At 43.7% G+C, this 123,627-nt stretch overlaps 1 protein-coding gene across 1 annotated transcript; it reads right to left on the minus strand.

Annotated features, from left to right (window-relative positions):
• Positions 1 to 6,991: 6,991 nt before the first annotated feature.
• PRICKLE3 (prickle planar cell polarity protein 3) lies at positions 6,992 to 113,133 on the minus strand. The gene is given in 11 exon segments (XM_030194256.1): positions 6,992 to 8,525; positions 8,528 to 8,565; positions 8,568 to 8,945; positions 9,827 to 10,453; positions 11,830 to 12,016; positions 34,241 to 34,444; positions 58,272 to 58,409; positions 59,074 to 59,187; positions 59,619 to 59,802; positions 83,418 to 83,503; positions 112,848 to 113,133. Coding segments are annotated over 11 exon segments (2,223 nt in total). The 5' UTR covers positions 112,893 to 113,133; the 3' UTR covers positions 6,992 to 8,303.
• Positions 113,134 to 123,627: the final 10,494 nt, after the last annotated feature.

A 123,627-nucleotide genomic window follows, 5' to 3' on the forward strand; every position in this document is an offset into this window, starting at 1 on the left:
CCTGGAGGTAGAGGAAATGAAGAAGTATGGTTGAAAGAAAGCTGGTAAGTACAATTAGAGAGATAGCTAGTGAACCATATAAGAACTGTCCCTGAAATTCCAGCTAAAGCCAAGCAGCGAAGCAAAAGTGTATGATCAACCAGATCAAAAGCAGAAGACAGATCGAGTGAAACTATAATGACGGAGCAATGGTGATCGTGAGACGAGCGGATGAAATCATGTAATGCTACTAACAGGGTTTCTGTACTGTGGTGATAACGAAAACCAGATTGAAATGGATGCAGGACATTACTGCTTTCCATGGACTGGAGTAATTGGTCATGAATTAATTTTTCTATGGCTTTAGCCAAGAATGGAAGATTAGAAATTGCATGAAAACTGGTGTGTGACAGCAAGTCTAAATGAGTTTTTTTCAGAAGAGGGCATACCAGAGCATGTTTCCCGATAGAAGGGACGGAACCTATGGCAAGTGATGATGATATAAGAGGCAGAATTAGGGGAACAAGTTTGTGAGAAAGATGTTTCATCAACAAGGCTGGCAAAGAATCAAGGGATGATGCTGAAGGATGAAGGGAGACAAGGACTTTAGTGAGGGATGTGACTGTAGGTAAATTAAAAGAAGACCAAACTGAAGATGGGCATGCCGGTAGAGGAGAGAGGGGGTTGGAAAAAGGAGAGGAAGGGATAGAAACAAGGGAATCTGAAGCAGTCAGGGGAAGAAATGGCTAATAAAGGGTCAAGACTCGTACGAAGGGAATTTGTTTTGCTGTTTGTTCCATGCCGCAGCCAGGGTGTCTGAAGGAACAATTGTGGGATCATAGTCTGGGTGTACTGTTGTTGCTGGTGAGATTGAATTCATGATTTTAAAAAGTGTGTGCGGTCGATTGAGGGTGTGAGTGATTTGTTTACCAAAATAATCAGCCTTATCTTTACGCAAAGTGAGACAGTATTCCTTATAGTGACAGTGAAACACCACACGGTCCTTACTCAGGCGAGATTCACGCCATTTTCTGTCCCAAAAAAGGACCCAAGAACATAGAATATAAGAGTAGCCATACTGGGTCAGACCAATGGTCCATCTAGCCCACTATCCTGTTTCCAACAGTGGCTAAGCCAGGCCACAAGTACCTGGCAGAACCCAAATTGTGGCGACATTCCATGCTACCAATCCCAGGGCAAGCAGTTGCTTCCCCTTGGCTGTCTCAATAGATGACTTATGATAATATCAGCTATTAGAGGAGATTTATAACAAAGTGAATGTATATTATGAAGACCCACCTTCAAGGAGTGAAGGGGAAGTGGAGAAACACCTGTCAAATTAGGTATACAACTGAGAAGAGGTACCAGAGTCCTAATAGCTGGATATGACCTCCATCTGGGTTCGGGACGAGAGTGCAGTAGAACAGGAATAAAAGAAGCAGAGGGAGGAATGACAGAAACGGACATTATAGTGTCTTGGAAACAGAAAACAGAGGACTAGTTGTCTGAAAAGAAAAAGAGAAAAGAAAGGGTTACCACGAAGGAGCACACAAGGAGGGGAAACAGCAGGGGAGAAACTGAGGGCCTGAAAACTTGCCCAGAAACTCTGAAAATAAAAAACAAAGAGAAACATGAGGGACAGTGCCAAATGTATCAGAGAAGTCAAAACATTCAAGCGCCTTGTACCAGGAGCAGTTAAATAGCGGCAGGAGGATGACATCACCTTGTTAGTGGAGGGGAAACCGAAGGCGAGAAACTGAGGGGTCCTTTTACCAAGCTGCGGGAAAAAGGGGCAATTTTTCATGTGCGCCAGGGCCCTTTTTACTGCAGTGGGTAAAAAGACCCCAGGCACACTGCACTTTGCATCACTTTGAAATGTCTTTAAAAATTAGTTCAAAATAAGAGGTTTTTTTGGACCTATGATTGAGATTGGAACCGCAATAGATACACCTAATGCTATTTGTTTGATTGTATGGTCTCTGAGGTCTTTTACCTCCATTTTAAATTTTAAAAATATAAAGATATCAATATGTATTACTGATACGTTTCATGCCTTCTGAAAGTTAGTTGTTTGGTCTTATCACATCTCTTTTGGTTATAAGTATTATGTACTGGAGTCATAGAGATGGCCACAAATATGTGGAAAATAGTATAATGAACATAAGAATAGCCATACTGGGTCAGACCAATGGTTCGTCTTACCCAGTATCCTTTTTTCAACAGTGGCCAATCCAGGTCACAAGTACCTGACAGAAACCCAAATAGTAGCAACATTCCATGTCCATAACAGACTATGGACTTTTCCTCCAGGAACTTGTCCAAACCTTTAAACCCAGATACGCTAACAGCTGTTACCACATCCTCCAGCAATAAGTTCCAGGGCTCAACTCTGGAACAGTTGATAATCTATTAAATGTTCTGTTACAGTTTAATATTCCTTCTTCACCAGAGTCCAATTTAGCAGCATGGGATGAAGTGACAAATCCTAATAAAATATAAAGCTATTATTAATACTAAAATCAACAGTGCAATTTTAATAGACTATTGAAAAGCTGAAAGAATTCCTCATGGGTTGAGACTATTGAAAGAGCCTCAAAACTTTAAGGATGATTCTGAATTTTTATACAGATGGAACAAAATTCTCAATAAATGATCCCTTGATTTCATGCTTAGTATTATAGAAAAAAGTCGATCAATAATTAATGTTGATAAGGAAAAGCTGGATATGGAGTTGAAAAAAACTTAGGGAGGGCCCTGTTTACTTAGCATGCTAATGCTAGTGACACCCATATATTCCTATGGGTGTCTCTATCATTAGCGTGCACTAATTTTGAGCACACGCTAAAAGTACTAGCATTCCTATAGTGCGGCTTAATAAACAGGGCCTTTAAAGACAATAGTTTGGAAGAATTTGAAAAACAACAAGCTAATTTAAATGGCATTATTGAAAAATGTAAAGAAAATTCAAAAAAGTATACAATGAAAAATTTAAGCATGATGAGGATTATCTAAATAATAGAATATATCTATTTATATATGGATGTATAAAAAGAAGAATCAAAGTTAAAAAAAATATTGTGTCATCAAGGAAACAAGTAGAAGCTGAAGTTCATCTAGTGGAAATGATTCCCAACATTTTTTTTTTTAGTGCAAAGAGGCTGGAATCCAAGATGAGGGAGAGGAGGAAGATGATGGGGAACACAAAAACCATGTCTTTTCACATGGTCACAGTAAGCGTCAAACCAGTGGTAATTAATTTATCTAAAAAACTTTAAGTCAGGAAGAAGAGCATCTGCTATTTAAAGGACTCTTCTTTGTGCCATCATCTCAATTTATGATTGATCTAGAGAGATTTTTGAGAACTTTACAATTAAAGGTGTTTTTACATGACAAAAAGCATGGATTTGAAAGAATAAATTATTAAACCAAAATTGTATTGGTCCCCACCAGGACCAATTGATCCACTTTTAAAGACCTTTAAACAACTATTTATTTGGATTTTGCTCACACCTTTTTCAGTAGTAGCTCAAGGTGAGTTGATTGATGGCTCACAATGAGTTTATACCTGAGGCAATGGAGGGTTAAGTGACTTCCCAAGGTCACAGGGAGCAGCAGTGGGATTTGAACTGGCCACCTTTTGATATCAAGACCAGTACTACTAACCACTAAGCCACTCCTAGGGCTCACTATTCAGATGACAGGTGGTTTTGCTGTCCGCTACCCGTGTTAAACCTGGATATTCAATGCTGGGCCATTTCTGGCAACTGGCATTGAGTATCCAGAGTATTTTTTAAACTGTTAACTGAGTATGCTGATATTCAACGCTAACCTGTTAACTTTTTAGTGGTTAAAGATAGGACAGCTACTATTTGACCACTAAACTTATCTGGTTAGGCACTGAATATCGGCGCCTGACTAGATAAGTCATGCGATATAGCTGGTTATGCGCTAGGTGCTAACTGGCAATATTCAGCGGAGATAACTGGTTATATTAGTGGTTGGGCACTGATATCTTATTTAACTGGTCAGCAGCCGCGTCTGGTCGGTTAAATAGCTTTGAATATCAGGGGGCTAGTTATTAAAGAGGTGAATGAATGGCAAAAGAATAAAGGTAGGGGTTATGAAAATCTTTCAAGGAACTTAAGGAGTGCCCTACAAAATTCAAAGAAAGACGGTTCTATCATCATTAAGAAAGCTGACGAAGGGTCTTGAAATTCTCATCTCAAGGACCTGATGTGGCAAAGATTATTTTTAAAAAATTAGGGGATTGTGCAATTGCATCCTGTATTTAAAGAGACCAATATCAGGATAGCGTTTTCCAAAGAGAGAAATTTAAAAGAAGTTTTGAGTCCTGCTGATTTTCAGTTTAGTAAGAGTAATATGGCAAGATCCACTTTACCAATAGGTCATTTTAAGTGTACTACATATAATAACTGTGAGATTACAATGAAAATTAAAGAGTTTCAGAATCCGTTGGATGGGAAAATATATTCTTTGAGACATATTACTAACTGTAGGACTGAATATATTATTTACATCATTCAATGTTCATGTCCCAAATTGTATGTAGGCATGACTTCAAGAAATCTTAAGGCTAGAATGACCCAACATAAATCTAATTTGAAAAGAATAAAGAGCAATGAACCTTTAGTGGAACACCGTTTGGAGTTTTCCCACACTTGCAAAAGCTTGCAGTGTTTTGTGATAGATACGGAACCAATATGGAAAAGGGGAGGTAACCGTTTAAAAAGGCTACAGCAAAGACAGTCCTGTTGATGAATATTCCTTAAATCTGAATAAAGATTTAATATTCCTTAAATCTGAACAAATTCCTTATCTGAACTTCCCCAAAATACTCTTTGCGTACAAAAGCACACAGTTAATGGAACGCACTACCTATGGCCCTGAAATCCATGGACAACCTACCCAGCTTTCGCAAATCCCTGAAGACACATCTCTTCAATAAAGCTTACAAGTAAAACCCTTCAGGATCTAAATCATTCCATACACAAATTCATCAAAAACACCTCCCATATGACACTAACTTACACAACTCATACCTCAGCTTGTTAGTGACAGTATATAAGATCATGTAATGTACATAAGAACATGTAATGACTGATTCATAACACCACTCTGTAAGCCACATTGAGCCTGAAAAAAGGTGGGATAATGTGGGGTACAAATACAATAAATAATAATAAAATAATAATAATAGTGTCAGGGCCATGGCCACGAATCACACCTTGGCTCATGTTCTGTCACCAGGGGCATCGGGGTCGGGCTCTGCTGCTTTCCCTGGGACTCCAGACTGCCTTCCTGGTGGGCAATCTGCACTGCTGGTTCCGGCACTCTTGGGTGTCCCACCGGTCATGCAGATTGAATCCCTGGTGGCACAGGCCGATGTTGGCTCTCCTAGGTGTGTGCGTGCGTGCTGAGGGCCATGATTTAATGGGCCAGTGGCAGGATATCATCAGGACAACCGATGATGACATCATGAGCTGGGGCTTTTATAAGAATTCTTGGGACTTCTATGCACTGCCTTTGCAATGGGTGTGAGTTGCTACGCTTGGTTCCTGTTCCTGCCTTTGTTTCGGTTCCATTCTTGCCTTTGCCTTGTTCCTGTTTGTGTCTCCAGTCACCTTTCTTGGATTGACTTCTTGGCTTGACCCTGGTTTGGCTCTTGATACCTCTGGACTTCCACCTGCCCTGACTTTAGCCTGCCTGACATTGCCTTGTTTGCAGCCAGCCCTGACTTCTGGCAGTATTATTTGGATTCTCCTGGTGGCTCCTCTGTACCACCTTTGATATCCGGTTCAGCTCGCCTGCTGGTGGCCTTCGTTATAGTATTCCCTACTACCTCTGCTGGTAAACATACTATGTAAGAGCTTTGGCCATCTGCAACCTGACCCCTCCCTGGACCTCATTCAGCGAAGCTTGCACCACTTCTGGGCTGCTCCCAGTCATACTTATGTTCCACAGTTCCTGCCTATCCTTCTGGAGAATCACAAGACTTGGCCAGCCTTGATCCTACCATGGGTGTGACTCGCCAGCTGCCAGTCGGGGCCTACCTAACCTTCAGGATGGTTAGGCAGCATAAACTCGGCTACAGCCCAAGGGCTTGCCCTCCTCGCTACATGACAAATAGACTCAACAATTTAAACCCTTATGGACTCAATGATCATATTGAGTGGAATATATTTATTTGATTTTATTTTTCTGCTTGACTTTGTTATTATTTTTAATCCAGGATATCATACGAGAGTGAAGGGGTTCTGTGGCAAGTTTTATTGAGGAATCCCTATGAGTGATGTTAGTAAAACATTGTTACATATTTAATATACATGCTCTGGCGTCTGTTACAGAGAGCAACGCCATGACAGATGGCAGTTCACTAAGAGCTGAATGCAATTTGTAATGAAAGAGACATGAATTACATAAAGATTTAGCACAATTAAGTTAGCATATATTTTAAGTGATATATTTTGTTGCAGATTTGATGAATTTTTGTCATTCAGCCTACACAATAAGAGACCCCTGATGAAGGCAAGATTACTGGTGGAAACAGGGTCCTGTTGGGGTGTTCAGATGTTGCTGGCTCTTTCATATGAATTTTTATGCAATGTTGAAAAGTTATTTGAATGATGACAGCACTCTGCACTTATTAAAAATTATTCAAAATCAGAGGTTTTTAGACCCATGATTGAGATTGGAACCAAAATAGACACAACTGATGTTATTTGTTTGCTTGCTGAGGTCTTTTTCCTTCATTTTAAAATTTAAAAATACATCAGTATGTATTAATGATAAGTTTCATGCCTACTTTTATGATTAGACCTATATCATCTGTGAAGAAATGTTCAAATAGGCCATTAAGCAGGGTAAATGGCTTTTGGAAAGTGTTTTATATGTACATATACATAAGGACAAAGTTTAATATTTAAAAATAAAGGGACCGATATTCAGCCCACAGAAGGCAGCCCGCTAAGTGCTGCAATGAGTGCTGACCTCAGATATTCAATGCCAGGCTGTTTCCGGCAACCAGTATTGAATATCCGGGTTTATTTTGGTTGCTAAAAGGTTAACCGGCTATGCCAACATTCAGCATTAATTGGTTAACTTTTTGATGGTCAAAGATAGGTCTGCTAGTTAAGCGGTCTATTTTGACCGCTCAACGTAGCCAGTTTGGCGCTGAATATCCATGGCCAAAATAAACCATGATTTTCAATGTTGGTTGCCAGAAATGGTCCAGCATTCAATATCTGGGGGTCAGCGCTGATAGCAGCACTTATTCGGGTTGCCTTCCGCAGGCTGAATATCGGCCCCTTTGTCTTCATTCCCAGTTCTTAAGGGCTGCCAATAGGTCAGAGATTTGTAGGCCTACTACCTCCACTGCATGCACATCTCTTGCCATTCAGAGGGCCTCTGACCTCTTGGGCAACATGCAGAGAACAGGACAGGAGAGGATTAGGCAGAAACGAGCCATAAAGATGCCAAGTTACCCAGTTCTAGGCTGGAGATTTTGGGACAGCCCTGGATTTTTGACCACCTCATCCTGGTGCATTATGGGACTGACAACACTGATTTCAATGGGCAGGATCAGACAGACACTACAAATCCCCTACTTTTTGGGATGTAAGTTCAAAACCAGAACTGTCCCAAAACCTCCAGCCTGGAACTGGGTAACTTGGCATCTTTGGAGCTATTCCCCACTGGGGAGAAGAGGGAGGTGTTGTCTAATCCACTGATAGATCAGTTTTTTCCTGGTCTGTTTCATGCCTCCTGGTGTGAGGAATATAGTGTGTGGCTTTACACAGGAAAGAACTGGTCAGTAGAATCCTGCAGCAGATTTAAAGTGAGAAAGTACAGAATGAAATAAACTTTTTATTATTATTATTATAGTCTGTAAGTCTTCCTTCTATGCAGTTGTCCACATGTCTTCCCATGTTTCTCACTTCCCTAATGGTGCTACCGCGTGGCTGGTCAGTTGTCACCCCCCTTTCTGAATACACAAGATGGTTGCAGAAGAACTTGGTTTGGTTGCTTAGCAACTACTGAAAGGTCTCACAAGCTGTTAACCGAGGCCTTATCAGCCTACTCTAGCTCATCAAGGATGGGCTCAATCAGGCTTATGAAAACCAACATTATTAGTCAATGGATGAAATAGCCTAGAACTAGCCTCAACTGACCTAGCTCAAGTTGATAGTGTTACTGATTCACTCACATCCTGGTAAACAGGACATGTGGAGGATGGTTCAGGATTTGTGGAGGCTTTGTCACTTTCTTTATGGGCCACTCCTGCCACATGGTGACTGTTATTGTCTCTAAGACACAATGCAGTTTTTCTCTTTGCCTCTCTTTCGTCCATTTTGTTGTTTCCTGCCTCCTTGCCCTACAGGAGAGACGTCTATGGGAGTCCCCTGTTCTCTGCTGCCACTGTGGTGCAGGTGACGGGGGATAGGAATTGGCTGCCCCATAAAGTATCCCTCCTCCTCATCATCAGAAGAGGAGGAGCAGGTGGAGCAAACATCACTGTCCATGGTGCAGGTCTGTGGTAGGTGTTTGGAAAGACTGGTGCTGTGCTCCTCCAGTCTCCTCATGTGGGGGCTGCCTCGCCTTCCGCCTCCGTCCCTTTTTTAACTGAGGGTGTTGGTGTCCTTGACTGCCATCCATTCTGTATTGCTGTGTCCAGTCACTAGCAGGGGGTGGCAGGTACCGTCTTTCTCCTAGACAAGCTGGTGGCTCCTTAAAACTGACCCGTGCTGGTCCACGGCCAGAGCCTTCACTTTTGGAAAGCCCATTCTCATTCAGATCTGGCCACTGATTATGCTTGAGCCGCAGGGAAGAGGAAAGGCGGGAGGAGGAAGGGCATGGTGTTGTATCTGAGACTTGCAGCTGCCGTCTCATTTCTGGCATGGATTGTCTCTGGGGTTCCCCTCGCTGAAACTGTCCGGGGAGATCATCATCTGTGTACACAGAAAATTAAAAATAACATCATGCAGTTCCACTCGTAGCTTTTTCAGAGCAAAGGCTGGTAGAGACATATATGGCGTGTGCACCAGCCTAATAACTGTAACACTGCTACCACTTTCCCACTCCTAATCCATTACACTTGCAGTACCAGCATTTATTACTCTGTGCAGATTCCAATCACTTATGCTCGCAGAACCAGTACTAGTACTGACATCACATATGCTCACATTACCCTTATCCAGTGGCATATCTAGCCTGACACCTGGAGCGGGTGGGCACAAGAACCCTGCGCCCCCCCCCCCCCCCCCCCCCGGCTTATGTTTTAAACCTTTCAGTTCTTCAGCAGCGAGCAGCAACTCATATTATGCACTGCTTGCGCCAGGCCCAAACCCTTCCCTTTGATGTGGTCCCACCTATGTGGAAACAGCAAGTTGTGTCAAAAGGAAGGCATAGGTAGAATCATGCCAGAGGGAAGGCTCTGGGGCCGGCACAAGCAGTGTGTATGAATCGCTGATCGCTGCTGGCAAAGAACTGAAGTGTTTAAAAAGTCCCTGGGAAAAGGTGTGTGTGTATGTGGGGGGAGGGGGGTTGTTGAGAGACACCTGATCGCCTGTAACAAGGAGCAATAGATGCTGGGAGTTTTCACCTGGTAGAGCTTGGGGATCCCTGCCAGTCACATCATAATACACTCCTTACTGCCCAAACTTGAAGTGCCGCTCTTGGACCACCACTGCCAGTACATCACACATGCACCCTCACATGACACAGATATAGCCAACCTGTACTCTCACTGTTAGACACACTCACTGCTTTGTGCTTTTCAGTGAACACTAACCTTGTCATGGGCTCTCGTGGGGGTGGGACTTATTCTCACCTGTTGACTGTAGGGCTTCAGGGCTGGTGGAGGTTCCTGTGGACCTTGTGTAGCGCAGCAGTGATGCTCCTCCTGAGCTGTGCTGTGGTACCACAGTCCTGCTCTGATTCTGAAGGTCTCCACCACTTCCACAGACATGAGACTCTTCATCAGAGAGCTCGCTGGAGTCATCCTTCAGGCAAGCAGGGTTTCCATTCACTGATTGCAGGGATCCGCCCCTGTCTCTCAGGTGTGTCGGGCACAGCTGCTCACCTGGCAGGGGTCTAATGGTAACACTGCTCCAGCTGCGACGAGTGGGCATGGAAAGAGGGGGAGGGGTTACAGTGCTGAAGGAGGCAGAGCGGAGGGGCCCTGGTGCTTTTGCTAGAAGTGGCTGTGTGGGAATCCTCTTGTGCCCTGCACCAGTGCGCCGGCTCTCCTGTGGGTGCGCACTCTGGAAGGCTGAGTCACAGGAATCAGATCCTGTAGGGTCTTCACCCAGGCTGCAGGCCCGTGAGCAGAAAATCTGACCCTGCTTAGGCAGGAAGGGCTTCCCCAGGAGAGGCTTTTGGCAGTGGGAGCAGCTGAAACAGCGATCTGTGGCATGCCAGTGCTGTCCCTCATATGTCATCTGCCCTTGGTCAATCCCTGAAAGAGAAGAGAAAATGAGATTCACAGAAAAGGAGAAAGACACTACTTTAAGCTAGCATAATCAACGACAGTCCATCACACCCCACAACTCAACAGCTGCAAGAAATCCAGAGGCACCAACAGGATCCTTACTTAGGGCCCGATACACAAAGTTTACCACACTTGCAACGTTTGCTTTAGACTGATTGTAGCCAGTCTAAAGCAAATGTTATTTAGCATCTAATGCACAAAGGGGTTCCGAGTCACTTTTACAGTTCGCTTTAGCAGCTACCGCTAACCCTATGAAATATATTACAAGCTCATCATTATTAACATGAGCATTCCAAGTGATGCACAGACATTACCGTGCTTTGAGTGCTTACCTTTAACATGGAACACTTAACAGCAGGTCTGGAGCTGTCATTATGGGGAGAAGTCTGCTTGCAATATACAGTGCAAATAGACTGGACCCTGATTCCCCTCTGCTCCCAAAATTTTATGGTATCCCTGGTGGGTCCAGTGGACTCCCCTCTCAAGCCTCCCCCAAACCAAAAAATCCCCAAGCCCCCCAAAACCTTTAAAACCTCCTTGATGGTCCAGTGGACCCTCTCTCGAGCCCTTCTCCCTTAACCCAAAAACATCTGTGGTGGTCTAGTGATCCCCACCTCTCCACACAACTTGAGAGCTGGAGGTAGGAGGGCATACCTACTCCCTCCTGCCTCTGGGACCACCCTTCATAAAACAGCGGTGCCCAGCCCCTGCCTGGTGTATTCTGGGATGCACTGGGTGGGGCTAAGCACCATATCTTGTATATGGTACTTACTCTCTCCCAGTGCATCCCAGGATGCACCGGGCAGGGTTTGGGTGCCACCATTTTGAGAAGGGTGGGCCCAGAGGCAGGAGGGAGTAGGCATTGCTCCTACTCTCCTGCCTCCAATTCTCAAGGTATGTGGAAGGGTAGGGGTGGGGGTCACTAGATATCCACAGAGGTTTTTGGGTTGTGGGGAAGGGGGGGCTTGAGAGGGGTCCACTGAACCATCAGGGATTTTTTTGGTTTGGGGTCAGGAGGGGATGCACTGGTCCACCAGGGGAGGTTTTAAAGGGTGTTTTTTTGGTGGGGGAGGGTTGGGCTCAGGGTCTGCTGGACCACCAGGGAGTTTTAAAGCTATGTGGGGTGTCGGTCTCCAGGGGAGCCCCCTGATGGCCAAAGGCTGCATATGCAACATGACGGGAAAAGAGAAAGAACACTGGAGGGAAGAGCACTCTATGCAACAGTCAGTAGTATCACCATGTCTCTCTCAAGATATCCCATCCCTCGACCCTTCCCTTCTACCAATATGCACTGTACTGCTGTCTTACTCCTCCCCAACATACTGAGGCATCTCCCTTCATACCAATATGCAGACCGCAGCTGTCACAGTATTCTGCATAGAGAGATTCATAGCAGTGGCAGCAGTAGGGTCGGCTCTCTCTCATGATATACCGCTGTCCTCCCAGTGTTGTCTCACACTCAAAGCAGCTGAAATGTCGCATATGCCAGTGGCGCCCTTCTGCCTCAGTGCATTCATCAGCAAAGATTATCTGAGAGGTGTGAGAAGGAGAAAACTGTGAGATGAGACTGTAAAACATTCCCAGTCTGAAGACCAAACTGTGATAACTCTTCCCCCTCCCCACCAAACAGGCAAAAGAACCAGCTTATTTCAATAACCCTTAATATGCAGTGCGAGTGCTCAGTTTATGAGTTGAAACAGTGATTCCCAAGTTTGTCCTGGGGGAACCCCAACCAGTCAGGTTTTCAAAATATCTACAATGAATATGCATGAAATAAGATTTGCATACAGTATTTCCATGGTATGCAAATCTATCTCATAAATATTCATTGTGGATATCTTGAAAACCTGACTGGCTGGGGATTTTGGGAATCACTTGGTTGGAAAGTAAGGTGCTTTCAGCAGCAGCAACTGACAGGGGATGAAACAGCTCAGGAAGACCCGGAAAACCAGGGTTCAAGTTCCACTTCTGTAGCTAACACCTCTTGTGACCTTGGGCAAGTTACTTCACCCTTCACTGATTCAGGTACAAGCTTGGACTGTAAGCCCTCTGGGTTCAGGGATATACCCAGCATACCTGACTGTAACTCACCTTGGATTTGGAAAGGCCAAAAACTACTTCCATTTGTCCATTATCAACTTCTCCTGTTCACCTCCCAGCCCCCATTTTTGGTCTTACATAGAGGTTTTTCTAGGCCTGTTTTTGACTAAGTTTATGTTTTAATTTAAACCCAGAACAACCATACTTCTCTGCAAGTGGAATGGATTCAGACCAGAAAGCAGGTTATGCTATTTGGGAGGGTCAGCAAATAAAAACACTGACTACTCAAATGGAAAAGTGGCTTCACAAGAGACCAGTCAAAGAAAATAAAATGGGTATTTAATGCAACATTCTGGGCTCGTCCAGCTCTGAACTACATATTGCATAGCTGCCTTATTTTCTTATGCATAAGGTTCATTATTCTTCTTTGGGCAGGCAAGGCATTGGTTCAGTTTGCTTGATTGCCTTGGGGGGGGGGGGGGGAATGGTAATAAAATCATATTGGTAGTGAGGGGAGGGGATGGGGTACCACGGTAACGGAGGACTGTGTGTCACTACGTTGAGAAAAACCACCAGGAGTGAGGGAAGGGGACCAACTCATCATCACTCACAACATTTGAGGGAGGGGGTGCTGCCCCCTCCTATCTTCCCCAAACTATAGCTATGACTTGAGGCTCAGTATTTTCAAAGCACTTAGACTTACAAAGTTACCTAGTAACCTATGGAACTTTGCAAGTCTAAATGCTTTGAAAATGCATCCAAATTACATAGGTGAAGTTTGTCTCCCATAGTAGCAGATGGGGGAAACTTCACTGAATATGTGCAGGGCTTGATGTCAGAATAAACTAAGGACATATGCCTGCTCATGCTTTAGTCTCTAAACCACCTCAGTCGTATATTCTCTCAGACGCTTATTCACCCCAGATCCATAGGAAACACAAGACAAATCTATAACTGGATGCCCGTAGTTATGAGCGCCTTCTGCCTGTAAGCAAGCCACTCGCTATTCTATAAAGGCACGAGTAACTGCTAGAGCACATAATTGCAAGGGGGGACATGGACGTGTTTCCCACTTACAGAATGCTATAAGTTAAATGCACTGCATGTAACACTTAGGCACACCTGTTTACACGTGGCGCGTCAATGCGGGTTTACTCCAGTATTCAATAAACGAATGTGGGTGCCCAGATGCCTTATAGGTGCTTCCTACGTTGCACTGGGGTGCCTAAAATGGGGAGTAGCCTAGTGGTTAGTGCAGTGGACCTTGATCCTGGGGAACTGAGTTCGATTCCCACTGCAGCTCCTTGTGGCTCTGGGCAAGTCACTTAACCCTCCATTGCCCCTGGTACAAAATAAGTACCTGAATATATGTAAACCGCTTTGAATGTAGTTGCAAAAACCTCAGAAAGGCGATATATCAAGTTCCATTTCCCTTTCCCTATCTGAGGTTCTACATGGAATGTTGCTACTATTGAAGATTCTAGATAGAATGTTGCTATTCCATGTAGAAGCCTGCCCTTGCAGATCAGCAAAACGGCTGCGCAGGCTTCTGTTTCTGTGAGTCTGACGTCCTGCACGTACGTGCAGGACGTCAGACTCAAAGAAACAGAAGCCTGCGCGGCCGCACTGCTGATCTGCAAGGGCAGGCTTCTACATGGAATGTTGCTAGTGGAGGAGTAGCCTAGTGGTTAGTGTAGTGGACTTTGATCCTGGGGAACTGAGTTCAATTCCCACTGCAGCTCCTTGTGACTCTGGGCAAGTCACTTAACCCTCCATTGCCCCCGGTGCAAAATAAGTACCTGAATATATGTAAACCACTTTGAATGTAGTTGCAAAAACCTCAGAAAGGCGGTATATCAAGTCCCACTTCCTTTTCCCAATACCTTAGCAAGCAGAAAGTATAAAGAATTTTCAGCATGTAAGGCAGGCATATAATTCATAAGTAAAAAACAAACAACCAACCAACCTCTTTCTCCCTATCTACATATTCTTTAATATGCCTGCTTCCCTCATAGCTGTCTTCTCCATGAAGAGACATCATCCACAGTACACAAGTCACATGTCTTTCCCTTAAACCTGGCAATCCTTAACACCTACACTGCTACCATGACTTTATAGTCTCAAGACTCCCTTCCACATAAGTGAGGGCAGTGGCCACTGGAGCCTCATTTGTCACATACAAGGACTTAGGGCTAGATGCACAGACCTCCGGCACTGTAAGAAACAGCGCCGGAAAACACTGGTTGAAACACTGACTCGGAATTACTGACCAATACTCAACACTAACAACATGCAAATTATATGCTATTAGCGTTGAGCATTGGTCGGTAAAGGGGTCCGAGTATTCCTGGCGCATGCCCACAAGAGTAGGCATAGCTCTTGTTTATTTATTTAGATTTTGCTCACATCTCTTTCAGTAGCTCAAGGTGAGTTAAATTCAGGTACACTGGGTATTTCCCTGTCCATGGAGGGCTCACAATTGAATTTTGTACCTGAGGCAATGGAGGGTTAAGTGACTTGCCAAAGATCACAAGGCGCAGTGGTGGGATTTGAACTGTGCACCTCTGGATGTCAAGGCTGGTGCTCTAACCATTAAGCTACTCCTCCATTTGTGTGTATGTCCAGTGAGTGAACCCCTCCCGACCCCCTCCAATCAGAAAAAACTCCCTGGTGGTCGAGTGGACCCCACTCCTGCCCCCCCCCAAAAAATATCCTGGTGGTCCAGCGGGCCCGGGGCTGGGCCAAGCCCCCTAGTGAACACTGGCCCTGGTGTTCTAGTGAAATCCCACCCCCTGACCCCTCCACTTACCTTTGTTGGAGGCAGAAAGAAGGCCTTCTTCCTCCTACCTCTGGGCCCAACCTCGTCAAAATGGCAGCACCCAGCCCCTGCCTAGTGCATCTTGGAATGCACTACACATAGGCCCCTACCAGTGCATCCCAGGATGCACTGGGCAGGGGCTGGGCACCGCCATTTTGAAGAAGGCAGGCCCAGAGGCAGGAGGGAGTAGGTGTTCTTCCTGTCACTGACAAAGGCATGTGGAGGGGTCGGGAGGGGGTGATTTTACTAAACCACCAGGGTCAGTGTTCTCTAGGGGTTTGGCCCGGCCCGGCCCAGATGGTTGGTGGGCTCACTGAACCACCAGGATATTATTTTAGGGGGAGGGGTCCAATGAACCACCAGGGATTTTTTTGGGTGGGGGAAGGGGAGGCTTGGGCTCAGGGAAGAGTTTATGGGTAAGGGGCCACGGCGTGACTTTCCTGTCAGTGCCTGATCCAATCAGTCCAATGCTCTTATAGAACAGGCTCTCACTACATGTCCTCGGGGTGCATAATAGGGAGCACCCACTTACAGAATTACCTCCCCCCCCCATGTCTAAGATCAGGTCAAATGTAGAAAAGCAGGAGGTAAAACCAAGATATAAAACTTTAAAAGGGCCAACTTTAAGACCAAGCTTAACTTGTTGGTGAGGGTAAACTGGGACTGATGAGTCTTTGGTAGAGGCACAGAAGGAAATGGGAGGTGTTTAAGATAATTTTACATGACTACTGAAAAGGGTGTGTGTGTAAAGATGGAAACAATTCCTAAAAATAAAGGCTGCAGCCTATGTGGCTAAACTGAGAGGTCTGGAAAAACAATCTGAAAAGAGGAAGGGTCAGAGCGTGTTAACAGTGTATGAGAGCAGTCAGGAAAGTGCAAATGAACTGCACAAAATACTGTTAAAGGAGCAAAACAAGGTCGAAAAGATTATTTTAAGTATGTGAATGATAAAGAGGCATGAAGGGTCACATTAAGGGCTTTTCTGTGTGAAAGGGGAGAGACATTATCACTGGGAACAGTGAAACAGCAGTAATACTGAATGCTTTTCTCCAGTATTTATGGTGAAAAGATTGCTAGAGGGACATAAACCAATATGTTACTGTGTTATTATGTTACAATGTAATAAGGGCACTCAAACCTAACAATGTGCCGTCAGCTCTGCATAATGCAAAAATGGATAAAAAAAGAACTGGCCAGTGGAAACTAGCTGACATTTTGCCAGGGTTAGTATGGGAAATGACTGAAGTGGCAGTGCAACTGCCATGTAGTGCACATTTGAGGGTTAATCCCATGGACACTTGGAGGCTCCTACTGAGGCAGCCTGGGCAGAGAAATCATATTAATTTGTTAATTCTGTTTGTTTGGTTCAGTCCTGTAAAGTGGTAGAATGCCATCTGGTTTTAATTACTCAAATGTCTAGCTTTTGCTAGACTAGAGGTTAGAAAGGTCAGTGAGAAATGAAACTTTCTTTGTCCCTTTTTGAGTGATGGATTGTTCATAGGTATTATTTACCACATCTGGATGCCATTGATTAGCAAGCAGGCAGTTTAAAAGATTAGACTGAACGCTGTTTAGAAGGAGATAGAGTAGATTTAAATAATTCTAGATAAGTTAGATTTTGTCTTATAAGGAATTCTGATTTCTGCTTATTTTAAAATATGTTTTATTCTGTTTAATTAATAAATTCTATTTCTATGTAGAATATCTTTTCAATTCAGTGTTACATCTTTGTCTGACTTTCAAGTGAGATTTGTCTGCAGTTTAAGAGGTCATCATCTGGTTTGAATTATCCACAGTCCTAGCTAGTTCTGTGTATGAAGCTAATAGGTGAAAGAGGTCAGGGAAAGTCAAGTCTTCTCCTTGATTGATTATAGCTAAGTGTAGGACTGGCCTTCTGAAAGTAATAACAAACCATGTCTGTGTGCCATTAAGTAAGATTGGCCCCTTAATGAATGCCAGAGTCCGGTTAGTATTTTAAGCTATAACTGGGAATCTGAGAATTTAATAATAATAAAATGCAGGAGATAGGTGCCACATTGTCTAGTTTGAGAGGCCCCAGGTCATAGGTCAGTTTAGGAAATGTCTCAAACCTATGTAACTGATATTTTTAAGTAAAGGTGTAGAGATAATTAGTTCAAGACAGGGTAATCAATCTATTCTTTACCATCTGGTGAGAAAGGGGGGCTAGAAGGGTTTAGGACCCTATATAAAAGAGAGCAGAAGCAGCTTACATTAGAGAAGGAGCTGAGAAGAGAAGGAGCTGAGACGAGAAGGAACCAAGACAGGAGACACAAGACATAGAGAGCTGAAGGAGAGAGCTAGCGCTGATGTCCTACTTTGTTTGCTGGCAAATAAAGAAGATTTCTCTCTCATTCTGGTGTGTGGTGTTTGACTCCTGAAGTACCACAGATTCTGCTAACCATAGTGGTAATTCCTGCAACACTACCATGCACGGTCAGGCCTTGCCTCACCCGCTGAAGAGCCCACTCCCCAAATGGACTTCCACTATGGATAGCTACCCGGCCCCACAAACTATTCCTTGGGACTAGTTTCTAGGTACACTGGGACACAAATACCAGGAAATGCAGTTTCTAGATATTATGCCTACAGATCAAATACAAAAAAAAGGAAAAAAAGAATTGAGATCACTGACCGGTCACAGACACAGCGCTTTAAACTTACTGACAAAGGTCTTTGGCACAAGTCTGCTTCCTCTGTTCTCCCAAGCCAAGACTGGAAGGTTCTAGCAAATCTTTGACTGGTCCAGTGATTCCCAAACCTGGTCCTGGAGGCGCCCCAGCCAGTCAGCTTTTCAGGATATCCACAATGAATATTCATGAGAGAGATTTGCATGCACTGCCTCCACCTCATGCAAATCTATCTCATGAATATTCATTGTCACCAATATAAGGTGCAATCTATTTCAATATAGTTATCATATTAATATGTATATAACGCTAATCATAACTATTAATAATTTTCATTCTTTTCACCTTTATTACACTCCAAAAATATTAATTATATAAAAGCTTTCCCTCAATTTAGCATTAATATTCCACAAACTCTGATAATCATCTTATGTATCACAGCATAGGCCTTATATTCCTGCTAGCCCTATATCACAAAGCATTCATTTGTAGACAATATCATTCACATTTTAGACTCATTTAAATTTCAGTCTCTTTATGATTTTAGAGTCAACGGGGTAATGTTGTTCCTGCTACAAGTTCTTAATCCTTCATTCATCGAAAGTTTTTTGTGGGAGAATTCCCCTTTAACTTATCTGTTTGCTACACAGCAATTGGGAATCCCTAGCATCGTTGTTTAAAGGACCAAGCTACTACGCATTTGCCCCTTCTCTTCTCCCTCCCCTTTGCTCTAGTCTCTTTTTCTATCTCCCCTCTACTCCCTCAGCCCTGATCCATCATCTCTCCCCCTTTCCCTTTGCTCCAGGTTTCTCTCTGCCCCTGCCCCTCCCCACCGACCAGTTCGGCATCTCTCAATCAATCCCTGCCCCCACTCGTACCTGGGTCCGGCATATTTCTCTTCCTGTCCCCCTCCCCTCCCTCCCACCTCTGTGTGGGTCCAGCATCACACCAGCTTTCCCCTGCCGCCAGTCCTCCACATGCAGCAGGAAGAAAACTGAAACCTGCCTCTCTGGCCAGTGAGGCCTTTCCTGTGCATGTCCCGCCCCTCTGATTCAACTTCCTGTGGTCGGAATGTGCACAGGAAAGGCCCTGCCAGTCAGAGAGGCAGGTTTCAGCACTCAATCTGCCATGTGTGAAGGACTAGGATTTGGGGAAGAGCTGGTGTGATGTTGGTCTCGGGCATGGGGGCGGATGTGCAATCTCAGGCACATTTTGTAGGGCTCGCTCAATGGTAGCTATGCCCCTGATATACAAGTACTTTCTTTGTCCCTAATGGGCTCAAAATCTAAGTTTTTTTTACCTGGGACAATGGAGGTTAAACCATTTTGACTGTAACCGCAGAAAGGCAGTACATCAAACTCCACCTCCCTTTCCCTTTTCGTGCCTTGCCGAGGGTCACAAGGAGCTGAGGTGGAAATTGAACCCAGTTCCCTAGATTCTCAGCCCACTATATTAAGCATTAAGCTCCTCCTCCTCACAACATTCCTCATGCAAACATTTCTGTTTCTACCATGGACCGAAAAAGGGGACGCCTCAGGAGAATGGCCAATAACTTACATCTGATTCTGTTGCTACCAGATGAATATGATACCTTAAGACTAAACAACTGAGTCTGGCCCAGATCCATTGAGTTCCATATCATGCTGCCAACTATGTCCAGTCTGAATCACCAGTGTCTGTCAGATGCCAATAAAATTAGACCTATTTCCTCCCACGGCTGTCCAGAAGGATGTTAATTCTGACTGGCTCTGACTCAACTGTGCCTTGCTGTGGCCCTGCTTCTGTTTCTTTCATTTACCTCCCAGGTCTCAGTCTTGAAACGAATTTCCCCTTTTTTCATCCCTGTCCTAGAAATGGGCATACAGAAGCAGGCTACCCTTCAGAAGAGATGACTGGGCACTCTCTTCTACTTCCAAAGCAACCAGTGAAATAAGAAAACCTAATATAAACTGCGCTGTGTCAGGTAAAAGTACATCAACCCCTGCATGATGCTCCCAAACAATGACTGGTCTCGATCAAAAGTCCTGACAAGTCCCCGACCCCACAAAACATGCAAGAGGATTTTGGACTCATTTCCCATGTCCAGGCTGCAAATGGTGATTTTTCACTTAGTCCATATGACTGATATTTTTTCTTTCTTTCTTTCTCAATGTTCTCATGTCCAGGTGGCAAATAATGGCTTTCCCTGGACCACCTACATGATGATCCTTGTTCAATTGGCCATTCCCTTTGAAAAATACTTGCCTTCCCGTCTGTTTTCCAAGGATGTGATGACCCTTCCGCCCACAAGGTACTCTTTGGACCCCCACGCCCATGGAGTAAACCTTCCTGCCTCCAACAATGTCAGCCACACGTTCTGGACAGATCTCAAGAACTAAATTATTTACCTTCTGAACCAATTTTCCTTCACTTCCACAACCTGTCCTCTAAAACCACACTTATGTCTCTTTGAGACCATGCTGGCCCCTTTTCTAAATATCTTTGCATTAATACTTGCTAAAAACTCTAACCTGGGAACAAGGTTAAGACTGCAGGCTCATGTATTTCTACCCGGTATATTACCACTTGTGTATCATCATTCAACCTCCTGGTCCAATAGTTAAGCTGGCCCTGGAAATACCTACTGTTCTGGAATTAGATGGCTTTAGCTAAACACAAGTACATAAGGGACTGTTGTATTCCACTATTTCTGATTTAAAAACAAACTATCACACAGTGCAACAAAGGAACAGGCCCTGAGTACATGGCAAGGCTCACACTGTGGTCACAACAAATAGATGCAGAACTATCTGGGCAGATACTGCCCATAGCAAAAACACTGCAGGGTTTCAGTCCTAATTATGAGCATATGTAAGTAAGACCCCTCAGTCCGACACCAAGCAGGGGTTCACATTCCCCATATTCCCCAGCGCAATGAAATCACTCATCAGCATTCCATGTTCTCATTTCCTCTGATACACAATATTTCACACTGTACCCCAGATCAAAAGTCTAAAGGTCACATTTCCTCTCATAATATTTGTACATGAGGCTTCTGCAGTTCACATGTTACTGCATGCCTCACTTTCAAATCTACCCTGAAATAGTGGTTTCCAAATGTTCTGTCTCCTCAAAGAGTTTTCAACCACTTGCAGGTTAGGGAGCACATTTTGTTCACCTGCACACTTGTGGTTGACAGTCTATTGAAGAATGTGCTTCATTTTGGTAACCTGCCCCTAACTTTTGTTGCTGATACAAGATTGAAATTCCTCATTTGTCTTCTCTGGGGTAAAATCTGGTTTCATGCAAAGGGGCTACTAAATGTCCATACATCATATACACTGCTTTGTCTCTCTAAACCATCTACAATATTTGCCTGGGAGCCATGGTCACTTAGCTCACAACCTTGAAGCTCTACAACCCAACGCGAGTGTTGTATATATTGTATATGGATTCGCCTCATGTCAATTTCTTCATGTAAGACAAATATTTCATTCTGACCTGCAGTTCCTCAAATGACAGACCAACAGTGACTTCCTCAGAGACGGGTCATTACTCCCATATACACTTCTTCTCCAGTTCCGCCAATCCTAATAACCTTTTGCAGAATCCCACATACAAAGACTCTATGATCCTCATAGCTTCCTCTTGACTAAGGTAACTCTTCTTTCTCCTCCCTCTGAGATCAACGATACGGGCAAAACAGAAAGGCCCTACATCTCTATATTACCCAAAGATAGGAAACTCCATTATACTCTAGTCACTACTATCTTCTAGGGGGGGGGGGGGGGTGATGGGAGGAAATGGGACTTCATATACCGCCTTTCTGTGGTTGTTGCAACTACATTCAAAGCGGTTTACATAGTATATACAGGAACTTATTTGTACCTGGGGCAATGGAGGGTTAAGTTTTATAATCCACCTAAGAAGAAAATTTTGTTGAGGAAAGTCTTTGATCTGCAGGTCATTTACTTTCAAATGGGTGAGATTTTCCCTTCAGTGCTTCCCATACCAAACAACACTCTTGTTAACTGGCTTCTGGGAAATATTCTTTGTCCCCTTACAAGCAGGCAGGATGAACTTTGAAACCCAAAGACCAACATGTCTAAACTATTTGGATATAAAGACTACATACTCCAAACAGAAAAGTAGCTCTTGTCTCTCATCTAGAAGTAACCAAACACCATAGCAAACTCCTAACTTCGTCCACCTGCTACAATTCAAATTCCCTGGTCACTGCCATAGCTAATCTGCCCTGCAATGGTAAAAAGAAGTGCTTCAATAAAGATAGGCACTTGCTTCTTTTTGCCATTGCAGGGCAGTAATTATACACTCACTAACTGGCTCCTGGAACATATTCATTCTCTGCCAACAAGCAAATAGACTAATCCTGTTGCCAAGTAGTCCTATGAATGGCATTCTTTCCTAGGCATGTCATCAATCCCACAATCCACTCCTGGTACACTGTCCTGACTCTGTGCCTCCAGTAGCTGTCTTGATTTGATGTGCCAAACACTCTGGCCTGTTCCTTTCAATAAGTGTCTTTACCTAGTCTTGTGCTTGGCCTCCTCCATGCAGCTTCATTCCATCCCAGCATGTTGCTCAGGCTGAAAAGTCTGAACACTTGTCTACATAAAGCCCCTTCACGGTCCTCTGCATGGGTCTCACTAGTGTGCGGCCCTCTAATCCTGCTTGCCATGGAGAAAGTGATGTGAATTACCTATTAGGGGTTCTCCAGACAAACCTTCCTGTTCTCCCCTTTAGGTTGAACCTCCTTACAGCTGGTGAACACACTATAGAGGAAATAAGTAGGCACAGTTGTTGAGGGGATGGCTAACACATGCTCATAAAGACCTTTCTAGGCTTTTCTGAACTCTAGGAGTCTTAATCCAGCAATGGCGCTGCTGGATGATGTCATCAGTGTGTAGCTGATTTGTTCTGCTGTTCACTGAGAACCTCCATTATCGGTAAGTAACCTCACCATGTTGCAAGGGCCAGAACCGCTTCAGGCTAACCTAAGGAAAAGGAGTTGGGCTGTCATCTGCCTATCACTACAAGGACTGCAAAGAAAAGGAAGTCCTGTTGGGGAAACAAAAGGTGTCAAGATTCGAGTTTTATTTACATTTCATATACCACTAAGGGCAATTACCATCATAACGGTTTACAATAAAATGTACAAAGAATGCACACAAAAGCCTTGTTTCCCTACAGCCACTTTTATATTTAATTTTCAGGAATCAGTTATGGACAGGTTCCTCAAGACTGGGGAAAGACACGCATATTGCCCATATTCAGTAAGAAATTTAAAACAGAATCAGGTGACTATAGACTGGCATGCTGTTAACATATTAATGTACATTAGTTGATTAGGCTCTTAGACCACAAGACCTCTGGGGGCAGAGAAATACTTACTGTACCTGAATGTAACTTGCCCTGTGCTACTTGAAAACGAATAAGCTAAATCCTATTTGGGGGGCAAAAAATGAAACAATGAGCTTTTCCTTTGAAAATGTATTTGTGGCCTCCAATACAACATATCCTTGGGCCTGCAAGTCACACTGTTATAGGCCACACAAACAGAAAAAGCAACTTGCAAAAGACAAGCACATGCTTGGTTGTATAGGGGAGATGAAAGGCCAGCAGGGAATATGAGTGACAGTGCCTCAGTATAAGTCTCAAGTGTGACCTCATCTGGAGTACTGTATACGATTCTAGAACTTGCACCTTCAAAAGGATATAAATATGATTGATTTGGTCCAGAGGGCAGCTTCTAGAATGGTCAGTGGTTTTCATCATAAAACATATGGGGACAGAATGAAATATGTATTCTTTGGATGAAAGGTGAGAGAGCAGATATGATAGAGACATTTTAATATCTCCATGGTATGTGGGCCTCTTTCAGTTGAAAAGAAGTTCTGGAATGAGGGATCATCATAAGATGTGGGTGAAAGGGGACAGGTGAATAATCTTAGGTAATATTTCTATATGGAAACTGTTGTGGAAGATGCATGGAAGAGCCTCCCAGGGGTGTTGGTGGAGATGAAGATGAATTAAGAGGAGGAGTTGGAATGGAGCAGAGGACAGGGGGGCAGACAGAAATAAAAAGTGACATGCTTATGATGACAAAATTATAGGCTTATTTTGAAAAATAATAATGATCCTCCAACGATGGCTAGTGTTTCATGATAAATATATCACTTTATCCGGGCAGATGGATTCAAATCAACTATATTGCCCCTGTTCATCTTTAGAGGTGCATTGAGAAGTCTGTTTAATCACTTTTGTCACTATTGGGAGGTTTTTTATGCCAGCGATTGGAACTATAAGCTACAAGTGTCATTATAAGCTGGAAGTCATCTGAGGATTTTTTCCTCCTAATAAATGGTAATTCACCCATTTTAATATATCCTTTCTATCATTTTACTTCAAAGAATGAACGCTACCCTTAAAACAATTCATCACTCTTCATGCTATTGAAACTCACACTTAGCTTCTACAGTGGTTCACATGCTATATTTTAATTTTCTGTTAAATCTGAATAATGTACTGCTCAATAATGTATGTTATGTAAGCCACATTGAACCGGAGTATATCAAATATAATTCATTTCTCTTCCTGTAATATAAAGTCTTACTTAGCTTCTGTAGCGATTCACATGATGTATCTTAATGTCTGTTAACTTCTATTATGTATTTCTCAATAATGTTTATTGTGTAAGCCACATTGAACCGGAGTATACTCTCTGGATAATGTGGGATATAAATGTAATAATAAATAAACCCACACCCCAAGTGTGTAACCATCTACCTTGATGTGATGGCTTCTATAATTTTTTACAGTACTGTTTTAGAACTCGTACTGAATACTGGAAGTATATGTATCCTTTGCCAGTCTTGAGGAACCTGTCAAGAGTGACATAGGAAACATGATTCAAAAAGTGTGTACAAACTTTACTAAAGCTTCTAATGCACTACAGTCTCAATTATCTGACAAAAATGGGAACAACCCACTGTTGGTTAAGTAAAAAGTTGGATAATATGGAAAACACTGCATAAACCCCTCAAACAATGCATAAATAAAGATATAGAGTTCCTGATTTTCAAAAAGTGTTCTGAAACAAAGATTTTTTATAGAAATAAATGTGATGACATCACCGGGAGGGGGGTGTCTGTTGGATATGCCAGATAGTCAGATTAGCAAAGGTTGGATAATCAAGACTGTACTGGTCTTGGGGTATACATGGCCCAAAATGGTCAGTTTGTTTTCTGATGGTTTGGTCTTTTTCACATTTTTGGATTTTTTTATGTTTCAACAATTTTTACTGATGACAAAGCAAAACAAAGACATTATACAACCATCTGGCAGTATCGAAAATACAGACCACAAAATAACATCTTGAGTGCTCCTATATGTTACATGATGCCATCAACTTTTAACTGATTAAACTTCCCCCCTTCCCCCCATCATCCCTCTTCCACCCTCCATTCCAAATTTGGTAGTTATGCCATATGACAACCCACCAACTCAGTATCATTAGCAACTTCATAACAACCTTGAGAATAAACCACCATCTGTTCTCTGTATTCACCGCAAACCCCAACCCTGTAGCCCAACAACCACAAAAAAAAAAGAGGAAAGGCGCTAACTCCCAGGGCAAGGTGCGTGCGCCACAATATCAGCCTATCAAAGCAAAAAGACTTTGGGGCACTCCAGCAGTTCACCCGGCCAGCTAACAACAGAATTGTCCTGTCAAGGGGTGTTCAAAATCAAAATCCTCGCCCTATGCGGAAGAGATCCAATATACACCTCCCAAACTGCTAAAAAAAACCTTCCAGCATTTCGGAGAATATCTCGCATACCTCTTTTCCAATAACATCATATCATGTAGACAATTACTCCAAGCCCAAAAGGATGGAGCCAACTCCCACACCCAAATGCTCATAATGACCCGTTTACCTATAGCTCCCACCTTACGTAACAATGATATCTGGGAGCAATTGCGTATCCTATAACTTTTGTGATTATCTAATAACCACCCCTCTGGGGAGAATGGCAACACCCAATAACTTCTCCATATACCGTGATATTTCTTTCCAGAAAAATTTAACCCTCGGACAACCCCAGAAGGCATGAAAAAAAGAATTGGTTTCTCGTCCACATTTTTGACATTACAGGGTTTCAATGCCCCCAGCCTTAAACTTCTGTTCTTGCGTGAAATAAGCCCTGTGTAAAGTTGGAAACTGACATTCCCGGATCTCCACACTCACTGAGATTTCTGGGATTCTCCGAATCAACTTGTGAAAATCAAGAGAGCCCGCTGACAGCCTTAAATCTCCACCCCACCTGCAGGCGAGATCCTCAAAAGAATCCTTCTGAATAATATTTTGCAAAGCCGTGTGCAGCACTGAGACTGTCAGGCCCCCCTCTCTAAATTTATCAAAAAAGCCCTGTAAACTCGCTCCCAGTGACGGGAACAAAGCCGCTTCAGAAAGAGCCCGAATATAGTGTTGTAACTGGCGGTACGCCAAGAAATCCCTAGCTTCCACCACTCCTCTTGCGTATAAAGAATTCCATGATAACATCTTTCCCCCCTCATCCAACACATGTTGTAACAGGGTAATTCCCCTCGTGCCCCAACGTTGAAAACTAGCTCCATCCTGCCCTGGGATAAAACCTAGATTTCCCCAGATTGGAAGCTGGTCCGAGATCCCCAGTTGTCTTCCCAACAAAGTAACCAGTAACACCACGTCTGTCTCAGCAAACCAACAATCACACTTCGACGCAATATATTCGGCAACTCTGCTCTCGCACAATATAGCAATGAGTTAATATGCCACGGGTGATAATATGATTCCTCATATTCTCAGGGGGTATAATTACATTCTTCAAGAACCCAATCCCCGAGATGATGGATAAGGCACGCCGAATTGTAAAGGCGTATGTCGGGAAGACCCAGACCCCCGTATTTGAAGGCTCCCACAAGATACTTAAAGGCCAATTTCGGCTTTTGTCCCGGCCAACAAAAATGGGACAGAAGGTCCTTAAGGCAGAAAAATCCCGTTTCAACGCTCTAAGAGGTAACAGCTGGAAAGTGTAAAGCCATTTTGGAAACAAGACCATATTAAAGAGCTGTATTCTACCATGAATCGATAAAGGAAAATGCATCCACTTAGCTAGACTCACTTTAGTGTACTCCAATAATAATGGTAAATTCACCCAATACAACATGGAAGTCTTAAAGGGTAACTGAATACCTAGATATCGAAAAGAGGTAGTTTCCTATTTCAAGGGAAAAGGACAATTCCAGGTATCCCAAACTGACTAAGCTGTAGGCAGTGCCAAAGAGTTGTCTACATTCAATCTAAAGCCAGAAAAGTCTCCATATTCCTGAAAAGTCTCCAATAACTCTACCAAAGATGTCTGAGGCTCAACTATATGTACTAACAGATCATCCGCAAAAGCCGAAAGCTTGAACTTGTGACTTCCTATGCGGACCCCCTGAATGTTTCTATTACCCATAACATCTCTTGTCAAGGGATCTAGCAATAAAACAAAGAGTAACGGAGAAAGGGGGCAGCCCTGTCGCGTACCTCGGAATATCCCAAAAGCTGACATCACACCATTCACTTGGATCTGTGCCATAGGGTCCAAGTATAATGCCCTGACGGCGGCCAAAAGCCCCCCCCCCCCACTAAACCCATATCGGCGTAGGGTAGCGAAAAGGAATCCCCAATCAACTCGGTCAAATGCCTTTTCTGCATTGAAGCTGACCAGTAGGGACGGTTTACCCATTCTCTCTGCCTGTTCCATGGAAATAAGAAGCTTACACAAATTATGTGTAATAGTGCGCCCCCGAACAAAGCCTACTTGAGGATCCGCTATCAGATCAGGAAGCACCCTAGCCATACGGTTAGCCAAAATGTTTGCGAACAACTTTGCCTCTACATTAAGCAGAGAGATGGGCCTGTAAGAAGAGGGACTCTCTGGATCTCTCCCCTGCTTCAACAACACTATAACATTAGCCAAAGCTGGATGCAGAAACGGAGGGCAGAAACAAGGAAGAAGGATTTCATCCCACCACTGTATAAGGCAGGAGTATCAAACTGTGATCCAGGAAAGCTGATTTTCAAGCCAGTCATGAATATACACAAGAAACTAAATATGTGTATACAAAGGAGGCAGTGCATGCAAATATCTCTCCTGCATATTCATGAGGGATGGCCTGAAAACCAGACTGATTTGTGGCCCTCAAGGAAGTCAGTCTGACATGCAAGGAATAACGCCTTGCTGAGACCACACTTGGAATACAGGGTTCACTTTTGGGCACTTGTCCATAAAAACTGGAGTGGAGAGATAGTATTTAATGGTCAGTGCAGTGGCCTGAGACCCAGGGGAACTGGGTTCAAATCCCACTGTAGTTCCTTCTGACCCTCGGCAAATCACTTAACCCTCCACTGCCCCGGTACAAAAAAAAACCTCTTTAAATTGTGAGCCCATAGGGACAGAGAAAGTACCTGTATATAATATGTGAACTGCTTTGATTGCACCACACAAAGGCGGTATATCAAATCCCTTTATCCAAAAAGGATACTGAAATGTTAGAAGAGATACAAAGAAGGATGAAAATCGGTACATAATGCCCATGATCCTGCTGGTACTAATGTGCATCTGTACACAGGCTCCTGAATGTGAAGGTAAGCAAACAGTTTTCCCTAGGGTACTTCTGCAGAATCATACCCATCAATCTTTTCCCTTTAAAAATACCCTAGGGAAAACTGTGAATCTAGCCATTCTAAGCTGATGGCCCATATTCAAGGGTCAGGAAGGAATATTCTGAACTGTTGCTGTTGCACAGTGTTCATTCACTATCCTCACATGGCTTATCTTAGAGAGAACTCTTACCCTTTCCATTTCAGAATACCGAGGATGAGATTACAAGATAAAAATAAGGGACCTGGTATTCAAAAGGGTTTAAGTGGGCAGGAGAGGCTCTTGCCTCGCTAAACCTCACTGAGCTGGCCACCTGCCAGTATTCAATGGCACTTAAATGATTAGTGCCTGCTACTGCCTGGTCACTGTCTAGCTACTGCCGGGGCTGTCTGGGGGTGAAGCCTGGGCAGAGCTGGAATTTAACCGGTTACTGGCAATATTCAGTCCACTCACCAGCTAAGTAAATGGATACAATTTGGAAGAGTAGGCTAGTGGTTAGTGCAGCGGACTTTGATCCTGGGGAACTGGGTTTGATTCCCACTGCAGCTCCTTGTGACTCTGGACAAGTCACTTAACCCTCTATTGCCCCAGGTACAAAATAAGTACCTGTATATAATATGTAAACCACTTTGATTGTAACCACAGAAAGGCGGTATATTAAGTCCCATCCCCACCTAAAGTTAGCACAGCAAAAAGGCTGCCGCCAAGCAAACTGTGCACTAGTCTGAATATCAGTTGGTACACGCTTAGCTTCTGGATGTCTGCACATACCTGGAGAATCAATGCTGGAGTCCAGACATGGCCTGACATTGAATATCTGGGGTTAATTCAGACCTGGGGCTGTGAGCAGCTTAAAAACCACTGACTGCCCTGGGCTGATTATCTACTCTAAAATAAAAATCAGAAGAAAGCTGCCCCCTCCGAAGGGACACCACCTTGTAGTGGTGGAGGGGCTATGCTGAAGGGTTACCCATATCAGACAGGCCTCAGAGGAGAAACCAGACAAAGAGTGTCCCAAACTAGGGAGAGTAGAAAGATGGTGACCTGAAGCTCGTATGCTCAATGGCCCAGCTGTCCTCTGAATTCTGCCTTTGCTTGCTTGAAATGTCCTCTCTGCATTTGCAGTTACCTTAACTGAGAGGAAGGGGACAATGAGGGGGGGGGGGGGGGGGTCAGCCGCCGATGGCCAGCGTTTTGTCCCCTGTGCAGCAAGTGTGGGACCGCTGCGCGACGAGCTGCCCACAGATGACTGGGTTGGTGAGTCCTTTGATTAGCGCCGGCGAAGGAGCGTCGATGCTCTTGGACCTGGAAACAACTTCATCGCTCCTGAATCATTTAACCACCATGTCCAAAGGAGTGGAGGAGTGAGTTAGGAGTGTATGCTAAAACGGAAGTCGTTTACAGCTGAACCCGTGTCGGCGGTGCCACTCCTAAACCCGTAAGAGGTATCAGCTTGGAGTTTTTGGCTCCCGTGGAGGTTACATTGAATATCATCTGGAAGGAGCTTCAGGACCTAACAGTGGTAGTAAATAATTTTGCTTCAGATATAATCTTATTAGTGAGCCACATGGATAATCTAATCGAATCCCTTGAGAATGAAAAATTGATACAGCAAATGAAGTTCTACAGGAGTAGGAAACGGTTAAGATTTTGAAAATGATAATAGACCAGAAAAATGTGAACAAAATGAATATTATTACAGATGATTAATATCGAGATTGTTGTTTTCCCAGAGTTCCGGGTATGACTCCTAAAGTTTTTTCCTCTGAAATGATTCCTCTTAGTATATTAATTCAAAAGGAGTGAAGCCTGTGAAACTGGGATTACCTTAATCAGTGGGAATTGGATTAGAGACTCAAGTGTTTGTATTGTTAAATAATTTCTGGTTTTAAAAAAATGAAATCAGGTGTATTATTTCCACTAATATTGGACAATAAGTATGTTTCCAATTAAATAAATTGACTATACACCGTTTTGGGTTTGAAGAAGCCAACCAGATGATCAATGTGGAATAATGACTCAGAAAAACAATAACTGGGGATAATCAGGTTAATACCACGTTTTCTTTGTTTACTGTTTAATTTATATCCTTGTCTTGTTTCACTCTCCCTATTTTGTGGTCTAAGGAAGAGTATAGAATTACCTGATTTGAAATAATTCTTGTGTGTTATTTTCTCTGTATTTCTGGCAATTTATTTTAGTGCTTATACAATTCAGTTGTTATAAATAACTAAAGAAAGAAAGAAAGAAAGACAGCTGGAGCTGATCGACCTTTGGTTCTCTTTCACTCTAACCAGGTACATATGCAATAGCAATAACATCCAGACTGTGGACAAACACCCCCAAAAAGCGCATGCTTGCAGACGGAGTTTTCAATCACATAAGTTAGCAAACAGAGACCCTGGGGATACTCCCCAAACTACTGTTCTTCAATTGAGATGTAGCAAAACAATCTTGCATGCAATACCAACCTCAAGAAATATTTTGCAAATGGTAAAATTAACTATGGGAGTACATGTGGAGGAAAAGGATCTGTTACCCTAGTGACACTTACACATTTCATATCAACAACTCTTTGTGCTCAGCTCAATAAATATATATCAAAACAGCCCATATGATCAAATCAGCAATTCAAATTCAACAAGCATTTTTTGTAAGACAGCCTGTGGGAACCGCAACTGGGTGACTGACTCATTTGCGAAACAGAAAGCACTATCATTACACCCCTAATGAAGCCTGAGTTGGTGAAACGGGTCCCTGTTGGGTGAAGCAAGACAAGTGCTTGTTGCATTTGAACTGCTGATTTGATTATATGGGCTGGTACCCTGTTAAATTGATGCTGTAAAAGTTATTATAAGTGTCACTAGGGTAACTGAGATCCTTTTCCACCACAAGAACTCCCATAGTTAATTTTATCATTTGCTAAACATTTCTCAAGGTTGATACTTCCTAAACCCCAATTTACCCGTGCCTGCAACCTTTAGTTTGTAGTGACACCCCAAACATCCCTCCCTTTCCTGCACAGACATCTGGCACATGCTAATATACCTCAACCTGTAGTGGCCTCCATCCTGCTATGAAACTCTAATAATAATTCCTGTTTGGCAGTAACACCCTAATAATAACCCATAGTCAAAAGAAACCCCAACAAAATCAACAACTGAGGCATCCCAGCAACCACCTCTTGCAGATAGAGCCTTATAAAACTCCCCCCCCCCCCACCTAACCAGCAGAACAAGAACCCCAGGACACTCCACTATCTGCTCACCCCTGCAGTGACTGCCAGTAATAAACCCTCAGCCTGCAATGATCTAATATAATAAAACGCACCGTGAACGTTCTGAAGACAACGTTCTGAAGTCACTCAAACACTCCCTGTAGGGTTCGTGGATTCATGGTGTGAAGCCAGCCAGCCGTCTCTGCCCCGCCCTCGCGTCAAACGTCATGACGTCGAGGGCAAACGTCATGACGTCGAGGGCGGAAAAAAAACAAACAAAGCGCAGCGTCAGGGAAGGAGGCGGCGCTCCCGACGTCTCTAGCCTTCCCTTCGCTGTGTTCCGCCTTCTTCTGACGTCACGTCAGAAGAAGGCGGAACACAGCGAAGGGAAGGCTAGACGTCGGGAGCGCCGCCTCCTTCCCTGATGCTGCGCTGCCAGAACCGCCACCGAGGTAAATTTAAAAAGAAAAAAAAAAAAAAGGGATGTTGGGGGGAGAGAAGAGGGTGGGCAGTAAAGTTGAACAATGGGAGCGGGAGGGCAGGGGAGAAACGACAGCATGGATGCGAAGGGGGGGGGGGGCCATGGATGCGAAGGGGGGAAGAGGGCGGGCCAGTCTGGGACATGGGAGAGAGAGGAGCATGGATGCGAGGGGGGGTCATGGAAGGGAGAGAGGGGAATTGCTGGAAAAGGATGAATGGAGGGGGCAGGGGACAGAGGAGCATGGATGGGCATGGATTGGGATGGCAGGGCTCAGGGAGAGAGGGGAATTGCTGGAAAGGGATGAATGGAGGGGCAGGGGACAGAGGAGCATGGATGGTCATGGATTGGGAGGGCAGGGCTCAGGGAGAGAGGGGAATTGCTGGAAAGGGATGAATGGAGGGGGCAGGGGACAGAGGAACATGGATGGGCATGGATTGGGAGGGCAGGGCTCAGGGAGAGAGGGGAATTGCTGGATAGGGATGAATGGAGGGGACAGATGGGCATGGATGGATATGGATTGCAGGGCAGGGCTCAGGGAGAGAGGGGAATTGCTGGATAGGGATAAATGGAGGGGGCAGGTGACAGAGGAGCATGGATGGGCATGGATTGGGAGGGCAGGGCTCAGGGAGAGAGGGGAATTGCTGGATAGGGATGAATGGAGGGGACAGATGGGCATGGATGGATATGGATTGCAGGGCAGGGCTCAGGGAGAGAGGGGAATTGCTGGATAGGGATGAATGGAGGGGGCAGGTGACAGAGGAGCATGGATGGGAATGGATTGGGAGGGCAGGGCTCAGGGAGAGAGGGGAATTGCTGGAAAAGGATGAATGGAGGGGGCAGGGGACAGATGGGCATGGATTGGGAGGGCAAGGCTCACACTCTCTCTCTCATATACAATGTCTTTCTGACTCTCACTCTCACACACTCTGTCTCACACTGTATCACATTCACTCTCTATGTGCCACACAGTCACTCACACACTCGCTTGGTCTCATACACTCACTCTCACAGAGAATCTGTGTCTCACACACACTCTCTCTCTCGCACACACACACACACTCTCTCTCACACTGTGTCTCACATACACACTTGCACACACTCTCATTCTCACACACACACTCTCTCACAAACACACTCACACCCAGACTCACTCTCTCTCTCACACACACACACTCACACTTTCACTCTGACTCTCACACAGTCACTCTCACATACACTCTCCCAAACATACATACTCCGAGGAAAACCTTGCTAGCGCCCGTTTCATTTGTGTCAGAAACGGGCCTTTTTTACTAGTATCCTAATAATTCTCAACCTTCAGCAACAGACATCTTGAACACCCCAGTAAAAGCTTAAGTGACATGTTTAACCTCCACAGCATAGACAGAGCCTTAAATTGCCCCCAGTCAGCATATAAGATCCCAAGATGTGCCACTAACAGCCAGCTTCCATAACTGAACTCCCTCTACTGGTTCTGCCCTTGTTCCAGCGTTGCTGCCCCTTCCCTGATACTATTTCTTCTTTCTCTGGAGCTGCTGCTGCCTCCTCCCTTGACACCATTGCTTCTTCTCCTGGCTTCTTCACCTGGCACTGATGCCCCCTCCCCCCCACTCCCAGGCACTGTCTGTCCTTCCCCTGGTTCTGCTGCTCCTCCCCTGATACTGATTCTCTTTTCTCTGGAGCTATTGCCCCCCCTCCCTTGACACCATTGCTTCTTCATTTGGAGCTGATTCCCCCCCCCCCCCCCGCCACTGTCTTTCCTTCCCCTGGTGCTGCTGCCCCCTCCCCTGCCCGCTCCCTTGACACCACTGCTTCTTCATCTGGAGCTGACGCCCCTTCCCCTGGCACTGCTACCACTCACCTCATCACAGGCTTGACAGCGAGGCTTCAACAGCTCAGCATGGTGACGGCCACAGTAAACTTTCCCATCTTGGTAGAAGTAGATGAGGTCAATGAGGAGCTCGGCACAGCTGGCACAGCAGAAACACTGGGGATGCCAGCAGGCCCCATGTCCTGCCCGGCTGGCGTAGACAGCAATGTCACCTCCTCGGATCTGCTTCCCACACTGCCAGGAGAGAAAAGAGCAGGAAGAATATCACTCCTTACTGCCTAGAGAGCAGAAGAGCCCATACACCCTGAATCTCCACCACTGCTCATATAACATCCAGCATTAACCAATTCAGCAACCCTGCTCCCACTGGCTCCAAGGAAAACATTCCCCCCACCCCCTCACTGCTATTTATTAATATCTTTTAGATATTTAGATTTGAACCTTTTTTCACATCCCCACTTTTCCTTGCTTTGAAAGTCCAGTTTACATTCTTAAAATATCTCCCAGAGGTTATTGTCTTCTGGTGGGTTTGGTTTAGGTGTACTGTGATAAGGATGAACCTCGCGCCTGTGCCGAGGAATGTTGTGTATGAACTCAGTCTTTCAAATTTTCTGCTAGTGCCTGCCTCAACACTCACATTGTATCAAAGAAAGCTTCCTTCTGGAGCTAATAGGGTGTAATATGTACAAGCATCATATCAAGGTACTCTTGGAAGTTTGTTTTCATCAGTCTATTGGTGCTCAAGACGACTGGACCAATTTCTCATTTGTTAGTATTTGCTATACTGCTCTTAATGAGCACAAATCAAAGCGGTTTACATAAAACAATAAAAAACATTTAAGAGATTAGAAAAGAATGCCATATTTTAAAGACAGAAAAGTAGAAGCACAAACATACACCATTCAATCAATGACTTGGGAGAGTAGGGGATAAAAATCCTAAGGAATGATTAGGGAGTGTACAGGGAAAATCCACAACTAACACGGAAAGACAGGGTAAGGGGCTGCTAGGGAGAAGACTGCTATAACATTAAGCATTCCACTATGTTATAAGTACGTAAGTATTGCCATACTGGGACAGACCGAAGGTCCATCAAGCCCAGTATCCTGTTTCCAACAGTGACCAATTCAGGTCACAAGTACCTAGCAAGATCCCAAAACAGTACAATACATGTTATGCTGCTTATCCTAGAAATAAGCAGTGGATTTTCCCCAAGTCTATTTTAATAATGGGCTATGGACTTTTCCTTTAGGAAGCCATCCAAACCTTTTTAAAACCCCACTAAGCTAACCACGTTTACTACATTCTCTGGCAACGAATTCCAGAGTTTAATTACATGCTGAGGGAAGAAATGTTAATGCAATGTCAAGGAAAAGGTCAGATCAAATAAGTGGGTCTTAATGGGTGTGTAAAACATAGGGTAAGAAGTCTCTGCTCTAGGCGGTCCTTTTACAAAGTGGCAGTAGGGCTACCGCTCATGTAGTGCGCCAAATCGATACCAGCGACCGATTAGTGTGCCCACCCAGCGGTAATTTTGAAGTTGGCGTGTGCTGTTTCCTGCGGTAGAAAATATTTTTTTCTATTTTCTATTGTGGGGGACGTTCCTGGCGATAATCAGCAGCACGGCCACATTGGCATGCGCTGCTTGAGTACCACACGTGTAGCATGTCTGCCTTTACCACTAGATCAATGGGTGGCGGTAAGGGCTCAGGCAGCAAATAGCTGCATGCTACTTTTAATTTTAGCGCACAGCCATTTACTGCCCCCATTAAAAAGCCTTGTTTTCCCAGGCGCAATAAAAAATGACCCAGCGCACGCCAAAAACAAGTACCCACAGTACTGCAGGCCACTTTTTACCATGGCTTAGTAAAAGGATCCCTAAGAGAGCATGGAAGGGAATTCCACAAAGAAGGGGCAAGGCAGTATTCCAAGTTTTTTCCCATCTGGCCCATGGAGCTGGTAGAACAAGTCGATGGATCAATCTGCCACATTTTCTTGGTCTCTGATTGCATCTCTTGATCAGCCTCTATATGTAGTATAGAACAGTCACTTGGTGTGACATTTATATGTTCTTTTTTTTCTTTTCTATTATGTTTAGTTTCCTTAAAGTGAGATTTTATCAGTGGGAATGTCCATGTCCCAGGTGATCACTACTTTCATTCTCTACAACTCTGTCAGGGTTACGATCACACAATTTCCAGTGGATAAGGTATGATATACTTGATTGTGCCTTTCTGTGTACAGATCTTCTGATATCAACGCGTCACAACTAGTCAAGGGTTGCGAAATCGTTCTCATTTCTGCACCAGAAAAGCTGCATGTTTCTATTTCTAACCTACTTTCTAAAGGAAAAAACACTTATGAGATTATCACGTGTGTGTGTGTGGTTGTGTGTGTGTGTGTGTGTTTCCCCTCATAACATTTCTGTTCTGACCAGAGTATTCCTGGAAAGTAGGCTTCATTAGTACAGTTTGAACTCCTTGTTCCTGTTTTCAGCTCTGCTTGCTGTAAAACATTTTGGTGCCTCTTTAGTACTTTACTTTACCGTTTGATGACTCGCCTCACCCAAATAAGTCTCGAGGCAAGTTACAATAATTTTTTAAAATCCAAAACAAGCTACTGAAATAAAAAAAAAGTAACATGTATTAAGCAATTGTGCAAATAAACATATGCTGTTAGCACACGAGTGCAGTCATTTATACCATGCTAGTGTACAGTGCACTGCATGCCGTGTTAGGGGGTGAGAATCGGGCGGGTTATAAGCAGAGAACGGACATGGACTATACACTGCAGTAGATGCATGGTATTTACTGTATGCTAACCGTGCACCGTCACTTGTGCAGTTAGTTCCGACAGACTTCCAGTTCCTCAAGAGGAGCTAAGTGCATCTGCACTAATTGAGAATAACCCCAATACACGGTAAAGAACACTTCTGCATAGTATCTGCAGGGGACATGCAGGACACCTCACTAACAGTTACAGCACAGCCTATACATCTATTGTGTGTTAATTTTTGCTATTAAAGTGTGTTAAGTGCAGAAACTTAGTAAGAGAGCCCCTCGGAACCTAATTCACTGTTCTGTGCTCCAGCTATCAGTTACCTTGATTGCAATTCTCATCTTTAGATTTGAACTCTTATCAGATTCCAGGTCAACCTCAATCTTCAATTTTAGCTCTTCCTGAACCTAGCTGTGTCTATCTGAAAACATACTTCCTGCAGGATATACATTTCCTTAAACCTTCAACTTGTTTCTGTGTCCTGACTAGATTGTAAACTCCTTAGAGCAGGGACACTCTCCTAAACATGTATTCATCCAAGACTGCATATCTCTTATTAGTGTTGTAGAACTGAGAAGGGCAGCAGAGGTAGGGCATAGCCCTTTCTTTGGCCATTCTTGTGCCAGATTTTGGTCCGTGTGTGGTTGTGTACCTGCCATTTGCTTTACCTTATTTGCTGGTCCAACTCTTCAGAGTTTTTGTTGTTTTGCAAATTCTGTTGTTTCATTCCCTACATGAGCTGGAGGAGTCTTGCTTTTATTCTATTCTTAGGAATGCTTGTCCACGTTTAAGGATGGAAAATGTTTGTGGCCATTTCCTTTTATACATAGGAAGCTTATGAGCATTTCAATTGGTTGATACCATTAAGTATGATTAGAAGTCTATTACAGTAGCTCTATATGCGTAATAAAATAAACTAACTCTTTTTCTATAATACCCATATTAACTTCTGCTCTTGGGGTGCAAACTCTTGGCATATCCTGGGTTCTTATACATTGGCTGGTGGCTATGCATTAGTTTTCTTGTTCTTACATCCAACAGACTGAATTTTTCTAAGGCTAGTCTATGATATCAAAACTGAATGAAAGAAAATCAAGTATCTATTAATGACTTGTATCTTTTTCCATGCTGTTTATGCACTGAGCTTTTAGTCTTTTATAGCTCTCTTTGCTGATCTTTTTGGATAGTTGTACTTTCATCTACTCCTAGGCATATATAGATGCCTTCCCATTTCATTTCTTTTACATTGCAGTTTTCAGTTAACATAAGAACTTAAACTTTGCCATACTGGGACAGACTGAAGGTCCATCAAGCAGTGGTGTTCCTTGGTCAGCTGCCACCCAGGGCGGATCGCCGCTGAGCACCCCCGTGGGTGCAGGGCCCCCCCCCCCCAGCACATCACCTCCAAGTGCCCCCCCTGGGTGCATTGTTCTTGCCTCCTGGGGTGCTGGGAGCAGCCACATGGCTGTTGGCTCTGCTGGTTCCCTGCTCCCTCTGCCCTGTAACAGGAAGTAACATCAGAGGGATCAGGGAACTGGTGGAGCTGACAGCCGTGTGGCTGCTCCCTGCACCCCTCCTGCAGCGTGCACCCGGGGCAGACCGCCCCCATTGCTCTGCCCTCAGTACGCCGCTGCCATCAAGCCCTGCATTCTGTTTCTAACAGTGGCCAATCCAGGTTACAAGTTTTGCCGCTTATGCTAGCAATAAGCAGTGGATTTTTGCCAAGTCCATCTTAACAATGGCTTATGGACTTTTCTTTTAGAAAATTATCCAAACTTTTTTTTAACCCCACTAAGCAACATGGATTTACCAAAGGAAAATCCTGTCAAACGAATCTGATTGACTTCTTCGACTGGATGACCAAAGAAATGGATGAAGGACATGCGATAGATGTGATCTACTTGGATTTCAGCAAAGCCTTTGATACTGTCCCTCACAGAAGACTCATGCATTTATTTATGTATTCTTGTATCCCACTGCTATCCAAAAATAAGTTTCAGTACAAAATGGCTTACAATTTACAATAATGTTTTACAGTTAGGATAGGGAGAGGGCATTGTTAGCTTATATAGTTATTTGTAGAATTCTTTGAAGACGGTTTTCAGTTCTTTTCTGAACTGAAGATAGTTACTGATGCTTCTTGTGGCTTTTGGTATTGAGTTCCACCATTTGGAACCTAGGTACCTGAATCCTGCTGTGTATGGTCTTGTAGGTTAGGTTTCTGCAGTTGGGTAAATGAAGTAAGTAACCTCTGGTTTCTGGGTTTGCATTTCTTGGGGATAGACCAATCATGTCTAGCCTATATTCAGGTGCCATTCCAAATAGTATCTTGAAAATGAGGGTGCTAGCTTTGAAGAATAGTCTTGCTTTGATTGGTAGTGTTTTCAGCAGTGGGGTAGCTCTTTCGTATTTCGACTTCTTCTGTTTGGGACGATTTGTAATGATTTTAGTGTGTTTTCCTTACACCCTACGTATGCTGCATTACAGTAGTCTAGTTGTGATAGTATTGTCAATTGTACCATTATCCAGAAAGATTGTCTTGAAAAATAGTCTCTTATTATTCTCAGTTTCCATAGTGTTCTGCAGCATTTTGGTGTTACTGCTGATATTTGACTGTCCAGTGATAGATGTTTGTCAAGAATAATTCCCAATATTTTTAATTGTGTTTCTATTTAGTATATTTGATTGTTGATTGTGAAATTTTGGTGGGATGTGGAGTTGTGTGGGCTGAAAAGAACCAGGAATTTGGTTTTGTCTCTGTTTAGTTTAAGTTTGAAAGTTGTTGCCCAGTTTTCCATGAGGTCCAGACCTTTTTTAAACCTTGTCCAGTATTTCTGAGATACTGTTGTTAAAAGGTATGTAGATGGTGACATTATCTGCGTATATGAATGGGTTGAAACCCATTAATTCCAGTTTTTTGCCGAGTGGTGCCATCGTTACATTGATCAGTATTGGCGATATTGGAGAACCCTGTGGTACTCCACACTCAGAGATCCAAGAGGCTGATAACTGGGTAGACATCTTTACAATGTAGGATCTGGTCCTTAGGAAACCATTGAACCATACTGCCACTGCTCTACTTATTCCCATGTTGTCGAGCACTTGACATATCAAATTGTAGTAATAGTATATTTTCTACTTAGCTTATTATGTTTCTGAACTTTGTTATCAGGGTGGTTATGACCGTCTCTGTGCTTTGTTGTGGTCTGAGACCTGATTTGGAATTATGAAGGATTGAGAATTGTGTTAGGTATTCCATTAGTTGCTGTGCTACAAGACCCTCCATAGTTTTGGTCAGTAGTGGTATTGAAGCTACTGGTCTGTAGTTTGTGATAGCGCTGATCTTGAAGGTTGTGTTTTTGGGTATTGGGATGAGTACAATATCGCATTTATCAGTTGGGAATTGACCCTTTGAAAACATGTATGTGACGTGTTTGGTGAAGCATTCAATGAACCAGTCCAGTGGGTCTCTCATCATATGATTGGGGCATTTGTCTAGCACAGAGTAAGCATGTGTGTATTTTGTCAGTAATGTCTTTACTGTGTTTAGTTTGGGTGATTTAAAGGAGGACCAGGTTCTGTATGCCGTGGTACGGGTATCTTTGGTTTCGCATTCTTGTAGGAAATCTGTGATAGATGCTTGTGGTTTCACAAGGTTTGATCTTGTGTTTGCTTTTTGTATTTAAAATATTGTGCAAGTTCATCTGCAGTTGGTGGTAGTATGTCCTGGGTTTTCAGTAGTTTGTTCATGAGTTCAAATATTTTTCTCCATTTTAATGTATTCTGGGTTAGCATATGTGCTGTAAAATTTTGCTTTAGTTTTCTTTATGCTGTTTGTATATGTTCTTATAGCTTTTCTCCATATGGTTTTGTTTATGTCTGTTTTGTTTTTGGCCCATGTTCTTTCAAGTTTCCTGCACAAGTAGCTCATCATTATGGTTGTTTTTAAATTCTTGTTTCTGTTTTGAGTGGTGCTGTGTCACGTTTTCAAAACTGGAACTAGGTTGTGAGCCCTTGGGCCACTGCCGAGGAGCGGCAGCGGCAGGCAAAATCACCCCCAAACCGGAGACAAGGCAGAACAGGCACACTTAAACTTCACCTGCGCTTGGCCGCTTTTCACCAGGAGTTGAGCCCCTGGCTGCAGGCTGCCGGTAGGACTTACTGGGCAAGGCAGGACTGGATACCAACAGACAACACACAACAAGTCAGGACTAAAAGCTGCAAACGCAGCCCCTAAACAGAAACACAAACACTGACAAACAAAAGACAGAACTGAAAGCTGCCAGGCAGCCACTAAACAAGAAACACAGAGAACCCAGAACTAAACAAACAAATACAAATAAGAGTCAAGACTAGGACAGTACAACCTAAGCTAAACAAAACTAAACTAGCATCAGACAGGGCACTAGAACAAGAAACTAGACTAACCAGAAGTGCAACAAGCACCAATATACCAGGGCCTTAGGCGATGCAAAGGCAGAGCAGAGAGTTTCAAAATGGCTAATAAGCCCAGCAGCAGCTGAGGCTCAAGCTGCAGCAATCACCAGGCAACTACGGGTGCTATGCAGGTATAAACAAAAAGAGCAAGTCTGACAGTCTGGAAGATCCGGACCGGACTGAAATCTGGAACGGGTGACAGTAACCAGACAGTCCATTGCAGCCACCAGGTCTGCCCACCAGGTGGCGAGAAGAAGGAGAGCATGAAACATGGGCACAACCGTGACATGCTGTTTTCTTTAATGTGTTTTCGCTTGCTTTGTCCCAGTTTTTCATGAAATGTATGTCCTTTGGTGTAATGTTTCTATGTTCATTCATTGCTATTCTCCAGAAGGTGTTGTTGTCCACCTTCCCCCTGGCTGTGATTGTGTGTGATGTTCTTGGTTCTCTGTTCTTGCCGTTCTCTTTCCATTGTAGTGTGAAAATGAGCTTGCTGTGGTCTGACCACAGTACCTCTTCCCATTTGTGATTTTCTATTATGTGGTTGTTGTTTGCTGTGAGCTAGTAAGTCTAGTAGGTGGCCCTTTGTGTGGGATGATATGCCTTGTGCTGTTTTGAAGTTCCATTGATTTATGAAATTCATTTGGGTTCTAGTGTTGGTGTCGTTTTGCTTTTCTAGGTGCAGATTGATATCTCCTAGTAGTAGGACATTTGGTTGGTTAGTGCAGATGTTTGATATGTAGTCCATGAAACAGCATTTAACCAGCTTCCTGAGGGGCAGTAAAACAGTATGTTACTTAGTTGATCAGCAAATGTTGTATCAGTGATTTTGCATGCCAAGATTTCAATTGTGTTGATAGGTTCTACTGTGAGGAAGGATTTGTACATTATTGCACCTCCTCCCTTCTTTTTAGTTATCTTGATGTGTATTGTTTTATATTCCAGTGGGCATATGTCAAGCAGTGCTAGGTTGTCTTCGAGGTGTAGCCATGTTTCTTTTATGAGCAGTAATCCTAGTTGTTCCATTTCTATCCAATCTCTGAGTAATTCTGATCTGTTTGCTGCCGATCTCGCATTTATATATCCTATGGGTATTGGGATGTATGTATCATATTTGATGTTGATATGTTTAACAGTTTGTAATTGTCTGTGTGGTCTGTCTGTTTTGAGATTGTGGTTTTGTTGATTGTTGTTCAGGCTTGGCTTTGTGTAATTGGTTGTTAGTTTGACCTCTGTTTTGTTGTGGGGGTTGTGATTAGGCTCTTCCAGTTGTTGATGTGAGCGTCATCTGCTGGGTAATGCGTACAGGGATTCTGTTCCATTCTTTGGGTGAAGTAGCTGGTATCTCTATTATCCATATTACTAGTATACAGTAGAAAACCCATGTCCTTAGATTGGCCATTTTGGAGGGTGTGGGTGTTTGTGTGTATGTGGGGCTAGTTGCTGTTTATTTGACTACCTGCCTTCTCCGTTTCTCTGGCTTCTCATGCTGGAAGGCGCCGCTGAGTGGGTGTGACGAGCCATTGACTTGGGTGCTCCCCCATAGCTCCCGGTCCTCAGAGCCTCTCCTGTCAGCAGCCACCGCTTTGGGTTTGCTGAGCCAGTCACGCTCAGTTCTGTCGGCACATTTGTGTGTCCCAGCGGCTGGATCATTGTCCTCTAGCTGCGCCAGCAGTAGGAGTGGGTTGCCCTACTCGTGATCCTGCTGTGTAATGGGGAATCTCCTCCTGTGACTGTGCCTCAGCTCCAGTCCCCGTCCTCTTCGGTGGCTGAAATCCGGGAGGTCTGCTATGGGTCAGCGCTCATCTATTCTGGCGCTGGGTGCACTCTGCTACGCAATTCTTGGCCTCGCGGTGCTCTTCCTCCTGGTGCTTGGCCTCGGTGAGGGGGACCCTCTTCTGGAAATAGGTGGGCCTTTGAGGACCCTGTGCCGGAGAGCTAGGTGGGTCTTCCAGCCAACCCTTCGTGGGGGTCAGTGTTCGTTGATCCTCGGTCTTCCGACGCCAGGTGTGTTTTGACATGTGGCATCGGACCACTGCACTGCAACTCTGGTGGTCCAGCCACTGGAGGCGATCCCAGCAGCAACTTCTATCTCCCAAGTCAGAGTGGCCCACTCACCATTGCTCCAATGTAGGGTCGTCCCTGGAGTGCTCGAGGAGGTTCACGTACAGACTCCGGTCCTCTACCACTGCTCGACTCGAGCGAAAAATGACTGATTGGACCAAGCACTGGCTGACAGGGCTGAACTTAGGATCCAAAGTGAACTAGACTGAAAACTGGTTGACCGACAGTCGGCAGAGGGTAGTGGTACATGAAATCGGCTCGGAGGAAAGGAAGGTGGGTAGCAGAGTGTCTCAGGGGTCAGTGATGGGGCCTATTCTATTTAATATATTTGTGAGAGACATCACTGAAGGGTTAAGAAGGAAATGTTTGCTGGGCAGTCTTCTATGGTCTGTGCCCTGATCGAGGCTGAATAGATTTGGATGGGCTGCAGTGGAGCTATTTAGGGTCTTTGAAAATAACTTCAGAAATTTTGGAATGGGGCCAGTGCTGGGCAGACTTCTAATGTCTGTGCCCCGACAAAGGCAAGGATAAATCAAGATCAGGTATACATATGATGTATCACTTCATACCATATGTAATGAGTTTATCTTATTGGGCAGACTGGATGGACCATACAGGTCTGTATCTGCTGTTGTCTACTATGTTACTATGCTTTTACCACATTCTCTGGGAACAAACTCTAGATTTAATTACATGTTGAGTGAAGAAATATTTTCTCCGATTTGTTTTAAATTTACTACTTTGTAGCTTCATTGCGTGCCCCCTAGTATTTTTGGAAAGAGTAAACAAGTGATTCACGTCTACCCATTCCATTCCACTCATTATTTTATAGACCTCTATCATATCTCCCCTCAGCCGTCTTTTCTCCAAGCTGAAGAGCCCTAGCCCTTTTAGCCTTTCCTCATAAGGAAGTCGTCCCATCACCTTTATCATTTTTGTCACCCTTGCCCCCTCTGATGTTACTTCCTGTTCTGGGACAGGGGACCAACAGAGCTGACAGCTGTGTGCCCTGACAGCTGCGTGCCTGCTCCACGCACCCCCTTGTTAGAAGGAAAGGTGGAGGAGTGATGCGCTTTGGGGGGGGTGACATGTCTTGGGGTGTGTGATATGCCAGGGGGGCGCAGCGGCAACCTGCCCCGGGTGGCGAACAAGCTATGAACGCCACTGCCAAGATGTGTTTTATGTGCTGCAAATGTTTAATCTATTCGAGTCAAGGCACACCTTAAAATACAATTCTACCCCTCCACTAATTCGATCCAGCCTATCACTATGATATAATTTGTACCCTGGTATGACAATGTCCCACTGGTTATCATCCTTCCACCAGGTCTCAGAGATGCCTACTATATCTAATTTTCATTTAGTGCAATATATTTTAACTCTCCCATCTTATTTCTTAGGTTTCTGGCATTTGAATATGGACATTTCAAACTATGTTTGCTGTTCCTATTTATATCTTGCTCAGCAGTTGACAGTGATAATTTGCAATCTTGAAAATCTGTCTGCTTTTTATTTAAAGACACCTGGAGGGGCATACTCGAACACGAACGCCTATCTCCATGGGCGTCTATGTCCAAAAACGGGTACGTGAAGAGGCGGGACAGACCGTATTTTCGAAAAAATGGATGTTTTTCAGCTGGGCATTTGTTTTTTTTAGCGATAGTGGAAACTAAAAACGCCCAGCTCAAAAACGTCCTAATCTGAGCCATTTGGTCGTGGGAGGGGCCACGATTCGTAGTACACTCGCCCCCCTGACATGCCAGGAAACCAACTGGGCACCCTAGAGGTCAGTGCGGTGGACTTCAGACAACGCTCCCACATGCATAGCTCCCTTACCACGGGTGCTGAGCACCCAACCCCCCTCCCCCAAAGCCCACTACCCACAAATGTACTACCATAGCTCTTAGGGGTGAAGGGGGCACCTACATGTGGGTACAGTGGGTTTTGGAGGCCTCCCATTTACCAGCACAAGTGTTACAGGTAGGGGGGGATGGGCCTGGGTCCACCTGGCTGAAGTGCACTGCGGTACCCACTAAAAGTGCTCCAGGGACCTGCATACACGCAGGCCTCTAGGACTTGTTGCTGCTATATAACATTGGCACACCAGTTGACACCTGAAGACTAATCTCTCCGAAAACGTCCTTTATTGGAATAAGCACTCTTACTCACAGTTAACTGCAGATCAGAGGTTGTGCCCCACTGGCAACGAGTATCCCTGGTACTGAGATAAGCAGTAGATCCGAGCTGGCAGAATGGTGTACAATGCCCTCTTTCAGCCACATTCAAGGTAAGAACTAAGTTCTGTAACGTGGCTAACCCGTGAAAGGGATCTAAAACTGGCTTACAAAAATGGCCACTACCTCATGGACTACCGGAAACAAAACAGGGCACACTCTGACCCAGTAAGCAGGGGGAAAAGCACCATGGGAGTAGAGCCTACCAACTACCAACATCGTGAGCATTTGCCACAAGCTAGTGGAATCACGGAGCCCAATACCCTACACCCACCACAATGCATTGCTGATGTGACTCTGCAGTGCGCATAACAGAAAAGGTGTCACACTCACCCAAGAGCCACATCAGAACCAGGGTAAGGCTGTCACAGGATAGAACACATTCTGCTGTCATGGAGGTGGGTATGGCATTTGAGACTGGCATACAGGCTGGAAATATTTTTTAAAATGGGGTCTTTTTGGTGAGAGGGGATTAGTGACCACTGGGGGAGTCCGAGGAGGTCATCCCTGATTCCCTCCAGTGGTCATCTGGTCAGTTGGGGCACTTTTTTTGGACCTGTTCGTGAAAAAAAAGGGTCCAAAAAAAGTGACCCAAAATCGCAGTAAAAACTCCTTTTTTTAAAGGTTTCAATAATTTTATTGATGATAAATGCATTAAACAGAACCATAACCATTCAAATCTGGCCTTTAAGTATTGCAACATGCTTGTGAACATAAATGTAGAGAACAGGCTTCATTAATCATCAAGGGTTTTGCCTTTTCTCCCCCCCTCCCCCCTCCCTCTAACCTACGGTTCCTAGTAGTTAACAATCCAGCCTCTCAAACAGCTCGACTCAACAATTGTCTTATTAGGTTACAAAATACAGTACGTTACCCAGATGACAAGAGGTCCTTATACAATATTCATTAATCTAGCTGTCAAGCCCCATCTCTCTCCCGCCCTCTACCCTCCCAGCCCTACCATCCCCCTCCCATACCCTCCCCCTTTAGTGGGCAGAACCAGATTCTCCTTGTTTACTCCGGTTACCATACTTTTGGGTTAACAAGAGTTAAGGAGCAAACTACGCCCCCTGGGGCTCAACTGCTGTAAGTACGGGGCCCAAACCTGAAGAAATTAGCTTTTTGCATTTAGCTGAGCGCTTTGAATCCCGAGCTTCCCAGGTGGCCAGAAGATGTACCTGGTTCCGTCAATGCCAATAGGCAGGAGCCTCCGGGGCAGTCCAGTATTGCAGTATGCACTTACGAGCAACCAAACTCAGCTTCCTACAAAATAAAACTGCAGGCGTGCGGAGAGGGGCAAAAGCCTGGGGTTGGTCTAACAAAAATTGCTTTTCTGTACCTGCAATTTTATTCCCCATCCGGATCAAAAATCCTCATACCCTCTGCCAGAATGCTCGGATTTCCGGGCATTGCCACATGGCATGATAGAATGAGCCTGGAACCCCTCCACATTTAGAGCAATTGGAGTCTTCCGTTCCCGTCAGATGAGCCAGCTGTGCCTTGGACATATATCCTCGTAAAATAACTCTGTCCACACTCACGCAATCTTTCATCTTTGACCACCAGCCGTATCCCCCTCAATGATGCCGCCACGTCCCAAGACGGTAGGGAGGATCCTAAATCGCGCTCCCATTTCTGTTTAATTTCCTCATATCGCCTACCAGGCATACAATGGACCAGGGTCCCATAGAGCCCAGAAACTGAATGTCTTTCCGTTGCCATTTTACTGAAAAAGTCCCGAAGCTGTTTCCCCAACTAGCCGCTCAGGGCAGCCGGGTTCAACGACTTCAAATAGTGTTTCACCTGCAGATTCCGAAAGGATGGGCTCCATCTTAACCAGAGTGGGACCAGGCTGCTGGCATCGGCGTTTAAGAAGGAGATAGAGCAGCTTTTAAACTAGAAATGGGGGGAAGGCCGACAGTCGCTCAAAAAAGCATGGTTCGGGATAAGGTATCTTTCAAAGATATCACCATAACAGGGAAGATAGAGTATCCTGATAGTGAGGTTGCAAAAGAGATTGTAGTAGATCGGGTATCTTTAAATAACAATAAAAATCAGACAAAAGATTGCCAATTAATACTGTCAAGTACTAAGCATGATGTACTTAGGAACAACAAACATAGTTTGAAATGTCTATATGCGAATGCCAGGAGCCTAAGAAATAAGATGGGGGAGTTGGAATATATTGCACTAAATGAAAAATTAGATATAATAGGCATCTCTGAGACCTGGTGGAAGGAGGATAACCAGTGGGACACTGTCATACCGGGGTACAAATTATATCGTACTGATAGGGTGAATCGGATTGGTGGAGGGGTAGCATTGTATATTAACGAGAGCCTTGAATCAAATAGATTGAAAATTCTGCAGGAAACAAAACACTCCTTGGAATCACTGTGGATTGAAATTCCATGTGCAAAGGGGAAAAGGATAGTGATAGGAGTGTACTACCGTCCGCCTGGCCAGGACGAACAGACGGATGCGGAAATGTTAAAGGAAATCAGGGACGCAAACAAACTGGGCAACACAATAATAATGGGGGATTTCAATTACCCGCATATAGACTGGGTTAATGTAACATCTGTACACGCAAAGGACATAGGATTTCTTGATGAAATCAAGGACAGCTTCATGGAACAGCTAGTTCAGGAGCCGACAAGAGAAGGAAAAATACTAGACTTAGTCCTTAGTGGTGCTCATGATCTAGTGCAGGGGGTAACGATACGAGGGCCGCTTGATAACAGTGATCATAATATGATCGGTTTTGATATTGGCATTGAAGGAAGTGAAACTAGGAAATCAAGTACGCTAGCGTTTAACTATAGAAAAGGTGATTACGACAAAATGAGAAAAATGGTGAAAAAAAGACTGAAAGGAGCAGCTCGCAGAGTAAAAAAACTTGCATCAGGCGTGGATGCTGTTTAAAACACCATCCTGGAGGTTCAGGACAAATATATTCCACGTATTAGAAAAAAGGGAAAAAAGACTAAACGTCAGCCGGCGTGGCTAAACAGTAAGATAAAGGAAATCATTAGAGCCAAAAAACAATCCTTCAGAAAGTGGAGAAGAGAACCAACTGAAAGTAACAGGATAGATCATAAGGAATGCCAAGCCAAATGCAAAGCGGAGATAAGGAGGGCAAAAAAGGACTTTGAGAAGAAATTAGCGTTGGAAGCAAAAATACATAGTAAAAATTTTTTTAGATATATTAAAAGCAGGAAACCGGCCAAAGAGTCGGTTGGGCCGCTGGACGAAAATGGTGTTAAAGGGGCGATCAAGGAGGACAAAGCCGTAGCGGAGAAATTAAATGAATTCTTTGCTTCGGTCTTCACCGAGGAGGATTTGGGGGGGACACCGGTGCCGGAAAGAATATTTGAAGCGGGGGAGTCGGAGAAACTAAACAAATTCTCTGTAACCTTGGAGGATGTAATGGGTCAGTTCAGCAAGCTGAAGAGTAGTAAATCACCGGGACCTGATGGTATCCATCCCAGAGTATTAATAGAACTAAAAAATGAACTTGCGGAGCTACTGTTAGAAATATGCAATCTGTCCCTAAAATCGAGTGTAGTACCGGAAGACTGGAGGGTAGCCAATGTTACTCCGATTTTTAAGAAGGGTTCCAGAGGAGATCCGGGAAATTATAGACCGGTGAGTCTGACGTCGGTGCCGGGAAAGATGGTGGAGGCTATTATTAAGAATAAAATTGCAGAGCATATACAAAAACATGGACTGATGAGACAAAGTCAGCACGGATTTAGTGAAGGGAAGTCTTGCCTCACCAATCTAATGCATTTTTTTGAGGGGGTAAGCAAACATGTGGACAATGGGGAGCCGGTTGATATTGTATATCTGGATTTTCAGAAGGCGTTTGACAAAGTGCCGCACGAAAGACTCCTGAAGAAATTGCAGAGTCATGGAATCGGAGGTAGGGTATTATTATGGATTAAGAACTGGTTGAAAGATAGGAAGCAGAGAGTAGGATTGCGTGGCCAGTATTCTCAGTGGAGGAGGGTAGTTAGTGGGGTCCCGCAGGGGTCTGTGCTGGGTCCGTTGCTTTTTAATGTATTTATAAATGACCTAGAGATGGGAATAACTAGTGAGGTAATTAAATTCGCCGATGACACAAATTATTCAGGGTCGTCAAGTCGCAGGAGGAATGTGAACGATTACAGGAGGACCTTGCGAGACTGGGAGAATGGGCGTGCAAGTGGCAGATGAAGTTCAATGTTGACAAGTGCAAAGTGATGCATGTGGGTAAGAGGAACCCGAATTATAGCTACGTCTTGCAAGGTTCCGCGTTAGGAGTTACGGATCAAGAAAGGGATCTGGGTGTCGTCGTCGATGATACGCTGAAACCTTCTGCTCAGTGTGCTGCTGCGGCTAGGAAAGCGAATAGAATGTTGGGTGTTATTAGGAAGGGTATGGAGTCCAGGTGTGCGGATGTTATAATGCCGTTGTATCGCTCCATGGTGCGACCGCACCTGGAGTATTGTGTTCAGTACTGGTCTCCGTATCTCAAAAAAGATATAGTAGAATTGGAAAAGGTACAGCGAAGGGCGACGAAAATGATAGTGGGGATGGGACGACTTTCCTATGAAGAGAGGCTGAGAAGGCTAGGGCTTTTCAGCTTGGAGAAGAGACGGCTGAGGGGAGATATGATAGAAGTGTATAAAATAATGAGTGGAATGGATCGGGTGGATGTGAAGCGACTGTTCACGCTATCCAAAAATACTAGGACTAGAGGGCATGAGTTGAAGCTACAGTGTGGTAAATTTAAAACGAATCGGAGAAAATTTTTCTTCACCCAACGTGTAATTAGACTCTGGAATTCGTTGCCGGAGAACGTGGTACGGGCGGTTAGCTTGACGGAGTTTAAAAAGGGGTTAGATAGATTCCTAAAGGACAAGTCCATAGACCGCTATTAAATGGACTTGGAAAAATTCCGCATTTTTAGGTATAACTTGTCTGGAATGTTTTTACGTTTGGGGAGCGTGCCAGGTGCCCTTGACCTGGATTGGCCACTGTCGGTGACAGGATGCTGGGCTAGATGGACCTTTGGTCTTTCCCAGTATGGCACTACTTATGTACTATATGTACTTACGTACTTATGTACTTATGTACTTATGTACTTATATGCGAACCTACTACCCCAATCCGACCCTATCTTGCCTTTCAAGGCCTCGTAAGGTATCATTTCTCCGGTGACTTGTATCAAATGTTCCAGTTTGGTAATACCCTGCCGTCCCCAAAAATTGGGTTATCATTGCCCGGTGGAAATGCTACATTGCCTACAATCGGTAATTGATCGGAAACTTCTGGGCATCTGCCCAAGTGACTTATCCACTACTGCCACACCGCTCGTAAGGGTTCAAGCAATACACTCCGTTTAAGGTGGATGGGTAGCTGGTTATGCGGTAAATGAAAAAGTGCAATCACGTTGTGTGGGACAAAAAAGGCGCTTTCCAGTGCTATAGGCATATAATATTGCATGTTATTGAACCAGTCCCCTACATGCCTAAGCAGACATGCTTGATTGTATAAAAACAAATCTGGAAACCCAATGCCTCCCTGCCTCCACCCTCCCACCAACAGGTCTTGTCGCATCTTTGGCTTCTTCCCAGCCCAGCAAAAACGACTGAAAAGTCGCGTTGCGTTTTTTAGGTCTTTCTTCAGCAGACGAATTGGCAACGTTTGTAATACGTACAGCCAACGGGGAAAAATCACCATCTGAATGAAATGTATTCGACCCATTAGTGACAAGGGGAGCCCCATCCACGAGTCTAGCTTTTGTCTGGTAGTGTCCAACAAAATCTTTACATTAAGTTGATGCAATTCAGACGCATTCATCGCGAGTCTGATCCCCAGGTATTTAAAAGACACAGTGGCCCACCGTAAAGGGAAATTAGCCCCCCAGGCCTGTTGATCCAAGCCCGGGGAGGCCAATGTTTCCGATTTAGCCAAATTTATCCGAAAACCCGCATAATTCCCATACTCCTGAAACGACTCTAACAGTGTTTCTAACGACGTACGGGGTTGCATAAGGTGTACTAAAAGATCATCCGCAAAGGCCGCGATTTTGAAGGTTTGGGAGCCCATATCCACTCCCTGTATCATAGGGTTGTCCATAACCTCTCTTATAAGGGGGTCTAACACCAAAGTGAAAAGAAGGGGGGACAAAGGGCATCCCTGCCTCGTGCCCTTTTTAATGGGGAAACTCTTAGATTCTATCCCATTAACCCACATCGTCGCATTAGGGGTTTTTTTTGTTTGTTTTACATTTGTACCCCGCGCTTTCCCACTCATGGCAGGCTCAATGCGGCTTACATGGGGCAATGGAGGGTTAAGTGACTTGCCCAGAGTCACAAGGAGCTGCCTGAAGTGGGAATCGAACTCAGTTCCTCAGTTTCCTAGGGCCAAAGTCCACCACCCTAACCACTAGGCCACTCCTCCACTCAGGTTTGGATTGCTGTAACAAACCACCCCGAGAAACCATATCCCTCTAAAGTATCGAAGAGAAAGCCCCAGTGAACATTATCAAAGGCCTTTTCCGCATCAAAACTGACTAACAACGACGGTTGGCCACGGCAAGAGCTATATTCCATGGAGGCTATGATCGCCCTCAAATTCTTACTCACTGCCCTGCCTCCCACAAAGCCTACCTGGCTTTCATGTACGAGTCGGGGCAGCAAGCGTGCCAGCCTCTTCGCCAGTATTTTTGCCAGTAGTTTTGCGTCGTAATTCAATAGAGATATGGGACGGTATGATGTTGGGTCTAATGGGTCCCTCCCCGGCTTAAGTAATACTATGATTTGTGCCCGATTCAGATCTGGGGGCATCGTCTTAGCCTCTATCAACTGGTTCAAAAACTTTGTTAAAGTTGGTGTAATACCTTCCCCCATTAATTTGTAAAATTCCGCGCGAAGGCCATCTGGTCCTGGGGCCTTCAACAGTGGACTGTACGCTATAACCATGGCAACTTCATCGTCCGTAATGGGCTGATTGAGACAATCTAGCTCTGTATGGGTCAGCCGGGGCACTTTAAGATTACTTAAGTACAACTGGTTGGCAAGGCCTAAATCCTCTGGAGTAGCATACAGATCTTTGTAATATGCCTGAAAGGTGTCACTGATCTCTATCGGAATTATAAACGTTTCCCGCCCTCCCTCGGAGTGTAAGGATGTTCTTAGGTCCTCATTGTGGTTTAATTAGTTTGGCCATCAGTTTACCCGCCTTATTCCCGTGATTGTAAAACATGTAACGGTAGTATAATTGGGATTTGCTTGCTCTCTTATGTAAAAGTTCGTTGAGTGCTGACTGATAGTCTAGCACTTGTTGTTTATGGGCCGCCAGATGCATCTCCCCAAACCGTTTCCGAGCTTGACAAAGATGTTTGCTCAATCGTAATATTTCTCTATCTCTAGAGACATGCACATAATGTGCGTGACTGATAATTTCACCGCAAAGCACCGCTTTGGCCGCCTCCCAATATAACATTGGATCATTTTGGTGTTCCTGATTATGTTCCATATAAGCCTCCCAGCTAGCACGTAAGCGGCCTTTTAGTCCTGGATCTGTATATAACTCTATGGGGAATTGCCACCTATTACCCTTCTTGGTCTGGCCCCGGGGCTGCCACTCCATCAAAACCCACGCATGATCAGAGATCGCGTAGGGGCCGATCTCCGCTGCCTTAACCTCCCCAAATAAGTGACGTGTAATCAAGATATAATCGATACGTGACTGAGTCGAGTGGGCCCTCGAGAGATGTGTGTAATCCTTCAGTCCTGGATGTAACACCCGCCATACATCAATCAAGTCTAACAGCTGGCTCATCTGTAACAGCCCTCTGTTGTTATAGTATACCGAAGAGGTGGCCAGTGCTGACCTATTCAGAGAGGGGTCCCAGGCTGCATAGAAATCTCCTCCCACTATTAACGCTTTATTGGGATGACTAAGAAGGAAATTTATCACCGGTTGGAAAAACTTCCGATCGTAGCTATTGGGAGCATAGATATTGCATATAAGCAATTTTTGACGTCCCACTATTGCTTCTAAAATAACATAGCGCCCTGTCGCATCAATTAAGAGTGGGTGATTCTCCGTGGCGACCCCTTTGCGAAATAATACCGCACCCCCTCCCCTTTTCCCCTGCGCCGCTACACAATCTCCTACCCACCAAGTACTGAGTTTAGCGTGCTCTACCTGAGACAAATGTGTCTCTTGTAGCAGCGCAATATCTGCTTTCTGTCTATTTAATTGCTGCAATATCTTGGACCGCTTAATTGGTGAATTCACTCCACCTACATTCCATGACACAATTTTTACTATGATTTCACTTGTATTGAGATAAGCTGAGGCCTAAAAACCTGTGTTGAACATGGAGTTGGACAGCCCAGCCTCCATCCCCTCCAATCTCGATCGCTTGCATCCGTTGCTATTCTCCTCAAAATCTGAACTTGAGCTCCTTCCTGCCCCGCACCCACCTTTGCTTTTCCCCTCCGGATCTCTCCGCTATGATGCCAACAACAGCTAAATTCTACTCTGGTCCCTTTTCGCCCTCTGTCCTGCCCACATCTACCCTCCCTCCCTCCCCCCCTTCCCTATCCCCCCCTCTCCCCAACTTCCCCAAACCCATGACACCCAGACCCGGGCCCAAAAGCCGAGGCCATCACTTCCTACGTCCCTCCCTCCTCCCTCCATAATCAACAAAATGTAAAAGAAAAACGAAACAGAAAACACCTCCTTACATTCAGACCCAATACTATCCCGTGTGAACCCCCTCTCTTCCAAAAGTCCAAATGGGAGGCTTCCTGCCATGACCTTGCAAACTTGTCCAACAAACTCTTTAAACCAAAACAAATCAACCGCAACTGTCCAACTTCTCCTTCTCCGCACTGCACAGTGAACAAAACTTCTGCCAGTTCCGTGTCTATTAGATACAAAGGATCTTTCATATTTTCTTGTCATCCTCACTGCATGCAGTTTCCATCCCGCTTACATGCTGCTCCTACCTTCTGGCCACTTCAACGGTCCTCTAAGGTGGCTGTTTCCAGCTGCTGCAAAAAATCTTACACTTTGGTACTACCATTGTGTGTTATACGCAATTTGGCAGGTTATTGTAAAGCAAATCTTATTTTTTTCTGAAAGAGCCGGGAGCAGATCTCCGAAAACGTGCGCCGCCTGGCCACCACACTGGCGGAATAGTCCTGGAAGCAGCGGACTGGTGTGCCCTCGTAGGTCAAAGACTTCCCTGCACGCAGTTGCTGCAAAACTTCCTGCTTCTGTGCATAATTCAAAAAGTGTAAAATTACCACTCTAGGTCGGTTTGCTCCTGTGACTTTTGTACCCAGCCGGTGGGCCCGCTTGATGCGTAGCGGCCCTAAGGTGTCTGGGAGTTGTAGTTCCGTCGTTAACCAGCGGGATAAAAAGATTTTCAGACCTCGGTCTGCAATGGTCTCCGGGAGGCCCACCATAAGGATGTTGTTACGTCTGGACCTATTTTCAAGGTCCTCGATTTTGTCTTCAAGTGCCTGCATTTTTATTTTTGTTGTTGCTGCTGGGCGCCCTCGACCGCGGTGACTCGGTCTTCGACCACGCCCACCCGCATCTGAAATGCTGCACAGTCTCTGGACAACTCGGTAAGTTGAGTCTGCACCGTTTCTAGTTTCGAGTCTATAGGTGCCAGTCGACGATCTAGCAACGTTTCCATCAAAGCGGACATTTCCGCCGTGATTTCAGAGATCCAGGTCGAGGAGATCGTCGGGCCTGGTGGGCTTGCTGGCGGCGCCATTTTGTCCTCGCTGCCCTGAGCATGAAGCTTATCTTTATGGGCGCTTTTCTATGCCATTTCGGCACTGGTGAGGCTGAAACTATCGTCGGCAATCTAACAGCCCTTTTAGGCAGCAGTAGTTGATACTTGCAGTTTTATAGCCACGGTATGGGTGATCTGAAGGGAGGTCAGAAGCCGGAGAGATCGTTGTATTCAACCTCTCTCGGTCATGACGTCACCGGAAGTCAAAACGCCTTTTTTTTCCGACTATCAGCTAAAGACGCCCATCTCTCTCCTCAGCCGATAACTACGCCCCAGTTCCGCCTTCACCACGCCTCCAACACGCCCCCGTCAACTTTACCCGTTTCCGCGACGGATTGCAGTTGGAAACGCCCAAAATCGGCTTTCGATTATACCGATTTGGGCGCCCACGGGAGAAAGACTCTCATCTCCCGATTTAGGTCGCAACATATGCGTTTTTCTCTTTCGATTATAAGCAGGCTGGTCTACTGTAGTCTCTATTGCAACCTTGCTATCAGAATACCCTATCTTCCCTGTTTTGGTGACATCTTCGAAAGATATCTTGATCTGAACCATGCACATTTGAACGACTGTCGGCCTTCCCCCAGTTTTAGTTTAAAAGCTGCTCTATCTCCTTTTAAAATGTCAAAGCCAGCAGCCTGGTCCCACCCTGGTTAAAGTGGAGCCCATCATTTCGGAATAGGCTCCCCTCTTCCTCAGAATGTTACCCAGATCCTTACAATTCTAAAACCCTCCTTCCTGCACCATTGCCTCATCCAAGCATTGGAGCTCTGCCTGTCTCTTGGGCCTTGTGTGTGGAATGGAGAGCACTTCTGAAAATGCTACCCTAGAGGGTCTGGATTTGAGCTTTCTACCTAAGATCCTAAATTTCGCTTCCAGAACCTCCCTCCCATATTTTCCTAATGTCATTGGTACCCACATGTATCAAAACAGTCGGCTCCTTCCTAGCACTATCTAAAATCTTATCTAGGTGACAGGTGAGGTATGCCACCTTCGTACCAGGCAGGCAAGTGACCAGGTGATCCTCATGTGTACAAGCCACCCAGCTATCTACATGCCTAAAAACTGAATCACTAACTACAACAGCCATCCTATCCCTTCCCCCCTGGGCAGAAGCTCCTGGAGACACATCCTCCAAAGGTGGTCCTTTTAGCACATTTGTTGAGGCCAAATGTTATTCTGCTGTCATTTGAGAAACTCACTATATTTAAGGTGTTCCGCTAAATGACAACCATGGGAGCTGTTCAGGTTCAAAGTATCTACAAATAACAGGTATGATGTTATGTCTGTGCCATTTATATGACTGGGATAAAGGATGAATATATAGCAAAACTAAATTTACGGAACTGAAATTGTAGCCCTGCACCCCCACTACTACCGCAGCTGCAAGCCATGCCCTCTGGCCCAGGCTGAAGCAACCCCCACAAACAAAAAAACCCGTTCTCCATAGCTGCTCACCAACTCAACCCTCCTCCCACCCTGGGGCCTACCTTCTAAAGGCCATGGTTGTTTAGTGGCCTGTTTGGAGCGGGAGCGATCCCAAGTCGCTCCTGCTCCCACCAGCTCTGTAGTGAAAATGCTAGCCACGACTTTCCATGGCAGCCTCATGGCCACCATTTTGGAATTGGAACTGAAATGAGCAACAGCAATCTCCAGACGCTCTTGATCATGCCATTTTCAATCCCAAAATGGCAATCATGACCTCCTGTGGCAGTATTGCAAGGCTGCCATGGGAAGCTGCAGCCGCCATTTTCATTACAGAGTGGGAGCAGGAGTGACCCAGGATCACTCCACTGCAAGATGTAACTAGACCACTAGGGCTTTCAGAAGGTAGGCCCGGGGAGGACCTACATGTGAGGGGTGGACAGGAAGGCTGAGTTGGTTGGCAGTTCGGGAGGATAGTTTTTTTTTGTTTTGTGGGGGAGGGTTTGCCCAGACTTGTGGTGGTGGCGATGGTAGCACAAACTGGGAGTGGGGTTGGGGAGTCTGTTTCAGCCAAAAATGCACTGGCATTTTTGGCCGAAACCCGTACCTGAATATCTGGTTATAGGTTAGCTGTTAAGCACAATATTCAGCCCTTAACCACATAACCAGAACCACTTAAAGATAGGACTGCTATTTATGTGGCCCAGTTTAAATGGTTACCTTATGTGGTTAAGGACTGACTATCAGCACCTAACTGCATTAAGTGCCAACTCACCCCTGGAATGGCCTCAAGTTAGCCAGTTTCGGTTCAGGCACTAAATGATTATTCAACAGCACTAACCGGTGAAGTGCCATTGAATTTTCGCAGTTAGCCAAGGACAAGCGATTTAAGCTGGCAGAAGCCTCTCCTTCCCTCTTAAATAGTCTTGAATATCGTCAGGATAAAGTAAAGTGCCTATATTCATTCTTTTCTTGGATTTTTATTTATTTATTTGTTAAATTTGTACCCCACATTTTCCCACCTATTTGCAGGCTCAATGTCAAAGTCTTTCCTTTATATAATAGTTTTTGGTATGCAAAAAACAAATCCATTTGGATACATTACCCCTGGAAATGGGGAGGGGAGGGAATGAGATACAGAAGATGTGAGAGGGAGAAGGAAGACAGAACAAGAGAGAGAGAGAAAAAGGAGACAGTGAAAGAGAGGTAAAAAGGAGAGGAAAGGAAAGGAAAGGGTGAAAGATTTGTGAAAGGCTAAACAATCATCAGACATTCCTACAGAAGCAGTTTCTGTGCTGGCATCCTCTGGTACCTGCTCACAGATGGCTCCGGTGATGGTGACAGGGAAGAGCCTCACTAGACCACGTCCCAGATTCTCTCGCTTCCGTTGTTGACTAAAAAGTCTGAGCTCCCGTTCCTCCTCCTCCTGCAGGGATGTGCAGTACTGTGCCTGAGAAAGAACAGGACCAAGCCCATGTGATCACAAAGGGTTTTGACAGAAAAACCACCTCAACCCGACTAGGCATCTTGTGAATGTATAAGCTGCTCTCTGGCTGAGTTACTTCCTATAAATGTACACCCCATGCAGTGGTGGCCCTACCATTAAGCCAACTGACGCGGGAGCCTCAGGTGGTACTCCTCCTGGAGCAACATCTCCCCCTTCCTTCTTCCACCCCCTTCCCCGAGTTTACCTTCTTTTAAAATTTTCCAAAAGCCAGTAGTGGCAGCAATTCCCATACACTGCCCTGCCACCAGCACCGGCCTCTTCTCTTTATTGTGTACCGCCTCTCTGATGTAACTTCCTGTTTCCTCAGAGGTGGGCCGCAGTAGGGAAGAGGCCGGTGCCAGCAGCAGGGCAGCATATGGGCATCGCTGCTGCTGCTGCCACCTTTTTGAAAATGGAAAAAGGTAACCTCAGGAAGGGAGTGGAGGACGGAAGCGTGGCGATGCCAGACCATGGCCCGGGGGAAGAGGGGCGGCATGTCACCCCTGCCTCAGGTAGCATCTTGCCTTGGGCCACCCCTGACCCCATGCATTCAGGGGTATGGATACAAGAACAAATACATGTCTTCTGTCTCCGTATTTCCCTTTTGGAAAGCCTCTGGGACTCTCACCTCACTGTCATGTGGAGGCAGCTGGTGTAACAATTGTTTTATCCGGTAGCGTTCACCAGGGCTGTTCACATAAGGAACCTTATCCTCCGGAAGACAGCTGAAGTACTGGTACACCTGCAATGAGAAATGTATCTAGTTCACAGAGAGAAACAGAACCAGAACCTAATCCCAAGGGAGGAAAAGAAAGAATCAACCAACCAACCTTCAGGAGAAACAAGGCCAGGTGGCCGATCTCCAGAGAGGAAAACAAGCAAGCAAGCAATCCCCAACGAGGAAGAGAACCAAGCAACCAGTCCCAGAGAGGAAGATAAGCAGGTGATCGATCCTCAGACAAAAGAAGAGAATCAGGCAAACAATTCCCAAAGAGAAAGAGAACCAGGCAACCAATCCCTAGGAAGAAATAAAACTAAGTAACAAATCCTCATAAAGAAAGGCAACCAAGTGACCAATCCTTAGAGAGAAAGAAAACAAAGCAAATATTCTTCAGAGAAGAAAATCTCTCCTTCCACCCTCCTCCCAGGTCACACACTGCACCCTTCCCATACCTGCTCGGGCTTCAGGCCTGGTGGCACCCAGGAATACTCTTCTGATGCACAGCCTGAATCGTCATCAGAGATGGAATGTCGCTGGAAGTCTGAGATGAGGCGGCACATCATCCTCTCCAGTTCGTGGGGAATAGTGCAAACAGCGTGATCCTCTCGTGGACACTTACAGTGCTGACAGATCTTCCTGGAAGAGAGAGGAGACTGTGTAGGGCAATTTCACCTGTGAAGCATTATCAATAGAAATCAAACAAAATAAAGCATGGAAAAGAAAATATGATTTAGGTCTACAAAATCCTGAGTGGAGTGGAATAAGTGGAGGTGAATCATTTTTTCTCGCATGCTGGACAGGGCTCACCATTCCTCCCCAATGATCTGCAAACCCTAACGCCTCTTCCTTCAACGCTGCAAAATGGTGGCGCCCAGCCCTGCCCAGTATATTATTTTGTTTGATTTCTATTGATAACCTTAAGAGTGGACTAACACGGCTACCACACTCTACCTGTGAAGCAGGAAGAGGAGCTGGCCTCTATCCAGCAGTGCAGGTCCTACTCTCAAACTCTTCTCAGGTTACAACTATTGTTTACCCAGCATTAGTAGAAATTATTTACACAGGGTAGAACAGGATTTGTCTCTTATTTTCCTGACCACAGGATGTAGCTCTGACCCAGGTGTCACCTCCCAAGGGTGTGGGATGGAGTCTTAACTGGATGCAGAGAGGTAGGAGAGGGACAGGGATCAGTGCAGGCTGGGGTTAAAGAAGAGCTGTAGAAGTGGAAGGATGGGGGTGGGGGTTTCCACTAGATACATAAACAAAGTAAGGCTAGAGGTGTGGAGTGGGTGCCGGGGAACATGACAAATTACAAGGGATAGAAGTAGGCAATGCAGTGGGGGGGAGAGATTGTGGGTTAAATTGTTAAATCTCTGTGTTTAAGTATACTTAAAAGCCTTTAGAGTTTTTTTAAATCCCCATAAGTTTGTTTCCTCTTTCCCCAATTCTCACTTACCCCAGGTATGTTCTTTGCTTTATAGATTACCCCCAATAAGATGAAAAGAAGAGAAATTTGTCACAACTGTTAATTAGGGATTTAGATAAAGAAAGGAGTAAGTCTGAACTAAAACAGATTAACCATAATCACCAAAAAATCATTAAATAACCTACATAAAATACGCCAAATAAATTTGAATTACTTTATATTAGTTTACACATTGCTACAACCTTAGGACTAGATTCTGTAAATGGCGCCCAAATCTGGGTGCCGAAAAAAACCTGAAAAGCGCTATTCTATGAACAGTGCTCTGACAAGGGGATGATCAGAAGCAAACGCCGGCGCTAGAGGCTGTTAGCACCATACTAGCGCCGGCGTTTGCTACCGCCCCATGATCAGAGCCCTCGAGCGCGTGAAACAACGCAACTAGCATGCAAATGCATGTTAAACAGGGCTAAACATATTCATCTCCAAGGATCAGCGACCAGCGTGCCAAAGATTGGGTTGCTGGCTGTGGCAAACCCTACGCCAGCTCCGAGCTGGCGTTAGGGTTTGCAGGTCATTGGGGAGGGATGGTGAGCCCTGTGCAGCATGCATTTGCATGCTGGCAGGCCCCCATTCCCTCCAACAAGGCAAACCTTGTTTGCGACAGGGGGCTGGAGGTCCCCCCCCCTCCTAGGTTCAGGGAGTTTCTCCCTTATATGGTGTGTAGCCCTGCCCAGCACATCCCCAGGATCCATTGGGCAGGGCTGGGTGCCACCATTTTGCAGCGTTGAAGGAAGAGGCGTTAGGGTTTGCAGATCATTGGGGAGGAATGGTGAGCCCTGTCCAGCATGCGAGAAAAAATGATTCACCTCCACCTATTCCACTCCACTCAGGATTTTGTAGACCTAAATCATATCTCCCCTCAGCCGTTTCTTTTCTAAGCCGAAGAGACCTAAACTCTTTAGCCTTTCCTCAGAAGGGAGCAGTTCCATAGATTGAAAATTTGGCAGGAAAAAAAAACACATCTTGGAATCCCTATGTAAAGGGGAAAAGGATAGTGATAGGAGTGTACTACCGTCCACCTGGCCAGGATGAACAGACGGATGTAGAAATGTTATCTGAAATTAGGGAGGCTAACAAACCGTGGAACATAATTACAATGGGTGATTTCAATTACCCCGATATTGACTGGGTAAATGTAACATCAGGGCATGCTAGGGAGGTAAAATTCCTTGACGAAATCAAGGACTGCTTTATGGAGAAGCTGGTACAGGAGCCAACAAGAGAAGGAAAAAATCTAGACCTAGTCCTTAGTGGAGCACATGATCTGGTGCAGGAGGTAATGGTGCTGGGGTTGCTTGATAACCGTGATCATAATATGATCAGATTTGATATCGGTTTTGGAGTAAGTATGCACAGCAAATCCAACACTTTAGCATTTAACTTTCAAAAAGGAGACTATGATAAAATGAGGTAATGCCATAGCATAGAGGGGAACTTGCTCCTGATGTGCCCCTGCCTAAACTCCCATCCAGGTCACACCATGGCTTCCCTGGGACCTGGGAAAGTTCAGCTGGGAAAATACTTAGCATAGGAAAGGTCAGGGGGGGGGGGGGGGGTTGCACGTAACAGAGTGTGTGTTTTGGGGGGAAGGGGGGCACTAGGAAACAAGACTAAGTGTCACCGATTGCATTACAAGAAAGATGCTCCCAAATATCGTTTGCAAAAATCGTTTGCCACAATTTGAATGAAGATCAGCCTTTTTGTTGATTCCTCCCAGGCCTCAGCACTCCCCCGTGGCCCCACAACACCACACATGGAGCAGAGCACAATGATTGCGCTCTGAGTCTGCCACCACCAACGAAGCCCAGCTGCCCAGGCCAGGTAAAATAAATATTTTTTAAAAAATGTTAACATCGTGTACAGTGTAATGGTGGGTGGGGGTGTGCTCTTCACTGCCTAGGTTAAAAAAAAAAAGGCATATTTAATAATTAAATATACTTTTTTTCACTAGGCAGTGAAGAGCCCACCCCCACCCAGAAGCCCACCAAAAATAAATTTGTTATAATGCTCAGGTTATAATCTAAAAAAGGTTGTATATTTTTCGTGTTGATGGGTTTTTGGGGGATGTTCTCTGCAGTGCCCGGGTTACAAATTTTTAAAAAAATGTTTTAAATTTAATATAGGCAGGTTTCTGGGTGGAGGTGGGCTCTGCAGTGCCCAGGACATAAAAAAAAGGTCTTATATTTAATGCTGGTGTCCTTCATGGTTGGGAGAAGAGATCCCAGACCATGGGAGGATGGGTAGGGGGTAGGACAAGGTTGATGCTAGGCTAAAGGGCAGGGTGGGGGGCTAGGGTAGGGCTTATCTATGGGATGAATGATTGGGAAGGGCTGATACAGTGCTACGGGGAAAAATGGGGAAGAGGGTAAGGTAGAGAAAGGAAGGGCTGATGCTGGGCTATGGAGATGGATGGTGGGGTAGGGAAGGGAAAAGCCGATGCCAGGCTGAAGGGCAGGGATGGACTGATGCCAGTCTACAGGACAATTGCTAATGTTTAGTCCTCTATTCTGTAATTGATGAGAGTTGGTATATGCTCTGTATGTGACCAAGGTGAGAGATTCTGCTGGCATGTAGTTTGTGTCGGGTTGTATGAGTCTGACTTGTCTGACTTTTCCAATGGGAAGTGTACTGCTGTTATGTATATGCACTGCTGCATTTATAAAAGTACTGTTATTGGTATTCGTGTTCAGAATTGGTGTTGAGATTTGCAACATAGGCTCTAAGAAGTTTCTTTGCAGGATTTAGTGTTACTTCACAAAGTACCTCACAGTTAAGGGATTTTGTATTGCTATTATTGAGGTGCTACCAGAATTTGAATACATCTTTCCTATGTATTTATATTGCAAGATCCTGTCGTGTGTTGAGAGGTTTGCCACTGTAGTAGACTTATGTCTGGTCAATTTTAAGATATGGGAAAATGTAATTATATTTTAAAATATTGTTTTTTCTGTTATGTATGTGGTTTACGCTGATGCAGCTGTTAGGCAGACTACTTAGAAATCCATCATCAAGTGCATTCTAAGGCCTTATTTTGTAGTATCCCAAGAAACACTACTCATACCTATATACATAGTGCCCACCCATATTAACTCTGGGCCCACCCAAAATGTCAAGTCTGGCTATGCCACTGCCAAGAGGCCGGCAAAAGAATCAGTTGGACTGCTAGATCACCGAGGAGTAAAAGGGGCAATCAGGGAAGACAAAGCCATAGTGGAGAGATTAAATGAATTCTTTGCTTCGGTCTTCACCGAGGAAGATTTGGGAGAGATACCAGTGCCAGATATGGTATTCAAAGCTGACGTCAAAAAAACTGAATGAAATTTCTCCTGGAGGATGTAATGGCGCAATTTGACAAATTGAAGTGTAGAAAATCTCCTGGACCGGATGGTATTCATCCCAGAGTACTGATAGAATTGAAAAATGAACTTGCGGAGCTATTGTTAGAAATATGTAATTTATCTTTAAAATCAAGCACGGTATCGGAAGATTGGAGGGTGGCCAATGTAATGCTGATTTTTTAAAAAGGTTCCAGAGGAGATCTGGGAAATTATAGACCAGTGAGCTTGACGTCAGTGCCGGGCAAAATGGTAGAGACTATTATAAAGAACAAAGTTACAGAGCATATTCAAAAGCATGAATTAATGAGACAAAGCCAACATGGATTTAGTGAAGGGAAATTTTGCCTCACCAATCTATTTCATTTCTTTGAAGGGGTGAACAAACATGTGGATAAAAGTGAGCCGGTCGATACTGTGTATCTGGAATTTCAAAAGGTCTTTGACAAAGCACCTCAGAAAGACTCCAGAAGAAATTGGAAAGTAATGGGATAGGAGGTAGTGACCTATTATGGATTAAAAACTGGTAAAAATACAGAAAACAGAGAGCAGGGTTAAATGATCAGTATTCTCAATGGAGAAGGGTAGATAGTGGGGCTCCTCATGAGTCTGTGCTGGGACCGCTGCTTTTTAACATATTTATAAATGATTTAGAGATGGGAGTAAGTAGTGAGGTAATTAAATTTGCTGATGACACAAAGTTATTCAAAGTTGTTAAATTGCAAGAGGATTGTGAGAAATTACAAGAGGACATTATGAGACTGGGCATCTAAATGGCAGATGACGTTTAATGTGAGCAAGTGCAAAATGATGCACATGGGAAACAGGACCCCAAATTATAGCTATGCAATGCTAGGTTCCACATTAGGAGTCACCGACCAGGAAAGGGATCTAGGCATTGTCATTGCTGATACGTTGAAACCAGTGGTGTGCTGGTAAATTTTTAACAACAGGCTCTCTCCCCGGTCCACCTCGGCGCCCCCCCCCCATCCATCTCTGCGCCCCCCCCCCCGTCCACCTCTGCACCCCCCAAAATTGCAGAGCTGGCTATAGCCGGGGGGGGGGGGGGGGGGGCAATGCATTACTCTCTCCAGGAAAAAAAAAATTAAATGATCCCAGGTTCCAATCTAATTCATGTTTAATGTGGGATAAAATGCCATAAATAAGTAAATAAATATAAACTTTTAATGTTGAGCACCTGATTCTCAAAGTGAACATATTCCAAACACTATAATGAAAATAAAATGATTTTTTTCTACCTTTGTTGTCTGGTGACTGTTTTTCTGATCATGCTGGCCCAGTATCCGATTCTGTTGCTATCTGTCCTCTTAACTCCGTTTCCAGGGCTTCCTTTCCATTTATTTATTTCTTTCCTTTCCTCCTTTCTTCTTCATTTCTGGTCCTCAGCTTCTGCCTATTTTCTTCATCCATGTGCAGTTTTTCTCCTCTCTTCCTTTCCCCTCATCTCATCTCCTTCCTCACTCTTCCCTCCCCTCCATCCATGTCCAGCATTTCTTCTCTCTCCCCCTGCCCTCTATCCATCCATGCCCAGTGACTCCCTTCTCTCCCCTGCCATGAGAGCTTATCATATGTTTTCTTGAATTGTTACAGCTTTTACCTCTACCACCTTCACTGGGAGGCCATTCCATACAATGCCTTACTTTCTTCAGTATGGCTAAGCTGCTTCTGCATCCTTCATATGGATGTGCTTTGCATCTGCACTGTGCCTCTGCTGAGCTTTCAGTGTATTTGTGGTGCAGAAAGCACCTCTTGAATTCATTGAGAGCTCAGTGGTGTGATGCAGATGGTAGGAAAGCCTGTTTTGCAAGGGAGGCAGCCAGGACTAGAGACATGAAATCCCAGGTTGCAGGGTCCAATTTCTAGGTGTCATGATGACCTAGCGCCCAGAATTTATCAAGCCCTCTAAATATGCATTCCTAGACAAGAAGGAATATCACAGACACCAGGGGCACAAAGTGTTACACGGAGGACAATATATGGTAATCCCATGTGACAACTCTTTCTAGAGACAGGAGGGTAAAGCAGAATGGGAGAAGTTGAAGAATTTTCCCAAGCATTGGTTTGACTGGTAGGTAGGTGACAGACACGGGAAAGGAAAAGGCCAGGGAGCAAGGAAATGCCTAAACTGAAGACTATGATCTGAGACAGGAGAAGAAAAGGAGTGCACAGCTAAGATGACATCAACATTGTCTCCTTAATTCAGTGGAGCTGGTCAGAAAGCCCAAATTACTGTCCAGAGAAATTAACTGAAGGAAGGGGGAGGGAGAATTAACAGGAAACAAAGAAAAGGAAAGCACATTTTATGCAATGTTGCTTGCATGCAGTTGTTCAGTGCCCAAAAGCAACAGCCAATCAAGAGAGCAACTATTGTGTACAAAGCTGCCTGACTGGTTATGCAAGCGGCTATTGTTTATGAATGGTCATTTCTGGGCTGCATGGAAGGTATAGGAATAAGTTAAATGCATGAGGGAGGTGAATACCTACAGGCATTTATTTCCCATGAATCTAGAAGCAGGAGAAAATGCTTCTGGCTATCACCAAATTAACTGTACATAATTACTATCGGCAGTTTTTATTATTTGTCCCTATATAGCATTTTGACTGTTAGTGTGTGACACTGCACTGGCCCCTTTAACGGTTTTGATTTTTGGAATGCTGTAAAAGATGTTAAATGTGTTCATCCTTATATCTTCTGTTTTAAGATACTACCAGCACAGGAAGCTTAAGCGTTGCACCAAGTAGACTCACGGGAGTGCCCTGACGCCTGTCTTCCACCTGAGAATGAATGCTCCACACAGTGCCACCCCCCTCCCGAGTTCAGCGAATTCTCCTCCCTCCCTCCGGATCCGGTCCCTCACCGACTCCTGGCTTGTCCTTTTAATTCTTCGGGGCAGGCAGGCAGTCTTGCCTGCACGCTACCAGCTGACTCTCCCCTGCTGCCGGTTCGTGATTCAAAATGGCCGCCGAGACTTCAGCATAAGTCTCGCGAGGCCGCCTCTGGAAGTCTCGGCGGCCATTTTTAAAGCACAAATCGGCAGCGGGGGAGAGTCAGCTGGCAGCGGGCAGGCAAGACTGCCTGCCCCGAAGAATTAATAGGACAAGCCAGGAGTCGGTGAGGGACTGGATCCGGAGGGAGGGAGGAGGGAGGGAGGAAAGCCAGAGCCGGCTCGCGATTTTTAACAACCGGCTCGCAAGTCGGTAGAAATTTTAACTACCGGCCCTTGCGAGCTGGAGTGAGCCGGCTCCAGCACACCACTGGTTGAAACCCTATGCTCAGTGTGCGGTGGCGGCTAAGAAAGCAAATGGAAAACAAAAACGAGGACATTATAATGCCTTAGTTTCACTGCATGGTGTGACTGCACCTCGAATATTGTATTCAAGTCTGGTAACTGCATCTTATAGTGGAATCAGGAATGGTACAGAGAAGGGCAATGAAAATTATAAAGGGGATGGGATGACTTCCCTATGAGGAAAGGCTAAATTGGCTCGGGCTCTTCAGCTTGGATAAAAGACAGCTGAGGGGAGATAAGACAGAGGCCTATAAAATAATGAGTGGAGTGGAACTGGTAGACGTGAATCGCTTGTTAACTCTTTCCAAAAATACTAGGACTAGGAGGCATGCAATGAAGCTACAAAGTAGTAAATTTAAAATGAATTGGAGAAAAGTTTTCTTCACTCGTGTAATTAAACTCTGGAATTCGTTGTCAGAGAATGCAGTAAAAGCGGTTAGCTTAATGGGGTTTAAAAAAGGTTTGGACAGCTTCCTAAAGGAACTGTCCATAGACCATTATTAAAATGGACTTGGGGAAAATCCACTGCTTATTTCTAGGATAAGCAGCATAAAATGTATTGTACTTTTTTGGGATCTTGCCAGGTATTGTGACCTGGATTGGATACTGTTGGAAACAGGATGCTGGGGTGATGCACCTTTGGCCTATCCCAATATGGCAATACTTATGTACATCTATAATTTTGGAAGCTCTTCTTTGACCTCAAGCATCACCTAGATAGGATTTTAGACTGTGCTGGGGATGGGTCACGAGGCATATTTTCTATGGAACTTTGAAAGGCTAAGTGCTTTGAAAATGAGCACAAAAGGTAAAAAAAAAATCACAGAAAGGTGTAAAAGGGAGGTTCTGGAACTAAAATTTAGTCTTTCACTAGAAACTTGAAATCCGAACCGCCACAGTAGCATTGTCAGAAAGGCTCCCTGTTATCCCACATGTCGAACTTTGAAAATATGCCTCGTGACCCATCCCCAGCACAGTCTAAAATCCTATCTAGGTGATGCTTGAGGTCTGCCACCTTTGCTCCAGGCAATCAGGTTACTAGGCAGTCCTGACTTGCATCAGCTATCTACATTCCAAATGATCAAATCGTCAATTGCATTGCCATCTTAATTCTTACTTCCTAAACACAAGCCCTTGGATGCCCATTCTCTGTGCAAGAGGATACTTCATTGCCTGGAGAGCAGATATTAGTTACAGGATCACTTCCTGCCACACAGAGGTAATACTCCAGAACCAATTTGTGGTTCAAACCAGACACATATATGGTTAAGGAGAGATGAACTGACGAGATCCAAGATGGCACAGCAGTAGATGCTCACAATTTCTGCTCCCGCATTGTTTGTTCTTTCAGTAAGTATTGTGCCATTTTTCTTACCTGCGAGATGCCTAAGCGGAAGGGGAAGCTTCCTGTAGCTTCCCAACAGCCTTCAACCCCTGATTCACGGAAATCAGAATGAGTGAGGTGATTAAATTTGCAGACGACATGAAACTGTTCAAAGTTGTCAAAACACATGCAGATTGTGAAGAATTGCAGGTAGACCATAGGAAACTGGAAGACTGGGCATCCAAATGGCAGATGAAATTTTAATGTAGACAAATGCAAAGTGATGCACATTGGGACGAATAATCCAAATCATAGTTATCTGATGGTAGGGTCTGCTTTAGGCATCAGCACTCAAGAAAGTTATTCAAAGTTGGTGCAGGGAAGATGGATTTAGATTTGTTAGGAACTGGGCAACATTTTTGGGGAAGAGGACCTATTCAGAGAGGGTGGGAGCTAGTTTAACCAGGGTCCATCTGGCTGCTGGAACTAACTTCAATAAAGGAGCTAGAGCAGCCTTTAAACTAGAATACAGGGGAAAGTCAACAGTTGCTCAAATGCATGGCTTGGAGTGCACTACATATTAAGTATAGTAGAAAGTCAAACAGGATAAAAGATCTTCAAGAAACAAAATGCACTGTGAAATCTTTACGGATAGAAACTCCATGTGTGATGTGGAAGAGTATAGTGATGGGGTAACCTACCATCTGCATGGCCAGAATGAACAGACAATGAAAAGCTAACAAAAATGACCACTTCAGGGAACAGCTGGTTAAGGAACTGAAGAGAGGGTGAGCTATTTTAGATCTAGTTCTAAGTTGAATGCAAGAATTGGTGTAAGAGGTAATGACGGTGGGGCCACTTTGCTACAGTGATCATAGCATAATCAAATTCAACATAAGTGGAGAAGAATTACATTAGAATTTAATTTTAAAAGAGGGACTATGATAAAATGAGGAAAACAGAAACAAAATGCAGCTGTAAAGGTTAAGACATATTTTCAAGCATCAAAATAGGTAGAAGAAAGGTCAAACAACTGCCAGCTTGGTTAGAAGATAAAATGAAGGAGGCTATTATAGTCAAAAGAAAATTTTTCAAAAAATGGAAAGCAGCTCCAAATGAATAAAATAGGAAACAGCATAAGCACTGGCAAGTTAAATGTAAAGCATTGATAAGGAAAGCAAAAAGAGAATTTGAAAAAAAAAACTTGCCATAGAAGCAAAAACTCCTAATAAAATCTTTCAGTTACATTTGAAGCAAGGAGCCTGTGAGGAAAGTGAATTCTTTGTTTCACTCCTGCTGGTTTGGGTCTTTGTTGCTATTTTACAAACCTACATCTTTAAATGCTGCTAATTAAGTAGTGAGGTTGAAATTTTAATTTGGTGTTATTTTGGCGGTAGAAATAAATAAATAGTGGAGAATTAAGAAGAATGACTCCCATAATCCCTCATATAAAGCCCTGCCCAAATTGAGCACTTTTTAAAATCCTATGTCTGTCTCTGGGTTGGTGTAAAATCCAACAGGGACATTTTTTCCATTCACGTGTATTCACTTTGTAAAATGGGAAATACATATGTATATTATTGTTTGCCCCACCAAATCCCTGAAATCTCTGCATGGTGTAGATCTCCACATGTAAACAGAGGCTTTCTTAAATTGCCACTCCCATGTGCATGCGATCTACATGTGTATATGATGCTATTTACATGATGAGATGCTTCTAAATTACAGGCCATATCTGGATCTTCAGAAGGCATTTGATAAAGTCTCATGAGAGACTCACAAGGAAGTCCAAATGTTTTGTAGTAGAATGGGAACTGGTTCAAAAATAGGAAACAGATGGTGCTTTTTAACATATCTATAAATGATCCGTAAATGATAATGAGTGAGGCAATCAATGCTGCAGATGACACCCAAGTATTCAAAATTGCTAAATCAAAAATAAATTGTGATGCTAGTTCCACTCTAGGAGTTACCACCCATGAAAAGGATCTAGGCATCATCGTGGATAATACACAGAAAGTATGTTAGGAATTAATAGGAAAGGAACAGAGAATATCATAATGCCTCCATATAGGTCCATTGTGCGACTGTACTTTGAATATGGCTTCATTTCAAAAAAGATATAGAGTAGGCTAACCAAAATGGTAAAGGGGATGAGCTCCTCCCATATGAGGAAAGGCTAAAGAGGTTAGGGCTCTTCAGTTTAGAAAAGAGATGGCTGAGGGGGGGGGGGGGGGGGGTATGATAGAAGTCTACAGAATCCTGAGTAGATTGGAATGGGTAAACATGAATCAATTGTTTACTCTTTAAAAAAGTATGAGTATGGGACATTCCAGGAAGTTATAAAGTACAGTAGTATATTTAAAACAAATTGGAGAAAATATTTTTCACTTGATACATAGTTAAGTTCTGGAATTTGTTGTTAAAGGATGTGATAACAGCAATTTGGGGGGGAATTCATTAAGCGGTGTTACAGCCTTAATACTCATTAAAGGAATTAGAGCACGTTAACCCCTGGATTCTATATAGCGCAACTTAAGTTGCATGTGCAAATCCGGTCATATTCTGGATTTGCACTTACAAATTAATTTAACAAGTCAATCAGTGCTGATAATTGCTAATTAACAAGCAATTACTGACACTAACTGGCATTAATTAGAACTTACGCACACAACTGTCTAAGCGTATTCTGTAAAGTAATGCGTGTAAATAGTCAGGCGAACAGCTGAAAAGGAGGCATGGCCATGGGCGTCAAATCGGTGGGTTGTGGGCGTTTCTAAAACTTATGCACATTGTTATAGAATACCCCGGTCCACGCCTAATGTAGGCATCGACATTTACACCTAATTTTACTTGGTGTAACTGACTGCAACTAAATTTAGTCATGCAGATGGGCGCTAGGTGTATTCTATAAACTGCGCCTAGGTGTATTTTTTTTTCGCACCAATTTCTTAGGTCTGATATAGAGAATCTAGCCCTAAATGCTAAAAGCCCATTCCATACCCTTAGGGGCCCTTCCGGAATTTTTCAAAAATTATCACCACAGGGGGTTACTGCTAGGTTAGCACGGGAGACCTTATCGCAACCTCAATGGGTGGCAGTAAGTGCTCCCCATGAAATGGCCACACAGCAAGTGCGAACTTACCGCATGGCCATTTCTTTTTTCTACCTTTATACCCGCTACTACTACTACTACTATTTAGCATTTTTATAGCGCTACAAAGCGTACATAGCGCTGCACAAACATGAATAGGAGACTGCGTGTGGGAAAAACTCACGCTGCCACTAGCACAGGGCCCCTTTTACTTCAACTTAGTAATAGAGGCCCTAAATGTACGTTAGCATGTGTTAAGGCCATAACGCTGCTTGATGAATTCCACCATTAGTGTAGGTAGCTGGATTTAAAAAAGGTTTGGACAAGTTATTGAAGGAAAACTCTATAAACTGTTAAGGCAGACCTGGGGAAAGCCACTGCTTATGTATCCAACAAAAGAAGGAGTGAAGATACTATAACAAATCAAGCAATCAAATCTCCACACAGTTGGGGATATATCATCATTACAAAAACAAACAAAACAGTAGAAAGACACTCTTCAAGAACGAAAATAGCTATATTCTTTTAGTGTCTTTCCACAGTTTTGTTTCTTCTTTTGTCACTTCCCATGGGGATCTCATCCTTCTTCGTATTTTCACCTATATCATCATTATGTCATACTACTCAATGACATATTTAAATATTAATATGTTACTTGTGTTTACATTTTCTTTGCTTTTATTATTGCTGTTGCATTCTTTTTGCTATGAGGAGAAAAAATCCTCAGAACGTCAGTTATAATGTTTCAGGTGCTCATTAGGCAAACTGAACTGACTTAAATGTTTACTTAATCGGCAAAGAATCTCCTCAAAAGCAGACACAAGATCCACCAACTTCAAAAACAGTAAAAATACAGCACAAAAGGGAAACTTATCTTTAAAGGTTCCTAGACAGTCCCACAACCAACAGTGGCCAACAATTTTGCAATAAGTTACTTCAAGGTATTAGGACCTCAAGTGTTGTAGATAAATAGCAACATACATATTTTCAAAGCACTTTGTAAGTCTAAGTGCTCTGAAAATGAGCCCAGAGGAGGGGCATTTTCGAAAGAAACGTCCAAGTTGTGATTTTGGATGTCTTTGCAAAACGTCGAAATCCAGGGGCAGGGAAACCCGTATTTTCGAAAAAAGATGGACGTCCATCTTTTGTTTCGAAAATACTGTCAGAGACGTCCAAATCCTTAAATTTGGATGTCCTTGGATCTGGACGTTTCTGACTTTCGGCGATTTCGAAACCAAAGATGTCCATGTCAAAAACGTCCAAATGCAAGCCATTTGGACGTGGAAGGAGCCAGCATTTGTAGTGCACTGGTCCCCCTGACATGCCAGGACACCAACCGGGCACCCTAGGGGGCACTGCAGTGGACTTCAAAAATTGCTCCCAGGTACATAGCTCCCTTACCTTGGGTGCTGAGCCCCCCAAAACCCACTACCCACAACTGTACACCACTACCATAGCCCTTACGGGTGAAGGGGGGGCACCTATATATTGGTACAGTGGGTTTCTGGTGGGTTTTGGAGAGCTCGCTGTTTCCTCCACAAATGTAACAGGTAGGGGGGGTATGGGCCTGGGTCTGCCTGTCTGAAGTGCACTGCAGTATCCACTAAAACTGCTCCTGGGACCTTCATGTGTTGTCATGGGCCTGGCTGGCATAGAGGCTGGCACAAAATATTTTTAAAGATGTTTTTTGAGGGTGGGAGGGGGTTAGTGACCACTGGGGGAGTAACAGGAGGTCATCCCTGATTCTCTCAGTGGTCATCTGGTCATTTCGGTCACCTTTTTGTGCCTTATTCGTAAAAAAACCATGTCCGGGTGAAAACATCCCAGTGTTCGTCAGAGACGTCCTTGCTTTTTTCGATTATGCCTCTGATACGCCCCCTTGAAATTTGGACGTCCTTGCGACGGACTGCAGTTGGAGACGTCCAAAATCGGGTTTCGATTATACCGATTTGGACGTCTTTGTGAGAAGGATGTCCATCTTCTGTTTTATGTCAAAAGATGGACGTCCTTCTCTTTTGAAAATGAGCCTGATAGTAACATAGTAGATGACGGCAGATAAAGACCTTTACAGTTCATCCAGTCTGCACAACAAGATAAACTCACAGAATAGGATATGATGTGATAGTACATATGCATACTTGATCTTGATTTGTCTTTGCCATTTTCTAGGCATAGACCATAGGAGTCTGCCCGGCACTAGCCTTATTCTCCAACTACTGAAGCTGTCATCAAAGCCCATTCCAGCCCATCCAGATCTCTCCAGGCACGATCGGGTAGCACAGGGCGTAGAAGTCTGCCTGGCACTAGCCTATCTGTCCAGCCCAGTGGCGTAGCTATGTGAGGCCACGGGGGCCTGCCCCCCCCAAATTTCCTGTGGGCCTCTGGTTTTGCTGCCAGGGGTCCCCAACCCCTGCCAGCTGAAGTGTTATCCAGCACCGGTCTCCGGCGCCGCCTCGTTGCCTGCCCTGCTCTGTCTTCCCCTCACATTCGGCACGCTCCTTTTAGTGAAACTGAGCATGCTCAATTTCACTAAAAGGAGCGTACAGAACATGAGGGGAAGACAGAGTAGGGCAGGCAACATGGCGGAGCCGGACTGGCGCTGGACAACGCTTCAGCTGGCGGGGGTTGGGGACCCCCGTCAGCCAAGGTATTCGCTGTGGCAGTGGGTGGGGAGCGGCAGCGTGGCAGACCAAAATGTGCCCCCCCCCACCTCAGGCTCCGGCCCCCTCCCACCGCAAGGTCTGGCTATGCCCCTGGTCCAGCCATGATTAGGACACAGACTGTAGAAGTCTGCCCAGCACTGGCTTTGCTTCTCAATTATTGGTGCAACCATCTAATTACTGCTGTGCTTCTCAATTACTGGAGTTTGTCCTTGAGGAGACAGGAGGATAAAAGCACGAGGCAGACATAATAAGAGGATAAACTATCTTTATATAAAATCCAAAGGCTCCCAGAGATTTACACATCTGTGCCCAACATGGCTATGTTTTGCCTTGAAATGGCTGTATCAGGGGTTAAGTTACTAAAAAATTCAACAAAAACACATACATAAATATATGTAAAACCAAATACAAAACTGAGAGACTTACATAAGAACTTAAAACCATGTCTCATTTGGAAATGACTCCTTAACTGTATAAATAAATGACCACATGAAAAAATAGGATAACTAAAAAGTATACATAAATAAAAGTAACAGTTAAAAACCAGCTTAAAATGAAAAGGAGCAAAAGCTTACAAACGTCACCACATTTGGTACAATAGATAACAAGTTCGGTTCATCCCGCAGTGCCAGTTCTGCTTACCAAAAGTGGCCCACTGGGTGCTCGCATTCCACGCCCGACTCCAAGCCAGCGAGCCAGGCTTCTTACCCATTTAAAGTTTGAGAATAGGTTGAGATTGTTTGGGTCCCAAGACATTCGCTTTACTGTATAAAATCGTGACGGTGAAGAACCCAGAGGAAGGAGCATGTAAGTAATTTGCTTGGCTTTTGCTTCAAAGTTTTAAACAGTGCTTCACAGTCATTTTCAGTTCTCAGGGCTGGTCTTAGGCAGGGGCGACAGGGATGGTCACACAGGGCCCCGCACTAGGGGTCCCGCATCTCTGGCATGTCTTTCCTCCTGTCTCAGAACACCTCCCTAACTCTGTACCTTAATGCGCATTCACATTTCAGTAGAGAGCCACTCACAGACAGCTAAACATGCTGTGATTGGCTGAGAGAGACCTGAAGGGGTATAATCAAAAGGGAGGGACATCCAACTAAGTGGAGCTGTGGCCAAGTGGTTACATCACTGGTCTTGTAATGCAGAGGTGGCCAGTTCAAATCCCACTGTTACTACTAAAAAAGCTATGAGCAAAAACAGTTTTGATTTCGGCGTTCGGTGAGAAAGACGGCCATTAAGGGAAGTGCAAGGAGAAAGAGAATGACAGCCATTAAGGGAAGGGAAGTGCCATCAAGGGAAAATGCATGGCAGGGACTTTTTTAATTTGTATGAAGTCTTTATTGAACATTTCTCAAAACAGTATCACAAAATACAGCACTCCAGAACAAGTAAGTCATAACATAACTGATCAGCAAGATCCTTTTTTTTTAACGAGCTGGCCGACTGGCTTCCCCTCCTAGGGAAGGAAATTTGCGTGCAAATGAGCAGCTCATTTGCATGCAATTTCCTTCATGCATGCCCTTCCCTTACCGATTCACTAAGGGATTGGGTAAGGGAAGGACTCTTCCGTGCAGTTTAGTGCACCTGGCTTTAAATCTGCTCCAGGGACCTGCATACTGCTGTCATGGAGCTGGCTAGCATAGAGGCTGGCAAAAAAATGGTTTAAAGTTTTTTTTTTTTGGGTGGGAGGAGGTTGGTGACCACTGGGGGAGTATGGGGAGGTCATCCCCGATTCCTTCCGGTGGACATCTGGTCAGTTTGGGCACCTTTTTGAGACTTGGTCGTGAAAATAAATAGACCAAGTAAAACCGGCTAAATGCTCGTCATCGCCTGTTTTCTTTTTTCCATTATCAGCTGAAGCTGGCCATCTCATAAGCATGCCCACATCCCGCCTTCGCTCCCCTGCCGACACGCCCCCTTGAAGTTTGGCCACCTCCGCAACGGAATGCCGGCGAGTGTGTCCAAAAATCGGCTTTCGATTATCCCGATTTGGCTGCTTTTAGGAGATGGCTGGCCATCTCCCGATTTGTGTCGGAAGATCGCCGGTGATCTCTTTCGAAAATAAGCCTGATAGTACTCACACCTATCCCCAAAAACACTACCAGCAAGATCAGTGATATCGCAAATTATACATAGTAACATAGAAAAAGACCTGCATGGTCCATCCAGTCTGCCCTACAAGATAAACTCATATGTGCTACTTTTTGTGTATACCTTACCTTGATTTGTACCTGTCCTTTTCAGGGCACAGACCGTGTAAGTCTGCCCAGCACTATCCCCGCCTCCCAACCACCAGCCCCGCCTCCCACCACTGGCTCTGGCACAGACCGTATAAGTCTGCTCAGCACTATCCCTACCTCCCGCCACCGGTTCTGCCACCCAATCTCGGCTAAGCTCCTTAGGATCCATTCCTACACCAGTAGCCTCAATACCACTACTGACCAAAATGATGGAAGGTCTAATAACACAGCAATTAACGGAATGCTTGACAAAATTCTCAATTCTTCATAAATCCCAATTAGGTTTTAGACCACAACACAGCACTGAGACGGTCATAACCACCATGATAACGAAATTCAGAAGCATAATGTGCCAAGGACTACTGCAATTCAACATGTCAAGTGCGTTCGATCTAGTAGACTAAGCTACACTAATGATACTACTCGACAACATAAGAATCTGTGGTGCAGTGGCAACACAGTTCAATGGCTTCCTAATGACCAGCTCCTACATTGTAAAGATATCCAACCAAACATCAGCCTCATGGTTCTCTTAGTGCGGGGTAGCACAGGGATCGTCAAAATTACCAATACTGTTCAATGTAATGATGGCGCCACTCAGAAAAAAACGTCATCATTTTCATACCTTTCCAAAACAATATCACAAACATAAAGGACAAACTAAAAGGATTGAACCTCATCGTAGAATGGGCAAAAACTTTCAAACTCAAACTGAACAGAGACAAATCCAAATCAAACAAATTTCCCAGACCTCCTTTAATTTGGAATAAGAGAATGTTGGTATAGGGTTCTTCATAGAGCGTATTTTCCCCCTTACTGACTAACTAACATGGGAAATCCTACTTTTTTTCAATGCATTAAATGCGGACATTCTAGGGGGGGATCTATGGCGCTGTCCATTAATTTGGTCCTATTGGGCCACTATTGTTTGCTACTTCTCTTCTATAACTGGTCAGATGATCATATTTCATCCATGGGGACAGGTCCTTGGATGGGACAGGGTATCAGCTATACGGGAGAGGGGCCCCAAATTATTAATCCAAAAAATCTCAGGTAATAACACTGAAATGTGTTCTTCAACACTCGTTGCAAACTGAGTCACCTTCATATTGGGAGTGGAGGAGTGGGCTGCATGATTTTTGTGTTTTGGAATCTCGATGGGTAAGGGGTATTCCTACATATAGAAAGCGCTTCGTGTGGGTTTGGAATCCCTATGTTTGTTCCCTTTCTCTGAGAGCATGGAGTTCAATTGTGAATATTTTGGCTGGTCCCTCTAGACCAGTGATGGGCAACCTTTTGAGCTTGGTGTGTCAAAATTCGCCAAAAAACCGAGCATAACTCGGGTGGTGTGTCACTTCGAGAAAAAAAACATAATTTTGCGATATTTATAGTTTAAATAACAAAAATGTATAATTGTAATATATAACTGTATTTAATAAACCAAAACCTAATTATTTAACTTACCTGCTTAGTGACTTCTTTGTTCATCTGTCAGTCGGTTTCTTTTGTTGGTCTTGATATTATTTAACTTGTGTGGGGTGCCGTGAACTAAGATAAGTGAGGGGGAGGGGGAATTCTTTAACTAATCTGCCTATTAGTGACTTTTTTGTTGCTGAATTTCATAGGCTAAATCTTCAATTGAAGGTTGGTATTTTGTACACTTCAAGCCCAAGCAAGCGCTACTAACTTCATCTTTCAATCTGTTTCTTTTGTTGGTTTTGATATTATTTAACGTTGAGAATAAGGTTTCACAAAAGTATGTAGAGGGAAAAATTGTGAGTAAAGCCATTGCTATATTTTTCAGGGTGCTAAAAGTGTCTGGTAATCGGATCCAGGCACTCCAAATTTCCTGGTAACTCAGATATTCTCTTAATAATTGCATCTTTATTCTGCATATCGTGAAATAGAACTGGTGCACATCTTAGGAGAGTTTCTTTATTTTTAAATCTTTTTTATTGAAGTGTATAAAGAATACAACAAAGAACCAATAACATTTGAAAACACAATATATGCTACAAATGTTGAATTCTCAATAAACATGTTATATACGATCACATATCTTGTCTCCTTTGAAAGTCATTAAGTTTCATCTATTCATTGTCTCATTGTATGAAACCTGTTACTTAATGTTCGACAGATGGCCTTTCTGATACCACGGACACTTGTGATCCTTCCGCATACTTCAACTCATTTTCTTCTTTTATCCCTAGACCCCCCCCTCCCCCCACCCTCCCGTCCTTATAATTATAAAGATCAACAGATTTTCTTGGTGATCCTGCGAAGCAAACAATGTTCCTCTAGTGCTTATACAGCACTACAGCATATTAAAGAAAACTCTGTTACAACCTTATGATACGACTTGATGCCAAAAAAAAAAAAAAAAAAAAAAAAATGAGGACATAGCCGCTTATAGTCGATTCAGAATATAACTCCTCGCCCTGGGTGCCAGGGACTGGATATAGGGTTCCCAGATCCTCAAGAATGCCTTCTTCCCCTTGGGGGAGGATCCCACCTCTCTTCTCTCCATCAACAGTAATTCATACAATCTATTTCTCCAATGCCAATACTCCGGCGGATCAGAGTGTACCCAGGCCTGCATGATCAGTTTCTTGCCTACCAGGCTGGCTTTCCTGATGAATTGCCGGGTTCCCCCCCTGTGCGAGACAAAGAGCTCATACTGATCCAAAAGGAGACCCTGCGGAGTAAGTGGAATCTTATTCTTTAATATCCGCTCTAAAAATCCCACAATTTGCCTCCAATAATTCTGGATCTTGTAACACTCCCAAAGGTAATGATATAATGTGCCTTCCCTCTGCCCACACTTAGTGCACAAAGGATCAGCTCCTCCTCCGAATTTGGATAGTTGCTGCTTGGACATGTAAGCCCTATGTAAGATCCTGTATTGACATTCCCTCATAGCCGCATCTCTCGATATGGTGGGAATCCTAGCAGATAGTTTCTGAAAGTCTAGTTTCAGGTTTGGACGCTTTAGGTCTTGGGCCCATTTCCCTAGAATATAGCCTGTATCTTTACTCCTGTTCGTCTCTCCCAATGCTTTTTGTAAACCAGAGACCGATAAACGCTCCCCTCGTATAGAACTAAAGAATGCCCTTATCTGGCGCCCATGCCCACTACTCAATTTCCCTTGTTCTAGAGATCTGACATAATGTGCTATCTGGTAATACGCAAATTGATGGCTTTGAGTTATACCCACCCCCAAGGCTCCAAGCTCCAATAGTCGTCCCTTAGAATCCAGTACATGTTCTAATCTGGTGATCCCCATCATTGCCCACCTACATATTATTTTGTTCTCCGTACCTGGTAAAAACTGTGGGTTGCCCTGCAGCGGTAGAAGGTCTGTCCCATCCGCTGCTAGCCCCCAGATCTCATTTAACTCTCTCCACATTTGTCTCAGAGGTCTTACCAATATGCTATTGCTTGCCCATGGCGGGAGTTGTCGGCTTGGGCATTGTAACATGAAATATAAATGGTATGGTTTAAAACATTCCTGCTCCAAGTTACGGGGAGTGTAGTCTTGCCTGTCTAGTAACCAATCACCCAGGTGCCTTAGTAAACTTGCCTGATTGTAACGGCGGAGGTTTGGTAGCCCAATGCCTCCCTCTCTCCATGACCCCATCATTAACTTCAAGGGGAGTTTTGGCTTTGCTCCTCTCCAGATAAATTTCCTGACATATTTACCGATTTGATTTATGTCTTTAGCCCGTAATCGTATAGGGAGTACCTGAAATAGATATAACCATCGTGGAAATTCCACCATACGAAATAGATGCACTCTCCCATGTAGATTAAGTGGCAGGGCTCCCCATCCGTCTAATCGATCCTTCAAAGCTGCAATCCTATGACCAATATTCATCAGATGTATTTCCGATGTTTTTTTAGGAATCTGTACTCCCAAGTATTTAAGTGACTCTGATGCCCATCGCAGCGGGAACTCTGTTCCCCACAGCTGCCTTACCTTATTATCTGTGGCCAGTGCTAATGATTTTGAAAAATTTATTTTAAAGCCGGCGAAATCCCCATATTCCCTAAAGAGTTCTAATAGGGCCTCCAATGAGCTCTTTGGTTGCGTTAAATGAACCAACAGGTCGTCCGCAAATGCGGATATCTTAAACCCTTCAGGTCCCCATTTTACCCCCTCTATTTCTGGATGGTCCATAGGAGAGTTTCTTTAATAAATTCTCCCTCACTGAGTGCTTTTCCATGCTGAGCTATGGAGTGAGCAATGCTCAAACTTGCAGATGTTAAATTTGTAGAACCTTTTACAAATTTAAGGATGGAATTAGATTGGCTCTTATAAAAGTGTAGCTGCCTGGAAATGTATTCCTTCCTTTCATCCTCACTTTTTTTCAAGAGCTGGGAATGATTAGTTTCAAAATGTCTATTTATATTCCACGTTCTGCTTACTATCGTTTCAGTACATAGAACGCAAAATGATCTGCCATTTTTTTCTATAATGCCATACATCTCGGTCCATGTCTCTTGAAAGGGTCGGCTACTGCTACTACCACTTCCTTTACTTAACCTTGGTTTTTTATTTTTTGGGTTCTCCATCAGGGGGGCAGTGACAGAAGATAGAATTATAGATAGCCTGTTAGCCCTGCAGGCAATTAGGGGTTAACTAGCCTAACTGACCACCTTATGTAAATTAAGACGGCTGCCGCTATTTCTAATGGCGGGAAACGGCACCCATAGCACATGCCCTCGCCTCTCCCAGCCTCCCCCTCACCTATCTCAGTAATGATGGTCAATTAGAAATCCACGACACCCCAGAACAGTAGATTGGATGATGGTTGCGGGTAATGGTGATCACAGGGCCCTCAGAGATGCGTCCCCCACGGCATTCCGCTGCTCTCTGCTCCGCCGGCCGGAAGTGAGATCAAAGATCCCCTAACGGCCGTGCAGGAGCCGGGGCAGAGGGAGCAGCAGGGAGGGAGCCAATAGGAGCGCACACGGCACCCCCCTCCAGCGGGTAAACATGCACCGGGGGGGGGGGGGGGGGGTGATTTCACCGGGGGAGGGAGGTCGCGCTCAAGGAACTCCGCTGCTTCTCCGCGTGTCACCGAAAATGACTACGCGTGTCAGTACTGACACGCGTGTCATAGGTTCGCCATCACTGCTCTAGACAGTTGTAATCTCAGACCTTGGTTTGGATTGTTTTCTACAGAATTATTGTTGTTTAGGTGGGGTTAAATTGGGGAGTGGGGATCGGAATAAGAATTCTGGAGACAGGGGGTTTGGAGATGAGGAGGGATTTCTCTTATTGTATAATGATGGGAGCTATGGGAGCATAGGTCTATTCCGGTTTTTGAAGTTTAAGGGGGATTTGTAATAGGAAAGGGGAGGGAGCAAGGAGGTGTGGTAGATTTGCAGGTTCTGAGCTACTTTGTACCTCTCTTGCTTTATCTACTACTACTACTAGTACTACTTAACATTTCTAGAGCGCTGCTAGGGTTACACAGCGCTGTACAAATTAACAAAGGACGGTCCCTGCTCAAAGGAGCTTACAATCTAATGGACGAAATGTCAAGTTGGGGCAATCTAGATTACCTGAGTAGAGGTGTAGTGGTTAGGTGCCGAAGGCGACATTGAAGAGGTGGGCTTTGAGCAATGATGTCTCAGCCCACCTTGTACTTACACTGCTTAGTCTTGGGTTGAAGGTTCTCGGTTTTCTTTATCTTTAAACTAGTTATCAGTTTAAGTGGGAGGTTGGGGAGATATATTGGACAGTATTATGTTGTAGGTGTTCTGGAGGGTTACAGGAGTCCAAGCCCTTCAGTATTTGAGTCTGGATTGTATGGGGTGTTCTTTTGACGGGGAGAAGGGAGAGGAGAGGGGAGGGGGGAGGGATTAAGGGGTGAAAATATTGAACAACCTCAGTTTCCTGTTGTTATGTTGTACTTTATTAATTTGTTCAATAAACATTGTTTAACACTAAATATGTCATTGACTAGTATGATGTAATATCCCCAACTGTGTGGAGATTTGATTGGTTGAAAGCCACTGCTTATCCCTGGGATCAGTAGCATGGAATCTGCTACTTTTTGGGATTCTGCCAAGTACTTGTGACCTGGATTAGCCACAGTTGGAAACAAGATACAGGGTTTGATGGATCTAAACTGGACTAATCCAGTATGGAATGGGGTGAAACTCATGAGACTGGGCTGGGTACAATGGGGCAGGCATGAGGAGATTTGAGATGGGAACAGGAGACAAAAATGTGTGGGGTGGAGGCTGAGAGTTGAATTTGCAGGTCAGTTGATGAATGGACTAGAACAGAGAAGTAAATGCAAACGTGTGGGATCTGGGTTAGGTGCAGCAGTACAGGAATGGGGAAAAGCTTAATAAGAGAGCTGAGCTGAGACATAGGATGGGAAGAGGTGCGAGGTTGAGGATGGGCTGCTGCAGTAAGGCAGAGGGTTACGAGTTTGGGAGCTGGGATCAATAGTGCAAGAGCTGGAGGAGAGTGGAAGAGAGGTGTGAGTTGGATGCAGGACTGGAGGAGGGCAGGAAATGAGTACATCCTTGCAGCAGTTCTAAAGAGCACTGAAAATATATATTTTTGCCTAGGCTTTTCATATTTGAGTACTGTTATATGTGGAACTGTGCCTTTGGTGATATAGAACAAATTAATTATTTAATTTAATTACGGCAATGCAAAATTGTGTTTGTGTGTTAGTAAGGTTAATGATTATAAATGTTTTAAAATTGTAAACCACTTAGGTTTAAGCGGATATAAATGTTAACAAACAAATAAATAAATAAATCATGAGCTTGTACCTCCATCCATGGACCAGGAATCCAGGACACTGGTCTCCACAAGTGGTGCACGGCTGCCCTTGGTTAGGGTCCTTGCCCTCTCCTGCCTGCAGAACAAAAAAGAAAGTCAGAAATACCCAGGACAGCCAAAAAGACATGCAAGACAGGGAGACTAAGAAGTCTGGGCAACCTTCCCTCACAGGGATCGGAAAAGACACTCGGTATTCCCATGAAGTTATTGGAGTCTCTCTGAGCTTTCCCTCCTACAAGCAGTGCCCATGGCAACGTATACCTCCTCACAACTCCCTCGCCCGTTTTTTCTGCCACTGCTAAGATATATTTCAAAGTGAGACATTACCTCAGGGAATCCTGCTGACACAGACATCCTGCATGCATGGGCCGTGACCTTCCCTCCAACAAACACTCAAAGGAGAGCCAGAGAGAATACCCCGAAGAAAATAAAGGTGGAGGAAAAAGAAGTAAACACAGGGAGAGGGCAGGACAAGAAAGGAGGATGCAAGAAAAGGGAGATGGAGATGCAGACACAGATTGGAAGGGAGGGAGGAACAGAGAGAGAGCAGGAGGAAGAGATGGAATCTGTGGTCCCCCCACTAAGATTTTCAAAAGACAAGTCCCCTTTCATAAACTTATTAATGTGCCAGGCACGCCCAGACCAAAACCGTCATCCCCCTTTCCTCTCTGATGGGCCGATGATCAGAACCAAACATGGGCGCTAGAGGCCAATAGTGCCATACTAGCGCCTGTGTTTGCGCCTGCCTGATGATCAGCGCTGGTGAGCGCGTGTAATAATGCTGTTGCCGGCTCTGAATGCAAATTGCATGCAAATGCATACAAACAAGGGTCTCCCGCATTCATCCCTCATGATCAGCAGGCAAGCGCGTCAAACAAGAGCGCTGCTACCACTGCAAACCTTACGCCAGCTAGCAAGGGAGGAATGAGGGAGACCCACTGAAGAGGTCTGACAGGTCACGAGATTACCACTTGAAATCTCTGCGGCCATTTTGAAAAAGCACAGAACCAGCAAGACAGCAGCGGAAGCAGGGCAGGAAAGAGTGGGGTCTTTCCTGCTCCTGAAGAGGCCACTAGACCACCAGGGCGTGCTGTGCTCAGGTAGACCGGGCAGCAGCGAGTGGGAAGGTGGGGGAGAGGGCAGATTCTGCGCAGAAATGTTAAATTCTGCATGACGGGGGAATTTTGTGCAAATTCTGGCTATTGAGATTTTATGCTATTGTAGTTGCTAGAGAAATCTGCTTGCATGGCTTGGAAGAGCATGAAGCCTGCATGGAGGCCAACTTGAGTCACAGGTATTGTGCAGTTAAGTTTAATCAAAGCTTGTTATACCGCATTTTCTTTGCTGAAAGTCAAGGCGGCGTACAATTCTAAAATGACAAATTACAAGTAGGAAAGGAAGTCCTTTAAATAGTGAAGAACTTAGTCATATCAAAAGGTCAGTCCAGCATTAATTCAGACAAAGACAACAACAGGTTAAAGGTAAAATTAGGCTCTGCCCATTTGTGGTGCAAACAGGCACAACTTACATATAGTTAAATTAAGATTAGGCTCTGTACATCTGTGCTGTGAAGCAAGAGCAAAATACATACAATTGATTTCCACCAGAAAAGGAGAAACATTAAAAGCTAACTGAAAAAAAATATATATATGTTTTCAACAAAATTTTAAAGCGAGTTAAAGAGGGTTCCAACTTAACATTAGGGTGCAAATTGTTCCAAAGATTTGGCGGACGGTAAGCACAGAAGAAAGCAAACCTCCGCAATGGAAAAACCAAGAGTAGAACACAGCAAAGGCGACAAGATGGATGATGCCAAACAAACTTCCACTGGACTCAGAAAAGGTTCACAGTAAGAGTCTATTCTTAAAAATTGGACTCGACACGAGTCGTGTTTCGGCCACTCAGGCCTGCCTCAGGAGTCCGTATATGGCAAAGTGTTGTTGGTTCTCTAGGAAAAGTCTTGTCCAAATATTGAAGTTTACTAACAAGACCTTGAAAATGTTGAGAAAAGATTATCTCAACTGCTTTATACTAGTATGAGCGACACTGTTCGTAAAACATAGAAGCCATACAGGGACTCCTATACTCCAAAGATTTGGCGCCAGGAAGTAAAAGGCTGTTTTCCAAGTGGTTTCATAATGGGCTAACTTAGGATAGGGTGTATAGAGAGAGGTGTGACCAGCAGAAGAAAGGAAGTGTTGATGCCCCTGTATAAGTCATTGGTGAGGCCCCACCTGGAGTATTGTGTTCAGTTTTGGAGGCCGTATCTTGCAAAGGATGTTAAAAAAATGGAAGTGGTGCAAAGAAAAGCTACGAGAATGGTACGGGATTCGCGTTCCAAGACATATGAAGAGAGACTTGCTGACCTGAACATGTATACCCTGGAGGAAAGGAGGAACAGGGGTGATACAGACGTTCAAATATTTGAAAGGTATTAATCCGCAAACAAGTCTTTTCCGGAGATGGGAAGGCGGTAGAACGAGAGGACATGAAATGAGGTTGAAGGGGGGCAGACTCAGGAAAGATGTCAGGAAGTATTTTTTCACAGAGAGGGTGGTGGATGCTTGGAATGCCCTCCCGCGGGAGGTGGTGGAGATGAAAATGGTAACGGAATTCAAACATGTGTGGGATATGCATAAAGGAATCCTGTGCAGAAGGAATGGATCCTCAGAAGCTTAGCCGAAATTGGGTGGCAGAGCAGGTGGGTGAAAGAGGGGTTGGTGGTTGGGAGGCGAGGATAGCGGAGGGCAGACTTATATGGTCTGTCCAGAGCCAGTGATGGGAGGCGGGACTGGTGGTTGGGAGGTGGGAAGTACTGCTGGGCAGACTTGTACGGTCTGTGCCCTGAATAAGGCAGGTACAAATCAAGGTAAGGTATACACATATGAGTTTATCTTGTTGGGCAGACTGGATGGACCGTGCAGGTCTTTTTCTGCCGTCATCTACTATGTTACTATGTAAAACCATACAATAGGAGTCAAGGGAACAATGGGTACAGGATGGGGTATAGGGAATAATCAAGGAAGAAAGGTAGGAGGGTTTACCTGTGTGCAATAGCTTGTGCGTAAGGAGAAGAATTTTTAACTGAGTATGGAATTTTACAAGGAGCCAGTGAAGCTGCATAAGTAAAGGAGTAATATGGTCTGACCTTTTAGCATTAAAACGCAGTCGGGCAGCCATGTTTTGTTTATTTAAAAATTTCTATTTTGCCTACAACTAAAAGGATCACAGCAGAACGTGAAACAGATTGCAGATTTAAATTCTTCTCACATCAGTCAAAACAGGAATATCAGCCTCATGTTTTCACAAACAAATACGCCTTCAAAAGTTTGCAAAAAACTGTTCCATGCCGCTTCATGGTCTTAAATTCCCGAGTAAATTGATGCGAAAAAATGATGCATTCCGAGTGCAGCCGTATTTCACTAAATGGAAATGATCATTTGCAAGAAATATCACATTTTCTGACTGCAAAGCCCCTGATGACCAATACACAGAGATGATTTCTTTAAGATACCATGGGGCACATTCTGAATACAACACTTGATGGATCAAACATGCAGTCTTACACAATACTCTAAATTGAATGGGTAACCAATGCAGCGAGGGGAGCACAGGTGATACCTGTTCTGGGAGTGCCCTTTCCTCTCCCAGTCTTGAACTTTGCCTGAGATCTCTCTCATCCCTTCACTAAAGCCTCCCTTCCCACAAAAGTTCAAGACTGGGGGAGGAAAGGGCATCCCCAGGGCAGGATTAACCCTTTGTTGGGCTCTAGACAAACACGCATTTTGACGTTCCCCCCCCACTGTAATATCACAATGCTCATAAATGGAGCCCTGCAGGGTTCTGACTGCAGAGGAACACTGTCAGAGTAGAAATCAGTAGGCAGGCAGCTCTGCTCATCCACTCCTGCTGACTGGAAACGGTGTACAGGGTATGGGGAGAACAGACGGACTTTTGTGGCCAACCGGGGGGGGGGGGGCTAGCTCAAGGTCCTCTCCCCCATTCTTCTTTCTTCCAGTAGCTGACACAAGGCAAAAAAACTGCCTTGGGAGCCACTGAATTACACATCCGAGAGGGCCCCTCCTAAATATTTGTGCCCCAGGCATGTGCCTAGTTTGTCTACACCTTAATCTATCACTGGACATCCTCTCAGGGATCTGCCACAGCTTCTTTAAGACTTGATTTTCTGTTTCCCCATTCTGTTCCCATGGCAAAGCTTAATAAATCAGGCTCTTAATGCACTACTGCACAGTGCTGTGAACAGCAGTACCAACTGCTGTGCCAGAAAGGACTGCCTTGGTTCACATAACCAGCACAAGAAAGGAGGTGTTCATGCCCCTGTATAAGTTGTTGGTGAGGCCCCACTTGGAGTACTACGTTTAGTATTGGAGGTCGTATCTTGCTAAGGATGTAAAAAGACTTGAAGCAGTCCAGAGGAAGGTGATTAATATGGTATGAAGCTTACACCAAAAGACATATGAGAAGAGATTAGAAGACCTGAATATGTATACCCTAGTGAAGGAAGGTTCTCAATTCAGGCCTCAGGACACACTAAGCCAGTCAGATTTTCAGGATATCTACAATGAATATGCATGAGAAAGATTTGTATACAAGAGAGGCAGTGCATGCAAATTTATCTCATGCATATTTATTGTGGGTATCCTGAAAACCTGACTGGCTTGGTGTGTCCCAAGGACTGAGTTGAGATTACCCCTGCCCTAGCAGAAAGGAGGTATAGGAGAGATATGATATAGACGTTTAAATACATGAAAGGTATTAATATAGAAACAAATCTTTCCAGAGAAAAGAAAACGGTAAAACTAGAGGACATGAATTGAGGTTGCTGGGTGGTAGACTTAGGAGTAATGCCAGAAAATTCTTATTCATAGAGAGGGTGGTTGATGCCTAGAATGCCCTCCCAGGGAAGGTAGGGGAGAGAAAAACAGTGAGAGAATTCAAAAAGGTGTGGGATGAACACAGAGGATTCCTAATTAGACAATGGATGGTATAAAAAACAAAACTTAAATGACTGCATGTGTGTGGAGTGGTGCTTAGACGGTGACTCTGGATGTGAAGAACCAAGGCCAGTGCTGGGCCTTCTTTGGTTTGTGTCCCATATATGCAGTGGTGTGCTGGAGCGGGCTCTCATGGGCTTGCGAGAGCCGTTTGTTAAGTTTTTAAGAATTTTGGGAGCCGGTTGTTAAAGTAGGCCTCCCCATGGCTACTTTAACAACTGACTCCCAAAATGTGGGCTTGGGCCCCCTCCTGAATTCTCTTTTACTTTGCTGGCAGTGATGCTGGCCCCACCAGCCAAGTAAATAGACTGCTGCTGCTCCCTGCTCCTTGTTTCTGACTCTGAGCATCAGGCTGGGACTTTTCATGCAAGCGCAAGAAGGTTCCATCATGCTGCTCAGAGCCAGAAACAAGCAGCAGAGAATGGTGGCAGTCCATTTATTGGCTGGTGGGGCTCGTTAAAGGTATGCCTAGTGTGCCTGCACAAGGGAGGGGAGAGAGAGGCATGTATTCCCCCCCCCCCCAAATTTCAGGGTCGGCTATGCCCGGAGAGAGAGCCTGTTGTTAAAAATTTACCAGCACACCCCTGCATATACGACAAAACAGATTGGGATGGCCTTCGACAGCAACTCCAGTAGTTGGAAAGTAAGGACAGTGCCGGGCAGACTAAGACTTCTAGGGTCTATGTCCCATGAATGGCAAAGAAAAACCAGGATAAGTATTTTATACCACATTCATCGTTGGTTTAACCATGAATTGATAATGAGAGTGAATATTGGGCAGACTGGATGGACTATTCAGGTCATTACCTGCTGTATGTTACTATGGTGCTCGTTTTCAAAGCAGATGGACATCTTAAAATACCTTAAAAATGTCCACCCTACTAAAAACATCCAAATCCTGATTTTGAAAAGTCAGAATTTGGACATTTCACACTGTAGTTCGTCCAATTAGCAAGGAGGTGTGTTGTGGGTGTGTTTTGAGCAGGACTAGAAAGAGCCCAAAAGTAGGACATCCAACAGGGATTTTCAAATGGGAAGGACATTTTTATCTAAACCTGTTTCTGTCATGTCCAAGTTACAAAAAATTGCTCTAACTGAGCAGCTGACCACTGGAGGGATTAAGGCATGACTCTTCCTTAATCCTCAAATGGTTGCTGTCCCCCTCCCTCTACCCTGAAAGTGAAACTGGAAAGGAAAACCAGGATCTATGTCAGCTGCAGGTATTATGGCCATTCTGAAAAAAAGAAGCAACCAGGTTAGAGGAGTAGCCTGCGGTTAATGCAGAATTTTCTGATATTACTCCTATGTCTAACACTCCACAACCTCAATTCATGTCCTCTAGTTTTACCATTTTCCCTTCTCTGTTAAATATTTGTTTCTATATTAATACCTTTCAAATATTTAAGCATCTATATCATATCTCCCCTCTAGTGTATACGTGGAGGGGCATAATCGAATGGCGCCAGCCATCTCCTTGGCTGGCTCCGTAAATAGGCGGAGCCAACCGTATTTTCAAAAAAGATGGCCAGCCATCTTTTCCTTCGATAATACGGTTGGCGCCGGCTAAATCTCAACATTTAGGTCTAATGTTGAGATGGCCGGGTTTAGAGATGGCCGGGTTCGGTTTTTGGCCATAATGGAAACTGGGCCCAGCCATCTCAAACCCGGCGAAATGCAAGCCTTTTGGTCGTGAGAGGAGCCAGCATTTGTAGTGCACTGGCCCCCCTGACATGCCAGGACACCAATCGGGCACCCTAGGGGGCACTGCAGTGGACTTCAAAAATTGCTCCCAGGTGCATAGCTCCCTTACCTTGGGTGCTGAGTCCCCCCCCAAAAAACCAAAACCCACTCCCCACAACTATACACCACTACAATAGCCCTAAGGGGTGAAGGGGGCACCTACATGTGGGTACAGTGGGTTTCGGGTGGGTTTTGAAGGGCTCACATTTTCCACCACAAGTGTAACAGGTAGTGGGGGATGGGCCTGGGTCCGCCTGCCTGAAGTCCACTGCACCCGCCACAACTGCTCCAGGGACCTGTATACTGCTGTCAGGGAGCTGGGTATGTCATTTGAGGTTGGCATAGAGGCTGGCAAAAAAAAGTTTTTAAAGTTGTATTTTTGAGGGTGGGAGGGGGTTAGTGACGACTGGGGGAGTCAGGGGAGGTGATCCCCAATTTCTTTAGGTGGTCATCTGGTCAGTTGGGGCACTTTTTTGGGACTTGGACCTGAAAAAAAGGGACCAAATAAAGTGGACCAAATTCTCGTTACTGCCGGCTTTCTTTTTTCCATTATCGGGCAAAGCCGGCCATCTCAATGCACGCCCCTGTCCCGCCTTTGCTACTGTGCCAACACGCCGCCTTTAACTTTCGCCGGCCCCGTGACGGAAAGCAGTTGGAGCCAGCCAAAAATCGGCTTTCGATTATACCGATTTGGCTGGATTCAGGAGATCGCTGGCCATCTCCCGATTTGTGTCGGAAGATGGCCGGCGATCTCTTTCGAAAATAAGCTGGATAGTCAGGCCTTCCAGTCTCTTCTCATATGTCTTTTGGCACAAGTCCCATACCATTTTTGTTGCCTTCCTCTGGACCAATTCAAGTCTTATTTAGCAAGATATGACCTCCAAAACTGAACACAATACTCCAAGTGGGACCTCGCCAATGACTTGGACAGGGGCATCAACATTTCCTTTCTTCTGCTGGTTACGCCTCTCTCTATACAGCCTTGTATCCTTCTGGTTATGGCCACCACCTTGTCTCACTGTTTTGCCACCTTCAGTTCCTCAGATACTATCACCCCAAGGTCCCTCTCTCTGTCTGTGCATATCAGACACTCACCACCTAGTATGTACAGCTCCCTTGGATTTCTACTCACACTGCACTTCTTTGCATTGAATTTTAATTGCCAAACATTAGACCATTGTTCTAGCTTCTGCAAATCCTTTTTCATGTTTCCCACTCCCTCCTGCGTGTCCACTCTGTTACAAATCTTGGTATCATCTGCAAAAAGGCAAACCTTACCTTCTAACCCTTTGGCAATGTTGCTCATAAATATATTGAACAGAATTGGCTCCCGCACCGATCCTTGAGACACTCCACTATTCACCTTTCCTTTCTCCGATTAAATCCATTAACCACCATCCCAGGGGCGTAGCTACGGGTGGGCCTGGCTGGGCCCAGGCCCACCCAATTTCAGCCCAGGCCCGCCCAGCACCAGCCCCAGCACCCATTGCCGGCCACTGCTGCTTTTCCTGTTGAGCAGCAGTGGCCGGCGCTACAAAAAGAAGAAGCGCTAACAGCGCTAAGGACGAGAAATGTTTAAAAAAAAAAAAAGCGCGGCACCGGCAGGCACTGTCTCGGCAGCCTTGAGGCATTGGCTGCTGAGGCATTGGCTGCTGGCTCGCAGACTCCTCCCATCTGCGGGAGGAGCCTGCGAGCCAGCAGCCAATGCCTCAGCAGCCAATGCCTCATCTCTGCCGAGACAGTGCCTGCCGGTGCCGCGCTTTTTTTTTTTTTAAACATTTCTCGTCCTACGGGTCCTTAGCGCCGTTAGCGCTTCTTCTTTTTGTAGCGCCGGCCCTGCTGCTCAACAGGAAAAGCAGCAGTGGCCGGCAATGGGAGCTGGGGCTGGCGCTGGCATGCAGGGCGGGCCTCGTCGAAGAAAAGAGGGAAAACATGGAAGGATGGGGAGAAAAAGAGGGAAAACAGATGGAAGGATGGGGAGAAAGAGGAAAAACATGGAAGGATGGGGAGAAAAGAGGGAAAACAGATGGAAGGATGGCAGAGAATGAGGGAAACATGGAAGGATGGGGAGAATGAGGGAAAACATGGAAGGATGGGGAGAAAGAGGGAAAACATGGAAGGATGGGGAGAAAAGAGGGAAAACGGAAGGATGGAAGGATGGGGAGAAAGAGGGAAAACATGGAAGGATGGGGAGAAAAGAGGGAAATAAAAACGAAAAAGGGCGGAAGCTGTCCAGAAAGACCAGACTGAATCCACAAGTGTAAAAGCCAAAATGGTTTATTGTGACCCACAATGGTTTATTGTGACCCAACACGGTCCATGTTTCGGCCAAAAGGCCTTCCTCAGGGGTCTAAAACAAAGATACAACATGTATAGTAATAACATAGTGATATAATAAAACAAATGAAAATTTATTACATACCATAAAATTAACTTAGGACAACATTTATATTTAAAAAAAGGGGTTATGATATATATATATATATATATATATATAATCGCAGGTGAGTTTGGTTAGATAGAATTAAATAAAATCTATTGCATATTTAAGTAAGATGCATAGTCAAAATATATGGTGTGTATGATAAATATGTAAAAGAATTGAAGAAATTGTAATAATGTATGATAGAACCTGTAAATATTAAAACAAAGTATATATAATGTATATAATTAAATGCATGTAGAGATACAGACACAATTATAAATGTATATAGTAAATTTATATAATAACTGCTGTGTAACTATACGGACATCAATTTTTTAAAAAATAATAAATTTAAATATAATTAGATATGAATTAAAAGCAGACACAATTATGAATGTATATAGTAAATTTATATAATAACTGCTGTGTAGCTATACAGACATCAATTTTTTACAAAATAAATTTAAATATAATTAGATATGGATTAAAGGCAGATAAATGGTCATACCTTCAAGCTGGCTTATGCTGGTATTCATATAAAAGAGGCTCACAAAAAAGAGTGAGGTAATCTAGGCAAAGAAATGTGGATAAAATTAAATAATGAAGTTCAAAATGTAATTTTTTAACGCTTATACAAGATGTTTTTGAATACACCAATCTAATACGAATTTTAAAATATATGTAGTAATGTTCTTGAAAATAATGGTCGCAATAAAGCGCTAATAATACTGACTTAGTGCTCTTCAGATGACGGTTAATAGGATCGTGTGTAAAGGGTTCCTTTGTCTCTAGCGATATAAGCAATGGTCTTAACTTAAAGGTTGGATAATAATTTAAACAGTAAAATCCAAACAACGTTTTTTAATTAAATGCAAAGAAATGTATTTGGAGAACGAGCCTGTAGGGGTGATACTTATGTAAGAGGTTGTCAAAAGTGGAGATGTAAATTTAAATTTTATCTACATAGGCTGACTTATACATTAAAGTCCAGCCGTGGTCAACGTTAAATTTTATCTACATAGGCTTATTTGTCCATTAAAATCCAGCAGTGGCAAACGTTAAAGGCAAGATAGAATCTTATTAAAGGAGTGTCTTAAGAAAAGATCTTCCGAAACATTGAGACCTTACCGCTGAACACAATCACAGTGAGTTGGTCAGTCCTGTCTATATAGGCATTAGAAAGTCAGCAATGGTGAGTCGGCTATTATTTATATTGAATGGGCAGACGTCAATGGTGATGTAAGCTACACATGGGAACCTATGATTGCCTAGATGCCCAATATTCGAAAGAAAACACAATGACGTTTCAAACCGTCTCACTCAATTAATGATTCATTGTCTTAAAACGTACATGTATTGACGAAAATGTGACCAAACTTTTCAAAAGGAAGGGTCCAATACAAATGAACGAGTCTATAGAAAATAGCGAAGTGTCTGAGAAATGTATATCCAAACTGAAACTAAAAACGAAAGTGATAGACATAACCCTGAAGGCGAACGATCATCGATTCTGTCTATTTATATATCCCGTAATTACCTTGCAAAATCAGACAAGTTAAAAGTTTTAACAAATACTGGATATAAATTATATAGTAACGTTTTAAATGCCAAATCGAGACTAGCCAGAACTATTAGGTTGTGTATGGATTAAAGAAATCCGACAGTAAGTAGTGTCAAGTATTAAATGGGTTTGAAGGGTAATATAGAAAAAATTTTTTCTTTTATATGAATATGAAAATGTGTATTGACATTTTGAAAATATGATTGATGGGAAAAAGTAAATCGTATCAGAAATGGGTTATGTAGTGTTTTACTATAAATTGGCCATAAATAATTTTGTTTGAAAGAATTCAGTATATAGAAAGATTTGTAAGAATGACCGAAACGAAATCTAACCGTTCTATTATATATATATGCATATTATTGTTTTATATGTATGAATTTATATTTAACGAAAATTTTAGACCAATTAAAGAAAAATAGTAGATTGAGAGAAGTAAGGATTTAAAAGAAAGAAAGTGGTAAATTAAAAGAATATAAGCAATACTATTAGGAGTGAAACAGAATTATTATATGGATGTATATTATGAAATTATATACCAATAAGGATATTGCCCAGATGAAAAAAGAAATTTAGAAAAAGGTGATCAATTGTATTGAAAATAAGTTGAATTTAAGCCAGGTTCAAGGTATGCATATATATTCAGTCAAAAAAAATTAAATAAAAAATGGTACTATTATATGAATGTATATTACAAAAAATGTATGAGTTCTAATTCTTTGTTTAAACCTTTCGGAATTACTGAATCTAATTCATAAATGGCACGTTGTTCTGCTTTGAGAAGTATGTTATCTAAATTCCCGCCTCTCCAGCCACTTTTGAAGGTCTTGAAGATGAAAAATTTTATATCTTCATATTTATGTTCGGCCTGTATCCAATGGTCAACCAGAGGCGCTGTCTTCACTGATCTCTTGATGCAGCTGCGGTGTTCTATAATTCTAGCCTTAATCATCCTACTTGTCTTACCAACATATATCAAGTTACATGGACATAGAATGATATATACTACATTTGATGTTTGACAGTTGCTATTGAAATTGAGTTTATAACATTTTTTGGTAGTGGGATGAACAAATTCTTGAAGAGTCAGTGCGTGCGTGCAAACTGAACATTTGTCGCACGGGCGGTGGCCTACCTTGTCCTCGATTGTTCTATCAAATATGGGAAGGGCAGAAGGGACTAAAAGATCCTTCAAATTTGGGTTCCTGGAGAGAGCAAATGTTGGTGTAATATTGCTGAAGCAGGGAAGGGTCTGTATAATGTGCCAATGTTTTTTGATAATGTCTTTGAATTGATGACTGTATGATGAAAAGCGGAGGTTACATACAATGTCAGGAATCCCCTTGGTCTTATTGCCAGTTTGTAAAAGATCTTGTCTTGTTCTATTGCATGCTCTATTGAAACCTTTCTTAACACATGCTTTGGGGTATCCCCTTTGGATAAATCTCTCTGTGAGATTTTTTGATTGCTCCAAGAAATCTTCTGTGTTGGCACATATGCGTTTTAATCTCAAAAACTGACAAAAAGGTAAATTGTCTTTTAATGCACGGTTATGATAGCTAGTATAGTGTAGATAGCAATTGCGATCTGTAGGTTTTCTGTATAGTGATGTGGTCAGCCAATATTTTTCTTTCTTAACTAGCACATCTAAAAATGATATGCATTCAGTGCTAGATTGTATTTTGAACTTTAAATTGTTATCTAAACTATTGAGCCAACCATGAAACTCATTGAGAGATTCTGTGTTGCCCTTCCACAGAATAAAGATGTCGTCAATGTATCTTTTATATAATTTAATCTTTTCTTTATATGGATGATCGTCAAGGAACAAACTCTCAAATCTAGCAACATAAAGATTGGCTATATCCGGGGCCATGCTAGCCCCCATAGCTGTGCCTTTAATCTGTAGGTAAAAATTGCCATTGAAAGCGAAATAATTTTTAGTAAGAGCTATAGTGGCTAAGGTCATAATGAGACGGTTAGGGATTCTGACATTAGTTCTCCTATTTCTAATAGTTTCTTCAATGATAGTTAAAGCTTCTAGTTGTGGAATATTTGTGTATAATGATTCGATGTCTAAGGTGACTAACATTAATCCTTCTAAGTCACCATCAAACTCTTCAAGTATATTGATAAAGTGTGCTGTGTCTTGTACATAAGACTTAATTAAAGGAATATACGGTCTAAGAAAAAAATCAGTAAAGATGGATAGCGGTTCAAGAATTGAGCCGTTACCTGAAATGATGGGGCGTCCAGGGGGATTCTCCAAACTCTTATGGATCTTAGGACAAAACACTACATAACCCATTTCTGATACGATTTACTTTTTCCCATCAATCATATTTTCAAAATGTCAATACACATTTTCATATTCATATAAAAGAAAAATTTTTTTCTATATTACCCTTCAAACCCATTTAATACTTGACACTACTTACTGTCGGATTTCTTTAATCCATACACAACCTAATAGTTCTGGCTAGTCTCGATTTGGCATTTAAAACGTTACTATATAATTTATATCCAGTATTTGTTAAAACTTTTAACTTGTCTGATTTTGCAAGGTAATTACGGGATATATAAATAGACAGAATCGATGATCGTTCGCCTTCAGGGTTATGTCTATCACTTTCGTTTTTAGTTTCAGTTTGGATATACATTTCTCAGACACTTCGCTATTTTCTATAGACTCGTTCATTTGTATTGGACCCTTCCTTTTGAAAAGTTTGGTCACATTTTCGTCAATACATGTACGTTTTAAGACAATGAATCATTAATTGAGTGAGACGGTTTGAAACGTCATTGTGTTTTCTTTCGAATATTGGGCATCTAGGCAATCATAGGTTCCCATGTGTAGCTTACATCACCAGTGACGTCTGCCCATTCAATATAAATAATAGCCGACTCACCATTGCTGACTTTCTAATGCCTATATAGACAGGACTGACCAACTCACTGTGATTGTGTTCAGCGGTAAGGTCTCAATGTTTCGGAAGATCTTTTCTTAAGACACTCCTTTAATAAGATTCTATCTTGCCTTTAACGTTTGCCACTGCTGGATTTTAATGGACAAATAAGCCTATGTAGATAAAATTTAACGTTGACCACGGCTGGACTTTAATGTATAAGTCAGCCTATGTAGATAAAATTTAAATTTACATCTCCACTTTTGACAACCTCTTACATAAGTATCACCCCTACAGGCTCGTTCTCCAAATACATTTCTTTGCATTTAATTAAAAAACGTTGTTTGGATTTTACTGTTTAAATTATTATCCAACCTTTAAGTTAAGACCATTGCTTATATCGCTAGAGACAAAGGAACCCTTTACACACGATCCTATTAACCGTCATCTGAAGAGCACTAAGTCAGTATTATTAGCGCTTTATTGCGACCATTATTTTCAAGAACATTACTACATATATTTTAAAATTCGTATTAGATTGGTGTATTCAAAAACACCTTGTATAAGCGTTAAAAAATTACATTTTGAACTTCATTATTTAATTTTATCCACATTTCTTTGCCTAGATTACCTCACTCTTTTTTGTGAGCCTCTTTTATATGAATACCAGCATAAGCCAGCTTGAAGGTATGACCATTTATCTGCCTTTAATCCATATCTAATTATATTTAAATTTATTTTGTAAAAAATTGATGTCTGTATAGCTACACAGCAGTTATTATATAAATTTACTATATACATTCATAATTGTGTCTGCTTTTAATTCATATCTAATTATATTTAAATTTATTATTTTTAAAAAAATTGATGTCCGTATAGTTACACAGCAGTTATTATATAAATTTACTATATACATTTATAATTGTGTCTGTATCTCTACATGCATTTAATTATATACATTATATATACTTTGTTTTAATATTTACAGGTTCTATCATACATTATTACAATTTCTTCAATTCTTTTACATATTTATCATACACACCATATATTTTGACTATGCATCTTACTTAAATATGCAATAGATTTTATTTAATTCTATCTAACCAAACTCACCTGCGATTATATATATATATATATATATCATAACCCCTTTTTTTAAATATAAATGTTGTCCTAAGTTAATTTTATGGTATGTAATAAATTTTCATTTGTTTTATTATATCACTATGTTATTACTATACATGTTGTATCTTTGTTTTAGACCCCTGAGGAAGGCCTTTTGGCCGAAACATGGACCGTGTTGGGTCACAATAAACCATTGTGGGTCACAATAAACCATTTTGGCTTTTACACTTGTGGATTCAGTCTGGTCTTTCTGGACAGCTTCCGCCCTTTTTCGTTTTTATTTGTCTTTTTGCGGGAGACTTTGGACTCTTCCTTGTGTTGGTTCGAGAAAAGAGGGAAAACAGATGGAAGGATGGCAGAGAATGAGGGAAAACATGGAAGGATGGGGAGAAAGAGGGAAACATGGAAGGATGGGGAGAATGAGGGAAAACATGGAAGGATGGGGAGAAACAGGGAAAACAGATGGAAGGATGGTAGAGAATGAGGGAAAATATGGAAGGATGGGGAGAAAGAGGGAAAACATGGAAGGATAGGGAGAAAAGAGGGAAAACGGAAGGCTGGCAGAGAATGAGGGAAAACATGGAAGGATGGGGAGAAAGAGGGAAAACATGGAAGGATGGGGAGAAAAGATAGAAAACAGATGGAAGGATGGGGAGAGAAAGAGGGAAAATGGATGGATGGGGAGAGAGACTCTGGATGGAAGAATGGGGAGAGAAAGGGGAGAGACTGGAAGGATGCAGAGAGAAAGGTGAGAGACTGGAAGGATGTGGATAGAGAAGGGACACTGAACAGAAAAGGGTAGAGTGATACAGAGACACTGGTTAGAAAGAGGGAGAGAGACATTAGATGGAAGGATCAGGAGAGAGGATAGATGGATGGAAGAATGGGAAGAGAAAGAGGGAAGACGCTGGATGGAAGGGTAGGGAGAAAGAGGTGACACTGGACGGAAGGATGCAGAAAGAAAGAGGGGAGACTACTGGAAGGATGGGGAGACAGAGGGGAGACTGGAAGGATGGGGAGAGAAAGAAGAGAGCTGCTGGATGGAAAAGGAGAGTAGTGAAAGACTGGAGAATAAGAGGAAGGGGCATGGGGAGAACAAGGGTGAGAAAAAGATGAAAAGCCATAAGTAGATGAAGGAAATTAAAGAATGGATAGTAAGAATGAATTAAATCAGGACAGAGAGAGAGAGGCAGAAAAATATTGAAGAAAGCAAAGAAAAAGGAGAGAAAAATGAGAAATGGCCAGGAAACCGTGGCAGAAGAGTTAAGCGAAAACGAAGGAAAGCAGAATCTAGAGACTGGGAGCGACACAATGAGAAAAAGTAAATGGCCATACAAGAAAGGTAAAGAAAATAATTTTATTTTTAATTTAGGATAAAGTAATATGGTACCTGTGTTAATGAAGTTTCAGAGACCAATACTTCCTTCCTTAGGTCAGGCGAGGATACCGTAACAGCATTATACTGACCTGAGGCAGGAGGTTTTGGCCTCTGAAAGCTCACTGAAAAGGGTGTTAGGCTATTAAATAAATTTTCTGAAATCTGATGCACTGAAAAGCAGCACTTTACCCTGTGTGACAAATGCATCTGATTAGCGTGACTAAATTTTGCTGGGGGAGGGGGGTAGAGAGAAAATATTGTGCCCACCCACTTTGGGTTCAGGCCCATCCAAAATTGGCAGTCTGGCTACGCCACTGCAACATCCTCTGGCATCTGTCTGTCAACCAGTTCCTAATTCAGTTCACTACTTTGGGTCCTAACTTCAGCCTGTCAAGTTTATTCAAGAGCCTCCTATGAGGAGCCCTGTCAAAGGCTTTGCTGAAATCTAAGTAGATTACATCTAGCATACATCCTCGATCCAATTCGCTGGTCACCCAGTAAAAGAATTCAATCAGGTTCGCTTGGCATCATTTACCTTTGGTAAAACCATGTTGTCTTGGATCTTGTAACCTATTGGATTTTAGGAAATTCACTATCCTTTCCTTCAACATCGCTTCCATTACCTTTCGAATAACGAAAATGAGGTTTACCAGCCAGTAGTTTCCAGCTTCTCTGTCACCACTTTTGTGAAAAGAGACCACATCCACTCTTCTCCAATCCCATAGAACCTCTCCTGTTTCAAAGGATTTTTTAATCGAATCTTTAAGAGGACCCGGCAGAACCTCTCCGATTTTCCTCAATGTCCTGGGATGGATCCTGTCCAGCAGTGGCGTAGCCAAGGGTGGGCTTGGGTGGGCCCAGGCCCACCCACTTTGACCTCAGGCCCACCAGTAGCAGCACACCCATGATGAGATTCCCAAGCTGAAAACTCCTAACAACTGTCCCTCCTGCATACCTTATAAATAGCAGATCTTCACCTGCAGGAAGCAGCCACTGATACATACTGCTTACACCGGCCCCACAGCCTTCCCTTTGACGTATTCCCGCCTATGTGGAAACAGGAAGCTGCTTCAGTGGGAAGGATGTGGGGCCTACATGAGTAGTGTGTATTAGTTGCTCCTCACTGAAAATCTGAAATTTAAAAGGTGTGCAGGAGAGGAGGGATATTTGAGAGACCATATGGCATGCAGGCAAGAGGAGAGACCAAATCACCTATGGGATGGGGTGAGGTTCTTCTGCCCACCCATCTTGGGCCTGGGCCCACCCAAAATTGGGTGTCTGGCTAAGCCCCTGCTGTCCAGTCCCATGGCTTTGTCCAACTTCAGATTTTCAAGTTGTTCATAAACACTTTCTTCCGTGAATGGTGCTATATCCACTCCACTTTCATATTTACCTTTGCCAGTCAATTGTGGTCTTTCTCCAGGAATTTCTTCCATGAACATAGAAGTATTAGCAGATTTGCTTTTTCCTCATCATTTTCCACACAGCAGTTCACAGCATCTTTCAGTCTCACAATTCCATTTTTAGTCTACCTCTTTGCACTAATATACCTGAAAAAATTCTTGTCTCCCCTCCTTACATTTCTAGCCATTTGTTCTGCTGCTTTGCTTTCGCAGAACATGTTTGAAATCCAGGACTTTGAAATTCAAGTGGCTGCCCTCCACTTTAGCTGTTATATAAAACCAAACTGTTTGATGATCACTACTGCCCAGGTGGGCACTCACTGGGATATTAGACACAGTTTCCCCATTTGTGAGCATCAGATCCAGCGTTGTTCCTTTCCTCATGGGGTCATCACCATTTGTCTGAGCAGAGTACTTTGAAAGGCATCCACAATCTCTCTACTTCTTTCCGATTCCGCATATGGAACTTTCCAATCCGCACCTGGTAGGTTGAAATCTCCCAGCAACAGCACCTCCCCTTTCTTTTCCAACTTTTTTGATATCCTTAACCAGATCTTTATCTTATTACTCTGATTGTGTCAGAGATCTGTAGACAACACCCATGTAGACATAGGATTCATATTCTCTTTTCAAGGTGATCCAAATCGCTTCTTCCTTTCCTCAGGCCCCCTACATTCCAGTCGCTGTAATATCGTTTCTCACATACAGAGCTACTCCTCCACCTTTTCCACCATCTCTATCCTGCCTAGATTGTAGCCTAGATTGTGCAGAATGGGAAGCACTGAACCATGTCTCCATGATAGCAACAATGTCTAAGTCTGCCTCTAACATCAGGGCTTGCAGATCATGACCTTTGTTGCTTAGACTGCAAGCACTTGTGGTCATTGCTTTCCAACTACATTTCAGTGGCAGCCTCATCTTCTATTTAGTTTTTTTTTTAGGTTCACTTACTACTGTGTTGATAAGAAGTGATTTGCTAAGATTGCTGTTTTTGTTGTTTTTATTGCTTTCTTTACTACTGTCACATATTGTCTTTAGCTTAGGCTGACAACTAGATGTGACCTGCCTCCATAGTTTAAACACCTAGAAACATACTGACTGACTATCTCACCAAGAATTCTTGTTCCTGCCACAGTGAGATGCAGCCCATCATTACAATACAGTCTTTTGTTTCTCCATGTATTGCCCTATCCTCCTATGTAACTAAAATCTTCTTGATGATACCAGGCTTTGAGCCACCTATTGAAATTCTCGGTATTTTGTAAACTTATGATTTTAGTACAAAACAAAGTGATATTATCATAAACCACTTTCTTATGCAATAATAAAAATGCAGTATACCAAATCAATAAAGTAAATATTTTAATGAGTTCATCACAAGGGGTGAGGGAGATAAGCTACACAGATAAAACCAATGAAAACAGATCTTATATACCATCATAGTCCCCTTTCCAGGGTTCAGTGTGGTTTACACCATGTATAATAAAACAACAAAATAAAACAGTTCATTAAACAATTAAAAACCATCACATTTTCATTTTTTGAAAAACAAAAAAAGTTTTACCCTCTTTCTAAAACTAAAATAATTATTGTCTAACCTAATAGCAGGAGGTAGAGAATTCCACAAAGGAACTCCTAAAATGGAAAATAACGAATTAAATATCTTCTGGAACTGAACTCTCTTATAAAAAGGTGGAGATAAAACCAACTGTTCTCACAATCGATCAGATCAACCCATACATAATGATCCAAATATTAATCAACAATTCAGATGTAAAGCCATATAGAATTTGACAAAAACATCCAAGCAGCTTTAAACTTTAACCTTTCAGCTATAGGAAGCAAATACAATTAATTTGATGAGATATGACGGAACTCTGCTATATCTATTGTCTATAAATCTGTCTCACTGCAGTGTTTTGTATTAACTGCAATTTCTTCTGTTATTTTTTCATGATACCAAAAAATAAAGCATTACAATAGTCTAAATGTGGCAGGATTAATATTTGAACCAACAATGCAAAAGCTTGCTGATCAAGAATAGCCATACTGGGTAAGACCAATGGTCCATCTTGCCCAGTATCCTGTTTCTAACAGTGGCCAATACAGGTCACAAGTACTTGGCAGAAACCCAATTAGTAGCAACATTCCATGATACCAATCCCAGGTCAAGCAGTGGCTTCCCCCATGTCTGTCTCAATAATAATAACAGAAATTAAATGGACAATTTAGTTACAAAATAAGACAAAATATAGGAAAAGAACAGCAAAAACACAAAGAACAGATAAGACAAATAAGGTAAAAAGTCTACCATTTCCCATTCCCAGACTTCCCCAACCCAATGTGCAAGCCCAGAAACCAGAGGCTACCTACTTCTTCACCTACCCAATTGCAGAAACATAATCTACAAATCAATACACATGGCTGGATTTAGTTACCAGGGTTCAAAATGGTGGAACTCAATACCAAAGATCACAAGAAGCATCACCAACTATCTACAGTTCAGAAAAGAACTGAAAACCTCTCTCTATAGAAAAGTCTACAATTAAATAACTTAGCCATCGATGTCCTCCACTTACTATTCGTAAATCATCTTTGTAAATTCAACCAGAATGTAAACTGTCCTTCCACTTCCTAATTGTAAACCATCTTTGTAAATTCAACCAGAATGGAAACTGTCAAACCATCACTGTAACTTTCAGGTAGTGTGTAAATTGTAAGCCACTTTGAGCCGAAACCTGTTTTTGGAAAATAGTGGGATACAAGAATGCATAAATAAATAAATAAATAAATAAATAAAAATAAACGAAAGCCACTGAACAGAAAAAAGCTTGCTGAAACAGATTTGTCTTTAAAAGTGTTTAAAATCTTATATAAGTCTTCCGTACCTAGATTCAATGGTATAGCATTGCAAAATGTCAGCGCTAAGAAGAAGAAAAAGTGCGGTGACGTGTGGATTCTAAATAAGCCCACTGTGCCAGGGGAAGATGTAGATGACCATCATGAAGAGCTCATAATGTTCTTGGTTGAATATGAAGAGTTATGAGGTAAGCCCGGAATGAGGGGGCACCAGAGTGAAGCACCTTATGAGCTAACATAAATACCTTGTAACAGATGTGAAAGGCTGTAGGCAACCAATGGAGCTTCATTAAAAGAGGGCTAGTATAGTTGCACTGAGTTGCATGAGAAAATACTCTTACAGCAGTATTTTGCCATGACTGTAGTCTTTTTAAAATACATTGAGGAAGTCATGCATACATTACATTACAATAGTCAAATCTTGATGCCACTATGGCATACAAAAATGGGCAAACAGAATGAAATTGACAAAGCACCTAAAAACAAGTTTTCACTAAAGTCATAATTTGTGGTTCGAAGGTAAGTTTTCTATCAATCACAATGCCTAGGTATCTGAATTGCTGAACCAACGTAATGGGGGAACTGTTTAGAAGTGGAACTAGTGTTGGACTTACTAATCGATTAGTAAGCTAGCTTGCAACAGATTTTAGATTTTGATGGATTTAATAGAAGACGGTTTTCAGTTAGCCAGGTCATGATGACATTGATACAGTTTTGCATCTTGCTAAGATGAATCTTCAATGGATCCATGGCATTGAAAAGGAGAATATCAAATGCGTAATAAAAAAGTGGCAATACTATGGTTTTGAATAAGCAGAGTTAAAAAGATTCAGGAAAATGTTGAAAAGTAACGGGACAAGGACAGAGCCCTGCGGGACTCCAAGAGTGAGGGGATATCATGGAAAATCAGAAGAAGGGCAGGTTACAGAATAAGCACGATCACTTGAGAAAGAGCGGAACCAGTCATGTACAGTTCCAGCAGTACCCAGAGAACTGAGTCTGGCCTGATGGATGCTACGATCAACTAGATTGAAAGCTGCAGTAAGGACCAGGAAAAGACAGTCTGCCAATGAATACCTGGCCCAAAAAAAACAAGACACTAAAATAAAAAGCAAGCCAGGAGATACCCCCCAATGAAGTTTGAAGGTGGGCTGGTGGGGATGGATGTCACTGACAAGACACTGGTCAGCAGTGTTATGGTCCCACATGGGAAGACATTTGGAAGCTCTCCTTCAGCTCAGTAGAATCCAAAGTGGCCCCAGCTTAAAAATTAATGAGGACCACTGATCTAGCCTATCCTTTATCTAGCTCTGGATAGGGACTTACTGCTTCTTGGGTCCAGGAATCCTCTCTCACCTTACCCTGTTAGTTAGTTAAACATTTCAAATATAAAGTGACTCACTTTCTAAACTTTCAAAGCAATATATTTACAGAGCAACTGAATAAACACAAAAGGAAATGAAATGAAAGGTAGCTATACAGAGTCTGGGTCTATTCAACAACCCAAATCAGTCTCTCTCTGGATTCTTGGTTGAATCCAGTGTGAAAGCTACCGTGTTCCTGCAGTCTCAAGCCCTTTGTCAGTAATAGAGACTTACTGTTCACAGTAAACAACCTCCCCAATATCCTCTGCTTCTAGGGGTGGGGGACCAATTGGAAAAAGATTACATCCTGTGTCAGGAAATAGGGATAGGAAGCATGCAAGGGGAGGAGGGTGAATAAGCCATAAAAGCTGCCCCTGGTCTATAAGATCAAGGTTACAGGCAGGTTATCTGGGTCAACTGTACAATAACATGCCCCAGGATTGTAAAACAATGCAAACACACAGAATGTGAGCTGTGCAGGCAGACTATACCCTCTTTGTAGAACCAGCCTGGAGGAAGGGGATTGGAGTCCTGGCCCTGCTTAAAAAAGGGCCCCTTTTACAAAGGTGCGCTAGCATTTTTAGTGCACACTAAAAATTAGCACGCGTTATGTAGATGCCCATAGGAATATTATGGGCGTCTACACAGCGCATGCTAAAAATGCTAGCGCACCTTTGTAAAAGACCCCCCCAAAAGTCTCCATTCGAAAGACGGCCCCAGACTGTTGTTTTGCCTTTCTCTTGTACAGCTTTGATGGCTTATCTGATGCTTAGACTTTGTTTGGGAGGGTCAGGTAAAGGGATACCATGTAAAATAGGAGCGATATTTCATTGTTATTATTATGTTTATAACTTAATAAAAAGGTTATTAAAATAAAACCTCCATTCCTGGTTTCCTTCTAACTTCTAATGGGAAACATTAACTTTCAACATGTTTACCCTTCTCTTTTGGGGTTGCCCTCAGATGACCTCTGTCATCCTGGCTGGTCCAAGAGCTGTGTCTCCTGGCCAGATCTCATGACAGTCTCACACCAATCATGACAGTACTGTCAGTGTGCATTGCACACGTGGTCTCATTCTCTCTTTCTACACTTTGACAAGGGGAAGCAACTCTTGTGCTAACAAAATCAACAGAACATAATCAGCAGAGTAACATGAGCAGGATGGCAGAGGCTTTAAAGATTCAAGAGGCTTCAAGGCTTTGTCCTGGAAAAAAAAAGGCAGTGAAACCAAAAGGGGAATAAAGATAGTAAGAGACAGCCAGAAAGACAGAAAAGGAGAAATAAGATGACCTCCATCAGCTTCTGGCTCATTCTTCCTTCCTCAGATAGAACAGCAGAGATGAGACAAAATTCCCCATCTTGCGTACTGTACCTGAATGTAACTCACCATGAGCTACTACTAAAGAAAGGCAAGAGCTAAAACCATAATCTCTTCCCTTCCCCATGGTTTCAGTGTCAGCACCAACCAGGGCCAACCCATTCATTTCCTACTCAAGACAAAAAAGACATTCCAAAGATGTCCCATAAAAAAGGTTTACAAAAGTCAATGCCATGCTAATTCATACCAGTCATCCATTGAGCTTACAAGTTCTTGGCAATCCATGCCAATCTATAACAATGTGTCAAACTCTGCCAGTCCTCGAAAACCACTGATAACCACGACACCTCTGCCATAATCAAAGTCAGCATGTTCCAAAAATGGTACCTCTTCAGAAGAAGCTGTCTCAGGGACACAAGGGCACACGGTAGGAGATCCCGCTGGTGGAACAGTCTCAAGAACACGGGGGGGGGGGGGGGGGGCACACAGTAAGAGATCTGCAGGTGAATCACTTGTTTACTCTTTCCAAAAATACTAGGACTAGGTGGCACGCATTGAAGGTACAAAGTAGTACATTTAAAACAAATCAGAGAAAATGTTTCTTCACCCAACGTGTAATTAAACTCTGGAATTCGTTGCCAGAGAATGTGGTAAAAGCAGTTAGCTTAGCAGGGTTTTAAAAAGGTTTGGCTAACTTCCTGAAAGAAAAGTCCATAAGCCATTATTAGGATGGACTTGGGGAAAATCCACTGCTTATTTCTAGGATAAGCAGCATAAAATGTATTGTACTGTTTTGGGATCTTGCCAGGTATTTGTAACCTGGATTGGCCACTGTTGGAAACAGGATGCTGGGCTTGATGTACCTCCGTTCTGTCCAAGTATGGCAACGCTTATGGTCTTAACAGTTTCATAGATACAGGGGCACATTGTAAGAGATCCCACGGGTGGAATAGCCTGAAGGACACTGCCAATGTTTGACAAACTGCTATTGTGCTACTCATGCCCATCTGTACCTACACATAACAATCCCTACCAATCATCTTTAACTTATTTTATCTTTCCCAGTCCTTTCAATCACCATGAATTGAGTCAATCCATGCTAGTTAATGCCAATGTATGCTTAATAGTGCTACAACCAGACAGCCTATACTTATCCCCCATCCTGGTGCATTATGGGTTCTGCAGCACTGATTTGAAAGGGCAGAATCAGGGACTACATATTCCACACTGTTTTGGGATGTAAGTTTAAAATCAGGCCTGGCCAAAAAAAGGTCTCCCTCCTAAGCACGGAAACTTGGCAGCTCTGGTCCTGACAATATGTTGGACACACTGAGGCTAGCTTGCCCTAGGCAGTAATGCCCGGCCTCTGAAAGTTCAGACATTCAACACATTTCTATCTAGATTGGGCTCTAAGGGCACATGGACTTTCCAAAATACCTTGGCAGGCACCTTTATTTTAGTGAAACAACCACAGGCTAGGCTATCTTTCTATACTTAAAATGAAAGTTGTAGAAAAATGACATAAACCCCTCCGAAGGGACACCACCTTGTAGGGGTGGAGGGGCTTGTGTGTTTCAATGACTTAGAGGGCTATGCTGAAGGGTTACCCATATCAGACAGGCCTCTGAGGAGAAACCAGACAAAGAGTGTCCCAAACTGGGAGAGTGGTAAGATGGTGACCTGAAGTTCGTATGCCCAACGGCCCAGCTGCCCTCTGAAGTTTCATCGTCTTTACGTAAATTTCCTCTCTGCAATTGCAGTTACCTTAACTGAGAGGAAGGAGACAACCGGAGGTCAGCCACCAATGGCCAGCATTTTATCACCTGAGCAGCAAGTGCGGGACCGCTGCGCGACGAACTGCCCACAGTTGAAAGGGTTGGCAAGTCCATTGATTAGCACCGGCAAAGGAGCGTCAACGCTCTTGGACCTGGAAAAACAACTCCATCGCTCCCGAATTATTCAACCACCATGCCCAAAGGAGTGGAGGAGTGAGTTAGAGGTATATGCTGAAATAGAGGACGTTTACAGCAGAACCCAAATCGGCGGAACCACTCCTAAACACCTATGAGAAATCAACTTGGAGTTTTTGGCTCCCATGGAGGTTACATTGAATACCATCTGGAAGGCGCTTCGGGACCTAATGGTGGTAGTAAATAATTTTGTTTCAGATATAATTTTATTAGAGAGTTACATGGACAATTCAACTGAACCCTTTGAGAGAAAAAAATTGATATAACAAATGATTCTACATGAGCAAGAAGTGGTTATGATTTTGAAAATGATAATAGACCAGAAATTTTGAATAATAAAATGAATATTATTATAGATGATTAATATCGAGATTATTGTTTTTCCCAGAGTTCCGGGTATGACTCCTAAAGTTTTCCTCAGAAATATTTCCTCACATTATTACTTTAAAAGGAGTGAAGCCTGTGAAAACTGGGATTACTTTAATCAGTGGGATTTGAATTAGAGACTTAAGTATAAGTATTGTTAAATAACTTCTGGTTTTTAAAAGAGAAAGAATGTAATTAGATGTATTATTTCTAAATAATATTGGATAATAAGTATGTTTTCAATGAAATGAATTGACTATACACCGTATTGGCCTTGAAGAAGCCAACCAGATGATCAATGTGGAATAATGAATTAGACGAGTAATATCTAGGGATAATCAGGTTAATACCACGGGTTTTTTTCTGTTTACTGTTTAACTGATCTCCCTATCTTGTTTCACTCTCCCTATTTAGTGGTCTAAAGAAGAGAATAGAATTACCTGACTGAAATCATTCCTACATATTACTTTCTCTGTATTTCCAGCGAGTTGTTTTATCGTTGGTAAAAATTTAAATGGTTAAAAAAAAAAAAAAAACTGACATAAAATGAAAGAAAAATCTTAAGTGAGACCTCTGTTACAATTTTGGAGAGTGTGGCAATCTCCTGTTCAATCTGTTCAACTTCTGTTGCACGACTTCTATTCCGCCAGTGTCGCTATGCTCATATTAGCCCTCTCCTCAAGTCACTTCACTGACTCCCTATCCGTTTTCGTATATGACTTACAAGTGCATTCACTCTGCAGCTCCTCAGTATCTCTAAACTCTCGTCTCTCCCTACACTCCTCCCCAGGAACTTCACTGGGTACATCTCTCTTATCTGTACCTTTCTCCTCCACCACCACTAACTCCAGACTCCATTCCTTCTATCTTGCTGTCCTATGCCTGGAATACACTCCCTGAGCTGGTATGTCAAGCTCCATCTCTGGCTGTCTTCAAATCTAGGCTAAAAGCCCACCTTTTTGATGCTGCTTTTAACTCCTAACCCTTACTCACTTGTTCAGTACCCTTATTTTATCACACCTACCTTAGTAATTCCCTTATCTCTTATTTGTCCTAATTAGATTGTAAGCTCTGTCGAGCAGGGACTGTCTCTTCATGTTCAAGTGTACAGTGCTGCGTAAGTCTTGTGGTGCTATAGAAATGATAAGTAGTAGTACTAGTAGTAATAAACCTGTGCAGAGCAGCATTGATTTCAGAGTCATACTTCTTTCAAATATAATTATTTGGAAGAAATGGAGAGCAGAGATTGTCAAATTCAGAGTCATTCTCTAAAATACCAATGGCAGAGGCTATCAAAGTCAGGGCCCACTGAGCATATCAGACCTCTTCCTAGGGTAGCAGAAATCTGGGGGTGAGTGCAGCAGTCAGCAGCAGCTGGGCAGTCCTAAAGCAGCATGAAGGTGGCCCCGCGGAGTCGGGCGGATCCAGGGGAAGGCAATTGCTAATTGTTTCAGCAAGGCAACATAGTTCTGCCAGAGGGGCAAGAACTCACGAGATAAGTGTACAGTTTTTTTCACCTAGTACATGTAATTTTTTAAACAAATATATAAGTGATTTTATAGCATTGTGGTGATTGGGATGCAAAAAAATATGAGCAGAGGTTGCTCTTTACCCAAAAAAATATAGTAAGAGTTACCCAATGAAAGAAGTGCTATGCCACGTTGTAGCAGCATTATTGACTGCAGTCACGGTGGTTTATATCTGAGGGTACTCTACACATAAAAATTATTGATCACATACGGGTGAAATAACTGTTTATTACTACACTTACTCGCAGTAGGTGGCTTTTGAGTCCTGGTTTGTGGTTATTAGCAGTTGAATGTTACCAGAGACATTGATATTGTGAACTCGTTTTCTGTTGGAGGCCTTGAGCACAAGCATATGCTCAAGGGTTGCTGTGTCCCAGCCCCTGCTTCCACACCACTGTAAGGCTGGCCTGGCTAGTACCAGTGAAGGATGGGAAAAGATGAGAGGAGATGCTGGATGTCTGGGGGAACAGGGCGTAGGGAAGGGGTAGTATTGGACACCTTGGGCGGTAGGGGAGATGCTGGCCACCTGAGGAGTGGTGGAGGGAGGGGAAAGGGAGATGCTGGACTATGAGGGAGGGCAGCTGAAGGTTTGCCTAGGGCATCAGATAACCTTAGGTCAGCCCAGATCAAAGTCTCATTACATAAGCTCCTTGATAGGTAAGGCAACCATATAGCACCATGTTCAGGGAGACAAGTTGAGCCCATCCTGGTTTTGTCCCACTGCATGGTGGTATATGTAGTCCTGGTTTTTTTTTTTTTTGAACACTGAACAGGGAAATAAGAATGTTATTAGGCTATCCTTTTGGTAAATAGAGTTTCTTTCTTTTAAAGTTTAATTTTATTAATGAAATGTGAACCGCTTTGTATGGCTGTAGTTATGTGGTATATTAATAAGCATTTCCACATCCATAAATGCAACAGGATAAAGCTGGTTGCCTCACTACTATCTGTTAGCCCTACCTAATTCCCAGAAGCTTCCATATTGTTAACAAAGCATTCCCAATGTCTGTATGGTTTTCTACCTGTGTAGAAATACTAATATATTATCTAAGGATGTGAGAAATCCAGGGGCAGTGGATTATATATTTTTGGTTTGATGAGCCAAACAAACCAATTTCTTGCCCAGGCTCTCTAGTTACTGATGTTGTGCTGGGCAAAATATTGGTAGGCCCATGACCCCTGTGTTTCACCATATTCTGCAGGAGGGGGGCAAATTTCCCCAGGCCTGGCCTCCAAGGGGGGGCCCAGGTTCAGGGCCAGTGCCGGCAAGCTTTTTCCTGCCTGCTTCTGGGTCTGTCCTCTCCTGCATGCCGCCCAGGACCCAGATGACTGCATTAATGTGATATTGCGTTAATGCACGGATAGGAGCAGCACAGGAGAGAACAGAGCGAGGAAGCAGACAGAAAGGTGCGGGGGTGGCAGTCTGAATGTGAAGGAGAGGGGCATGGTGGCCTATGTGTGGGGGGTGTGGAGGCACGGCATGGTGGCCCAGGTGGCGGTAGGGGTGTGCACGCAGCGGTCCAATCCTGTCCTGGGTTGGGATGTGTCTCTCGGCGGCCCTGATATTCTGCTGCCTGTGTAGAGATCATAAAATATCCCTCCTACATGTACAAAATCTGATTACTTGTTAATGGAATGTTGCTAAATTAGTACTAGGAATCAAAGTTTATCCCTTGAGATCCCCCAGGAGCAGAACTCCGGGATAATGTACACAGGTTCAGCAGTCTCAAGGAAATATGGTGAGACACCTGTTCCCAAATGTCACTATCTCAAGAATTCTTGGTAAGTGTCCCCAATGGAGCAGTCTCTGGGATTTATGAAACACTGATACAGCACACGCAGCCAGGGACAGAAAGGAGCACATCCCACATCTGGCACAGTCTGAAACATAGTGAAATTGTCCTCATATGCAGATGTCCCAGAGATAGACAGATAGTGAGACATTACCTCAGAGGAGTAGTGTCAGAGACACATAGTGAGATCATCCCCAGGCGGAAACCACTGGAGCAGACCTGGTGAACACGGATGACCAGCAGCTGCTGACCTCACCAGATGATCTGGAGCTGATGGTCAGTCAGGCTGGCATCTCATTAAATTGCTCAACACCCCATCACCCAGCCCGATGTATGCAAACAGCTAGCTAAAACTAGTCCAACCAGCAAAATAGAATCCTGGACCAGATTAGGGCTACTCTCATTCTCATTGAGATGGAGGGGCAGGTTTGGGATACGAGTGGATTAGATGGAGGAGCAGATGCTAGAGGTTGAAGGGTCATAGGTACAGGTGCTGGAGATGGGGTAAGTGGAGCTGAGGGCTCAGGGGTCTGTTAGCGGGTGAAATGGAGGCCCAGACAGACACTGGCCTGGGATGCAGATAAGAGGAGCTGATCGCAGCAGGGCCCTGGTGCCTCTTTCTTCCCAGGTGTTGGGTCGTTTCCCTCTCGATGCAGGTACTCACCATTCCCCGGGCCGAACGGAGCCTGCGGGAGACCCGAGGGAACATCCCGATTCTGATCCCGATCCCGTCCGGTCTCTCTCTGCCGGGAACTTCGCTAACTTCCTCTCCCGTCTCGGCTCGGCTCGGCTCTCTCTTTTGATCGCTTCCGTAAACCTGACACTATGAAGTATGAACCCATCCCACCCAAAGGAGGAGCCGCGGCCAGAAACAAGCAGAAGAACTGGCCATCGGAAAGGAAGGAGACCTGCCACAGGAAAGAGATCTATGCGCGAGAGAAGGAGACCTGTCTCAGGAAAGAGATCTATCAGAGAGAGAAGGAGATTTGTCCGAAGAAATCTGCCTTGCGGAAAGGGCACACAGAGCAAATGAAAGAGGGTGGAGTGGCACGGAAAGACGAGAAAGGCGAGGCGAGCTGCTGGCGGGTTTCTGATCCTCTTCCCCTAATACCTCTCACAAAAGAGTTAGCAGTAGGAAGAAGAGGTCTGTGTAACTAGGGCTTCTTATTTTAAGGTGTAACTGATAAACGCTGAGAAACACATGTCAATCAATTAAAATAGGTATCTCCTGGTTAAACACACGAAAAAAAAACAACAACAGATTTTTCTTGTACTTTCAAAGACCTTCTCTAATTAGCTGGAAAATAAATACCTAAGAATGGGGGAAAGAAGAGAACCAGCATTTATTGCAGCAAAGTTTGTTGTAGCCTGCCATCATGTAAGAAAGAAGACCTGACCAGAGACAATATGGACCAGGACCAGTTTCTCTTCTCACTCTGTAATTCTTTTCTTTTCTCTCTTTATGGATTATTCAGGTGACACTTGCATGCCATGAAGGTCTCTGAATTCATGTCTTCCTTTCACTATCCCAAACCTATCACTGCTGTTTATCTTTATCTGTTACCTATTCTTTTCATTCCTGCATCCATTCAACCATTGCTCCCACAATCATTCATTCATCTGGCAAATATCCTAGACAACCTATTATATAATACAATACAAGAAATCGATCGTCCTAGAACATCCACCAATACACTTATCAGTTATCCATTGCCCAGTCATTCACTTGTGACCTGTCCCCCTCAAGCCAGTCAGAGTCTCTCTGCTCCTGTCATGCAGGGCCACCAAGAGACAAAGCCAGGCTCGGGGCAAACAATCTTGAGGACAGCCCCCCTGGGACCTCCGCAGGCCCCCCTACACCCCTGGCCTCCCAATTGGCAGTAGCTTACTGCTCATTGGGTCTGTCTCCTGCTCCTGAGTACCGGGTTATCACGTTAACTCTGCTCTGCTAGCCATGGGTCCTTCTTTCAGCTGTGTCCCCTCTTGCCTATGTGGAAATAATTAATGTACTGTTCTAGGCAAAAGTATAGTGTAGCTTAAACAGCCAGTTTAAACCATCCCTAAGTAGAAGCTTTACCAGTAGACTCGTTCTTAAGCAAATCTTCTTTATTGTAGTACTCAGAATAAAAAGAGAAAATCCAATTTACAGTTCAGTTGCTTAGACAGAATTGTTGTCTTCTGGACGTAGAGTCTGTATCTATCCACCCCAGAGGCAAGGAGATAGCCAGAACCTCAGTCCAGCTAAGAGGAAAAGCTGTAACACTCAAAGAAGAATAAAGGGGAATAACTCAGGGAAAATAAAAGGGGAATGACTTGGGGAGATGGTGATAAATCTTGATGGAATTACAGTAGATTAAGGAGGGCTCAACCCTAGAATAGCTGCTGATCACAAAGCATGCCAGCAAAACTGGGCTGTCTCATACAGCCACCAGGGGCAAAGAGGGAGGGCTGGTCCTAGCTCAGAGCTAACAGCCAATAGGGAAACTCATGAGCCAATCAAAAATACTGAAAACTATAGGGGGGAGGAAGCCCCAGTACACAGTGCTATCTATTTCACAATCAAATACAAATAATACTCATACTAAATTTACCTAACAATGCATCCTTGCCATTATGAGTATGCGGGCAGACATTCCCTGCCTGGTATCAGTAGATACCACTATCCAGCTTATAATCGAAAGAGAAAGGCGCCCAAATTCCGACCTAAATTGGGGGGAGATAGACATCTTTCTCTTGCGGGCGCCCATATCGGTATAATCGAAAGCCGATTTTGGGCGTTTCCAACTGCACTCCATTGCGGGAACGAATAAAGTTGATGGGGCATGTTGGAGGCATGGTGAAGGCGGGACTGGGGCGTGGTTATCGGCCGAGGAGAGATGGACGCCCTCGGCCGATATCGAAAAAATAAAGGCGTTTTTAGCGAGAATTTAGGCCACTTTTTTTGGACCCTTTTTTCTCACGAACAGGTCCCAAAAAAGTGCCCTAAATGACCAGATGACCTCCCCTGGCTCCCCCAGTGGTCACTAACTCCCTCCCACCAAAAAAAAGAACTTTAAAAACTTTTTTTTTCCAGCCTGTATGCCAGCCTCAAATGTTATCCCCAGCTCCATCACAGCAGTATGCAGGTCCCTGGAGCAGTTTTTAGTGGGTGCAGTGGACTTCAGGCAGGTGGACCCAGGCCCATCCCCCCCTACCTGTTACACTTGTGGTGGGAAATGGGAGCCCTCTAAACCCCCCCCCCCCAAACCCCACTGTACCTAGATGTAGGTACCCCCCTTCACCATTAAGTGCTATGGTAATAGAGTTGTGGGGAGTGGGTTTTGGGGGGATTTGGGGGTCTCAGCACCCAAGGTAAGGGAGCTGTGCACCTGGGAGGTAATTTAATGTTTTTTTCTATTTTTTAAAAGTGCCCCCTAGGGTGCCCAGTTGGTGTCCTGGCATGTGAGGGGGACCAGTGCACTACGAATCCTGGCCCCTCCCACGACCCAAAGCCATGGATTTGGTCGTTTTTGAGCTGGGCCGCTTTGGTTTCGTTTATCGCTGAAAAATGAAAACGCCCAGCTCAAAAAATGCCCAAATCCAAGGCATTTGCCTGGCACAAACCGTATTTTCGAAAAAAAAGATGGACGTCCATGTTTTTCGAAAATACGGTTCGGCCCGCCCCTTCACAGACCCGTTCTTGGAGATGGACATCCTTACACATGGGCATTCGCGTTCAATTATGCCCCTCCACGTAACTCCTCAAACTATAAACATTATAAATATGCAAAAGTCCACTCATTTCTGGATGTTAAACTTGGCAAATCTTGCTTGTCTCTGATTACTGTAGCTCTGCAACTTCTCTCTTGCAGTCTCACAAGAGCTGAAACGAGAGACAGACAACGCAAAAAAACATACAACACAAATGAGAGAGAAAAGTCCTTGAGTCTCTGGAGTAGACCATGGTCCACTGTGTCCTCATCTCTTTGTGGTGTGGATCACTGGCTCTGTGATGGCGCTGCTGAAGAAGTCACTTGTCTTCCAGGGAAGTCTTGTGTCGAAGTTCCCAGGCAGGGCCGCCGAGAGACTGGGCCAGGCCCAGGACAAGGTCGCCCCCAGGGCCCCCCCCCCAAGGCCGCCACGCTGCAGTCCCCAGTCTCCACCCGCCCACCCCCGGCCCCGTTGACAGCCTATCTCCGTCTGCCACTGGGCCAGGCCCCCTGCATTCAAATCACAGCTCCTCGCCTCCATGTGAAAGCGCAGCAGTGGCAGATCACCTCCCTTTGGGCCTTCCCTCCCTGTGTCCCGCCCTCGCGGAAGTTACATTAGATAAGGGCGGAACACAGGGAGGGAAGGCCCGAAGGGAGGCGATCTGCCACTGCTGCGCTTTCACATGGAGGTGAGGCGCTGTGATTTGAATGCAGGGGACCCGGCCCGGTGGCGGACAGTCGACAGAGCCGAGGGCGGGCGGGTGAGACCGGGGACTGCAGCGCTGGGCCTCCCTTGGAGGCCTGGGGAATTTTGTCCCCCCTGCCCCCCCTCTCGGCGGCCCTGTTCCCAGGTGGTGCCAAGTTGTAATTAAAGATCTGTAGTTCTGTATCCTTAATGACACTTTGATGATGAGTGTCTGGTCTTTCATCAGCTAGTTTATAAGATGAAAACGCAATCTGTGACAGGCAGTACTGAGTGCTGCAGGGATGTAAGTGCATGGGATGTGCAGTTATTCAAGAGTCTTTAGAGAATCTTTCCATTTCTCCCATTCTTGTTGTATTTCTGGTGGCAATGGGATATCCCACACAGCACTTTGGGAAAGTTCTCTCAGTAGTGATCTTCCTTGATTAGTGACTGGAGCCACAAACCTCAGTGGGTCCTACAGACTGTTGACTGTAAACAAGACACCCCTGTGTGTATATGGTTTCTCTTGGGTGCAGACTTGAAAGGTAATGTAACCACCACCTCTTGAAAAGAGTGCAAGCTCTACTTTTACCCAGTGGTCGTGTCCCGTTACCTCAAGCTTACTTCATTCAGGGTGGTGGTTCAGAGTCGCTAACCTTGTACACTTGACCTATATCAAGTGCAGGAAAGAAACTAAATTACAGGACTTTTCCCAAAATGAGATTGACACCGATTTCATTTAAAAGAAATTTATTTGTTTTCAATCAATAATTTGTATTAAGGAAAATGTCATATAACAGACTTTTGGATATGTAGAGAAGTTCATTAACGAATCATATTCTTTTTCAGGGAATTCACCAAGGAATTAACTTGACGGTTTCTTGCACAACAGATCAGAAACCTTCACTATCAGATAAGTACAAATAGGAATTAATTCTATTTCATTTTATCAATCTCATACATTTTAAACTCTTTGATTCTTTGTGATATTTTATATTTTTCAGATCACTTTAGCTCCTTTGAATGAACCAAACTTCAACCCTTCAGGTAAGTGCAATTTAAACAAACTTCAATTAAACTTCTTATTCATATTCTTTTCTCACATCCCTCTTCCCAGAAGTCCCATTCCGGGTATTTGCAGATGGCTTACTTAGCTGAAATCTGTCTTGGTATGGACTTTGGTCTTTCTTGTAATGATGGGGCCCTTCTCGTTACTTCAGCTTCGGTGTTGACTCAGGAACTGTGACCTACTACTCTGAATTTAAGCAACTCAAAAATAGAGTCTAACTTCCTGACTTTTTAAATTATTTATTTAAAAAAACACTTTCTGTAAGGAAGAGAGAAGAACACTTGGTCCTCTAGCTATATAAAAGAAAATTAACTAAAGTTCTTTAGCTTAGGCACCTTGAACTAAGAAGAGCATAGGCAATCCACAGCATTCACACTCACTCTGCGTTCACACCCATGCTAAAACACATGAAAAACTTCTTTAAATCAGGCCCGGTTATTCCAATTTCCAGTAATAATACTAAAAATATATTTTTCCCTTTACAGATAATTCCCTTATCGGGATCTTCTAACTGAACTTCTTATTTCCTCTTATTTAATTATAGTCATTCCCTGTCATATTTTTCTGTCAATAATCCCACCTATAACTTGTATAGGCCAGACTAAACCTTTGAAGGCCACCTTACATTGATAGTACTGAAAAGGAAAAAAAATAATTTTTTCTCTCTGCGACTGCACTCTCCCCTTACACGTAGCTCCTGTCACAGCTTCAAGCTCTCACACATTTTCACACATCACATCCCAAAGTGACAGAAAATTAAATTGCTTTCTTTGGCAAAAGAATCACTTCTAAAGGGAACACGAGCCCTCCCTTAAACCTCCAAAGTCAGAAAGACTGATTTTCAAAAACAGCTGACAAACATTTATCCAGCCTCTCTTGAACACTTCAGCCCTTCTCCCCCAGTACCAGCAGCTGTTGCCCATGGAGACAGACACTTGGAGTCACCAGCTGACCCCCAGTGGCCAATCAGAACACCTTTCACAAAACTTTGAAACTTATGGAATTTCACTGAAATGTCCGAAGTCTCCATTTTGATCCCATTGAAATTAATGGAAAAAGTAATTTTTGTCCAAATTAACACAGAAATTTCCACAAAATTCACTAAAAAGATCCCTTTTCCCCCAAAAGGCCATCAAATGCTATATTCCACATTTTTCTATAAATTTTATTCCACAAATACAGACATTAGCACATTTTTTCTCAAATTTTACCTCAACCCCAGAGAACCTGAAATGTCCCTTCTAAAAATAACTAGTAAAGCCTCACATACATCACTATACAATTTCTGTCCAAAAAAATCAATATCAATAGAAATCAAACAAAATAAAACATGGAAAAGAAAATAAGGTGATACCTTTTTTATTGGACATAACAATACATTTCTTGATTAGCTTTCGAAGGTTGCCCTTCTTCGTCAGATCGGAAATAAGCAAATGTGGTAGCACATAGTATATATATGTGAAACATCCAAGCATTACTTTGACAGTCTGACAGGGTGGGAGGGTGGGGATGGGTAGGAGGTATGCAAGGGGACATCAAAGCATTTCATTGATAGTCTAACAGGATGGGTGTGGGTAGGTGAGAGGAGGGTGATAAACAGAGAAATACAACTTCATGGTTTCTAATGGGCTAGAAAACCCAGGTCATTGTTAAGTCCTGTCTGTTGGGTGTCAAAATATTCAATCATTCTGACTTCAAAGGTCTTACATTCCTGTATTGTTTTAAAGTTACCTTTAAGGATTCTTACTATGAAATCACTGGTACAGTGTTCTGGTCTGGTAAAGTGCTGCCCCACAGGGGTAGGAACCCGGCTATAGGAACCCTGTGCCCACCCCCCCGAGAACCTACATCTTCCACCTGCCTTTCCCTGAGAACTTATCAAGTCTATACGGTATACAAGTAATACATACGATATGAGGAGAAGAAATATTGAAATAGATTTGGGAGTTGGGTATAATATTGATGTTGTTTCCCTGAGAACTGGCATCTTCCACCTGCGCCCGCCCCTGAGAAACGGCATCTTCCACCAGCGTTCCCCCCCACAAGGTCCAACAGCTATTTTTATGCCTTTTCTCCTCTCCCTGATGCTCTTCCAATCTTCTCATTCAATGCCAGCGACATCGGTAATCCAGGCAAGCTGCTCCCTGAAGCTGTTTTCTGCAGTTCCCACGTATGTGGGGACAGGATGTTGATATTGCAATTAAGATATAAATATATTAAAATATAATCAAAGCAATACATAAAAAATGTAAATGTATATGAATTAGAAAAAAACATGTAAAATTAAATCAATTGTATCACAAGTAATCTATTGACCAGAATAAAAAAATTAATAATTTTCAAAAAGCATAATATAAAAACATAAACACATAAAACAATGCTACGGGCTAATACATAACACAAAATAGGAGCTAATACATGAACAATGAAAGAAATTAATGCCTAGTATAAAAAGGAGCCAATACATTGCAGCAAGGATATCTGTTGGTGCAATGTATTGGCTTCTTTTTATACTAGGCATTAATTCCTTATGTTGTTGATGAATAAATCTTGTGTTGACTTTCTTCGACTCCCTCGTGTTTGTTGGATGTGTCGTTTGTCTACACTACTCCATTGATTGTAACTCTCCCACCTCTGCCATAAAGCTTCTTTCTCTTCAAATTCCACCTCCACCCACTGGTACAGCTTTCAGAACTACAAAGTCTTTTGCCTTGGGGGCAGTAACAATCTGCTGACTGTGAGCAAATTAGCTACATGTATTCAATAAAGTACATTTCAGAAAAGAAACTTCTGGTGTATGCTGATGTGCGGAGGTAATACTTCTTGGATATTAAAGCTTTAAGGATATTGTAAACCCCCTAGTCGTGGAGCAGGTGAATTACAACAATAATTAAAGAAATAAATATATGAATGTCACAGTGTTAAATAGGGTTCCCAAATAAACTCCACACAACCAAGGGATTTAACAAGAAAAGAAATATTAAAGGTTTTATTAAAGGATAAAGTAAATAGAAACACTGGGATATGTTTCTTAAAGTTGGTACCAATTTTTAAGCTTGGATGGTATTAAATAAAGCTAGTGCAAGATGTTAAATACTTTGGAATAATTTACAAAGAGAATAAAAATACGAACATGTTCAAAAGTACAATCACAGTTACCAAGACCCCAACCCCACTGCTGCAACAACATAAAACATCCCAAACATGTATACAGCTCTAATTATTGTACTCAGATCTGGTATCTATATATTTCCCCATTTATGTGCACACAATAATGTTACCGGTATATCAAAATCTTCGCTAGCATCGCTGCTTCCTTGCGTTGGGTACCTTGGTCTCCTCCACATCCACGTCTCCTTGGCTGCAAGGTCAGCTCACTGGTTCAGGAACTGCAGGGTACCTACTGCTCTGACTCAAAAAAACTCAAAAAAGGAAAACCCTGACTTTCTGAGGAACTTGTCGACTAACTAGATTCAAATAAAAAGATAAGCAGGGACTGCTAAACTAAACCTCATAACAGGCAGGCAGACTCTTAAATGCAGATGCTCTCAGGGCTCAGGTGCAGGCTTAGCCTGGACAGTTTCCTTTCCAGGACCGGCTTCTGTCTATATTCTCCTGAGGCAGACACTTGCTGGCAGGTACTCAAAAAAAAGTTCCTTTGGAGTCTGGGCATTCAGTGCAGGGGGGGGGGGGGGTGTCTCTCTTCTCTGGACAGGCAGACAGACACACACACGGATACACTGGGTAGACTTCTCTGGGATTCCAGGACCTTGCCACGTTGCTATCCAGCTCTGCACTGCTCCCAACCAGCTTCCCAGTGTTACAGCAAACCTTCTGCACCAGCTCACTCCAGACCCCCTTTCTCCTATTCTGTTCCTGTCTGCTTCAGTGCCCAGCCACACTCACCAACACTCTTTTTCTCTTCATCTTGGGCTCATCAGTGGGTCCTCTATCAGCCTGCAGCTGTCTCTCCTTGTCTTGATTGGATCTTCTCCTCATCCAGCCTGCCCGAGCGTGTCCCTCTGCATGAGTCCGACTTCTCCTCTCATGCCATGCTTGCAGTCTCCATTGTCTCCGATTGCCTTCCCCTTCCCAGGCAGCCTCTGCACTGTAAAACTTCTTTGTCCCACCTCTCTGTCCCCTGGATTGGCTTGAAATTCGCGCCAATCTAAGGATCGGACTGCCTCCTGCTGTCCCATTGGTCCAAATTCGTGCCCTTTAGCAGATCCTGGCTCCTATTGGCTGTCTTCTCCACTGTCCAACCTCTAGTTCCTAGCCTACCCTGGGCTTGCAGACAGCCAATCGGAAGGCTTGTAACAGGTTTCCCTGTCCCTTCCACACAGATTCAAACTCGTGAAACTTTAAAAACACACATCTAGCAGCATGGACATCTGAGTTCTTTGTACAACAGTGCTGGAGCATTTTAAATACTCTAAACAATTTAACCTAAAGGTGTCAGTGCTGTGCTGCCCTGAGACCTCTGTATCTCCCTGTCCTCTGCAGGATGCCCCCCTCCCAGGAAAAAAAAAGGGGGGGGGGAAGACAAGGTAAAGGCTTCTTTTTTTCTATATTTACACTATTAGCTTTAAGAGGGCTTGACACCTAGAGTGCCAATCTTCAGGGGGGAAAGCAGGAAGTGCATCCTGAAAGCTTCTGCACTCATGGCCTTGATCTCCCTTCCAACTCCACCATTGCCATATCTTCCCTGAACCTGCGGTGGCAATGGCGATAAAAGGGAAAAGAAGCTGGCACAGGACCTCTGAACCCCACAAAGCTGCCAAGGTACCCAGTTCCAGGAATGAGACTTTTTAGCCAATCCTGGTTTTCCATTTACATCCCTGTGTAGTGTGGGTTTTGTAGCCCCCAGTTCTACCCTTTATAATCAGTGCTGCTGTGCCTACAATGCACCAAGTTGAGGTTATAAAAAATCCAGGACTTGGCTAAAATCTCCCTCCTAGAATAGAGTAACCTATTTTGTTACATTTGTACTCCGCGCTTTCCCACTCATGGCAGGCTCAATGCGGCTTACATGGGGCAATGGAGGGTTAAGTGATTTGCCCAGAGTCACAAGGAGCTGCCGTTGCCTGAAGTGGGAATCAAACTCAGTTCCTCAGTTCCCCAGGACCAAAGTCCACCACCCTAACCACTAGGCCACTCCTTGGCAGTTTTGACCCCTTCGCACTGTGTTCTGAATATCCAGTAACAACCTGCCCCCATATAAACAGGAAGTCTAGGTCAGAGAGGGTGGGACATGACTGGACATTCAGAGCGCTGCATGCAGGGTGTCAACATTACATTGTACTGTTCAGAGCCTAACCTGAAAGTTAGCCTAAGGATCCAGGGCCTACCCAGAGGCCTTGGGAGATAATGCAAGCAGCTTTGATATTCTCCCCCCCCCCCCCCTCTCCCTGGTGTGGACTTTCAAGCCTTCAAAGGAATACAGTGACAGGCAGACACTGAGACATACAGAAGCAGCACTGTAATACCTTTGTGCCCTAAGTATTTCTATATAAAATACCTTTGTCCAAGCCACACCTGTGTGTTGTACTATTGTGCTACAAAACCCACCGCCTCTGAGAAGTGGACCCGGGACCAGATGTCTATTTCTGACCTCTGGGGAACATAACTAACACAGGGGTTCAGTGACCCTGCATCAATTTCTTTTCTTTCATGGCCATTGACACTACTGCTATTCCCAGGCACATGTGTCTCCTTTCTCCCAAGTTAGGTCTTCGTTTCATGTTGGGTCTACTATCTAACGCTGCAAATTTTTCTCTTCATGCAGGGCCCCACTGCCTCTCTGCTCTGCAGTCAGTGGTGAGGGTTTAGGAGTGTGTGTGTGTTGAGGGGAGGGCGCCTTTTAACTTTTCTAGTCCAGCTCCATCACCACCTGCTTTTCTTCAGCTCTCTTTTGGGCTTCACTAGAGAGGAACTTTTATGCAGACACTTTGGACCTCTCCTATAGATTGGTCCTAGCTTCTAAGGTTGCCTGAATGACTGA

Source organism: Microcaecilia unicolor, chromosome 2 (genome assembly GCF_901765095.1).
Source record: "Microcaecilia unicolor chromosome 2, aMicUni1.1, whole genome shotgun sequence".
Lineage (NCBI taxonomy): Eukaryota > Metazoa > Chordata > Amphibia > Gymnophiona > Siphonopidae > Microcaecilia > Microcaecilia unicolor.